Source organism: Gobio gobio (genome assembly GCF_949357685.1).
Source record: "Gobio gobio genome assembly, chromosome: 25".
Classification (NCBI taxonomy): domain Eukaryota; kingdom Metazoa; phylum Chordata; class Actinopteri; order Cypriniformes; family Gobionidae; genus Gobio; species Gobio gobio.
The window spans coordinates 26,372,797-26,516,975 of record NC_137121.1 but is presented as its reverse complement, the minus strand read 5'-3'; the positions used below and the strand labels follow the sequence as shown (position 1 = coordinate 26,516,975).

General features: G+C 39.8%; 5 protein-coding genes across 14 annotated transcripts in view; 4 read left to right on the top strand and 1 right to left on the bottom strand.

Annotated features, from left to right (window-relative positions):
- Positions 1 to 41,951, top strand: part of ces2b (carboxylesterase 2b) — a 75,714-nt gene extending 33,763 nt beyond the window's left edge. The window contains exons 29-50 of the mRNA XM_079809658.1: positions 17,935 to 17,987; positions 19,983 to 20,136; positions 27,442 to 27,546; positions 27,645 to 27,743; positions 27,864 to 28,010; positions 28,124 to 28,201; positions 30,462 to 30,609; positions 30,708 to 30,857; positions 31,392 to 31,464; positions 32,179 to 32,339; positions 32,420 to 32,609; positions 32,688 to 32,829; positions 32,907 to 33,040; positions 37,300 to 37,453; positions 37,551 to 37,655; positions 37,747 to 37,848; positions 39,162 to 39,305; positions 40,380 to 40,457; positions 40,588 to 40,735; positions 41,087 to 41,236; positions 41,310 to 41,382; positions 41,472 to 41,951. Of these exons, the coding sequence (XP_079665784.1) occupies positions 17,935 to 17,987; positions 19,983 to 20,136; positions 27,442 to 27,546; positions 27,645 to 27,743; positions 27,864 to 28,010; positions 28,124 to 28,201; positions 30,462 to 30,609; positions 30,708 to 30,857; positions 31,392 to 31,464; positions 32,179 to 32,339; positions 32,420 to 32,609; positions 32,688 to 32,829; positions 32,907 to 33,040; positions 37,300 to 37,453; positions 37,551 to 37,655; positions 37,747 to 37,848; positions 39,162 to 39,305; positions 40,380 to 40,457; positions 40,588 to 40,735; positions 41,087 to 41,236; positions 41,310 to 41,382; positions 41,472 to 41,655 (2,772 nt within the window). The 3' untranslated portion in view covers positions 41,656 to 41,951. The remainder of the gene's footprint in view (positions 1 to 17,934; positions 17,988 to 19,982; positions 20,137 to 27,441; positions 27,547 to 27,644; positions 27,744 to 27,863; positions 28,011 to 28,123; positions 28,202 to 30,461; positions 30,610 to 30,707; positions 30,858 to 31,391; positions 31,465 to 32,178; positions 32,340 to 32,419; positions 32,610 to 32,687; positions 32,830 to 32,906; positions 33,041 to 37,299; positions 37,454 to 37,550; positions 37,656 to 37,746; positions 37,849 to 39,161; positions 39,306 to 40,379; positions 40,458 to 40,587; positions 40,736 to 41,086; positions 41,237 to 41,309; positions 41,383 to 41,471) is intronic.
- A 9,359-nt stretch (positions 41,952 to 51,310) lies between these two features.
- Positions 51,311 to 66,018, top strand: LOC307122274 (pyrethroid hydrolase Ces2e-like). 4 transcript variants are annotated; one of them, XM_079810303.1, is made up of 10 exons: positions 51,331 to 51,456; positions 58,712 to 58,901; positions 58,980 to 59,114; positions 59,192 to 59,324; positions 63,495 to 63,572; positions 63,703 to 63,850; positions 64,166 to 64,253; positions 64,446 to 64,603; positions 64,853 to 64,912; positions 65,011 to 66,005. In XM_079810303.1, exons 1-4 carry the CDS (start codon positions 51,411 to 51,413, stop codon positions 59,322 to 59,324), a joined length of 504 nt encoding a protein of 167 aa, XP_079666429.1. In that variant the 5' UTR covers positions 51,331 to 51,410; the 3' UTR covers positions 63,495 to 63,572; positions 63,703 to 63,850; positions 64,166 to 64,253; positions 64,446 to 64,603; positions 64,853 to 64,912; positions 65,011 to 66,005. The 4 variants fall into 4 exon arrangements, with proteins under 4 accessions (XP_079666428.1, XP_079666430.1, XP_079666429.1 ...); XM_079810304.1 differs by having other exon boundaries at positions 51,327 to 51,456; positions 59,192 to 63,572; XM_079810302.1 differs by having other exon boundaries at positions 51,311 to 51,456; positions 59,192 to 63,850; positions 65,011 to 66,018.
- An 864-nt stretch (positions 66,019 to 66,882) lies between these two features.
- LOC307121638 (fatty acyl-CoA hydrolase precursor, medium chain-like) lies at positions 66,883 to 88,028 on the top strand. Of its 2 annotated transcripts, XM_079809298.1 has the most exons (14): positions 66,883 to 67,024; positions 73,065 to 73,227; positions 74,468 to 74,695; positions 74,774 to 74,915; positions 74,993 to 75,126; positions 79,116 to 79,269; positions 79,378 to 79,482; positions 79,568 to 79,669; positions 80,462 to 80,605; positions 83,200 to 83,277; positions 83,408 to 83,555; positions 87,310 to 87,459; positions 87,532 to 87,604; positions 87,694 to 88,021. In XM_079809298.1, the coding sequence occupies exons 1-14, from the start codon at positions 66,943 to 66,945 to the stop codon at positions 87,875 to 87,877; spliced, it is 1,887 nt and encodes a 628-aa protein (XP_079665424.1). In that variant the 5' UTR covers positions 66,883 to 66,942; the 3' UTR covers positions 87,878 to 88,021. The 2 variants fall into 2 exon arrangements, with proteins under 2 accessions (XP_079665424.1, XP_079665425.1); XM_079809299.1 differs by lacking the exon at positions 73,065 to 73,227 and having other exon boundaries at positions 66,895 to 67,024; positions 87,694 to 88,028.
- On the bottom strand, positions 88,028 to 112,808 carry fbxo31 (F-box protein 31). Of its 6 annotated transcripts, none has more exons than XR_013815970.1 (11): positions 112,328 to 112,798; positions 111,125 to 111,196; positions 108,028 to 108,114; positions 102,310 to 102,386; positions 99,768 to 99,935; positions 99,601 to 99,675; positions 96,776 to 96,885; positions 96,492 to 96,645; positions 94,295 to 94,644; positions 90,441 to 92,383; positions 88,028 to 88,946 (listed from the first exon to the last, which is right to left on the bottom strand). XR_013815970.1 is itself a non-coding variant. In XM_079809300.1 (10 exons), the coding sequence occupies exons 1-10, from the start codon at positions 112,728 to 112,730 to the stop codon at positions 92,161 to 92,163; spliced, it is 1,719 nt and encodes a 572-aa protein (XP_079665426.1). In that variant the 5' UTR covers positions 112,731 to 112,791; the 3' UTR covers positions 88,029 to 92,160. The 6 variants fall into 6 exon arrangements, 2 of the variants coding, with proteins under 2 accessions (XP_079665426.1, XP_079665427.1); XR_013815971.1 differs by having other exon boundaries at positions 88,029 to 88,970; positions 90,406 to 92,383; positions 112,328 to 112,791; XR_013815968.1 differs by lacking the exon at positions 108,028 to 108,114 and having other exon boundaries at positions 112,328 to 112,808.
- A 467-nt stretch (positions 112,809 to 113,275) lies between these two features.
- On the top strand, positions 113,276 to 116,367 carry dynlrb2 (dynein light chain roadblock-type 2; the record flags this gene model as incomplete). The annotated part of the gene is made up of 4 exons (XM_079808796.1): positions 113,276 to 113,293; positions 114,054 to 114,129; positions 116,071 to 116,238; positions 116,324 to 116,367. 4 exons carry the CDS (start codon positions 113,276 to 113,278, stop codon positions 116,365 to 116,367), a joined length of 306 nt encoding a protein of 101 aa, XP_079664922.1.
- Between the last annotated feature and the right edge of the window lie 27,812 nt (positions 116,368 to 144,179).

Genomic DNA, 144,179 nt, shown 5'->3' with positions numbered 1-144,179 from the left:
GGGTCCTGGATGGGTTGATGGGATGGATAAAGAGCAAGCCACAAAAACCTTGACCCTGAATTATCCTGACGTAAGATACGACTCAATACAATGTAATATTATGTAATATGAAATATTAACCTTTCAGTGAGAAGTACATTGGAAATCTTTCTTCACTTGTTTTTCTTTGAATTCTGTGTGCTTTGAACGCAATTCCCTTTAGCCCCGGGACCGATGGATCATTGACCTGGTGGCAAAAGAGTATCTGGGCAACACAAATGACCCTGTTAAAATCAGAGAACTTTATAGAGAGATGATGGGGGACGTGATTTTTAATATCCCAGCCCTCCAACTGGCAAAACACCACAGCGGTGAGAAACAGTGAATTACTCATAAATTCATATTTAACTATTGCAACTGTGTAAACACTGTGTATAGTGAAGGGGTGTCATAATATTTGCAGTCATTTGAATGACAATATTTTAAGTAGTTATATTTATATTAAAATACTTTATATATTATATATTTTCATTTCAGAATGCAGCCAAATCACCGAACTGAATCATTGAGAGAGAGAGAAAACTAAAGTCTATTGTGCATGTTTTTATTATCCTTTAGCTCCCCAAAATCACAGTGAACTACTCTTTAAGTAAAACCGTATTTTAATTTATTTCAAACGTCTGTAAAACAAGGATCTCTGTTGTGATTTTAGCTTCAGGAGCGCCGGTTTACCTGTACGAGTTCCAGCATCCTCCCAGTATGGTCCAGAAGAAGAGACCCAGCTTTGTTGGTGTCGACCATACGGATGAACTTTTCTTTATTCAGGGAACCTGCTTTGCTAAAGCTCATCTCAAAGCAACCGGTACGAATCATGATTATAAAAACAAATTCTTTACCAACACTGGCATTTTCATCTAACTGTTCAATCCCTTTAGCTCCTTTCACAAAGGAAGAGGAAGAGCTATGCAGGACTGTGATGGCCTACTGGGGGAACTTTGCACACACTGGGTAAAATATCCATTCTGATTTTCTCTCTCTGTGTAGATGAACAAAAGTATATTGTTTCTGCACTCTAATAGGTCTATTTTTGTATCGGCAGGTCTCCGAATGGTCCGGGTCTGACACACTGGCCTGAATATGAGGATAAGGCTGAGTATCTCGGTATTGGACTGGAACAGAAACCCGGCAAGAACCTGAAGGGAAAACACTACGAGTTCATGACCAAGACGCTTCCAGATATTATTCGCCAAGTCAGAGAGAAAACAGAGCACTTAGAACTGTAAAAAAATTAGCACAAAGCACTTAAATATATAAATAGTACGAAGGCTAAAGATACAAACCTCCCTGAATTTGAATTCAACAGTGTGTAAACTAGTCATGAGTTTGCGCTTCAAGTCTTTGTAACTGGCAAATTTAAATAGACGACAACAATCCAACTATTGACATTATTGACAAACCAGTAAATTTTTTCCATTTAACCAGATTAGCATCACCCGTACCAGGCGCTTGACTCACTAATGGAGCTGTTTTTGATGCACATAAAATGATCACACTTATTGACAACACATTTTTACTTTCAATATAATTATGAACTTAAAAATAAGGAAATTAAAGAACAGCACAAATGTATAAATGAAACTCGGAATTGAAGTCGACATGAAACAGCATTCAGTGAATCAGGACATTGAACAAGGAAAAAAGGGGGCAGAACTTGATTTTATCCTTTGGTAATTGAGAAATTTAAGTAAATAGGGTAATTATTAATCAGCATGTTTGCACAAATGCTTTGAAATATGATTCAAATAGTTAGCAGCCAACATAAGCAGATTAAATTACATATTATTTAGAATAAATTCAATAGTTGCAACAGCATAAATGTATAAATTGCCGTTTTAGGCACAGTGCTTTGTTAAATTGTCATTAAATTTGGAGGGAAACTCTGAACTGAAGTCAACATGAAATGGCATTCGTATCCAATCTGTGAATCAGGACAGTGAATGATAAAAAAAGGGGTCAGAACTAGGGTCGCAAATTTCTGGTAAATTTCCAGAAACTTTCCATGAGAAGTTAAACGGGGGAATTTTGGAAATATTCCAAGTTGGAAACTTAATGGGAATTAGAGGGAATTAATTGGAAATTGTGGGTAATTTAGACAAGCATATAAACATTGTGTATGGTCATAAGCAGATATGAATGTAAACTAATAAAAAAAATTTTTTTGACTTTGATTTATTTGTGAGTTCTGTTTTTTCATTGAACAAAAAAAAAGCATATGATCCCACCATTCAAAATGAAAATGATTACGTCTTTGTAAAGGAGGCATAACATATAAGCCACATACAAGAATATCCGGAAAGAAAGATTGCCTCCTTCTGCTCTGACAATGTTCGTCAATTTTATGGATTATTTTTTCCCACAGGATGATGCTCCAATCCACACAACCAGGCCAATAATGTTGTAGATGCAGGACCACCAGACCAAGACAGCCAGCCCAATCTCCAGACCTGAACCCCATTGAAAACCTCTGGAATGTGATCAAGAGGAAGATGGATGTCATCAGCCATTAAATAAAGCCAAACTGCTATATTTTTTTTGCCAGGAATGCCATTAAGTGCGACCAACTGATAGGGAGCATGCCAAGATGCATGAAAGCTGTGATTGGATATCAGGGTTATTCCATCATATATTGACTCTTCCTAAATTAAAACATTGATATTGTGTAGTATAACGTAATATGAACTAGCTTTCTTTGCATTATTCGAGGTCAAATATATATATATATATATATACACACTCACCTAAAGGATTATTAGGAACACCTGTTCAATTTCTCATTAATGCAATTATCTAATCAACCAATCACATGACAGTTGCTTCAATGCATTTAGGGGTGTGGTCCTGGTCAAGATAATCTCCTGAACTCCAAACTGAATGTCAGAATGGGAAAGAAAGGTGATTTAAGCAATTTTGAGCGTGGCATGGTTGTTGGTGCCAGACGGGCCGGTCTGAGTATTTCACAATCTGCTCAGTTAGTGGGATTTTCACGCACAACCATTTCTAGGGTTTACAAAGAATGGTGTGAAAAGGGAAAAACATCCAGTATGCGGCAGTCCTGTGGGCGAAAATGCCTTGATGCTAGAAGTCAGAGGAGAATGGGCCGACTGATTCAAGCTGATAGATGAGCAACTTTGACTGAAATAACCACTTGTTACAACCGAGGTATGCAGCAAAGCATTTGTGAAGCCACAACACGCACAACCTTGAGGCGGATGGGCTACAACAGCAGAAGACCCCACCAGGTACCACTCATCTCCACTACAAATAGGAAAAAGAGGCTACAATTTGCACGAGCTCACCAAAATTGAGCCAAAAAGACTGGAAAAATGTTGCCTGGTCTGATGAGTCTCGATTTCTGTTGAGACATTCAGATGGTAGAGTCAGAATTTGGCGTAAACAGAATGAGAACATGGATCCATCATGCCTTGTTACCACTGTGCAGGCTGGTGGTGGTGGTGTAATGGTGTGGGGGATGTTTTCTTGGCACACTTTAGGCCCCTTAGTGCCAATTGGGCATCGTTTAAATGCCACGGCCTACCTGAGCATTGTTTCTGACCATGTCCATCCCTTTATGACCACCATGTACCCATCCTCTGATGGCTACTTCCAGCAGGATAATGCACCGTGTCACAAAGCTCGAATCATTTCAAATTGGTTTCTTGAAAATGACAATGAGTTCACTGTACTAAAATGGACCCCACAGTCACCAGATCTCAACCCAATAGAGCATCTTTGGGATGTGGTGGAACGGGAGCTTCGTGCCCTGGATGTGCATCCCACAAATCTCCATCAACTGCAAGATGCTATCCTATCAATATGAGCCAACATTTCTAAAGAATGCTTTCAGCACCTTGTTGAATCAATGCCACGTAGAATTAAGGCAGTTCTGAAGGCGAAAGGGGGTCAAACACAGTATTAGTATGGTGTTCCTAATAATCCTTTAGGTGAGTGTATATATATATTATATATATGTATATACACTTTAAATCACCATGAAATCAAGATTGAAAATTATTATTGTTTAAACTGACTTTTGTAGTATTTACTATCAATTATTTGTCCATGTGCAACCGGATCCATGTTTCGTTGGATCTTTTATTTCCTAATACAACACACAAACAAGCAGCCTATTAGAGAGTGAATTGTCCTTAACGTTCTCTCTTCTATTCAGTTACAACGTAAAAGAGAAGAGGATTATATTGGCTCATGATCAGGCAGTAAATTCAAATGTGTATTTGGCGTGCTGTCTGGGGGAAAGGCTTTGAGCTCGGAATTTAGCCCGAACCCAGAGTACCTAAGTTGTATAAGTGGTTAGAACTAAAAGTGTAGAGGGATGCTGATAAACTGTCAACAAACGGACGTAAGACTTCTGCATATATATACTTCTTATTGTTGATTAGCTGAGTGCTCTCCACTTGTGTCAATTATCTGAACGTGCTCCTCCCGAACCTTGTTAATAAAAAAATGGCGTGAGTGCTGGACAACCTGTCACTTACATGAGATTAGCAAACTACAACCATCCAATCATTTCCTGATTAACAAAATCAAGTCCCACCCTACATTTTTTTTCTCGTTCGAGACTTCCAGAAGCCATTTCATTCATACACTATATTGCAAAAAGTTTCGGGACACCTGCCTTCACATGCACATGAACTTTAATGACTTAATTTAACTTTAATGGCTTAAGGAGTTGGCCCACCCTTTGCAGCTGTAACAGCTTCAACTCTTCTGGGAAGGCTTTCCACAAAGTTTAGGAGTGTGTTTATGGGAATTTTTGACCATTCTTCTAGAAGCGCATTTGTGAGGTCGGGCACTGATGTTGGACGAGAAGGCCTGGCTCGCAGTCTCCGCTCTAATTCATCCCAAAGGTGTTCTATCGGGTTGAGGTCAGGACTCTGTGCAGGCCAGTCAAGTTCCTCCACATCAAACTTGCTCATCCATGTCTTTATGGACCTTGCTTTGTGCACTGGTGCGCAGTCATGTTGGAACAGGAAGGGGCCATCCCCAAACTGTTCTCACAAATTTGGGAGCAAGAAATTGTATAAAATGTCTTGGTATGCTGAAGCATTAAGAGTTCCTTTCACTGGAACTAAGGGGCCAAAACCAACCCCTGAAAAACAACCCCCACACCATAATCCCCCTCCACCCAACTTTAAACTTGGCACAATGCAGTCAGGCAAGTACCGTTCTCCTGGCGAGCCAAACACAATTTTGGTGTAAAAAGTAACGTTTTTTAAACTTTGGCAATTCCTGCTTTGTAGTTAAACTCATCAAAGTTAAATTATTGTGTGTCTGTGTAGATATTTTTCAAACAATGTTTTGGCTGTTAGCTGTTAGGTGAAAGACTCTGGGTTAGTTGTAACATAAATGAAGCATGTTACAGCGTACCCCACGTAAATTTTTAGTTATGTACCTTTTTTTTGTTTTTTTGTTTATTTTTTATTTCAGTATGCCTTGGTCAGAAGTGTCTAAACTCGGTCCTGGAGAGTTTAGCTCCAATTTGCCTCAACACGCCTGCCAGAAAGTGTCTAGTATGCCTAGTAGACCTTGATTAGCTTCAAGTGTGTAGTTGGGATTGTAGCTGAACTCTGCAGGATGGTGGCTCTCCAGGAGCAGAATTGGACACCCCTGAACTAGGTCTTGGAAGAGAAAGACAAATTGAGGGACGTAAAAGGAGCATTTGCTTACTTTATTCATTCACATGCACACACTTGTATTGAAGAAATAACTTTCAAAACTTTTTTTTGGTCATAATCCTTATTTCATAATGTCACATATTACCCCGGTGTATATAATAATGTTACATCTCACCCCAGGGTCTGTTACAACTAACCTGGACTATGGGATGAACTGTAACAATTCACTACTTGTGTTTACTTGTGTTTGTTTTGAACGCAAGACAAATTAAACAATCAAATTACACTTCATATAATTTTTCCCCAAATTTGGGTTCTGTCATTTTAGGGAGTTTTCAAGTGGACGTTTTTTTAATAAGTTTGATTTTAATTAGTTAATTTGATGCTATTGGGGGTGTGACGTCAGGATTGACAGCGGAGATTGAGCGCTTCTCTGAGTGAAGTCGTCACTGAGGCACCAATTTACTTTTTGGGGGATTTTCGGGAGGAGATTGGATCTTTAGTTTTAATTTCTACATTTCCATAACTATTTATTTCACACCGACATAATGAATTGTTCTGCATCTGCGAGAGTGTGGGCGGGCTTTTGATATCTCAGCTCTTCTTCCTGCTCTCTACCGCGCAGACTCTGCCCCAAATCTGCCCAAGATGTCAGCGCCATATTCAGACCTTAGGCTTCACTTTTCTTCAGCGGAAGAGAATGAAGTCGCATCCATATTTTTTTTACGGCCTATGGTTGAAATGTGTGTGTCTCATGGTGAATGCGTGAGACTTGAGAGCCCTGAAGGGTGCTTTTACACCTGCCTCATTTAGTTCGGTTGAATCGTACTAGAGTTCGTTTTCCCGTTTGGTCAGGTGTGAAAGCAGCAATAGCGAACCAAACAAGCGTACCAAGACCTCCTTGAAGAGGTGGTCTCAGTACACTTTCAAACGAACTCTGGAGAGGTTTGTTTGTGGTGAGAACGTGATCCGACCTCGAACAGACCCAACTGCAAAAAGTACTGATCATTTTTGGACTAAACCAGCTGCCGTGGTCAGCTGCGCTGTGCATTATGTGATGACGAAATGTTTGTTGACAGTTTGCACTTTAGCATGGCAGCTCGCGGACAAACTTGGAGTAGTGAGGAGGTGCGGAGCCTCATAGAAATTTGGTCTGATGACCATATTAGGTCCCACTCCCAACTTTCGAAAACTCACAAGAACAGCGCGATCTTTGCTTGAAGTGACGAGCGATGAGCGCTCTCCGTTTGCAGTGCATTAGAACGTTGTTTTCAAGCCGCATCCGCACTTCATTATAGAAATGTATTGTTTGCATATTGTGGTGTATACAAACAATGTAATAGATTATGGCCAGGGACAAAACCAGCCCGCGCAGTCGCAGTTTAGGAAATATGACATGGCCAATGAGTGATGTGGATGTTGTCATGTGACTGCATTTTGGTTCGTTTCAACTAGTTCAACTGGTGTGGTGTGAAAAGGAACCAAAAAGGCTGCAAAATGCTACAATGTATAATTGTTTGACCTTGGTTCGGACCAAATGAACCAAACTAGAGATGTGAAAGCACCCTAACCCTTGTTCAGTGTATTGCATTTGGGCCCCCTTGAAATTACAGCTTTAAAAAAAACTGGCAACCACAGTCAGTTCCCATAGTTCAAAGTCCGATCACGCAGTTGTGTAAAGAACCGTGCAAAGCTTGTAAACGCTCATTCTGCTGCAGGACTGTCTTTACGGCATGGCGATGAGGGAGTCTGTCGTGTTTTCACTCTGCATGCTGATCGCACTGACTCTTCTAAACACTGTGAAAGCAGAGGATGGTAAGTCGGATTTCTCCCAATAAGGTAATAATTTTCTAATTTTAATAATTCAATGGCCCGGAGTCAATTATTCCGCTTATACTACGGTTACCACACCTCAAAACATTGTTCAGATTATTTATTTCAAGACATTTGTCAGGTTTTGTCCTTCACTTCAAAATGAAAATGTTCTGATACTTAGGCTACCCTCATCTAATCCAAGATGTTCATGTCTTTATATCTTGAGTCGAAAAAAAATATATATATTTTGTTGTTGTTGAGGAAAACAGTTCAGGATTTTTTGTTAAAGGATTCCACAATGGACAATGTCATCCAAAATGTTGAAGGTCCAAATCAATGCAGTTTCAAATGGAAAGGTCACATCTGTGGCATAGGTGGAAGCACCGACTCCATCTCCATTGTCTTTAAAAAAAAAAAAAAAAAATTATTTTGAACCCACTTGAGGGAAAAACTCGAATCTATTTTGCCTGATCTGTCTCAGTGGTCTAAAAGCGCTCGTCAATGTCAAAATGTTTGAGATATCCAATCAAATCGAAGGAGGCAGGATTTATTGTCCACAGAAACCGTCTCAGGTTACTTGCGTAACCTATGTTCTCTGAGTAGGGAACGAGACGCTGTGTCACTTTATGACGTAATGGGAACGCCCTCTGGGTGTGCCGATTGTCTGAAGCCCTTATAGAATCACGGCAATTCATTGGCTGATGGCGCGGGCGCCGACCCGACGCTCTGACGTCGCCACACTATACTGGCGCGCGTGCGCGCCATCTGCTCCTCAGATTTCTCTGCCGAAAAGGAAGGCCTGTCAGCAGTGCGAGGAGCTTGGCAGCGTATGCAGCGTCTCGTTCCCTACTAAGAGAACATAGGTTACGCAAGTAACCTGAGACGTTCTCTTTCATAGGTTCACTCGACGCTGCATCACTTTATGACATAATGGGAACGATATACCAAACACACCAAGCTAAAGCGCTGCCGTATCTGGCTCAAAGAACACCAGATAACCTGCATGGCCAGGTTAAGCAGATAGGACATGTAAACCCGGAGCCATGTCGAGATCCAAGCTATAGAATCTCACAAAAGTGTACGGGGAAGACCAACCTGCCGCTACACAAATATCTTCCAAAAGAGCCCCTCTAAAAAGCGCTTGAGAGAAAGCCACACCTCTGGTAGAATGCGCCTTAATGTTAAGAGGTGAAGTTATACCACGCACATCATAAGCCAGGGAAATAGCCTCTGTCACCCAATGGGAAATCCTTTGCTTCGATGCGGCAAGCCCGTGGCGGCCAGCACCGAAGCACACCAAGAGCTGGTTAGATTTCCTCCATCCGTCAGAACTAGGGCTGTCACTTTACGTTCGAAAATTGATTGCACAATCGATCGGACCAACCAACACAAGTTTCGAAAACGAAAATAGGGAATCGATTTTAACCAAATATGTACACTATTATTTTTGAACAAATTAAACAAATAAAAAAGTTATTAACAGGTATTATTAATATGTTGAAATATGTTTTTAAAACTTGCATGAGGTCATATTGTGACAATGCTGTGTGCGTAGAAAAGAATGAGCGCTATTTCCTCCAGAATGGAGAGCAGCTTTCTCATTCCTCTCAGCGCCACTCGCTCAACCCGAAATGCCCTAAGGGTCTACGAAAGAGTGAATGACGTCGAAAGCGACAGGAGATGTTGATTTATGAAAAGGAACCACCTTTGCCAGCTGACAGCGACCCGCTTTTGTGGTGGAAGATTGGCAGTTCGAAATACCCCCACCTTGCGCAGCTGGCAATGAAGTACCTGAGTGTCCCTGGAACATCAGTGCGGTCGGAGCGCGTCTTCTCAACAGCTGGGCATATAGTGAATAAAAAACGCTCTGCTCTGGACCCCGAAAATGTTGATAGACTTGTTTTCCTGTCCAATAATTTGTAATAGAGCCCTATTTGCACGTTTCATCAGTAATGCCCGCATAGCCTAAGTGTCGGTTACGTTCAATAAAAAAAAACACATGGCCTGTTCGCAAGCTAAGTTCATTCAAAGTGTCATTTTGAACGGTTGAATAATTACGTTAAATTATTATCCACACAAACTTCACATTCAGTGTAGGCTAGTAAATGTTTAAGCTTTATTTTCAACCTCTTTTCATGGGCTACAATTTTTTTGTTGTTGTTGTGGAATTTATAATCGTAAACACAGCCATTTTAAAGCCTGTAGCTAATGTTTTTCTTTGACGTTATGGCAGTCCACTCTGCTTAATGTTTTTTTCCCCAGAATGTTGCACTCCTGTTTGTCATTGTGCACAAAATAAATCATCAGAAATATTGCTGACTTGTGCGTCTCAAGTGCCCTCTTTACTTTCATCCTAATGCCCCGTTAGTTGTCCGTGGATTGGCGTAGGCTATAATTAGCATTGAAAATGAAAACATCATTTAAAATCGATTTTAGAATCGATTCAATGAACACTTGTTTCTCAAAAATCGAACAGGATTTTTTTACAAAAGTGACAGCCCTAGTCAGAATGGTCTACATAGCACTTCAATGCTCGAACAGGGCAGATCAGATGAAGTTTCTCGTCTTCCTCCGAGTCAAAAGGAGGGGGGTGAAAGGAGTGAAGAGTGATCACCTGAGAGCGGAATGACGTGGACAAAACTTTGGGCACATAACCTGGCCTAGGTCTTAAGGTAACCTTGACTAGACCAGGAGCAAAATCCATACAGGTCCCGTTAACAGAGAGGGCCTGCAGATCGCCCACTCGCTTCAAAGAGGACAGTGCTAACAAGAGAGCAACCTTGAGAGTCAGAATTCGCTCAGGAGCTGACTCCAAGGGCTCAAATGGAGCCATTGTTAGCCCTTCAAGGACCACTGAAAGGTCCCAAGAGGGAATACCAGGGGAGCGTGCTGGTCTCAGGTGCCTAACCCCTCGCATGAAAGACGAAACCAGTCTATGCTTGCCTATAGGAACTTCGTCCGATTCCCTACAGGCAGCGATAGCGGCGACATAAACCCGAAGGGTGGTAGCCGCTGCTCCAGCAGCAAACTTCTCCTGCAGGAACTCCAGAACTGGACCGACCGGGCAGTTAACTGGATTTACCGGATGGGACGAGCACCAAGACTCAAAGACCCTCCCCTTGGAGGAATGGAGCTTCCTAGTGGAGGGAGCTCTCGCACTCGCAATGGTCTCCTGAACGTCGGCAGGAAGACCAGTGTTTAGCGCTACTGGCCCTTGATGGGCCATACCCACAACTTCCAAATCTCCGGGTGAGGATGCCAAATCCTGCCCTGAAGCTGGGACAAAAGGTCCTCTCTGATCGGTATATCCCATGGGGGGGGAGTCCAGGAGGAGAACCATCTCCGAGAACCAAGTCTGGGACGGCCAGCGTGGAGCCACCAGCAGGAGGCTGACCCCACTCTCTCTCACTCTGCACAGAACCGCCGGAATCAGTTTGATGGGCGGGAACGCATAGAGTTTCAGATTGGGCCATGGATGCGCGAACGCATCTATCCCCAATGGGGCCGGAAAGCTCAGAGAAAACCAGAGCCGGCACTGAGATGACTCCTTCGAGGCAAAGAGGTCCACTTCCGCACTTCCCAAATCTGTGACACAGTTTGAGGGTTCAGCATCCATTCCCCCGACCTGAGCTTCTGCCTCGACAGGTAATCTGCTGCGAGGTTCAAGACTCCGGGTACATGGACTGCTCTCAGGGACAGAAGTTTGTCCTGAGACCACAGGAGGAGACGGCGTGCATGCCTGTCCAGGGTGCGTGACCGTGATCCCCCTTGGCGATTCACATGAGACACCACCGCCATGTTGTCTGTCCTGACAATGACATGATGTCCCCTGAGTGAGGGGAGAAAGTGCTGAAGGGCCAGGGACACAGCTCTCAGCTCTAGGCAATTTATGTGCCAGGAGAGAACTTCCCCTTCCCAGATCCCGCATGCCGGTCTGCCCTCGAATACCGCACCCCAGCCGGTAAGAGAGGCGTCCGTCGTGACCATTTGGCAACGGAAAACAGCCCCCATCTTGACCCCCTTCCGAAGAAAGAGAGGGTCCCGCCACATTGATAGGGCACGGAAGCAGCCGCGCGACACCTTCAATAGGCGAAGGGCCGATCCTGTTGACCGAGCCCCTGAGCGTTTCATCCACCAAAGGAAGGGCCTCATGTGGAGCAGTCCCAGGGGAAGCACCGGGGAAGCTGCAGCCATGAGACCCAGGAGCCTGCGACACGTACCTACAGATACATGATGGCCGAGCCTGAAGCGGGCCAAGCATATTGTAATGCTGGAAATCCGAGCAGGAGCCAAGCGGGCCTGCATCGGAACGGAATCCAGATGAACACCTAAGAAGGTGGTCTGCTGAGCCGGAGTAAGAACGTTCTTGTCGGAGTTCACTCTCAAACCAAGAGATTGAACGTGCCGAAGAACGACATCTCTGTGGTGAGTCGCCAACTCCCTGGAGTGGGCCAGAATGAGCCAATCGTCCAGGTAATTGAGAATACGGATGCCCTGGAGCCTCAACGGGGCCAGAGGAGCATCCATACACTTAGTGAACCTCCTCTGTGCCAGGGCGAGGCCGAAGGGAAGGACTTTGTATTGATAAGCCCTCGCCTTGAAGGCGAACCTGAGAAACTTCCTGTGTCGTCGGACGACCTGAATATGGAAGTAAGCATCTCTCAGGTCTATTGTAACAAACCAGTCCTCCGCACGTATCTGTGACAAGATAGCCTTGAGCGTTAGCATCTTGAACTTCCCTTTGTAGAGGGGGAAGTTCAAGCGGCGAAGGTCCAGAATGGGACGCAAACCGCCGTCTTTCTTCTTTCTTCGGCAAAAGCTTCCACTCGTGGGAGAAATTTGACAAAGGGAGTGGTGTGTTGAGGTGCGGTGGACATACCTGTGATAGGGTGTCGAGCTGGACCTCGGAGGGGGGTGTGGCCATCCGCGAAGGAGAGCACGTGGCATCCTTGCACGGAGTAGACGGTGGAGTTGGAAGACTGGGCCGCCCTGATTCCTGGAGAAGACCGGATGTGTCTCCGTCTGGACGAGCGGCGGATGGTGAGCCAATTATACGTGAGGGGAGAAAGCAAATGGCGTCTCCTTCCTTCAGCGCCGGAAAGGGCGTGGATCGAGTCAGTTCTGTATTCCGAGGCGCGCTGGGCGGCGAAAGTGACAGAGCTGGATCATAGATCGTAAAAACTATGGACAACGCGACTTCATTGACTTCGGCTGACCAGAGTTGAAGCTTTCATAGGCCTGCTCACGGCGCTGACATCTTGGGACCGAGTCTGCGCAGTAGCTATCTCGGGGTTGCGCAGTAAAGAGCAGGAAGTAGAGGCGCGATTATCAAAAGCCCGCCCACACTCTCACAGATGCAGAACAATTCATTATGTTGGTGTGAAATAAACAGTTATAGAAATGCAGAAATTCAAGCTAAAGCTCCATTCTCCTCCCCAAAATCCCCAAAAAAGTCTGTTAGTGCCTCAGTGACAACTTCACTTAGAGAAGCCGTCAATCTCAGCTGTCAATCATGACGTCACACCCCTGTTTTTATAGCATCAAATAACTAACTAAAACTCAACTTATTTAAAAAACAAACACTTGAAATGAAATGCCTAAAATGACAGAAACTATCTTTAGGAAACAATTATTTGAAGTGTAATTGAATTGTTTAGTGTGTCTTGCGTCCATTCTAATACATGGAGGGGTGGGGTTTAGGAGCTATACTGGGACCAGCGACCGGGGGGCGATCGAGGCGCGGAAGCTTCAGTTTCTGACAGGAGGTGGTGGGTGGGGGATGACTCTGGTCGCTCCTCCTACTGGTAAACTCCCTTCTGTAGGAAGGGCGTTCTCTGGACTGAGAGGGGGAGGGGTTAGGAGAGTCCCTCGCTCTCCTCGACATGAACTGCTTAATAGCGGCAGACTGGGATTTTGCAGCTCTGAACTTTTCAACCACAGTGTTGACCGCCTCCCCAAACAAACCAGATTGAGAAACCGGAGCGTCCAAAAGGAAAACCTTTTCCTTGTTGCGGATCTCAGTAAGGTTGAGCCACAGGTGGCGCTCTGCTGCCACCGCGCCCGCCATTGATCGTCCTATAACGCGAGCTGTGTGATTAGTAGCCCATAAAGCCAAATCCGTGGCTTTGCGCAGCTCCTTCACTGCTTCCGGTGTCAAACCGGCGCCCTCGTCCATATCCTTTAACACATCCGCCTGATAGGTCTGGAGAATGGCCATAGTATGAAGAGCCATGCCAGCCTGACCAGCCGCCGTGTAGGACCACTTCCGCCCTTATCGGTAAGTCCTACACGGCGGCTGGTCAGGCTGGCATGGCTCTTGGTTTAGTGGGAAGAAGGGGGCGGGACTTCCACGAGGGAGCTGAAGAAGGAGCGAGGTGAGTGGCCAGCGTGTCCTCAACCGCGGGAATGGCGGAATAGCCCTGCTCCACAAAACCCACGAGGTTGGTGAAGTCAGTGGCTGCTGCGTTAGTTAGGCGGGCTGAGAACGGCTGCTTCCAGGATCTGGATATCTCACTGTGCAGATCACTGAAAAACGGCAGCTTCCTCCGCGATGGCCTGGAATTAGGGCCACTGAGGAATCTCTCGTCCAACCGAGAAGATTGAGCTTCGCGGGGTTCGTCCGGCCACTCAATAGCGAGCTTTTCCATAGCGCGCGAAAGTACGTCAACGAGCTCCGCATATGCCGCTGATGGCCGCGCTTCCTGGCTGCTAGGTGGGAGAGCGTCGTCATTAGTAGCAGGCCCGAAATCCTCGGAGTCGGACGCTGCAGTGAAAAAGACATCATCCAGTCCGAAGGAAACCGCATCGCGTGCCTCCGGGCTGGGACAAAGATAGTCATGCGAGTATTCCACGGACGGAGTCCCGAGCACGTGCTCGGGGGAGAGAGGGAGAGAAAGGGCGAGACCCGTCTGCTCGCACTCCACATCCTCGAGCTCAACATCCGAACCCCAGGTTGCGGATCCAAGAGAGGCCTGCGTGGCCTCTGGAGCGCGACGGGGGAAAACAGAAGACTCCCTCTCAAAAACCGCGAGCCTCGAGTGGAGGGTTTTGAGAAGGAGGTTATCGCAGTACTTGCAGTTAGAAAAACCCTGAACCGCCTCACGTACGCGAGAAAACCCCAAACATTTAACGCACTTACTGTGGGGGTCGTCAATTGCGATGAAGCGAGTGCACGGCGGTGGGCAACGACGGAATTCCATAACACTTCACCGCAAGGAGAACAATGTTCCACAATCCGCAGTCGCTGAAGTGCTGAAGATAAAGGTCGACTGAAAATCCAGAAATTTGGGCCAGAGAAACCGAAGGGCATGAAATGGCCGCTTCGTGAAGGCAGAGAAATCTGAGGAGCAGATGGCGCGCGCGCCAGTATTTTGTGGCGACGTCAGAGCGTCTGGGCGGCGCCCGCGCCATCAGCCAATGAATTGGCGTGATTCTATAAGGGCTTCAGACAATCGGCACACCCAGAGGGCGTTCCCATTACGTCATAAAGTGACGCAGCGTCGAGTGAACCTATGAAAGAGAACGAGCAGCGCACCGAGGTAAGATAAACAGCTGAATTTGAGGAGTCAATACAGCAATGTTTCCCGACTGTTTACGATTAAAAAAAAAGTTAAACAATGCACATTGATTTCCAGGGATGCAAACTACTGCTGACCATTTTGAATTTCTCAGATTGTAGGCTACGTTATTCGACACACAATACACAAAGAAACATTAACGTAGCAGTTTTCAGCATATCAGAGTGAATGTTTGTGTGTATACGTGTCCAGGCTTCAGTGATATTAGTCATTTGAAAATTATTCATAAAACTCAAAATATTATTTTCACTAAAACATGGTAAAACTGGCAACTTTCATTTTCAAGTAGCCTATGTCCAGTGAAGGAACGTGTCATATAGCCTACTAAAATAAATATAGGCTATTTGCTAGTTAGTTCACATGCATTACTTTACACACTAGCAATAACAGTTTGCAATAATTAAGACTTTTTAAATGTTTTTGAAAGGAGAAGGCTGAATATATTTGATTAAAAATACAGTAAAAACACAATATTAATAAATAATACAATAATACAATAGCTGTTGTGAATATATTGTAAAATGCTTTTTATTCCTGCGATCAAAGCTGAATTTATCATTATTAATCCAGTATTCAGTGTCACATGACCCTGCAGAAATAATTCTAATATGCTGTATTTTTCATTAAAAGATTTGATTGTATTTTGCTTGGCCAAAAAAAAAAAGGACACTGAAAAATTGTTAACATGAAAATGTACTTATAATATAGTACCGTAAATTAACTGGTTTGACTCAAGTTAAAAATATAATTAGCCTTTCTTGTTTGAATCAAATTGACTACATTAGGTTAGCTCATTTTAAGGGTTCAGGTAATGCAGATCCTTACAAGAACACACCACTATTCCAAAACATTACTAATAATTCTCTTTTAAGATTTATGGTAGATTATGCCATTAGGTAAATGTAATATTGTACACTTTATTGCCAAAGGTATTGGGACATCCCTCCAAATCATTGAATTCAAGTATTCCAATAACTTCCATGGCCACAGGTGTATAAAATCAAGCACTAGGCATGCAGACGCTTCTACAAACATTTGTGAAAGAATGGGTCGCTCTCAGGAGCTCAGTGAATTCAAGCGTGGTACCGTGTTAGGTTTCCACCTGTGCAAAGTCCATTTGTGAAATTTCCTCAATACTAAATATTTTACAGTCAACTTTAGTGGTATTATAATGTTAGTGGAAGCAATTGGGAACAACAGCAACTCAGCCACGAAGTGGTAGGCCACGTAAAATCACAGAGCGGGGTCAGCGCATGCTGAGGCACACAGTGCGCAGAAGTCACCAACTTTCTGCAGAATCAAAAGCTACAGACCTCCGAACTTCATGTGGCCATCAGATTAGCTCAAGAACAGTGTGTAGAGAGCTTCATGGAATGGGTTTCCATGGCCGAGCAGCTGCATCCAAGCCTTACATCACCAAGTGCAATGCAAAGCATCGGATGCAGTGGTGTAAAGCACGCCGCCACTGGACTCTATGTTCTCTGGAGTGACCAATCACGCTTCTCTGTCTGGCATACCGATGGACGAGTCTGGGTTTGGTGGTTGGCAGGAGAACGGTACTTGTCTGACTGCATTGTGCCAAGTGTAAAGTTTGGTGGAGGGGGATTATGGTGTGTGGTTGTTTTTCGGGGGTTGGGCTTGGCCCCTTAGTTCCAGTGAAAGGAACTCTTAATGCTTTAGCATACCAAGACTTTTTGGACAATTTCATGCTCCCAACTTTGTGGGAAGAGTTTGGGGATGGCCCCTTCCTGTTCCAACATGACTGGGCACCAGTGCACAAAGGAAGGTCCACAAAGACATGGATGAACGAGTTTGATGTAGAGGAACTTGACTGGCCTGCACAGAGTCCTGACCTCAACCCAACAGAACACCTTTTGGATGAATTTGAGCGGAGACTGCGAACCAGGCCTTCTCGTCCAACATCAGTGCCTGACCTCACAAATGTGCTTCCCATATTTTTTCCACCACCACATCCCTTTAGGGGCTCCACACTAACATGCTTTTGGGCGCTTTTACTTCAAAAAGTAACTGGACATGTATGCGCACATTGACAGGTCTTGTTTTAAAAAACACTATTAAAGGTGTGTATATGACAGGCCTACATATAGCATATAACATAAATTAAATAAATATAAAATCAATAAATAAGTCTAGTATATATTACTAAATATTATTGTCATAAATAAATGTGAAAATTAATAGCAAATCATACTGTAAAAAAATAGCTTTAAGCTCTATTTTTAATGAATTATGCAGGTCCTGTCCTGCAAACCAAACTTGGGGTCCTGAAAGGATTGCACGTGAAAGTAAAGGGAAAGGACACAGTCGTCCATTCTTACCTGGGCATTCCGTTTGCCAAGCCACCCGTGGGTTCATTGAGACTCGCTCCACCCCAACCTGCAGAGAAATGGGACGGTGTGAGAGATTCTACAAAACAGCCACTCATGTGAGAGTTATAGTAATCTACCGTAATCCACCTGTAAATTGATGCTTTTGCTTGGTCCTAGTTTTTACACTGGACATCAATTGCTGTCACTTGTGTTACTCTGTGTCTGTCCCAGATGTCTGCAGGATAAGCAGCTACTTGAAGAATTTGTAGCCAACATATCTATGAATATAAAGGTTCCTGATTCAGCAGAGGACTGTCTTTACCTCAACGTCTACACACCTTCTAAACCTGGAGCAAATGACAAGTTGCCTGTAAGTGTGAATGATTTGGTTGAGCGCTGTTGCTGTTTCATGCATATATGTTTGCATTTTAATATTTTTTTTTATTAATGTTGCAAAAGGTTATGTTTGGGATCCATGGTGGAGGTTTATCAATGGCCTCTGCATCCACATTTGAGGCATATGGTTTGGCTGCTTATCAGGATGTAGTTGTGGTCATGATTCAATACAGGCTTGGCCTACTTGGATTTTTCAGGTAAAAACTAACTGTTACCAACATAAAGATCTAACAAAATCCAAAATAGCTTCAGTTAAAGGCATGGTACGTGATTTGATCCAGAAACATTTGCTATCATTGCATTTGGTGTGAATGAGGGCTGGGCGATATGGACCAAAAAAAAAAAACATATCTGTATTTTTTGTCTGAATGGCGATACATACAAAAAAACAAAAAAAACAAAAACGAATTTCACATCCTTCCCAATGTTGTCCTACACACAATGTTTATATTGAAGGCTATGAAAACAAATATAGTGAATATAACCATGTAGTCAAAAGGGTCATCTTTTTTGCATAACCATGCAAAAAAGGGTCATCACATTAGGCTACATTCAATCTAAAAATAAAAATATTGATTTTTAAATCAAAAGTTAATATTACTAAACTAGACTAAAGCACAGACTAATTAGCCTATTTTAGGCTATTTTGATTACCTACCCCATTACAATAGTCACTTTACAGTTATTGCATAAAATACATGGCACATTTATTGTTCAACAACAAATATGTTAACAAAATGTATATGTAACGAGGTATGTAAGTTCGGGGAAGAAGGAGGCGGGAACCGGCGAACAATAAACAACATACTTTAATCAAAATAATACAAACAAAGTAAAAGTAAAAGCGGCAGCCCCTCACGGACGACTGCCGCGCACATACATAAACAAAACGTAAACAAAATATAAATCATAGTCCAGGCCTGGTCCTCTCTCATCCTTCACTGTCGTCGCTCCTCCTTTATACTCCCGTCACTCCTCCGTGAGACACGAGGCCAATGCGGCACGCAGCTGGCGCTCATCATCATAATGACCGCGGCCTCGTCCCGCTCTCACGGTCCCTCAGCCTCGCTGCTCGCCACAGTATATTTTAGTCAGAATTATGGCACTCCTATTCTATTGTGCTTTGTTTGTTTGACACAAATGCGTGTGGTGGTGCTCGTTCATGGAAGTCTGTGAAGTTTCGTTAGCAGAAGGCTCATCCACTCCTGACAATAGTGTTGTAGTCAAGACCACCTAATCCGAGACCAAGACCAATGTGTGTTGAGACCAAGACAAGACCAAGACTTTGAGGGGTTGAGACTAAGATAAGACAAAGACTAAGGGAAGGTGAGACCGAGTCAAGACCAAGACCTGACATGCACTCCCTAAATTCGGAAAGATCCACATTATCGCCTGATCACACTACCGCATATTGTACAAACTCAATATACTGGCCAGACCTAGTCTGAATGCAAGGATATGATATCCTACCTGCCTGTCAACATATTTTCATAACTATTTTCATAAGACATCACACGTCGTCAGATTTAGACAGACGTCAGGCACTGAGCACCACAACCAAAATGGCAGCCACCTTTTACAGTTCCTCCTGAACCAAAAAGAGCTTATGTTGCGTTCACGCCATGACTACTGCAATTTGGAAGAGATAAACTTGTGATGTTATCCTAAGAGCGGTTCGTGGCTCAAATTTATGCATTTCTAGGTCAACACTATCAACGGCGCGGTCTGATCAGAGCTCTCTAAGTTGCTTATGTTCATTCTTATTGTAATGTTATGTGCTTTGAGACATAAGGTAGTTTCTTCGTCTCTCGTGATGCTAGGAGGCGTAGCTTTGGAAAGCGCTCTGAAGGGAGGGTGGGATCTTATGCTTTCAAAGATAACTTGCTATTGCTAGCCTCTACAAAAGACGTGCAGTATTAGTATTAGTTATGAATTGAGAGAAAGTGTAATGCGCAATATGGTCGAATAAGTCCCTCCTTCTAAATAAAAGAGTTGCTATAGAACCAGTCAGTGTTTCATTCAGCAGGCCATGTGCCTTTGGACTTCAGACTTACGTAATCTGTTTGGACAGCCATAAAGTCCTACCAGCTCATGATTGTAATGCTTTAGACTCTCTTATTAGTGTAATTGATTCAATGCAATTGAGGTCTAAGGTCTCTAATGGAGTTGTATGATGATATTCTGCCCTTTAGCACAGGAGATGAACAGGCGCCAGGAAACTATGGTCTTCTGGACCAGGTGGCTGCACTTCAATGGGTCCATGAGAACATCCACAGTTTTGGGGGCGACCCTGGATTAGTGACCATCTTTGGAGGGTCTGCTGGAGGAGTCAGTGTGTCTTTACATGTAAGTATTTATAATAATAATAATAAAAATTGTAATATTTACTTCTTTGAAAAGATTATTTTAAGTTTTAATTTAATGGCACTAAAATGTCAGGCAGTGTATTATAGTATTTATTAAATAGGCCTTTTACAAAGTCTTGATTTTGTTTTTTTTCATGCTTGTCGGATGTCCAAAACAATTGAACATTGTTTCAGAACCTCCTTTCCCAGAGCATTTTAATGTGGTGTGTCTAGTTATGAGGAATTAGATATGAAGAGAAAGTTGAGGCGGGTGTTATTAATAGTTTGCCCTAATAGTCTTAGAGCCTTTTATTCCTCCCAGATCTTCACATTGAGGTGTTTGAGATCCTAGAGGAATTTGTGTGAGCTCTTATAGTGTGTCCCATGTAGGTAAACTATTCACGTGAGGAGGGGCTGTGCATTGGTTGCTATAATTGCCATGAGGAATCTGTGATGAAAAGAATAAGCAATCTTGCACTCGAACTGCCAGTGAGCCAGTAGTAGAGACGTTACAGAGGCGAGGTCTAGGTGAGCAGCTTTCAGGCTATATGGTGGTCTAGTGATGGTTCTTGAGCAATGCACTTTACTCCATGTTGCTCCAGGGGGATTGTCCCTGTAATAAGTGTATTGTAAGTCGCTTTGGAAAAAATCATCTGCCAAATGCTTAAATATCCCTCTGTAAGGGTTGATGGAGTAGTATTTGGCAGAGAGGAATGAAACATTATCCCTCTTTCCCTATAGGCTCCCCTATAGTCAGTTTACGCTGATGGTGGGGTCTGCCTTCATGCACCTACAGGTGTTTTCCTATGGAGGAGTTAAAAAGGTAGATAGTGCTTCAGAAGAAGAATAACTGCTCTATAGTTCTCTCCAGCTTTTTAGGCTTGGACAGTAGAGCGGACACAGTTTGTTCGCTTTTCTAGGAGAACCCTGCTTAAAGGGGATGTCTAATGCTATTTGATGCATTCTGACTTATTTACACTGTTAAAGAGTTGGATTCTCATGCTAAACATGGCCAAAGTTTCAAAAAACAAGTTGGACGTATGAAGGAGTATTTCTGTTAAGTTCTGATAAGTTTCAAGTATGGCCCTGTATGACATCATAAAGGGCAGAATTCCTTGTATGGGCACCTCTCCCGGATGTGCATGTGCGTTTGTGTAAGAAAAATATCCATATTCAAAACTTTACCAAGTAAACATTCGGCCGACCGCATTCCATGGAAAAGTGCTGAATGTTATAATAATTAATTAATTTGTTACATTTATATAGCGCTTTTCTAGGCGCTCAAAGCGCTTTACATATAGAAGGGGGAATCTCCTCAACCACCACCAATGTGCAGCTCCACCTGGATGATGCGACGGCAGCCATTTTGCGCCAGAACGCCCACCACACACCAATTGATTGGTGGAGAGGAGACAGAGTGATGAAGCCAATCTGTATACACTCTAAAAAAAAAAAGGTTCTATATTGCACCAAAAATGGTTCTTGGCTCGTAATCATAGGGGAACCTTTTTTAGTGCTATATAGCACCAATTTTGGTGCTTCAGTGGTTCTTCAGCGGTTCTTCAGAGGTTCTTCACCGGTTCTTTGACTAAGGTGCTATATAGCACCTCTGAAGAACCGCTGAAGAACCACTGAAGCACCAAAATTGGTGCTATATAGCACTAAAAAAGGTTCCCCTATGATTACGAGCCTTTTTTTTTTAGAGTGTATGGGGATGATTAGGAGCCCATGATGGACAGGGGCCAATGGGCAAATTTGGCCAGGATGCCGGGGTTACACCCCTACTCTTTATCGAAGGACATCCTGGGATTTTTAATGACCACAGAGAGTCAGGACCTCGGTTTAACGTCTCATCCGAAGGACGGTGCTTGTTACAGTATAGTGTCCCCATCACTACACTGGGGTGTTATGACCCACACAGACCACAGGGTGAGCACCCCCTGCTGGCCTCACTAACACCTCTACCAGCAGCAACCTGGTTTTCTCAGTTGGTCTCCGCCCTGCTTAGCTTCAGTGGGAAACCAGTCTTGGGCTGCAGGGTGATATGGCTGCTGGTTGCTTGTTGAAAGTGAAACTCAATATGCGTTCGTGACGTCATGACGAGCCTACCTGGTCGCGTTAGTCTTTCGATCGGCAGGGGAACTTTCAACAATTTTTCCATAAATTGCACAGGGAAGGCGGTCGGCCGAAAGTTTACTTTATAAAGTTTTAAATATGGATAGTTTTCTTACACAAACGCATCGATTCGCTTCAGAAGGCCTTTATTAACACCCCAGAGCCGTGTGGAGCACGTTATTTAATGGGCAGATGCACTTTTTATGGACTTCAAAAACAGAGCAACTATTAATCAAATTCTAATGCTTGGATTAGCCTGGACTTTTGTAATTTAACTCCGATTTTATTCGTCTGAAAGAAGAATGTCATATACACCTAGGATGACCTGAGGGTGAATAAATCATGGGCTAATTTTCATTTTTGGGTGAACTATCCCTTTAATGTTTACATTTAGGGGCTTAAGCACTGAGTATAAATTAATGTTAAGAGTGTGAGTCATTATCTTATCTGGTCCAGAGCAATGCTTTTGTTCATTATGTTCCTCTGGGGCATAGGTCCAGTGGTCTGATGTTGAGTGAAAGTTTGAACTCACGGTGAGATTAAGTGATCTGCTTATCTGTGCCTGAGCAATGCTGTTGTTCAACATGTTCCTCTGGGGCTTAGGTCCAGAGGATGAACTGATGTTAAGTGAAAGTGTGAAGTCATGGTGAGATTAGGTGATCCGCTTTCTTATCTGGTCCAGAGCAATGCTGTTGTTCAGCATGCTCCTCTGTAAGGTCTGCTGAGGGCCGCTGAAGGTGTTGGTCATGGTGAGATGATGCAACCCCTTCACTTTTAATAGGATTTCCTCCCTCCAGCGTATCTGGTGGTGTTAGGCAGAATGTGTCTGCAAGGAAGAGGAGGTTTGGTAGTTCAGTTCCCTCTCCATTCCCACTACACTGCAAAAAATGCTCTTCTTACATAGTCATTTTGTCTTGTTTCTAGTCTGAAAATCTAAAAAGTCTTAAATTGAGATGCATTTACTAGATAAGTAAAGTGACATCAGATATTTTTCCTTTTTTTCTTGGAAAAAAAAATCAAAATGAAGTGAGTTTTTGCTTAAAACAAGCAAAATGATCTGCCAATCTTGTTTCTGATTGAAATCTTGTTTCTGTCCCAAACAGAAATAAGATTATTTTTCTCACCCCATTGAGAGATACTTTTGCTTGTTTTAAAGGGTTACTTCAGTGATTTAGCATTAAGCTTTGTATCAGTAGAAACCTACTGAGACGAGAGAATTATGCATTTTATTTCTTTCTGCATGTGATTTTTAGAAATCACACAATTTATTTTTAATTTTTTTGGATATTTGGACTGGAAACAAGAAAAAATACTAAATAAGAAGAGCATTTTTTTGCAGTGTACATTGATATAATGTAAAAGCCAAGCAGTAGACATCAGTTAGTTGAAGAGTAGTCATCATAGCTGAAGGGGGCTACTTGTCATCAGTAGCCCCCTTCAGTGTAGGAGGTGATAGTGAGTTGAGCTTGAGTGACCAGGAGTTGAAGTAGGGTTGAGCTTCCTAGCAGGGGAGCACAAGTAGAGCTTGACAGCTGAGATTGAGTATGAAAAATCTCTTTCTCGCTTGTCTCGCTGTCATATTGGGTTTGAAGCAGGCTTACGCTCCTCATGAATAGGTTAATCCCGTCCCCAGGCTACTCGAAGATTAGAGTGGAATGGTTGTATCGCGGTTTGTATCTGGCTGTCCTGTAGCTGTGGCTCGTATTAGTTTAATACAATTAAAACAGGAACGGCTGAGCATGGAGACTTTCCCTTTCAGTCAGTCCACTACAAGCTACGTCACTGACTGACGGAATGGGGTCCCAATTTAATCTCGCCACAATGGCTGTCTGCCAGTATCCTGCACTGACCTGAGATCCCTGCCGTGAGTCTATGCACAAAAGTGTTGGGTGTCGCCCAGCCTGCAGCTCTATAAATGTCTGAACCTGGTATGCCAGGACAATAGTGTCCACTATCCAGTGGGACAACCTCTGCTTGGAGAGAGCCTTCCCTTTCCGTTGCTCTCTGAAACAGGCAAAGAGCTGGTCTGAGGTCCTGAAACACTGCATTCTGTCTACATAAGCACAGAGAGCGCATACTGGACAGAGCAGTGCCAAGGCTGGGTCTCCAGGGGTAGCGCTTGCAGGTTCACCACCTGATCCCTAAAAGGAGTGGCGGGAACCTTGGGCACATATCCAGGCAGGGGTCTCAGGATAACATGAGATTTAGCTGACCTGAATTCCAGGCACGCTTCGTCAACCGATGCCTGCAGGTTCCCTACCCTCTTGATGGAGGCCAAGGCAATCAAGAGCGCTGTCTTCATAGAAAAGAACTTAAGCTCAATGGACTGCAAAGGCTCAAATGGAGCTCTCTGCACGGCAGATAAGACCACTGCATGGTCCCAAGAGGGCATCTGTAGAGGACGAGGAGGATTTATCCTCCTTGCTCCTCTAAGGAACCTGCAGACGAGTGTTTCTCAGGGAGTAAAACCAGTGGAAATGGGAAGTGTCGTGGGAAGCAAACAGATCTACCTGTGCGTCGCCGAACAGTACCCTAATCAGCTGAACCGACTGGGGATGGAGTGTCCATTCCCTCGGAAGTGGCTGAAACTGTGAGAGCTTGTCGGCTGCACGATTCAGTTCTCCCGGAATGTGAATGGCTCAAAGTGACCTCAGATGCTTCCAATTCCATAAGAGGAGATGGCGGGCGAGTTGCGACATCCGGCGGGAGCGTAGACCACCTTGTCGGTTGATCTACTGGTTCCGTGTTGTCTGATCGGAGTCGGACTAGTATGTGAGTATGTGTTTGTCCTTCAGCAGGGCTTTGCAGGGCTAAATGTATGGCCAGCAACTCGATGCAATTGACATGCCATAGGCGCTGGGGTCCTTTCCAGGAGCCTGTGGTAGCATGACCATTGCACATGGCACCCCAGCCTGTGGCAAGGGCATCTGTTGATACAACAACATGCCTGGAAACTCATTCTAAAGGGGATGTGGGTACCAGAGGGTTTCCCATCTCTGAGAAAGGAGGTCCTTCCTCAGAGGGATCGACCAGGGAGGTGCTGTTGCAAGGAGTACGAGTTCGGAGAACCAGGTCCGGCCGGGATAATATGGGGCGACGAAAAAGACCTGCTCCCTGTCCTCCATGATCTTGCACAGGATCTGTGCGAGAAGGCTCACTGGGGGAAACACATACTTGTCGGTTGATGTATGCTACTGTCACCATGTTGTCTAAAAACGGACCAGTACGTGTCTGTCCAAAAGGCAGTTGAAAGCGGTGCAGGGCAAGAGGTACGGCCAGCAACTCGAGGCAATTGACATGCCATTGGTGCTGCGGTCCTTTCCAGGAGCCCACATTGCACATGGCACTCCAGCCCGTGGCAGAGGCATCTGTTGATACAACAACATGCCTGGAAACTTGGTCTAACGGCACTCCGGCCCGTAGAAAAGTGAGGTTTGACCACGGGGTAAAGGTCTGAAAGCAGGCCCGAGTGACTGGGACCTGGAGCGTGCCTGGTTGCCATACCCGTCTTGGAGGTGAACATGTTAGATCTTGCTTTAACAAAGAATAGGGCAGATGTAACATTTTCTGGCTCAGGGGAAGGCTGCTGCTGGGGCCTGGCAGGAAGGGGGGAAATATATGTTTAATAGCCTCAGTCTGCTTCTGCGCGGCCTAGAACTGTTGGGCAATGTCCCAACAGCCCCGACCGCCGACCGCACTGCCGAAAAGCCAAGACTCAACAGGAGAGTTGAGGAACTGGCAGGTTGAGGCAAAGATGACATTCCTGGACTACACAAGTGGACATCACCTGACCAAGAGAGCATGCAGGAACCTTGCAGTGACTTGAAGGATTGCCATAGCATGCAAAGTAGACACGGCCTGGTCCACAGCTCTATAAGTCCTTGCCACCAAAGTAGACATAAATTTACAGGCTTTGGACAGGTCATTAGAATCAGTGAAAACTTCAGGCAGGTGTGTTGAGATAAACATGTAGAGGAATAAACACCTCTGTGCTATGACCATAGACCATTACATGCATCTCAGTTCATTTTTTGTGAAACTATATAGCATTCAAATAACAAGTTAATCTTGAAAAATGAAAGAGCTTTCAATTCTGTCATCATTTACCCACCCTCAAGTTGTTCCAAACCTGTATGCGTGTCTTTCTTCTGCTGAACACAAAAGAAGATATTTTAATGAATGTTGGTAACCAGACAGTTGACCATAGCCATTGATTTATATAGTAAGAAACAATACAATGGATGTCAATATCTTCTTTTGTGTTCAGCAGAAGAAAGACACTCATAAAGGTTTGAAACAACTTGAGGGTGAGTAAATGTTCTCTCTAATGAAGAAGCATCAATTAGGCTACTGCGAAGTACACATGCTAAACCAAAATGGGCGTTTACCAATCAGTGGCCAGTTTCAAACTACAATAGATGTTTTTCAACCCTTTTTCAACAGACTTGCTAAACTCATGAAGGCCCACCCCTAAACCAAGCCGCCAGCGGATTAGAGAAAATCAGGTATTGCGATTGAAAATGCCCATCGTGGTTTGAAAATGCCCCACTGATCAGGAAACACCCACTAGTGTTCTGCAGAGATACACACCTGCATGATCTTGTGCTCATCAACTACACATCACTGTTAGTTCAATGTTCAATGAGTCTCCATGTGTACTGATGACTTTCATCACAGTTTCAATGCTGATCCAACACTCTTTAAACATTGAAATGTCAATCTTAACCAAAATGATGGTTTGGATCAAAACTCAACATTGTATCAACGTTGCCATGCTGTCTGGGCAGCCAGAACTCGGATTACACCTATCAAAATTGGGGACACTTGGGGACCATATACAGGCTAGGGGAACTCATATTAATGTTAAAAAACCTCATACAGTGAAATTTTCATGCCATGGGACCTTTAAGCCTGAAAAGTTTGTGCTTGGTTACCTTCGCAGCACATAGTCAGGCATTGGTCAGCATGGCCTAGTGCAGTGGTCACCAACCTGGCATTTTATTCATGATAGGGTGTTATGAGGTTAGGCCGACACTTTGAGGAGCCAATGGAGTTACAAGGTCTAGTCACAAGCTCTTTTTAGTACTTTTAAGTAAAGCAGTGTTTTAAAAAGTATTGTATTCTAGTATATGTGAGACAAAAAATTGGCATCATGTCATTGAACCAAATCATTTCTAAAAAAATGTCATAGGTTCTATCACCATTATCTGCAAACCTCTTCCATCATGCTATCGCAGAGAGCGGTACGGCAGCAATGGATGCTCTCATGAGTCCCAACCCTCTGCCATTAGCTCAGGTCAGCTACACCTGTTCAAATTCTAAATAAATTCATTTAGAACTTTCTGTAGTAATAATTAAATTTAATTTATGTAAATGTCACTTGTTACTCTCTAGGCTGTAGGAAATGTATCTGGCTGTGATATTTCCAGCACAAAGAAGATTGTTGACTGTGTGATGCAGCTAACAGAAGAAGACATCTTGACTATTACTAAGGTCTGTTTGTCCAAATACTGTAATTTCTTTGTAGAATCTATGAGAACACTCACAAATATATGCGAGAAGTTCTCTTGTATACTAAACGGTGTGTTTGCAAATGTTTGTCTTTTGAAACAGGAGCATCCAATGCTTCGTTTTGGAGTGTCAGTGGATGGCCAGTTCCTTCCAAAACCTGCAGCAGAGCTTCTTCAATCCCACCAGTTTAATAAAGTGCCTCTGATCACTGGAATCACTAATGATGAGTGTGGATTTATGCTGCCTAATGTAAAGACAGACTTCTTCACTTTTAAAATTTGTAATAAAAAATAAAATAAAATACAAGCTACCATGAGAGCATATTCACAGTATATTCACGTTTAGCAACTGTTTTTCCGTAGGCCTTTTTACCTAAAGGATGGACTGATGGGATGGACATGGAGCAAATTGTGCCGTTTTTGACCATGTTAAATCAAGCTGTAAGAGTTGACCATGTTAAATCAAGCTGTATTCTATTTGCATATCGAATCTGACAGTCAGCGTTTAATTTACATCAGCATGAGTTGGAAAATCGAGAATTCGCTATAAATATTCACAAAGTTGGAATGCTATGCTTTAAAATGATACGAACGATACTGAAGCGAGCAGAGAAAAATGGATGAAGGAAAGGTATAAATAAATTCAAATAAAGTTACTTTTAGATGTTTAGTTGCTATTTTTGGAGCCTTGGGATGGATAGATGAGGGCTCAATTAACTCATTTTTGTGAAAACCTCAAATTCGAACAAAATTTAAGTGAATAACACTGATTATCTCTTCATCACGGCACCTGTTAGTGGATGGGATATATTAGGCAGCAAATTAACATTTTGCCCTCAAAGTTGATGTGTTAGAAGCGGGAAAAATGGACAAGCGTAAGGATTTGAGCGATTTTGACAAGGGCCAAATTGTGATGGCTAGACGACTGGGTCAAAGCATCTCCAAAACTGCAGCTCTTGTGGGGTGTTCCCGGTCTGCACGTGGGGAGCGAAGGCTGGCTCATGTGGTCCGATCAAACAGACGAGCTACTGTAGCTCAAATTGCTCAAGAAGTTAATGCTGGTTCTGATATAAAGGTGTCAGAATACACAGTGCATCACAGTTTGTTGCGTATGGGGCTGCATACCTGCAGACCAGTCAGGGTGCCCATGCTGACCCCTGTCCACTGCCGAGAGTGCCAACAGTGGCACGTGAGCTTCAGAACTGGACCACAGAGCAAAGGAAGAAGGTGGCCTGGTCTGATGAATCACATATTCTTTTGCATCACGTGGATGGCCGGGTGCGTGTGTGTCGCTTACCCGGAGAACACATGGCACCAGGATGCACTATGGGTAAAAGGCAAGCTGGCAGAGGCAGTGTGATGCTTTGGCCAATGTTCTGCTGGGAAACCTTTGGTCCTGCCATCCATGTGGATGTTACTTTGACACGTACCACCTACCTAAGCATTGTTGCAGACCATGTACACCCTTTCACGGTATTCCCTGGTGGCTGTGGCCTCTTTTAGCAGGATAATGCGCCCTGACACAAAGCAAAAATGGTTCAGGAATGGTTTAAGGATCACAACAATGAGTTTGAGGTGTTGACTCTGCCTCCAAATTCCCCAGATCTCAATCCAATCGAGCATCTGTGGGATGTGCTGAACAAACAAGTCCAATCCATGGAGGCCCCACCTCGCAACTTACAGGACTGTGTTTACAGGAATTTTTTCGACCTTTCTTCTAGAAGTGCATTTGTGAGGTCAGGCACTGATGTTGGTCAAAAGGCCCTGGCTCCGCTCTAATTCACCCCAAAGATGTTCTATTTGGTTGAGGTCAGGACTCTGTGTAGGCCAGTCAAGTTCCTCCACACCAAACTCACTCATCCATGTCTTTATGGACCTTGCTTTGAGCACTGGTCCGCAGTCATGTTGGAACAGGAAGGGCCATCCCCAAATTGTTCCAACGAATTTGGGAGCATGAAATTGTCCAAAATGTCTTGGTATTATGAAGCATTAAGAGTTCCTTTCACTAGAACTAAGGGGCCAAGCCCAACCCCTGAAAAACAACCCCACACCACAATCCCCCCTCCCCCCAGACTCGTCCATCGGATTGCCAGACAGAGAAGCGTGATTCGTCTCCACTGCTCAAGAGTCCATCCCCCCAGATTTCTGATTGCTTGAAGTAAAATAAAGGATTGAGTGCACATCGGCAAACAGAGGTGCGAGCTTGTCGAGCTTGTCTTGTAAACATGAACTGTTACATGATTTATGTATAACGAGGGGTTGCCTACATTATTACAGGAAGGCGGTACAGTAATCAAAGTATGTTTTCAAGAAGTTTCCTGTGCACAAAAATCCGAAGCGTGCGCCTCATCTAAATATTCACTGTGCTATTAAATTAAAGTTAAAATATGATAGAGCAATAATATGAACAGTGAAAGTAGCAGTAGCTCCAAAACATTTTAACAGGCATAATAAGGCATGAAAATAACTGAAGGAAATATCTATTTCCTAAGCCAACACATTTGACTAATATTATTTTGGTTCCTCTGCCAAATATTAGTAATAAATTAAAAAAAGCAGTGAAAATATTTATCGTACTAAAATACTAAAAATAAAAGTGTTGGGTATAGGGTTTTATATGAACTCTGATGTGTGCTGCAGGTGCGTTGCAGAAATTTTTTTTTATTGTTACAAACTTCTTGTCTAATTTGATCCCCTTTAGCTTCAAGATCAGTCCATTCTTGAGCTTGTTTTAAATGAGTATCTGGGCACATCGCCTGACAGGATCAAAATCCGAGATGGTTTTCGAGAGATGTTTGGAGACTTTATGTTCAACATCCCAGCTCGCAAAGTAGCAAATTACCACAGAGGTAAGAGTTTGTTCAATGTGCTGTAGAAATATGATTAATTTCGTAGAATGCTGTTTCAGTGATACACAAAGATAATTAACAATTTCGTCTTTTTCTAGATGCTGGTGCACCAGTATACGTGTATGAATTCCAGCATCCTCTCAGTATACTTAAAAAGAAAAGACCCAGTTTTGTTGGAAGTGACCATGGAGATGAAATTGCATTTGTTCTTGGTTCTTGCTTTGCAGAAGGACTTATAAAGCTGGAAGGTAAAACCCATATAATATTAGGGAAGAAAAAAAACGTAACAAATGAATTGTTTTAGAAGTACGGTCACATTAGCGAGGTCAACACAGTGAATTTCTTTAATATGTTGTGAAATCTTCCTGGGGAAAACTTTCACTTCACTTTCACTTTATTGTTTATGTCCCCAAAGGGCAATTTGTTTTGCAACAAGACCAGCATACATACATAAAAAACAGTTTACAAACATTTAAAAACACCTACAAACCGCAGCAGCCCAAACGTCTACCTACTTCCCTCAACTCCTACTTTCATCCTCACACAAAATTTCCAGTCACATGTAATACTTTTGAAATGGCTGGATTAGACCATGAAACTTTGCCAAAAAAAAAAAAAACCTTAAATGTGACCAAACCTAGTCTCATTGATATCTATAACCACAACAGTTGTGAAAGTATGGCTTTTATAGGTAGTAAAACATCAATTTCAATGAAAATACAGCCAGTACAGTGTCTCTTAGTTTTTCTTTTTGACATATTTATTTTTTTTTTTTAATTCAGATGAACTCTCAGAAGAAGAAAATGAGCTTTGTAGAACTGTTATGGCTTACTGGGGGAACTTTGCTCGCACTGGGTAAGTCAGACATCATAAGTTCAGTTGATATTTTTTGGAGTGATAAAGACAATGTCTGGGTCATAGGTGGATATCATGAATTAAAAAAAGCTTCATTAAAAGAATGAAATTCTTGAAATTAAAACCTTACCAAGTAGTTTAGCATTTTGTTTTGAAGCAATTAGTTCAAATGTTATAAATATTTGAAACAAATCAAATGTCTGCCGAATCAAATCATGTGGTGCAACCAACATGCAGAAACATGCATGTTGCAAACTTAAAACTGGAAGTGATATAATAGTGAAGACCTTCAGACCCCTGGAGTCAATCAGTTAAGATTGTAAAACATAATGTGATGCAGCTTACAAAAAACATGATATTTATAAATAAATACTGTATATGTGATGATATAAGATGACGTTTGTACAGTTTTTTTTCTTAGTTAACAATAATTATTGTATTGGTTAACATGAAATTAACTGAGTGTGAGCGATATATTTTTACATTTATTAACCTAATAAAACCTGATAATAAAAATAACAAATGTTAACAGATACAATTTTGATTTAAGTAACTGTAGAAATTAACATAACTAAGATTCATAAATGCTTGTTGTATTTTTTATTTAGTTCATGTTAACATAAAGAAGAACTACCATAAAGAAGTATATTTTACCTTGAAAATATATTTAAAATTAAGATACTTTTTTTTTTTTTTTTTTTTGCATGACGGCAGGTCTCCGAATGGTCCGAGCCTCACATCTTGGCCTGGATATGGAGCTGAGGCTGAGTATCTCAGCATTGGACTGGAACAGAAACCTGGAAAGGACCTGAAGGGAAAACGCTTTACTTTCATGACTCAAACCCTCCCACGATTAATAAATGAGCGAAACGAAGGCATGTTATAAGAGTCAGTATTGTTTAAAAAAAGGCTCACTGCATAAAATTAAGAATTGTTACACATTTGTTTTTGACAGGACCGGTAGTACATACCAACTTAGGATCTCTAAGAGGTTCCTTCCTGACTGTGAAGGGCAAGGAAACTGTTGTCAATAGTTATCTAGGTGTACCGTTTGCAAAGCCGCCTGTGGGGCCCCTGAGACTGGCTCGGCCCCAACCTGCAGAACCATGGCAAGGAGTGAGAGATGCAACCAAACAGCCACCGATGTAAGATGCCACACAACCAAATTTAATTTCAAATGCGTTAAGACATTTCCAGTATCTAATGTACCGTGGTTTCTCTAGGTGCATTCAGGACAATCAAGTGAGTGTTGTTGAACTAGAGTTTCGCTCTATGGATGTGGAGGTTCCTGAGGTCTCAGAGGACTGTTTGTATCTTAACATCTACACTCCAGTCAAACCTGGCGAAGAAGACGCCAAGTTACCCGTAAGTTCAACAACAGCTTTTTGTGATTGAATGTCCTGATAGAAATTGGGTGGAGAATGTTTCCTTGTGTTTCCTAGGTCATGGTTTGGATTCATGGTGGAGGACTTTCTCTTGGTTCAGCTTCAATGTACGATGGCTCCGTTCTGTCAGCGTATCAGGATGTGGTCGTGGTGCTGATTCAGTACAGATTGGGACTGCTGGGGTTCTTTAGGTTGGTGCTATAAAGCTGCAATTTTACCCTGGAAAATACCATGTTTAATTAAAATGGAAAGATTAAAATCTCCAATAATGATGTATTATTATGAGGTGCCAATATTTAATTGTGGTGCATAATGAAATCTGAAAATTGGTCATAGTACAATTAATAATATTTTCATATCATATTAAAACATTATAGCAGTTAAAAAAAAATCAATTTAGAATCAGAAAGAGCTTTATTGCCAGGGATGTTTGCACATACAAGGAATTTGTTTTGGTGACAGAAGAAGCTTCCTGTACACAGAGACAACAACAGTACACGGATAATAAAATAAAAAATGTATATATATGAATGAGATATGCATATGTACATGGGGGGTATTCCAGAAAGCAGGTTATGTGACATACCTGGGTATGTTTAAGAGTAAGTAAGCGGATAACCTCAACTTTCGGTTCTAAAGACAGAGGTAAATTTCAGTAAGTAGCGATGGCAACTCACTCTCTGAACATAACCTGCTCCGGAACAGCTCTTGTTCCAGGGTTAGTTTACTTAAGATGTATTTAGATGTGTGTTATATAATTAATATAGTTAAATTAATATAACTAAATGTGTTATATAGTTACATAATATACAACATTATAACAGGAAGGGGCTTAATTTTATACACCTTTGGCCATGGAAGTGATTGGAACACTTGAATTCAAGGATTTGGAGGGGTGTCCCAATAATTTTTCATAACTTTTTTGGCTGGCGAAGGAAGTATAGCCTCTGCCGGGACTTTTTTGCAATAGAGCAAATATGATTGTCCCACTTCAGGTACTAAGCTAATCTGAATGACTCCACAGCTGTCACAGTGCTGTTCATGATGGTGAGTGGGGGCAGTGCAGGGGTGTTTCTCAGAAAGTCCACAATCACCTCCACTGTTTTGAGTGTGTTCATCTCCAGGTTATGACAGCACCAGACAGTCATCTGCTCAACCTCATGCCTATATGCAGATTTGTCACCATTGTGTATGAGGCTGATGATGGCAGTGTTGTCTTCAAACTTCCAAAGTTTGACAAAAGGATCTTTAGCATTGCTTTCATTCGTGTAGAGTGAGAAGAGCAGTGGGGGGCCTTAGGTGCCAGTGCTATTGTTGGATATGATTTTCCCCAATCTCACCTGCTGTTGGCCATCTGTTAGACAGCATCTTTTAGACTGTCCACTGACAGATAGAACTAGGAACAGAGAGTTGGGTTAACTTGGTCTGGAGGAGTGCTGGGATGATGGTGTTGAAGGCTGAATTGAAGTCCACAAACCGGATCCAGCATAAGTCCCTGGTTTGTCCAGATGTTGCAGGATATAATGCAGTTCCATGTTGAGGGCGTCGCCCACCATGGGCGTGGTAGTGGGGGTAAAAGTGGACCTGACTATCCAGGGCCCCGTCTAGGGAGAGGGCCCTTTGAAAAGTCTGGAATATATTTTAACATGGAACATGGGGGCCCATCAGGACTGCCTATGCATAGGGCCCAGGATTTTGTGCTACACCCCTGTCGCCCCCATACCTGTTTGCGCAATAAGCAAGGGTCCTGTGATATCCTTCAGGTGTGCCAGCACTAAAGTCATTAAGTCCAATGATTTTGGGGTTATTTTTGGGATGGGGATGATGGTGGAGAGCTTGAAGCAGGAATCGGTATTGGCTCCTTTACCGCAATTTTGTGGCGGATCGGGTATCGGTCAGACAGGACAAATCCAAATCCGATACCATGCGTATAATATTCTGCGTATAAAAAAGTGTCTGGAGGAAGTAAAGTTGTGGATGTTCAATTGAATGAAAATAAAACTAACTTATTATGTTTGGTTGCTCAGCTTGTAGCCAGATGGTAAGCGATAACTTAAGCCCATGAGAGGTTTACTTGCATTATCAAATAAAGAACTTGGGGATCGTTTTTGACCTATCCCTCATATTTGATCAACAGATAAAGACGTGTCACATGCTCTGTGTCTGTCCTTGGACTTTTACGTTGAAGTTTCCTGTGCTTTATTTTGTAGTTTTTCATGTTGATTAGTCTCCTTAAGTGTATCTTGTTTCCTTGTTACTGTTGTTAAGCTTGTTTTCCCCTGTGCATTTATAGCCCTTGTGTTTAATTTGCTCTCTGTCAGTTGTTGAATGCTTTTGTTCCTTGTGTTCCAGTTTTCTTTTTGTTTGTTACTTGTTTCTTTTATTAAAACATCAGCCTGCTTTCTCTGGACATAAAAAAGGGCATTTGCCAAACCGAAACCAATTCTTCCAGCTAGGGGCCTGTAAAAAGTTGTCCATGCCTATATTTTTTCCTGTCTAGACTATTGTAGTGCTCTATATGTTGGGACTTGCCATAAACATGTTGCTTGCTTGCAGCTGGTACAAAATGCTGCTGCAAGTTTGTTAATGAATGCAAAGAAATCAGATCATGTTCCATGATCAATATCAGACAACTCCCTTGTTGTCTCTTTTGGGATGGCTACCAGTACAATTTAGGATACAGTACAAGATTCTGATATATGTTTTTAAAGCACTTCACGGAATGGTGCCTGAATACCTAACTGAGCTTATTAAGCCCCACAGTCCAAGCGTTACACTAAGATCATCAAATAAGATTTTCTTAACTCTCCCTCGTGCATGTCTCAAATTAAAGGAAGATCGTGATTTTTTTGCGGTCGCTGGGCTATGACTGTGGAATAATCTACCACTGGATGTTAGATCTTCCTTGACTTTATATGTCTTTAAGGGTCGTTTAAAGGTCCCATGGCATGACATTTTCATTTTTAGTGGCTAGAAATTTTGATCGGTGTAAACCGAGTTCTGGCTGTCTTTCTCTGCCTTTGAGAAAATGACAGCTCAGATGAGCTGATCTTGAATTTTCCTGTTATGATGTCATGACAGGAACGGTTACCTCCCTTTCCTCCGCCCAGAGAATTTGGCACGCCCATACAAGCGCCATATTTGTTTGTCCTCGAGAGAACATGGCTTGTGAACGAGTGAACGCTGGCAGTTTCTCAGTGTTTGGATGTAGAAATGAAAACAGAAGTCTTTTTTCAGTTCCTTCTGATTTGTGATCAGTGATTTCTGATGTGTAGCTAATTATTCAAGTTCACACAGAACTTTATTATTCATGTTGCGGCTTCTCTCTCTCCCGACAGAATGATGTTTTCTATCTTGTGAGTCAGTGTTTTTGTACGTCCTCGTCGCGTCTATCTGTTCTAAAATGTGCATACAGTCGTGAGTTTCTGCTCAACATCGGCAGAGCCACATCTTTAGAGATAAACCTCACACACGCCGAAGCTCGGGCTGCACTGGCTGGTCGGCCTTCAACATCACCGACCCCCAGTACTGCATCTGGCCCACAGCGGAGGCGCCATACGTGGCACGAGATTAAGCAGAAGGAGGGTAAGCGTGAGCGTATCCGGGCTAGGCTAGCCAGCTATCTCCACAATAAACTGGATTACATTCGATTACTGCTGTTGTGTCTTTGTTTGCGCTGTGTACTCAATGCGCATCACTGACGCTTTTTATATGATAGGAAAATATCTAAAAATAATGCTATAATCAACACTTACTCGTAACTCGTTCATCTCGACAGCTGTAATGGTACATTACATGTGTTACAAAGTTGGTAGAACAAGGAGGAAGACGGCTGTGTGACTGGGTCTCGTGTTTATTCAGAACTCTCCGATACAAACAAAATAAACTCGCGCTGACAGACAGCGCTCTCACAACTCAGTAGTTACAATATAACTTTGTTAGCAATCGCTCCGTCTCTGGTCCATTGATATCTGGTTAGTGAACAAATTGTTCTTTTGAACCGGTTCTTTTTAGTGAACCGGTCAAACCAGTTCACCAAATCGGACTTAATCGTTCTAAACGGTTCGCATCTCGAGTCAGCGCTGATCCATCATTTACTAAAGATACTAACTTTCTGACATGAGTGACACACCCTCCGACTAGAAATAAACGAATAACCGGAAGTATATGCTAGGAACTACAACAGTTCACTGAACTGAGACATGCTGAGAGAACTGATGAGAAGTGAACTCTGGCAGGCTTGTGCCTCGTAGACCTCGTTAAACCACGCCCCCTCCGCTCATTTAAAATGTCTAATGTCTAAATTATTAAATACAAATTTGAATTTCAGTGTTTCATTACAAAAACTCTCTTTGGTGCATCACTAGCACAGGATTTAAGCCCTATAATATGAATCCATTTTTCTGTATTTAATGACGGATTCAGATAAAAGGTTTGTTTTCTTTTGCAGCACAGGAGATGAACACGCGCCAGGAAACTATGGTTTTCTGGACCAGGTGGCTGCTCTTCAATGGGTCCAGGAGAACATCCACAGTTTCGGTGGAGATCCTGGATCAGTGACCATCTTTGGAGAGTCTGCAGGAGGAATCAGTGTATCCACGCTGGTGTGCATCTTTATTTACTATCTGTAGAAGCCATAATTCAGCCGTAATGATTTGTATTGAATGATCGAGTCACTTTCTGTGTCATTATGTCTTTAAGATTCTTTCACCGTTGGCTTCTGGTCTGTTTCATCGTGCCATTGCAGAGAGCGGGACTGCCTTTTGGAATGGTTTAGTGATGGCTAATCCTTTACAGAGAGCCCAGGTTTCATTTACTTTCATAATCTTCTTATATTTTCATTATTATGTTGTTTACAAGTCTTCATCTCAAGTCCTCATGTTGGTCGTCATTGCAGAATGCAGCCAAAACATGCAACTGTGACAGTAGAAGTTCATCAAAGATAGTTGACTGCATCATGGGCTGGTCTGATGAGGATGTTTTGGAATATTCCAAAAAGGTGTGACATTTTTCATAAAAATAAAATGTTTTCGAAATCATACTGTGTAAGTAAGATCCCTTGTGAAACAAGTACTTGTTACGGGAATAATATACTTAAGTGTGAACTGAATGTAATGTTTTCGGACACTGTTCCTATTATAGTTATAGTTTAAATGTATTTTAATTTTTAAAAAAATTGTTTGTTGAACTAAAAAGTGTTTTTTTTGTCCCAACTAAGTAGGAAAATTATTAAAACACAATGATTTAAAATGTACTTTAAAGTAAAACTTGATTGCACATTTTAAAATTGTTAGGAAATGTTAGGAAAGTCCTGAAAGTCCTTTTTTTCATTTAAAATTACAATCAATATTAGGCAGCAAGTAAACATTTATCCTCAAAGTTGATGTGCTAGAAGGAGGACAAATGTGCAAGGATTTGAATGAGGTCAGAGTATGGGTGGGTCATGGGCGGCCAAGGCTCATTGATGCACGTGGGGAGCGAAGACTGGCCCGTGTGGTCCGATCAAACAGACGAGCTACTGGAGCTCAAGTTGTTTAAGAAGTTAATGCTGGTTCTGATAGAAAGGTGTCAGAATACACAGTGCATCGCAGTTTGATGCGTATGGGGCTGCATAGCCGCAGACCAGTCAGGGTGCCCATGCTGACCCCAACAAGTCAAAAAAACACCAACTGTCCCCAAACACCAACAGAGCACATGAGCATCAGAACTGGACCACGGAGCAATGAAAGAAGGTGGCCTGGTCTGATGAATCACCTTTTCTTTAACATCAACAAGTGGATGGCCGGGTGCGTGTGCGTCGCTTTCCTGGGGAATACATGGCACCAGGATGCACTATGGGAAGAAGGCCAGCCGGCGGAGGCAGTGTGATGCTTTGGGTAATGTTCTGCTGAGAAACCTTGGGTCCTGCCATCCATGTGGATGTTACTTTGACACGTACCACCTACCTTCTCATTGTTCACCTACCTTTCATGGAAACGGTATTCCCTGGTGGATAATGTGCCCTGCCACAAAGCAAAAATGGTTCAGGAATTCCCCAGATCTCAATCCAATCGTGCGTCTGTGGGATGTACAAACAAGCCCCACCTCGCAACTTACAGGACTTAAAGGATCTGCTGCTAACATCTTGGTGCCCGATACCACAGCACACCTAGTCTAGTGGGGTCCATGCCTCGACAGGTCAGGGCTGTTTTGGCAGCAAAATGGGGAACGGCACAATATTAGGACATAATTAGGTCATAATGTTATGGCTGATCAGTATATATAGAATATATTTTTTGTCATTCATGAGGATTGTTTGCGCTGTGTTTATAGTTAAAGATGATGCACTTTAGTGCTGCTGTGGATTCTCATTTCCTTCACAAGCCGGTAGCGGAGATCGTCCGGAAACAAGAGTTCAGTAAAGTTCCTCTCATCACTGGTATTACTAATGATGAGTTTGGCTTTTTACTGCCCACAGTGAGTAAATATTACATTTATTATTATAATCAATATCACACTCCAAACAGCTTTTAATTAAATAAAGAAAGCAACTGAAAATCCATTAGTATCCACATGATATTACTATTATTTCTTCTATGCAGGTGGTTTAATTTGACTTTTTTTCAAAGGTAGAAATTCATAAATATTAATTTAATTCTTTTTTTTCTTTCTTTTTTTTCTTTCTTAAAGTGCCCCTATAATGCTATTTTTATTTTAGAGGTCTCCTACAATAGGTTTCCATTCATCCAGAGACAAAACACACTTTCATTTCCTCATACATTGCAGCATAAGCTCTTTTCTCACAGTGTCTGAAATAGTTCGATAAAGGATTCAGTCCCTCAGACTGGGCCATCTGACCAATCAGAGCATAGTAGGCCAATCACAACAGACTGGGCTAGGGTGACCACCCGTCCCCCTTTGCGTTGTACCGCAATGCATTTTCACCCCTTGTCCCACACGTCGCATATTGAGAAAATGTCCCACATTTTCATCAGTCTGTTGGTTTTTAATTATCATATTAAGAAAACATGCATGCGTTCTTTTGCCTTTTTAAGAAAGCATTTTAATTATTCTTTTTGCGGCATCGTTTTCCACCTATATTTAACAGCGCTTCGTCAGAAGTAACATCCCGCCTTACACAAATATAACAGCCGTTTTTAAAATCCTATCCAATTGTTGAAAAGAAAGGAGTAAACACGGTCACTAGTAGGTTGTGACGGCTGTCAATCAAAATGTGGAGCGGATTCGTTCCATGTGTTCCTTGTCAGTAAATGAATGGATAATTCCTTAAATTATTTTATATTATATTAATATATAATATAATATATAAGACTGTCAATGAACTAATTTCATGTTGTTTTATATTTTTATTTGTTCATTATTTATTTAGTTGGATCTTAGTTGGCTCAGTGATGTTGAATTTAAATGACATGTAAAATATAAAGTGAATAAAATCTATGCACATACAGAGATCTCAAATGAATTTACAGTATATTCATATTTTAGGTTTGATTTTTTTGATGCATAAAGTTTAGTTTTATTTTGTTATAGTATTTTTTGGATCCTGGATGGATTGATAGGATGGATAAAGAGCAAGCCACAAAAGCTTTGACCCTGACTTATCCTGACGTAAGATACGACTCAATACAATGCACATTTACATTATGTAATATTAACCTTTCAGTGAGAAGTACATTGGAAATCTTTCTTCACTTTTTTTTCTTTGAATTCTGTGTGCTTTGAACGCAATTCCCTTTAGCCCCGGGACCGATGGATCATTGACCTGGTGGCAAAAGAGTATCTGGGCAACACAAACGATCCTGTTAAAATCAGAGACCTTTATAGAGAGATGATGGGGGACGTGATTTTTAATATCCCAGCCCTCCAACTGGCAAAACACCACAGCGGTGAGAAACAGTGAATTACTCATAAATTCATATTTAACTATTGCAACTGTTTAAACACTGCAAATATTATGACACCCTTTCACTATACACAGAGTCATTTGAATGACAATATTTTAAGGAGTTATATTTAAATTAAAATACTTTATTTATATATATATATTATATGTTAATTTCAGAATGCAGCCAAATCACTGAACTGAATCATCGAGAGAGAGAGAAAACTAAAGTTTATTGTGCATGTTTTCATTATCCTTTAGCTCCCCAAAATCACAGTGAACTACTCTTTGAGTAAAACCTTATTGTCATTTATTTCAAATGTCTGTAAAACAAGGATCTCTGTTGTGATTTTAGCTTCAGGAGCGCCGGTTTACCTGTACGAGTTCCAGCATCCTCCCAGTATGGTCCAGAAGAAGAGACCCAGCTTTGTTGGTGTCGACCATGCGGATGAACTTTTCTTTATTCAGGGAACCTGCTTTGCTAAAGCTCATCTCAAAGCAACCGGTAGGAATCATGATTATAAAAACAAATTCTTTACCAACACTGGCATTTTCATCTAACGGTTCAATCCCTTTAGCTCCTTTCACAAAGGAAGAGGAAGAGCTATGCAGGACTGTGATGGCCTACTGGGGGAACTTTGCACACACTGGGTAAAATATCCATTCTGATTTTCTCTCTGTGTAGAAGAACAAAAGTATATTGTTTCTGCACTCTAATAGGTCTATTTTTGGATCGGCAGGTCTCCGAATGGTCCGGGTCTGACACACTGGCCTGAATATGAGGATAAGGCTGAGTATCTCGGTATTGGACTGCAACAGAAACCCGGCAAGAACCTGAAGGGAAAACACTACGAGTTCATGACCAAGACGCTTCCAGATATTATTCGCCAAGTCCGAGAGAAAACAGAGCACTTAGAACTGTAAAAAAATTAGCACAAAGCACTTGTTGTATGCACAAAGCACAAATGTATGATTAATACAAAAAAATGACTGTTATTTAGGAATGTAAATAGTTGACCTGAGAAAATCAAATAAGGATTGAGTATATTTTGATGCTAAAGTTTGAATTTGAAAGACATAATTGACCAAGTAACTTTAATCTGTTAAAGTTGATAACATTTGGACTCAATTTTATTGAGAACAAACGAAGGCTGAAGCTGCAAACCAATATTGCAATACAATATGAACATATTAAGTACATTGTACTTTTTTTTAACTCTAAAAAAAAAACACTCTAAAAAAAAAGCACTAAAAGTTGATCTTGGTCGTAATAATCATAGGGGAACCACTTTTGGTGCTATATAGCACCAAATCGTAACATGTTTTGTATATGGTAGCGGTGCAATCCGCTTGTTCAGTCGTGACGTAAGGAACGCCGTTTCTGGGTCCAAGCCTCAACTCGTTTCACTTGAGAATGCCATCGACGGCCGTTTATGAGCGCTATTTATTCATATTAAACATCAAATATTTTAAAAAGTTAAACATTTTAAATACTTACAGTCTGTCACAGACATTAATATTTTAAAGATTTATAGAAGATGAATCACTGTCTGGCCATCTGGAATTTTGGTATGGAGATAAAAGTTATGATTATAATTTTTTTTTGTAGTATTACACCACATTGTGTGTGTATATTAGCACCATTTGTTGTTTTTCTTGTGGTATGAGAGAGCGTTTGGACCCGGAAGCGACTTAATAACCGAATATAGCACCTCAGCCAAAGAACCGGTGAAGAACTGCTGAAGAACCACTGAAACACAAAGATTGGTGCTATACAGCACTTAAAGAGGATCCCCTATGATTACGAGCCAAGAACCACTTTTAGTGCCATATAGAACCTTTTTTTTTAGAGTGTAAGTACATTGTAGTAAAGGCCACCTAATATAAAGTGGGCCATTTTCTTTGCATTATTCGAGTTCTAATATACATATAAAATATATTAAAAAATAATAATATAAAATATATAGTTATAGTCTTTTTGACTTTTGTACTATTTACTATCAATTATTTGTTCATGTGTAACCGGTGGCTCAGCGACATCATTAGTTATGAGATACTTGGGCTCAGCAGGTGGCGGTTTAGCTGGAACTTTTATTTCCTGATACATCACACAAACAAGCAGCCTCCTAGAGAGTGAACATTCAGACAATGCAAAAGGGAAGTGGAGACGGAACAGAAAATGATGTTGGCTCATGACATCACAATAATTAAAGAGTAAAGCATTCATTTTGATCAGTCAGCAACATCAGGTTAGGACAATTTGTAAATCAACAATTTTATAGATGGTCCTAACTGCAGAACACGAGATCCAGGGGGCGGTGTTGGATCCAGATCAAACTCCTCCCACTTTATTTACTTTGCTATATTAATGCAACAATGGAGCCGCAAACTTCACATACTTTTGAAAATCCAGCGTTTAGTTGATCCTGGTAAGCGCTCATTGTTACAGATGGTGGCTTTCTTCTTCCACAAGGTGTCAAAAAACGCGACACACGTCTCCCGGACATCTTGTAGAATTCAAACAACCAGATGATGACTTCGAAACTCCTGAAGTGTTTCCAGATAAGTGTGCCATATGCATCAGACGTTCAGCCAACGGTCTGTGGGCGTGACGTCTGAGACTGAGACTACACCTAGCCCAACTCCACCCCCTGGATCTGGATCCAACCTCGCCCCCAGGATCTCATGTTCTGCAGTGAGGAGCTACTGGAATTTTGTGTGAAATCTACTTCACAATATATTTAACAGTAGAATTTTTATACCTGTTACACATGCACATCATTTGTTAAAAATTTCATGTGCCCTCGTAATCTTTAGTAAAACATAACTTCCCTTCCGACTTGCAGCAACATCTCTTCTTTGATGAAGCGTTTAATGGCGTGAGTTAAATTTGCACTTGTTATCATTGTACGCTCCTGAGCGTGTCCTAAAACATGGCGTCAACTACCCATAATTCAATGCGTAATAACGTAAGTGATATAGCTACAGCGCGTACCGCCACCTTTGCGCGTGCAGTTGAAGTGTGTGCACTACAAGCACAGTAAAATGGCTGACAGGACATGAGAGTTGGTTTTTTTAAGGTGAGAGAGACTTTTTATTTCGTAACAAGTTACAAAAATGTCACTGACATATAGCCTTACAACATATCATCTGACCGCAGATACTGAATCGACACAACATGTTTTTCTCAGGCACTCCGCGACCTACTCAGAACCATAGAGATATGAACAGTGGGGAGAACAAGTATTTGATACACTGCCGAGTTTGCAGGTTTTCCTACTTACAAAGCATGTAGAGTTCTGTAATTTTTTTATCATAGGTACACTTCAACTGTGAGAGACGGAATCTAAAACAAAAATCCAGAAAATCACATTGTATGATTTTTTAAATAATTAATTTGCATTTTATTGCATGACATAAGTATTTGATCACCTACCAACCAGTAAGAATTCCGGCTCTCACAGACCTGTTAGTTTTTCTTAAAGAAGCCCTCCTGTTCTCCACTCATTACCTGTATTAACTGCACCTGTTTGAACTCATTAGCTGTATAAAAGACACCTGTCCACACACTCAATTAAACAGACTCCAACCTCTCCACAATGGCCAAGACCAGAGAGCTGTGTAAGGACATCAGGGATAAAATTGTAGACCTGCACAAGGCTGCATGGGCTACAGGACAATAGGCAAGCAGCTTGGTGAGAAGGCAACAACTGCTGGTGCAATTATTAGAAAATGGAAGAAGTTCAAGATGACTGGGTCTGGGGCACCATGCAAGATCTCACCTCGTGGGGCATCAATGATCATTAGGAAGGTGAGGGATCAGCCCAGAACTACACGGCAGGACCTGGTCAATGACCTGAAGAGAGCTGGGACCACAGTCTCAAAGAAAACCATTGGTAACACACTACGCCGTCATGGATAAAATCCTGCACCGCACGCAAGGTCCCCCTGCTCAAGCCAGCGCATGTCCAGGCCCGTCTGAAGATCCATGTAAGGTAATTAACAAAATCACTTCGTCATTATGAATAGGCACTAGGTTAAAGGGAGTCACTGATGAATTAAGGCGGCAACATACTCCGCAAGAACAGAGAAAAAAGTTCTCGCTCCCAGGGCTGCGAGAACAAAATTACGTCATTTTGTTCTTGGAGCCCTGGTTTGGGAGTTCTCGCAGCTCGTTCTCAACACATCGTCTGAGCAGAATTTTTTTCTTGTGGGTGTCCCAGAAATATTGTGTGATTGATCAGAATTTAAAGTGGGCGGGGTTAATGCGGAGAAACGGAGATGTTCGGCACCTGCTTTTCTCCTGAAGTATGGAATGTCCTGGCCATAACGAACTTTGTTCTTGTTCTTGCCACCTCGAGAAAACGAACACATTTCTTTGTTCTTGCAGAGTATGTTCCAAGCTTAACAGCCACTCTTTGATAAAGTTCAATGTGTTGCCAGATTGACAGAAAACACACCAATAAATAATTTTGCGACTAAACTACTTTACACAATCTCATTTAGTGTCTGTCATTGCTTGACAAACTTTTGTGATATTTTCCCAAATTTGAAGGCTGATTGCTTCCCTGCGGCGCAAAACAAAGGCTGTCCCAATTCAGAGGCTGCATTCTTTGAAGGCCGCATCCGAAAGCTGATTGCTTCCCTGCGGCACAAAACAAAGGCTGTCCCAATTCGAGGACTCCTCCAAATGAGTCTTTCATGTCCTGTGAAATGAAGGTCACAACAGATGGATCATTTGGGGTCTTGTCTACCCCAGAAATTATTGCATGCAAGTATTGGGTTTAAGCTTACTCAAATATCTAATGAAACAAATGTAAATAAAAAAAAACGAAACAGGTACTTTGGTACTCAAGGTATGCTGGTTCCAAAAATGTCCAGGAGTAAGTTCAGACAACTCTGAGTATGTTCCCGGTTAACACACAAGACATCCTCAAAAGAGCAAAGAATCGATGTTTCTCCATGGAAACAGACGCTAAGAAAAAGCGTGCTATTCTACTTCCTTCTTTTGTTTAATGGCAATTTACATAACCTACTTAGTGCACGTCACCACCTATTTGGTGATTGTGCAATATTTTTTTCAATCTTTTTGTTTAATAAGTAATCTTTATTCACTGAGAATAAGGATTATATTGTTTGTTTGATGCAGAATTGAATGTAGATCCATGTGTGATGACAATAAAATAAATAATGAAACATTTGAATTGAATTAACATTTAAACATTACCTTGTTATAATACTGCTTTAGAATAATATATAATATTGTATATTATATAACTAACTATATAACAAATTTAGTTACAGTATATTAATATAAATACCTGAATATACTGAATACCTCTTAAGTAAACTAACTCAGGAACATAACCTGTTCCGGAGCAGATTAGGCTCAGAGAGTGAGTTGCTATGGCTACTTACATACCCTGAAAGTTACCTCCGTCTTTGGAACCGAAAGTTGGGGTTATCAAACAGACGAGCTACTGTGGCTTAGATTGCTCAAGAGGTTAATGCTGGTTCTGATAGAAAGGTGTCAGAATACACAGTGCATTGACCAGTTCTGACCCACTGCTGAATGCGCCAACAGTGGGCACGTGAGCATTAGAACTGGACCACGGAGCAATGGAAGAAGGTGGCCTGGTCTGATGAATCAGATTTTCTGCCGGCGGAGGCAGTGTGATGCTTTGGGCAATGTTCTGCTGGGAAACCTTGGGTCCTGCCATCCATGTGGATGTTACTTTGACACGTACCAACTACCTAAGCATTGTTGCAGACCATGTACACCCTTTCATGGAAACGGTATTCCCTGGTGGCTGTGGTCTCTTTCACAGGATAATGAGCTCTGCCACAAAGCAAAAATGGTTCAGGAATGGTTTGAGGAGTACAACAATGAGTTTGGGGTGTTGACTTGGCCTCTAAATTCCCCAGATCTCAATCCAATTGAGCATCTGTTGGATGTTCTGAACAAACAAGTCTGCTGCTAACATCTTGGTGCCAGATACCACAGCACCTTCAGGGGTCTAGTGAAGTCCATGCTTCGACGGGTCAGGGATGTTTTGGCAGCAAAAGGGGGACTAACAAAATATTAGGTCATAATTTCATGCCTGATTGGTGTATACTCTACAAAAGTTTTAGATCGGTAAGATTTTTTAATGTTTTTAAAATAAGTATCTTCTGCTCACCAAGGATGCATTCATTTGATAATTTAAAATAACTGTTTTATATTTGAAAGAATCTGGCAACCAAAGTTCTCATAGCAAAGTTCAAAGTCCTGCCCAGTTATGGTTGCCAATTGTCCCGTATTCACAGGCAAAATTACGCGTCCCGTACCAAATCAATACGTGACGCGATTTGTCCCGTATTGTACATAGGTCAACACATGGTTCAATAAGCACATAAGGATTTTGCAGTGTGGAGAATCCTAATAGCAAATATAAAGAAATCAATTTCACAATAAATAGTAGAGAAGCTCATTTGCGTGTGATTGCGTTTTAGCGGCTTTGTTGCCATAGTGAAATAGTCTTGAAAACATGCACTGTAAACTTTTTTTTTTTTTTGCGTTTTTTAAAAAACAAAAAGCTTGCGTCCACCGTTTGAATGCAACAGGATCTCCAAATATAGGGTTGAATAGAAAAAAGGTATCAGTGTCCATTAACTCATGATGAACCTCAGACGAACTGCACACTTTACAGAGAAGCATTTCAGTTGTTCAGACATTCTGACTTAAAGCAGCATGCGGTGCCTATTGTTCCCTTGCAATACTACACTGTACTACATTGTTCATCTTGTTAAGCCTAATAAGAGATGCTATGGGGGAAAACTCCTTTTTCTCAAATTCGGAAGCCTTTATACAATCACGCAGTGTACACTGCACGTCGATTGGTTCGTAAAGTTAAAGAAAACAAATCGGGTTTTTTTCCGGTTTGCGCGAGCAAGAGGCAAAAGGGGCGGGGTCTTGGGCTATATAAGCGGCTGATTCAACATGGCAAGTTGATTAATTCTCCTTCAGTGATGCAGGGTTCCTGCCTGGACGTCATCCAGTTACACAATTGTGTCAGCCTGCCGCCATTGGATGGAAAACCAAGGCCGCTCTCCCATCCAAGCCCTGTCGTACCACCTCGGCTATCGCTGGACGTGCATACACCTTAGCTGGCCAGGAAGCTTCTGTGTTACACTCCATGGCAGTTCTCCAGGTGTACCTAGCGAAGCTCCTCAAAGACTTGGGTGAAGCCGGACACAACCTTCAGAGATCTGCGCAGTGCCACGGATCTGGCTAAAGCCATTGGACGCTCGATGGCCAGCTTGGTGGTGGCCACTGGAGTGCCACTTGGGGCTTAACTTGACAGAGATCAAGGACGCTGATAAGGCCGTCTTCCTTGACTCGCCAGTCTCCCCCACGGTCTCTTTGGACCTGGTGTCGATGGATTTGCAGAGCGCTTTACAGCAGCACAAAAGTCAGGCATCCTCGATCTCAGACATCTGAACAGGGCCCTGATAAAGCACTCAGAATGATCACTTTGAAACAGATCTTCCCGCATATACACCCGGGAGACTGGTTCTTTACCCTGGATCTGAAAGATGCTTACTTTCACATTCAGATAGCCCCCCATCACAGGCAATTTTTGAGATTCGCCTTCGAGGGAGTGGCATATCAATATATACAGTCGGCCTGTCCCTGGCTCCCCGCACTTTCATGAAGTGCAGCTGAAACCACAGATCCCGCCCTTAGCCTGGCAACATGGCCGTTGCTCGCTCAAGGTGAACCAGGCATGTGTCACAGCCCTGGCCCCTTGGCGAACCCTTGCTGGTTCAAGCAAGGCTTGGATATAGGAGCGATTGTCAAGAGGAAATTTGTCTTCACAGACACCTCCAAGACAGGTTCGGGAGCTCTGTGCGACAACCGCCCAGCCTTTGGTGCTTGGAGCAACCTGGAAAGTAAGCTACATATCAACTAGAAATTATGGCAGTGTATCGAGCTCTCCAGGTTTTCCTTCCTCTTCTGGTGGGACACCACGTCTTGATCAGGTCAGACAACACGATGGTGGGTTAGGTGACCAACCCTAACCTATGGTGGCTAACCCTAACCTAACCCTAATCCTCTCATCAAAACCCCTCTTCACTCTAGCGAAAATCATCCTAGAGTGGACACTCTTTGAGAGCAGCTCACATACAGGGCATACTGAACATAGGGGCGGACATGCTGTCCTGGAGCAGCCTTCCCTCAGAGGAATGATCACTCCACCCCCGCTCAGTCCAGAGAATTTGGGACATCTTCAGGAAGGCAGAGGTCAACCTCTTCGCCTCAGAAGACAATCATCACTGCCCAATTTTTTTCTTAAAAGCCAAGGATGCATGATTGGCCCAGCCTCTTCATTTATGCTTTCCCCCCGATCGCTCTGATTCCACAGGTAATCAAGCGAGTCAGGGAGAGTGCCCACAAAGTCCTCCTGGTGGCTCCTCTTTGGAGGACCCAACCATGATTCTCAGAGCTGTCTAGGTTATTGCCCCTGAGGCCATGGCCAATCCCTCTGAGATGGGACCTCCTCTCCCAAGCGAGAGGGACAATATGGCATCCCAAACCCGAGCTGTGGGACCTTAATGTGTGGTTTTTCAACGGGAGCCTTCAAACCTCCCTGAGAATATCCTAAACACTATCTCTCAGGCCAGAGCTCCATCTACAAGACGTCTCTACACCCTGAAATGGGCTGTCTTTGTCTCCTGGTGTAAAACCTCGGGCGACGACCCTCTAACTTCTGACATATCTAAGATATTGTCATTTCTTCAAGACTTAATGGATATAGGCCGTTCCACCTCTACTCTTAAAGTCTATGTTGCAGCTACAGCAGCTTTGCACGCTCCTATAGCAGGGCAGTCTATAGGAAGAAACAACCTTGTTGTTCGCTTCCTTAAGGGCTCCAGGAGGCTAAATCCTCCTCGTACCCTCACGGTTCCTTTCTGTGGTTCTTAGGGGGCTTAAAAGCCCTCCATTTGAACCAAGCCAGACTGCTGACCTTCAACCCTATTGCTAAACAACCTTACTACTAGCTCTAGCATCGGTTAAGCGTGTGGGAGATTTACAGGCGCTCTCTGTGAGCCCCTCGTGTCTTGAGTTTTGGCCCAACGACTCTAAAGTCGCCCTGAAACCTAGACTTGTTTTCCTTCTTACAAAGCATGTAGAGTATTTCTTTAAGAAGCCCTCCTGTTCTCCACTCATTACCTGTATTAACTGCACCTGTTTGAACTCTTTACCTCTATAAAAGACACCTGTCCACACATTCAATTAAACAGACTCCAACCTCTCCACAATGGCCAAGACCAGAGAGCTGTGTAAGGACATCAGGGATAAAATGGTGATGGATCAGCCCAGAACTACATGGCAGGACCTGGTCAATGACCTGAAGAGAGCTGGGTCCACAGTCTCAAAGAAAACCATTAGTAACACACTACGCCGTCATGGATAAAATCCTGCACCACACGCAAGGTCCCCCTGCTCAAGCCAGCGCATGTCCAGGCCCGGCTGAAGTTTGCCAATGACCATCTGGATGTTCCAGAGGAGGAATGGGAGAAGGTAATGTGGTCTGATGAGACAAAAATAGAGCTTTTTGGTCTAAACTCCACTCGCTGTGTTTGGAGGATGAAGAAGGATAAGTACAACCCCAAGAACACCATCCCAACCATGAAGCATGGAGGTGGAAACATCATTCTTTGTGGATGCTTTTCTGCAAAGGGGACAGGACGACTGCACCGTATTGAGGGGAGGATGGATGGGGCCATGTATCGCGAGATCTTGGCCAACAACCTCCTTCCCTCAGTAAGAGCATTGAAGATGAAACGTGGCTGGGTCTTCCAGCATGACAATGATCCCAAACACACCGCACGGGCAACGAAGGAGTTGCTTCGTAAGAAGCATTTCAAGGTCCTGGAGTGGCCTAGCCAGTCTCCAGATCTCAACCCCATAGAAAATCTTTGGAGGGAGTTGAAAATCCGGGATGTTGGTTTATTTCGAGTCAGAGGGAAAGTCAGACACATCAAAAAGTGAATAACTTTAGAAATTTGTGAATTAGTGCCTACAAGAGATGCAAACAGTTTTACAGTTTAATGAATAAACTGGTTAATTAATAGACATTAGATTAGACAGGTTAATTCATAGATTATAGCCTAATTAATGTTATTATTAATTTATCATTTAGATGGCTATATTAATACATAATAAATAATGCTGTCATAAAGTTTATGACATTTAAAAATAACTTGTATTTATTTTTATTTAAAATAATTTATAATAATTAATTAATAAAAAAAAAACAGAATTTCAGATTTGTGACCGAAAATGAAAATAATTTTACTCCCATCATAATAATCCCGTCATAATTTACTCACTCTCAAGTAGTTCCAAACCTGTATACATTTCTTTGTTATGTTGAACACATAGCAGCCTGCCTCCAAAGCAGCCTGGTCCCCAACTTTCTTCAAAATATCTTCTTTTGTGTTCAGCAGAACAAAGAAACTCATACAGGTTTGGAGGGGGTTCTGGGTGTCGTGAATGGGTGTCCCTTATTTTGTGGCAACCCTATGCCTAGTTGTGTAAATAACCGTTCAGACAGAGCTTGTGAACGGTCATTCTGCTGCAGGACTGTCTTAATAGCATAGCGAGGCAGGAGTCTGTCGTGTTTTCACTCTGCATGCTGATCGCACTGACTCTTCAAAACACTGTGAAAGCAGAGGATGGTAAGTCAGATTAAAGTGTCATAATGAGTGGGTTAACTTGCACAACAGAATGCTAACTGCTTTCTCGTCAAGGTAAGAAAACTGCATTTGGGCGTTGCTAGACAGAAAGCTCTACTGGGGCACAGGCCCCAATTACTTTTTTCTTGAAAGCCTGCATGGAAAAGTGAGAAATTAGAAAAATTAGCTTGCAATGCTCCTGTACATTGTGTCGGGGGTTACTCTTTCGCTGTAAGCCGAGCTGCGTACCGCTGACTGCCGGAAGCTAGTTATTTTAGTCTATAAAGTTTTAAATATGGATATTTTTCTTACACAAATGCGCCACTTCACTTCAACCAAGCAGTTATATGATGGACAGATGCACTTTTATGGACTTCAAAAGTGACCCAACAATTCACTGCCATTGTAATGCTTGGAAGAGCCAGGACATTTTTAATATAACTGATTTTATACGTCTGAAAGAAGAATGTCATATACACCTTGGATGACTTGAGGGTGAGTAAATCATGAGCTAATTTTCATTTTTGGGTGAACTAACCCTTTAATAGGCCTATTTATGAAAATATTTATCTAAGTATCTTCTACATACTTTAGATGAACATTCTCAACATGTTGTATGGCATAAAATGCATACTTCTGTATATGTAAATAATGAAATTGGAGATAACTTTCTTGCAGATTTGCATTCTTCTAAATTACACAATGATAATAATGACTAATTCAATCTTTTTCAAGAATTTACAATTACATATCAAGAAACTAGTCATTTTATGACAATAACTACAAGTAAGATATATATTCCAAAAGAAAACCGCAATATTTACACATGATTTGACAGTTTATTTTAATAAATATCAAAAAATGTAAAAGGTGTGCATCATAGCTGACACCTATGAACACTTACAGTTGGTTTTATTACTAAGTCATTCTCTTCAAATGCTATTTAAGTTAGAAACGTGTATACAAACGTTGTATGTCGCTGTAGAGGCGGCCCCTACATTAGCAATATCTTATGTTTACCAAAGGCTTTATTTTACACATAAATCGAAAATCTTGAGGGAACCAGACAGTGGTGAACTTGGCTGGGAAATTGGGGAATACATATGGGAATGCATCACACCTATTGAAGTTAGAAACGTGTCGTATGTAACTTTAGAGACGGTCACTAAAAATAAATATTATTATTTCATACTTCCTGTACTATCATAAAGGGACGATGTTGTATGTTTCTGAATGAATGGATGAATTGTATACTTTTGGTATGTTCTCTTTGGAGGCTTTATACTGCCGTGCGTTTATGAGCTCAAGTGTTTGATTGCGATTATCTGATGTTTGTTATTTCAATGAATCAAAAATGGGTTTTTGTCAGGAAAAGTCAGGGAGATTCAGTTCTGATTCATTTGGTTCGGGAGTAGAGATAAAAGCCCACAGATTTAACTAAGTTAAGTTTCGTCCAGTTATGTTTACCACAGGCTTTATTTGTAGATTGTTCATCGTCTTATAGTACCTCTCTCAAACTCATCATCTCTCTTTTCTGCTTCCCTGCCCTTGCTTGGTACACAAATATGTTCTGATGAGTTAAAGGGTTAGTTCCCCCAAAAATGAAAATTCTGTCATTAATTACTCACCCTCATGTCGTTCGACACCCGTAAGACCTCTGTTCATATTCGGAACACAAATGAAGATATTTTTGTTGAAAGCTGATGGCTGAGAAAGGCTTCAGACAGGCCTCCATTGGCATTCAGTACATTCACACTTCCAAGATCCATAAAAGGCACTTAAAACGTCGTTACAAAGTCCATCTCACCACAGTGGGTCTACAATAATTTTACGATGCGACGACAATAGTTTTTGTGCGCAAAAAAAATCAAAATAACACCTTTATCCAACTTGTTCTTGTCTTCCGTGTGTGCCTCCACGACGCATGCGCGAGAATATGACGTAGCGCCGGGGTTCGGGAATCCATGAAATGTACACTCTAACCCCATTTTGAGAACTACGCCGAGACCTAAAGCACGATCAATGTAGAATTCAACAGCTTAGAAACGCGCGCCTTCCTCTGCTTGTAAACAAATCGCTTCTGGGTCATGTGTCCGAACGCCGGATCTGCGTCATATTCTCGTCATATTCTAACCCTTTAAATAAGATTATCTGTATTATTTAGGAACTTTAGTTTCATCATTTTTTTATAGCCTACCTCAACAACTGCGTACAGACCATAACTGACTGGACTTCTGTGTGCAGTGTGCACTAGTGTGCGCTGGCTGCAGTTGCTATGAAGCGTGCGCACGCGTCAGTTTGTGTTTGTGTTTTTGCGTTGATTTTTCAAGCGTTGATTGGGTTTCTACGTTGCAAAGATCCATTTCTTATTTTGCGCGATTATCAATCTAAATACATTGACAAATATAGTCAAATGTAAAAATTCAAGCTTGAGATTTTACTGGGCACATTGACTAGACTTGACATTGATAGAATGCATGAGTTTACTAAACGGTAATGGGGTATTCGGGCGGAAGTGGAAGGTGTGTCGATCGGGTTTTGCTTTAAATAAACTATTAAAGGCGTGTGTTATATAGTTTCAGATGGATAGCGTATATAAAATTAAATAAATAGCAATAAATTAACAATGACAACATAATTTGTATAAATATGTATAAAATAGTTTCAGATAGCATGTATAGCACATCTAAATTACTTAAGTACATATAAAATAAATACAACTACAATGTGTCTTTAAAATATAAAAAAAAGTTTCAGATGAAGTATAGCAGGCATAGCATATGTAAATTAAAATAAATAAATATAAATTAGTATAAAATAGTTTCAGATAAAGGATAGCACATTTCAATTAAAATAAATGTATATAACATAAATGCAAATGATAAAACTGTTGCAACAGTTGGAATCATTAATATGTACGCCCCCAATATGCCAGCACATGTTCAAGACCAGGCTGAATTACACAGCCGCATCATCGGGAGTTCTGCAGGTATTTTGAAGAAACAAGCTTCAAGCGAGGATAGCGAAAATGGCAGATCATGGAAATAAATGTTATGTTCCAGGCTGTGCAGGGGACGTGAGGACTTTTCATATACCCTCCCACAGAACAAAACTGTCAACAGGCATGGTTGATGTTTATCTAAACGGATACTGCAGCCATTTAATTCAAATTTGTTCGGCCCATTTCACCACATACAGTTTTTCTAACCTGGGACAATATCAAGCAGGCTTTGCTCAGAGTCTGATACTGACAAAGGGGCCATTTCAACTATATTGACGCAAGCAGTAAGTAGCGATTTTATCCACTTCTTGACTGTCAAAACCATTAAATTGAAAGTTTCCCCTGTGTGTTCTAGATCCAACGCAAGATGCTAGTACAGTAACAATAGGAAACTCCAAGTAACTAGCATGCATATTATTTCCTGCCAGTGTTGTCATATAAGTCTACAAAATACAACCGTATGTATATAGCAATCCCTTTTGTCGGATAGAATTATAATTTAGCCTATATTTCATCAACAACACATAACTCAGGAGCTAACATTAGTTTAGATGCTTATAGCTCACTCGATCCTTCTAGCTAACGTCACCTTCTCCACCACTTAAGTTGAAACGATAGTCATTTAACAAAGCATCTAGTCAATTTGTTAAAAAAAAACTTTACTGTACTGTACAAACAACATATTTACGCGCAACCCAGTTCGCTGTTTAGAGTTTGTGATTCAAAGTGAAGAAGCTATCATTGTAAAATCATACAGTGACACATTACAATAATTAAAATGTTTTTACATTGCTTAAACAATTCTTTTAGTAATTCGAAATCATTAGAAAACACCCGATTGATTTAAAAGTCATAGTTATCAAAGAAAATAATAATTTACAGAAAATAGCCTATATATACTGTATACAAATAGTAAAACAAAAGCGAGGGACAATGATCGGTGCTAAAGCAAAGAAAACAAAACATCCACCAACTTATTATTTAAAGTTCTCGTCTAACAAAGAAATAAAGACAAAAATAAACACACTCCACAACTAAGCTACACTAACTAACAAACATAAATACATGGGGTAGCATCTGCTCCTTACCTGGTGTGTAGCCTATAAACAATTTCAAATCATAATGTGTTATAATTTGTAGGTCACGTGACATGCTACTATCCCATCGCTCCGAGTCCGTGATTACGAATGAATAGTATAATCCTTTCCTCTGGTCACTTTCGGGTCTTTATACAGGGAAGGCGAGCTCCGAATGGTTCTTTGGGAGAGATGAGCAAATGATGATTGACGTGAAAACCAACCAATCGTGATCCTAAGAATGAATGACAGCTAAGAATAATATAGAGAAAGGAAAAAAGAAAACAACCAACATATGTCTCGGACATAACAATAGTTTCAGATGAACTATAGCATTTGTAGCATATGTAAATATGTCAAATGAAAATAAAATCAAACCAAATAAAAAAATTAGCATAAAAATGCTTAAGGAAGCGAGCAACAAGGTCGTTTCTTTCTATAGCCTGCCCTGCTATAGGATTGTGTGAAGCTGCTGTAGCTGCAACATAGACTTTAAGAGTAGACATCTATCCATTAAGTCTTGAAGAAATTACAATATCTGGAATATGTCACAAGTTAGAGGGTCATCGCCACAGGTTTTACACCAGGAGGCAAAGACGGCCCATTTCAGGGTGTAGAGACGTCTGGCCTGAGAGATAGTGTTTAGGTTATTCTAAGGGAGGTTTGAAGGCTCCTTGTTGAGAAACCACACATTAAGGTCCCACAGCTCGGGTCTGGGGTGCCATATTGTCCCTCTCGCTTGGGAGAGGAGGTCCCGTCTCAGAGGGATTGGCCATGGCTTCAGGGGTTATAACCGAGACAGCTCTGAGAACCATGGTTGGGTCCCACCAGGACAAAGAGGAGCCACCAGGAGGACTTTGTGGGCACTCTCCCTGGCTCGCTTGATTACCTGTGGAATCAGAGCGATTGGGGGAAAGCATAAATGAGGAGGCTGGGCCAATCGTGGGCCAGCGCGTCCTTGGCTTTTGAGAAAAATATTGGGCAGTGATGATTGTCTTCGACCTCTGCCTTCCCGAAGATGTCCCAAATTCTCTAATCTGAGTGGGGGTGAAGTGACCATTCCTCTGAGGGAAGGTTGCTCCAGGACAGCATGTCCTAAGGCTGGGTGGTTGTTGCACAGAGCTCCCCAACCTGTCTTGGAGAACTTTCCTCTTGTCCATCGTTCCTATCGCCACGCCTTGCATGAACCAACAAGGGTTCGCCCAAGGGGCCAGGGCTGTGACACATGCCTGGTTCACCTTGAGCGAGAAATGGCCATGTTGCCAAGCTAAGGGCGGGATCCGTGGTTTCAGCCAGAACTGCAGAGGGCGCATGTGAAGCAACCACATCTGCAGAGCTGGAGATCCTGAACTCATTAGGCCTAGCATTTTCTGAAACATTCTGAGCAGCAGAAAAACTCTGGGTGTAAACGTTTGCGCAAGCTGCTGAATGGCCAGAGCACGCTCTGGAGTGACTGTGGCCCTTAAGAGGGTTGAGTCTAAAATTATCCCCAGGAACGACACACGTTGGCTGGGAGATAACAAGCTCTTTGCAAAATTGAAAAAAATTGAGTCCCAAGCACTCTAAATGGTTGAGGATAACAGATCTGTGGAATATATGTCTCAGAGGGGAGAGAGCAGCATCCATGCACTTCGTGAAAGTTGGGAGCTGGTGGGCAGGGGGCAGGCCGAACGGCAGGACTGTATATTGATATGCCCCTCTCTCGAAGACGAATCTCAAAAATTGCCTGTGATGGCATTTGCGGGAAGATCTGTTTCAAAGTGATCATTCTGAACGAGCGCTTTATCAGGACCCTGTTCAGATGTCTGAGATCGAGGACGGGGCTGCGAAAAAGAGACCAAAGTCACCACAATCCGTCACTCAGTATCCTTCATAGAGTTATAACACATATAACCTCACAGGTGCACATAAGCTAAGTAAACAAATGTAGATTTAAAGTGGTGTTTAGGCTTGTAACTTTATGACACATGCTCAGATTGTTGAAAAACACATCAGTTGATTACAGTTGATGCTCCCGATAATCCATTGTGCCGATCTCGAGATATTCCTCACAGATTTTGTGTTGATCAATGCAGTAGTTTTGAAAAATATTACAATTAATTTTTTAGCTGCTAGGTGGCGCCTGCCGGGGGTACTCTCCGGTTTAGAGGAATAACTCAGCGCTTGTAAAGAGTTGATCAAAAAACTGAGATTCTAAGCTTTAAAATGATACATATTTTGATACCTTTTGCTATAGTTTTGGAGTTATGAGTCTTTAAATTTGTGAATGTCACTCATAAAACAACAGTTTTAAAAATATCTTCTGGGTGTCAAGGACTGAACAAAAAGGCTTCCTTTGTTCCAAAACGCTGTAGCTTTTGATTACTTTATGCTATTACCACAAAATCCAGCTGCAGACCACGTATAGGGGAACATCACCAAAAAATTATTTTTCTGCTCCCCTATTTCCTTCTTGAGTTATTGCATGTCAAATAAGAAAGATTTGTACAATTATATTTAAAAATTAAAAACTAAATTAAATTTTATCAGCAGTTTCTCAGCATTAGAATGTCCAAAATGTAATAAAATGTATATTTTCTAAAAATATAAAAAGTGTGCTAACACGATACCTACCTTTTGACTCTCCTTGCGATAGTTCGGAGTTATGAGTCTTTACTTTTGTGTATGTCACACAGACAAAACAACTCTAAAAATGCCTTCAGGGCTTAAGGGGTTAATAAAGAATGTGAAATTAACATCTAATTTTTGAAAATTTGCTCATTGCGACTCATTTTGCCAGGCCGGGTCACATATATTACTTTTTTCTTGATGTTTACAATACATGAAAGGTAAAAAAAATTCAAGCTTTTGTTGTAAATTAAATAAAAACTATATTAAACAAATGTGTAAAAAAAGAATGCATTTCTAAGAGTTTGGCACATGCTTTAAAAAAATAATTCAAGTCTCCGAATGGTTTGGGCCTCACATTGTGGCCTGAATTTGGACCTGAGGCTGAGTATTTCAGCATTGGACTGGAACAGAAACCTGGAAAGGACCTGAAGGGAAAACACTTTACTTTCATGACTCAAACCCTCCCACGATTAATAAATGAGTGAAAGGAAGGCAAGTTATCAGTATTGTTTTTTTGTTTAAAAAAGGCCCACTGCATAAAATTAAGAATGGTTGCATTTGTTTTTGACAGGACCTGTAGTACATACCAACTTAGGATCTCTAAGAGGTTCCTTCCTGACTGTGAAGGGCAAGGAAACTGTCGTCAGTAGCTATCTAGGTGTACCGTTTGCAAAGCCACCTGTGGGGCCCCTAAGACTGGCTCGGCCCCAACCTGCAGAACCATGGCAAGGAGTGAGAGATGCAACCAAACAGCCACCGATGTAAGATGCCACACAACCGTATTTAAATTCAAATGTGTTTAGACATTTCCAGTATCTAATGTACCATGGTTTCTTTAGGTGCATTCAGGACAGGAAATTGCATATCGTTAAGCTGGAGTTTCTCTCTATGGATGTGGAGGTTCCTGAGGTCTCAGTTTATATCTTAACATCTACACTCCAGTCAAATCTGGCGAAGAAGATGCCGAGTTACCAGTAAGTTCAACAACAGCTTTTTGTGATTGAACGACCTCATAGAGATAGGGTAGAGAATGTTTCCTTGCGTTTCCTAGGTCATGGTTTGGATTCATGGTGGAGGACTTTGCCGTGATTCAGCTTCAATGTACGATGCTCCGTTCTGTCAGCGTATCAGGATGTGGTCGTGGTGCTGATTCAGTACAGATTGGGGCTGCTGAGGTTCCTTAGGTTGGTACCATACATTATTTGCAGTTACCCCGGATCATACCATGCTTAATGAAAGTGGAACCATCACCAATATAGATTTATTTGCATTTTTTTATTATTACTATGAGGTGCGAATATTTGCTCTGACAGCAATTTGATGAATTGGGATCCCTAACAAAGCAGCACTATTGCTGCCCCTTCCAGCACTCGGCTTATGCAGCGAGGGTTGATTACTGATGTTCCACTTGACCAATACAGTAAGACTATAGGATAACACGGGGAAAGTATGCCCTTTCCATTCAGAAGAGAACATTATGGAGACCACATTCTACCCGTAGGGAGGTGTCATGTGGAAGTTACACATATGGGCTGGCCATTTAGGATAGTGCTACATATGGAAGTTCTCTAAAGTGCCTTCAGCCAAATTAAGAAGAAATCAACACCGGCAGGGATGGTAGAGCGGACTCTGCCAAGGGAAAGACATGGGCTAGATGTCACGGAAGAATAAACATATGGGATCACCGTAGGGATGGGGATGAAGTCTCTACTCTCCGGGAAGCACAGGCTGTCGTGAGAGCTTGTCGGCTGCACGATTGAGCAGGCCCGGAATGTGAATTGCACAAAATGACCTCAGATGCTTCTGACTGCATAGGAGAAGATCGCGGGCGAGTCACGACATATGGCTGGAGCGTAGACCACCCTGATGGTTGATGTACGCAACGGTCGTACAGACCAGTACATCGTTGCCTCGTAGCTTGATTTGAGGCAGCCCAGAATAAGACATACTGCTAGCAACTCAAGGCAATTGATGTATCAATGCAGTTGGGGAACCGGTACAGCAGTTGGCCACTGGGGCAGGATGTTTTTAATCGCCTCCTGTCACCGAACGACATCTCAGCTGGAGGAAAGGGGAAAGGGTACTGGCGCACCCTTCGCCAGTTGGGTGTTGATCTCCGCACGCATGACAGGGCCTTGCCACCCACCATGGTATAGCAGGCTCCCGAAACCCAGGGAGGAGACCATGCGAACTGAATCGCATAGCCGAGCCTGATCGTGCGAGCGAGTCAGCTAGAGAGATTGGGAAGCTCTAGCCAAGCTCCCAAAAACTGAAGCAGTGGGGTCATGCGAACCACATGCGTACCCACAATGGGGCAGAGAAGCGGAATGACCGGCACAGACGTGGGATGCATTGGAGCATCCCAAGGTGTGGGTGGGGTCGTGTTCCGCGCCCTGAGAGAGGAGACCAGGGAAGCACCAGCGTTCCACTGGGGCCTCCTCTGACAGGGGTCTGGCAATAGAGGGGGCTGAGAGTGGCGAGGCTGTGTGTCTCCCTCGACACAGACAGTTCCTACGCTTTGCGTTCGAGGTGAGAGCATATCAGAACAAAGTCTTGCCCTTCGGGCTGCCCCTGTCACCTCGCTTCTTCACAAAAGTCGCAGAGGTAGCAATTGTTCCGCTCAGAGAACGCAGCGTTCGGATTCTCAACTATCTCGACGACTGGCTCATACTGGCTCAGTCTCGGGATCAGTTGTGTGAACACAGGGACCTGGTGCTACGTCACCTCAGCCTGTTGGGCCTTCGGGTCAACCAAGAGAAGAACAAACTCTTTCCCACACAGAGGATCTCTTATTTCGGAGCTGGATCACAGAGGAGCGAGTCCGGTCAGTGTTGAACTGCTTGAATACGTTCAAAGGCAGGACAGCGGTCCCACTGGACAACACTGCGACCGTTGCGTACAACCGTCAGGGTCGTATACGCTCCCGTTGCATGCTCCAACTCACCCGCCATCTCCTCCTGTGGAGTCAGAAGCGCCTGAGGTCGCGTCGGGCCATTCACATCCCAGGTGCGCTGAACCAGACAGCCGATGAGCTCTCTCGTCAGTCGACACCACCGGGAGAGTGGCGACTCCACCCCCGGAGCGTCCAGCTGATATGGGACCTCTTCGGAGCCACGCAGGTAGACCTGTTCGCCTCTCCGGACTCGACCCATTGCCAGTTGTACTATTCCCTGACCGGGGGCACCCTCAGCACAGATGCACTGGCGCACAGCTGGCCCTGGGACCTACGCAAATATGCATTTCCCCCAGTGAGCCTTCTCGCACAGACACTCCCTGATCTTGCAAGATCAGGGAGGACGAGGAGCAGGTTTTGCTAGTTGCACCCTGAACTCGTTCTCTGAACTCGCACTCTTTGCGACAACCCCTCCCTGGCCGATCCCCCTGAGGAAGGACCTGCTTTCTCAGGGGCAGGGCACTCTATGGCACCTGTGTCCAGACCTCTGGAAACTCCATGTCTGGTCCCTGGATGGGAAGCGGAGGTTCTAGGTGGCCTGCCTCAAGCAGTGGTAGACACCATCACTTCTGCTAGAGCCCCCTCTACGAGGCACTGAAGTGGAACCTGTTCGTTGAATGGTGCTCTTCCCGCCGGGAAGACCCCCGAAGGTGTACGATTAATGTTGTGCTTTCTTTCCTGCAAGATGGGCTGGAGTGAAGGCTGTCTCCCTCCACCCTCAAAGTGTACGTCGCAGGTAAGTCCTTAGGGAAGCACAACTTAATCGTCAGGTTCCTCAGATGTGCGAGGAGACTAAATCCTCCTTGTTCAACCTCGGTACCCTCTTGGGACTTAGCCCTGGTGGTCAGAGCACTTCAGGGCACTTTGAGCCTTTAGAGTCTGCAGAGCTAAACATCCTGTCCATGAAGACAGTGATCCTGACTGCATTGGCCTCAATCAAGAGGGCAGTGGACCTGCACGCACTTTTGGTCAACGAATCGTGCCTAGAATTCGGGCCGGCCAACTCTCACATTGTCCTGAGACCCCAGCCTGGATACGTGCCCAAGGTTCCCACCACTCCCTTCCCGGACCAGGTGGTGAACCTGCAAGCACTGCCCTCAGAGGAGGCAGACCCAGCCCTAGCTTTGCTCTGTCCCGTCCGTGCTCTCTATGCCTATGTGGATCGAACCCAAAGCTTTAAAACCTCAGAGCAGCTCTTCATCTGTTACGGAGGCCAGCAAAGGGAAAGGCTGTCTCCAAGCAGTGGTTAGCCCACTGGATAGTGGATGCTATCGTCCCAAGACGTGCCTTGCCCGTGCGGGGGTGCGAGCACACTCCACAAGGAGTGTAGCTTCCTCCTGGGCACTGGCTCAGGGCGCCTCGCTGACAGATATATGTAGAGCTGCGGGCTGGGTGACACTTAACACGTTCACTAGATTCTATAGCCTCCGTGTAGAGCCGGTATCTTCCCGCATCCTTGCCCCCAGTGGCCAGTAGGGCTAAGTACCGTTCTAGTGTCGGCTTGCAACTCCACTCCCGCCCTCTGGGCGGATACATGTGTCTATTTTCTCCAGTTGTGTTCCCTGGAAACGGCTAACCCTGTCGAGCTCCTCCGTCACCCTGTCTGTGTCAGACGTTGCGGCCGTCTGATGCCAGGCCTGCACCCATATGCTTGTGGAACGTGTGTGTAGGCTGGGTATCCATGTGTAGCGGTTCCCTAACGCCAACCCCATATGTGTATTCCTCCACGATACCAGCTACCCTACTCGGCTAGCCCAGTGTCTTTCCCTTGACAGAGCTCGCTCTGTCATCTCTGGCGGTGTTCTTTCCCCCCTGGGGCCAGGTTGGATCCACCCCAGAGACTGCCATAGGTAGTACTACCCTGATAGGTTAGTCCTTATGTGTATTCACCACCTCTCCTTCCATTGAAGGACGTGGCTCCGCAGCATACCATCTCTCCGAGACGGGCACGTTTTCCCAGCGTTATCCAATGGTCATACTGAGTGGGTCTTGCAGGAACAGCTGTGACTGACCGCTGGAAGGGCAAGCAAACCTGGCGCGTTGGTAGGGATCCCAATTCGTTGGTCAGTTCCGACATACGTCGAACGTGACCGACTGAAAGGGAACGTCTTGGTAACGTATGTAATCCTCGTTCCCTGAAGGAGGGACGGAGACTTACGTCCCATCGCCAGGTGCTGTGCATCAGCTGAAGGCCGAGTTACTTGTCTCGGCTCCTCAGTTGAAAACGATATGCGGTACTTCCACTTCTGTATTTATACCCGCACTGCGGGGCGGATCGTGGAATGCGTAAACCGCATACCAATGTTTATTGGCCCGTTTCTAAACACTCAAAGTAGATTTGAGTTTTATTTAGATACGTTTTATTTTTTGATGCATAAAGTTTAGTTTTATTTTGCCATAGTATCTTTCGGGTTCTGGATGGGTTGATGGGATGGATAAAAAGCAAGCCACAAAAGCTTTGACCCTGCCTTATCCTGACGTAAGATACGACTCAATACAATGCTCAGTTACATAATGTAATATTAACCTTTCAGTGAGAAGTACATTGGAAATCTTTCTTCACTTGTTTTTCTTTGAATTCTGTGTGCTTTGAACGCAATTCCCTTTAGCCCATAGACCGATGGATCATTGACCTGGTGGCAAAAGAGTATCTGGGCAACACAAACGATCCTGTTAAAATCAGAGACCTTTATAGAGAGATGATGGGGGACGTGATTTTTAATATCCCCGTCCTCCAACTGGCAAAATACCACAGCGGTGAGAAGCAGTGAATTGCTCATTTATTCATATTTAACTATTGCAAAACTGTGAAAGGGTGTCGTAATATTTGCAGAGTCATTTGAATTAAAATAATTTAAGGAGTTATATTTAAATTAAACTACTTTATTTATATATATATTATATTTTAATTTCAGAATGCAGCCAAATCACCTAACTGAATCATTGAGTTAGAGAGAAAAAACTAAAGTCAATTGTGCATGTTTTCATTATCCTTTAGCTCCCCAAAATCACAGTGAACTACTCTTTGGGTAAAACCTTATTTTCATTTATTTCAAATGTCTGTAAAACAAGGATCTCTTGGCATGGCTTCGTTTGGAGATGGTGGTCAGTCGGATTCTACGTCTCTATAATGCACTCAGGAGTTCTTTTGGAAGCATCCGTAAGTAAAAGCCTAGTTTAGATGATTTTGAAACCTATTTGATGAATGATATTTCCATCTAATGTTACATTGTATCATTTTCTTTGCAAATATGTTTTTGGTTTGTCACAAGTTGACACAGTTGCAAGGAATATTTGAATGTTTCAAATTATTATTAGTTTGTTTAGATGTGCCTGTTCTTGAACTCCACAGATGAGAAGCAAGCCAGGTGTGCCAGGCTACGTGAAGTGTTTCAGGACCCAATGTCGGAGATCCAGCTCCTATTCTACCAGTCGACACTGATAATATTAACACATTTCAACCTGCTCTTCCAGCCGCAAGACCCTTGTGTCTATCTCCTTCATGAACAAGTACATAACACTTATCGTTGCATTTAGTTGGTTATTTGTAGTTGCACTCTCAAATATATTCAAAGTTATTTGTCTACTTTCCTATTCACTTAACTATTTTAGCGTTATTTTAGCCCTGTGCCTTTTATAATTTAATAATATATCATTTAAATATATATGATCATTTTCAAGGGGGTATATTTTTTAGGGTAATGTGTGAGTCCGTATTTTCGATAACCTAAGACTTTTACTTTTATATGTGTATTCAAGATCAGGTTTTTTATCAAGAAACTGCTGTCCAAGTTAGGGATGAGGAGAGCCAATTGCCAGGTGAATATTAGGAGTAACAAAAACAAAGGTTTTATATAATGTTTGCATCGTATGCAGGTCTTCTGTTACTCTAAGCACTAAATTATCCATACCTTTAGATGGCTTCTCAGCTTGGTGTTGGCTTCACAGCAAGGACGACATTAAACCGCCTTGTGGAAGCAGGTGAAGTCTCCAAGGACCATGTTGCAGCCAGGAGCTTTTTTGTCAAAGCAGTCGAGGATGCCACAGCTAAGCTCCCACTACGTCACCCTGTGCTGGAGCATTCAAGATTTGTTGACTTCAGACAAAAAATGGATACCAGCTTGGATGATGTGCTCTACTTTGTTCATAGGTAGGGGAGCGCGGGGCACAACCTGGCGGGGTTAGTTGTAACGCGCATGTTTTAACCCTTTCCACACATGCCAGAATGACGAAACTTAGTGTATTTACTAGTTGCCATATCAACATTATTTAGAGAAAAAATAGCCAAAATTTAAAAAAATCTCTGGAAGATATTACTGAACCTCCTGCAGAGGTAGTGAAGCAGGCCAAAACTGCCTCTGTGGCATACAACAGGCCTAATTTGTGAAACTTGTGTGTTGTGGTTTTCTGGAGAGGTGGAGTAACTATTATGCATCCCTTTTGTTTTGATGTTATTGTTTTATATGTTTGTTTGTTGTTTAATCACCTCTGTCTTTATTTTTTTTATAGTGCAATCAATGCATTTTGAAAAAGCGTTTCCATTCTATTAGTTGTTTTTTGTGTGTGCATAAATCAAGGTTTATATTAAGTAAACAAGGACTGACATTTTTAAAATTAGGGCTACCAAAATTTTCTGAGCGCGCGCACACTGACATTTTACAGAGTCTCACTCCAGCCAAAGTCCCAAAGTTGGCAACCCTGTAATACAATGTCAGGGATTGCTATTTTCCAGAGGAGTTTAGGGCTACTGTAGAAACATGGCGGCACAAAATGGCGACTTCGCTGTGATTTATGGAGATAGAAATGGCTCATTCTAAGTTAATAAAAACATAACAGCCTTTATACTCCACTGAAAACTTACTTATGTATATTACTGAATGAATTTCTGTCAATAAATCCTCATAAATACCACACACTGCACCTTTAAATGATATGAGATTTTGTGCCATCTATGGGAAAAACACAGACCCTACTGCAAGTCCCTATAATATATACACATAAGCATTTTTAGTGTGATTCCTATGTAGAAATTCGCTTCCTCTACTCCATCTGCATTTCGCGCCACAGCAGTGACGTCACGTGCAAACAAACAATAGAGACAGAGCGACACGCGTCATAATCTGAAGACCACGCCCACCGGGGGGGGGGGGGGGGGGGCAATCAAACCGTCTCCATTGACTTTGCATTGCGTGAGGCTGCCTTTTTTGTCATTTCGGACTTATAACAAAAAACTGAACAATGTATAAAAGCTGATATGTGACAAGGTGTACAGCAAACAAGCTAAACAAAACCCAGAAGCAAAACCCCAGACGTTTTTATAAGCTGTTGACCCAAAAACGAGCGCCATATTACACTGAGAACTACGGCGACTAGAGGGAACGTGATCAGCGACAGTAAATATAATATATAAAACGGACATTTGGATATTTGACTTAACAGTGACAAAATGTTTACTGCACACATAGACATATTGAGGCATACTGAGTGTCAGGATCCCAAAATTTCCCCATTCTTCCTGCTGAAGCTTCACTTCGTATTGCCTGTATCCAATTTTATCTTCTTAAACTCGTTTTTTTGAGTCGACAGCTTATAAAAACTTATTTCTGTGTTTTTTAGCTTGTTTGCTGTGTCACATATCAGCTTTTAGACATTGTTCTGTTTTTTGTTATAAGTCCGAAATGACAATGAGGCAGCCTCCCGCAATGCAAAGGTCAATGGAGAGCGTTGGATTGTTTTCCCCCCCGGTGTGGGCGTGGCCTAAATACGCTCTGTCTCTATTCCTAATTGCAAAACGTGATTGGAAAACGGTGTGCCATGCCATATTCATTCTGCTGCAGAACGTTGTTTACATGGCGATGAGGGAATGTGTCGTGTTTTCACTCTGCATGCTGATCGCACTGACTCTTCAAAACACTGTGAAAGCAGAGAATGGTAGGCTAAATCGGATTTAAGTGTCATAATGAGTGGGTTTACTTGCACAAAGTATGCTAACTGCTTTCTTGCCAAGGTAAGAAAACTGCATTTGCACACGTTTTGAAGCAATCGTGCTTGCATGCATTTTAACGCCAAAAAGTAATCGGACATGCATGCGCACATTGACTAGACTTGACTTTGATAGTTGCATGAGTTTACTAAACGGTAATGGGGTATTCGGGCGGAAGTGGAAGGTGTGTCGATCGGGCTTTGCTTTAAATAAAACACTATTAAAGGCGTGTGTTAAGTAGTTTCAGATGGAGTATAGCCTATATAATAAGTTTAGGAATGATTTACTCAAACATGAGTGGAAAGAGGTGTACATAGATGATGTAAACAATGCTTATAATTCTTTTCTTAAATGTTATCTTACTCTGTATAATAAGCACTGTCCTGAGATTCTATGCAGATCCAAACAAAGGCAAAATAGTAAACCTTGGATAACAAACGGATTAAAAAATGCCTCTAAAAAGAAAAACAGACTTTATAAGGAGTTTATTAAATCAAGAACAGAGAATGCCGAAAAACGCTATAAGAAATACAAAAATAAGTTGACTAATATAGGCTATTGAGACAAGCAAAAAAGGACTATTATAATAGAATGTTGCATGAAAATAAAAATAACATAAAGGCTACATGGAATATTCTGAACAATGTAATTGGAAATAAGACTGGACGAACGGAATTACCTAAATATTTTGAAAAGGACAATAGGGTGATTGAAAATAAATATGAAATGGTTCATGAACGGTCAGGGGATCTCTGGATAATCCGTAATTCGTTTGGAGTTATAAAACGAAAATACCGTTTTTCTGTTTTTTGTTTCAAAACGAAAAACCAAATAACCGTTTTTGGTGTCAGAATCAAAAAACGAAAAACCAATTAAAAACGGTCCGTTTTTCGTTTTGAACTTCAGTCAGTTCGTTTTTCGTTTATAAACCAAAAACGGAAGTCACGTGGTCTATTCCTTTTTTGGAAGCGAAAGTTACCGGTAACACTTTCAAAATAGAAGTAACTATGGTTAACGAGGTGATTGTAGACTAACTATAACGTTTTTTAGTGCCACTAAAGTAGCACTGGGTGTGAGAAAAAAAAAAAACACTTAAGTTAACTGAAATAAAAATTAAAACTAATAAAATAATAACTCTGGCTGTTAGGGAGAATTAAACATTTGTAAGAACATTGGTGACCTGTAACTTCAGATTAAGACAAGTGAACTAATTTTATATGTAGCTTAGGATAGCAGGAAGCCTATTTATTTATAAGTTTCTATTATTTAATTCACATTTTAGTTTTGTAACATATGTCTTGCTATGTGGAAGCTCAACCAGCAGAGGTCACTCTACCCCCTTCTGCGCACCGACTCTTTCTGTGGGACAACAGGCAACAAGGGTTTGACCTTTTGACTTGTGCTTATATCAAAGAGAAGGCAAGCACTGCTACCAACAGAAGCTAATCACTGAGTTTGAAGGGTGTGCAGAACTTCACGTGCCTTCCAGCTCCTCTTTCTATGGCACTATAGCTGTTAAAAACTCCCAGCTTCCACCATCTACTGTTACCCCTTCTGTGTCAAAACAAAACTCTTCCAAAACAAATCTATAAAGTTGTATACCTTTTATTTTCATTCGCATTTTTCTCCAGTGTAATATACTTATTATGTTAGTAAAGTAGATGAAATATTTTTTATGCAGCTTGTAGTTCTCATTAGTTATGTAGACCTACTTGTGTGTGAAACCTAGCCTTACTCAGTCAAAAATTAACTCTAGCCCTGGGACTTTCAGATCTTTTAGTGCTTTTTTGGGTTTAATTCTGTTTGATGAACCACCAGGGAAAGGCAGTGCTCTGTACTCTTGGTACTTGTGTAAAGTAAAATAAAAGTGAAGTTAAATTATTCAGTTTTGGTACTCTGGTACTACCCTAGTACTCGTGTCAGGGCCTCCCAGAGTTTCCCCAATACCTAGAGGATGTGAGCCTGTGCACTGTGTGCTGGGTTTAAGGACTGATGATAGTAGCAAGACTGGCCCCAGTCACCTACCATCACTCTCTCTTCAAATAAATGCTGGACTGGCAGGACACAACTCCTTCCTCCGGCACCATAAAAGGGCCTTTGTTGTCACTTTCAGATATTTACATCATGGTTTATGGTAAGCCACATCTCTGCAAAACGGACTTCAGGATGGACTAAAATGAACTCCCAAAACGTACTGCCAGATTCTGGAAGATGAATTCTTCAAACAGTGGTACTAGAGGATGTGGTGCTGGTCCTTCAAGAGTCACTCTCAACCTATAAAACCTATAAAGCCTATAAAAAAACCTTCTTCATGTATTTTACAACACTTCAGCTTGTGATTCTTATCTAGTGGGGGTCATTTTTTAGGATTCTTTACCTAACTGAAGTCTCTGAGATCCTGACACCTTGCACTTCTGGAGACTCCAGGTAGGTTGCAGCTTTGGAAAATGGTGGCGCTGGAGACTAAAGGGTTCCTGATGGTTTCACCCTTAATTCTTCACCTTAATTCTTAATTCTTTTGCAGTTAACAGGTGTCTTTTCTCCGCCACATGTTTTTGTCTGACCCTGCTGACCCAACGAGCATTTCACTGTCCAATGGTCATGCCTTAACTGCAATGTCTAGTATTGCATTAGTATTGCATCCTTCTCATGGGCATTTAATACTTTTTGACTTTTCAGTCTGAGTTAAATCTCTTTTTTGGCTCAATTTATCTGTAAAAGAAAACATGCCTAATAATTCTGCACACCTGAATATAAGGTGATTTTCATTTCCAGCCTTCATGAACAATTATATATCACTTATACATTATTAAATACTAAATCAATAGTAGTTATTTCGATTACTGTGGTTTGGAATTGGTCAAATGTGCCTGGAAAAAAAATATGATCAGAAAATCAACGTGCCTAATAATTCTGCACTCCCTGTAGGTCAGAATGTATGAATATAGAATGTGGACTACCACAAGGTTCAATTTTAGGACCCAACCTTTTTATTTTATATATAAATGAGATTTGTGAGGTTTCAAACATGTTACACTATGTATTATTTGCAGACGATACAAATTTATACAGTTCAGGAAATGACTTGAAAACCTTAGCTGATAATATTGAAGATGAAATGATTAAATTAAAATTGTGGTTTGATATAAATAAATTATCTTTAAATTTGAATAAGACAAAGTTTATGATATTCAGCAATAAAAAAAAGGAGGAAGTCAGCTTATCTATAAACAATGTAAACATTGAGAAGGTGTCTGAAATCAGATTTCTAGGAGTCACCTTAGATGAGAAATTGACGTGGAAAAGTCATATATTGCATGTAAAAAATAAGATGGGGGGGAAAAAGCTTATTTATCTTGAATAAGGTTAAATACAGTTTACCATATAATACAATGAAAATGTTATATTGTTCAATGATTTTGCCTTATTTAAACTATTGCAGAATAGTTCTGCTATTGCAGAAATATGGGGAAATACATATCATAGCAACATTATGCCTTTATTTATTTTACAGAAAAGAGCCATTCGCATTATTTTTAAAGCAGGATATAGAGACCATACAAATCAATTCTTTATTAGGTCAGGATTATTAAAACTTAAATACATTATAGAATTACAAACTCTATTAGTGATGTTTAAAGCTAGAAGCAAAGCTCTTCCACATGACTTACAAAAGTTATTTATTTTTACTTCTGAAGATGAAAATCACAGACGGCCGTACGACTTTAAACATCAAATAGCAAGAACAAATTTGAAACAAATGTGTTTGTCTGTTGCTGGAGTAAAAGCATGGAATTCTTTAAGGAAAGATTTAAAAAGCTGCAAAAATATTTTGGAATTTAAAAGGAGTTATAAAAAGAAACAACTTGAATTATATCAAACTGAATTTTGACTTGTTTGTATGTGATCATTGTAAAACGTTTAAATAAATATTAGATATGTTGGAGTGTGGGTGATGGTGGAGGGAATAATGCTAATGTTATCTACTATTTATGTTAATACATTTTGTGTGATGCTAATGTCATCTATTATTTAGGTTAATAAATTTTGGGTGGTGGTGGAGGGAACAATGCTAATGCCATCTACTATTTATGTTTATAAAGGGGGCAGATAAATATAAGAATATTATTCTTCCATCTGCCCCTTTCTGATCATGGAAATGTAAAGGAAAACTTCAAATGAATTTTATGTGCCTTGTACAAATAATCCATTTTCATGAAAGGAATAAAAGAGAAATGAAAATGAAATGAAATATAAATTAAATAAATGGCTATAAATAAACAATGACAACATAACTAGTATAAATATACAATAGCTTCAGACAGCATGTGTAGCACATATACATTACTTAAAATAAATTATATTAGTACATATAAAATAAATACATTTACAATTTGTCTTTTAAAATATAAAAAAGTTTCAGATGAAGGATGGCAGGAATAGCATATGTAAATTAAAATAAATACATCAATATAAAATAATTAGTATTAAATTGTTTCAGATAAAGTGTAGCATATGTAAATAAAACCAAATAAAATCAATGAATCAAAATAAAATAATTAATGGTTTCAGATGACGTATAGCAGATATAAATTAAATTAAAATAAATGCAAATGATACAAATAATATGAAATTATAAAACTTTCAAATGAAGTATAGTTAGTTAATTAGTAGGGCTGGGTATCGATTCAGATGTTCCGATACAATTACTACATTTAGCCTATAAAAAGAACAATGAACACAAGTTTACAAGTGGGTAATTAAAAAGAAATTAAGAGCCACAAACCTGTATATTACACTCTTTTTATTTTAGGTACACTTGGGTACATTGCGCTAAGAGCATTTTCTTGTGGTGCCCCCCCTCAGCACTTGGTGCCCTACACGCAGCGTGTGGTGGGAGCGGCTGCACTGAGTGGATGGATTTGGTCAGAATATACTACAATTGTAGCCTGACAAGCCAGACCCACATCAAGATGTTGGGTCTGGAAACTCACCATTAACAGGGCTCAATCCGAGGGGCGGGATAAACGGTTGTCTTTCAAATTCCCTCTGCACGCGATTGGATAGCGTCATGATCGCCACAACCAACCAGAGCAAAGAAGAAGGTGAAGCCGAGCTAACGTTAGTTAATAGACTTTCGCCGTATCTGGTAGGAAAAACTTGGAACATATCTTCTTTTCTTAAGAAGGACTTCAGTGCCGTTCTTTGTTCTTTTCTCAAAGAAAAGCTAAACTCCAAGTCTTCCAGAGTTGCGGCCAAAGCCGATTCAAAAGACCGCTGTTCGTTCGTCAGCTTCTTTGTTTACGAGTAGCACGCTGAACCGCCGCAACTCTGCTGTGACGTGCGTCATTATGTTAAGCCCGCCCACAGACTCTACACACGCTGTGATTGGCCTGACCAGAGTTTGGTTTTTCCAGCTCTCAGGTCTACCGAGAGTTGCTAGACTACACTCGCCGCAAAATACATTTTCTGCCGCTAGGGTGCATCTAGATTTCTAGGCTACTACAATTGCCTTTTTTCCATAAAATGTGCAAACAGCTCTTGTATTGTACTCTGTTTCTGGCCGGTAATCTTACTTGCTTCATTAAGGAGGAATAGTAAATTAAAATTGGAAATAAAATAAATCAATCAATATAGAATAATTAGTATTAAAATGTATAAAATAGTTTCAGATTAAGTATAGTGCATTTAAAAATAAATGCATATAAAAAAATAATTAGTGTAAAAATTAAGTGAAGTATGGCATATAAATTAAAATATATATTTTTTTTTAAATGATTAGCATATTATAGTAAAATAGTATTTTAATTATGTATGTAACTAAATTAAGGCTAGTATATATTACTAAATATTCTTTCTAAGTATGTATGTGTGTGTATATGTATGTGTATAGTATTTCTATACTAGTTTAACTCAAAATGAATAGCAAATCATACTGTGAAAACTTGCTCAACTATTTTTTTTATTTTTAATGAATTATACATGCAGGACCTGTCCTGCAAACCAAATCTGGGGCCCTGATAGGATTTTACATGAAAGCAAAGGGAAAGGACACTTTTGCCAAGCCACCCGTGGGTTCATTGAGATTCGCTCCACCCCAACCTGCAGAGAAATGGCACGGTCTGAGAGATGCTACAAAACAGCCGCTCAAGTGAGAATAAAACAAATCCACTAATCCACCTGTAGATAAATGCTTTTGCTTCAGGTCCTAGATTTACACTGGACATCAAGTGGTGACACTTGTGTTACTCTGTGTCTTAAATATATAATTACACTGTAACAATGACACCTTAAAAAAGTGTAACCCTTAATTTTAAGGTGTCTTTGTTACACTGTAATCATACATATAAGTACTGAGTAATATTAAGTAACTACATGTACTAGGGCTGTCACTTTTGTCGATTTTTGAGACATAAGTGTTCATTGAATTGATTGTAAAATCGATTTTAAATTATGTTTTCATTTTCAACGGCACAAATAGGCCAATCCACAGACAACTAACGGGCATTAGGATGAACGTAAAGAGGGTGCTTGAGACACACAAGTCAGCAATATTTCTTTTGATTTCTTGGCATGAAGTTTCGTGCACAATGACAAACAGGAGTGCAACATTCTTGAAAAACATTAAGCAGAGTGGACTAAAAATGAACGCAAAAAATGTGTGCATGTGTGCATGTGAACGAGGCGAGCGGAGCTCCACTCATGAACTGCTCACCGGTAAAACGACATCCGCTCAAATCCTGCTCTGACATGAAATTTCTCTGTACTGTAGCCTACTATACTTGTTGTAGCATTATAATATTTAAATGTATAAAACTAAATACGTGTTTTAATGTTATTTTTAACATTAGAACAGGACACATAAGATGCAAAATAGGCTAGGTCAGAAATTATTTTGACCACTTCATTTGTTGAAAGCCTTTCTTTAAAGTGAATTTCGTTTTATATAAATTGTCTTAATTTTAATCAATTGTTTAATCAACCAATTGCCTCGATTTAATAAATAACAAGCAAATATAGCAGCCAATGACATGGAGGCGCTGGCGCCGTGTGAACAACGGCTTAAATGAACAACTCCTTGAGAGAACTTTAGTTGGGGGCAGCCCTATAGTCATTTATTTCAGATAGACCTATATTTGATCCAGCATATGTCACAAAGGGCAAGAATGTGAAATGAACAATCACAATGAGCAAATTTTCAAAAATGAGTTACTCATTTTGCCAGCACGGGTCATATATTACATTTTTTACTTGATGGTCACAATACATGAAAGGTTAAAAAAATTCAAGTTTTTTTTGAAAATGAAATAAAAAGTATATTAAACAAATATGTATAAAAAAATAATGCATTTCTAAGAGTTTGGCACATGCGTTTAACTTTTTTTTTTTAGGTCTCCGAATGGTCCGGAGACGCATTTTTTTTTGACAGGACCGGTAGTACATACCAACTTAGGATCTCTAAGAGGTTCCATCATGACTGTGAAGGGCAAGGAAACTGTCGTCAGTAGCTATCTAGGTGTACCGTTTGCAAAGCCGCCTGTGGGGTCCCTGAGACTGGCTCGGCCCCAACCTGCAGAACCATGGCAAGGAGTGAGAGATGCAACCAAACAGCCACCGATGTAAGATTCCACGCAACCAAATTTAATTTCAAATGTGTTTTGACATTTCCAGTATCTAATGTACCATGGTTTCTCTAGGTGCATTCAGGACAGGCAAGTGAGTGTTGTTGAACTGGAGTTTCTCTCTATGGATGTGGAGATTCCTGAGGTCTCAGAGGACTGTTTGTATCTTAACATCTACACTCCAGTCAAACCTGGCGAAGAAGACGCCAAGTTACCCGTAAGTTCAACAACAGCTTTTTGTGATTGAACGACCTCATAGAGTTTGGGTAGAGAATGTTTCCTTGTGTTTCCTAGGTCATGGTTTGGATTCATGGTGGAGGACTTTCCCGTGGTTCAGCTTCAGTGTACGATGGCTCCGTTCTGTCAGCGTATCAGGATGTGGTCGTGGTGCTGATTCAGTACAGATTGGGGCTGCTGGGGTTCCTTAGGTTGGTACCATAAATTATTTGCAGTTACCCCGGATCATACCATGCTTAATGAAAGTGGAACCATCACCTTGGGCTGTACGATTAATCGAAAAATAACCGAAACCGACATTCAGAACCTCTAACCGACGTATTTTTCCCATGTCGGTTATTTCAGTTTTCACGTGACTCCGCCCCGTCAGTCACATCAAGTGCAGTTTGCAGGCACACCGAGAGATGCAGGAGCGATTATCTGTGTTTATAGATGCCCAGAATCACTATAGTAACTGCATGTTTTACACAGTTTATACAGGTAAGTTAATTGCCGTTCTTCATATAGCCTACCGCTGACGCGCGCACACACACACACACACACACACACACACACACACAGACGGCGCGCGCAAGCCCTGAAGCCAGATCGCTTTCACTTTCGTGCTCATAAAGTTTGTCAAGTACATGCGTTTAAATGCTTGCCAGTTTCAACATTTAAAGCGATTGTGCACTATTCAAAAACAACAATACGGAAAACTTCTCCGTTCAGTGCTCAGCTTTTTTCTGTGACAGAGAGCCGAGCCGCGTCGCGTCTCTGAAAACGCGCGCGCCCTGAAGGCAGACCTCTTTCACCTGCGTCCTCACAAAGTTTGTCATTTGTATGTGGTTTAAGCCCTGCCAGTTTGAACATTAAAGCGAGTTTCGACCATCAGATGTGTATTATGTTGAACTAATGCCTGATATATTGTGACAAACGAACACAGAAGCTCGCACATCATGCGAAGATCGCGCGCAGAAACGCAGTCTCAACGCTGTCCTGTGACTAAAGTAAAGTCACTAAAGTAGCTTAGAAACTCAACCGTTATAGTCATACATTTTAATACCTTTGAAGTACAAACCACAGCTTCATAATGAATAGAGACGGTATGAGTAATTCACACACACAATCACTCTCTCATTAATGCATTCAGATAAATGTAATGTAGGCCTACTGTGTTAATTTATCTGTATCTGATGTACAACAAACAGAAATCTGCCCCATAGACAATAACTGCTGAAAGTGAACCGTTTCCCTAACTATTTTAAAATCACAAAGAAATGCACTTTTTCATTAGAAAAAAAAATCCACCTGTTCTATATATAAATATGTAGAACATATTTACAGTACAAACCTTATCAGTGAACTTACTCAAAAACCTTATGAGGGCAAAAAAAAAAAAAAAAAAAAGCAAAATAATCGTTCATTAATTGTAATCGAGGTAAAATGTTCAATTAATCGAGGTTTTTATTTTTGGGCAAATCGTTACAGCCCTACGATCACCAATATTGATTTACAGTTTTTCTCGATTGCTAAGACACATTTCTTGAAAGCTGCTCTCCTTTTTTCTAAACTGTGAACACAAAACCCAATTTTCAAGCTACATTCACAAAACCTCAGACTCTTCTTGCAAAACCAAACTTTCACCTCAAAACAGTTTAATCTGTGCTCAAAACTGAACTATGTTGTCAAATCGTGCCCCGCGTCAATCAAAATTAAAAACACTACTGAACAGTCACTAAACACTACGTAGAAAAATAGAAAACACAATGCTCAGGACATGAAGCTGGAGAAATAAATGTTTATTGTTCACTGTAGGCTAAATGCATGTTGCAAAACAAAAACAAAAAAACCTGTTCATTTAGCACTTGTACAAAAAGACAAAACAGAAATCTTATGCATTTGCCACTTGTGTACAGTAAGCCCATGTGAAAATAAAGTACAAAAATATACATGGAATACTTGGCCTACGAACAGTTAGACCAACCCTCCATTACAATACTACAGTATATGGTACAGTGATGTACTGAAACATATATTTACTTACAGTATACTGTGGTACAGTATATAGTATGTCATACAGTAATTGCTGTCAACATTTACATACTGTACTATAATGTCAAAAAAAGGTAATTACCTGTTCTCTTGGACACAGTGGACACAGTGAATCTACTGATGTTTGGTTGTACCCTTTGTCCAGCCTCCCTCATGCTCATACCATGGACAAGAACATGGTCAATTACAGTAGCTCTAATTTCATCAGGAATTACTGTTCTTTGTCTTCGCTGATCACCTCGACCACCTTGACCTCCTCTCACACAAACTCTTCCTCTCAGATTTCTATCCATTGTAGGGCCTCACAAACCAGTGCTCTCTGAACTGGCTTACTGTATATGTTCCCTCACATCATTAGCCACAAGTGTGATCAATTTTGAGTTGTTGTGTTCAAGTGGTGACATCTGTGCTTTAATTGTGTTTGACTTTTGTCACCTGTGCTCACCATTTTGTAGCACGGGTGCATCACAATGAAAATGTGTTGGCAAGTTGTGTCTAAACAGGTGAAAAGTGCTTATGGTTTTGCCAAAAGAGTGATTGATTCAATCAGTGGGTTCAGGCAACTGAGAATTTGGTTCAGACAAAAGGGTTTAGTGTTTTAGCAATTGAGAAAAACTGTATTACTATGAGGTGCGAATATTTGCTGTGACAGCAATTTGATGGATTGGGATCCCTAAAAAAGCGGCACTTGCTGCCCCTTCCAGCACTCGGCTTAGGCAGTGAGGGTCACTTACTGCTGGTCCGCTTGAAAGTAAGACTATTGGATAACATGGGGAAAGCATGCCCTTTCCGTACAGAAGGGAACATTACAGAAGCCACACCCAACCTGTAGGGAGGTGTCATGTGGAAGTTACACATATGGGCTGGCCATTTAGGGCAGTGCTACATATGGAAGTTCTCTGAGGTGGCTGCAGCCTATTTAAGGCGAAGTCAGCACCGGAGCAGTACATTCTTGCCTCGTAGCTGTGATTTGAGGCAGCCCAGCACAAGACGTACTGCTAGCAACTCGAGGCAATTGATGTGCCAATGCAGTAGGGGACCTGGTGCAGCCGGTTTCCAAAAACATTACATTCAGTGTCCGATTGGTTTCTCGGGGCACTGAGAACCAGTGCAGGCCGCCCCCAGAAACCAATCGTCGAACATAACTCTGGACACGGTGGATACCTCCACTCAAGCCCGACTCTCTCGGTGGCCCGGGAAAGCATAGGTCTGGGTCAGGCTCTGGCAACGCTACTCTGCCCGAAGGGGGCAACATAGCCGAGTCTTCATCCCCAGAGGACTCCAGCTCACCCTCCGATGCAGCGAACAACATCTGATCGTCCGACGGAGCCCCAAATGAAAAGTCCCCCATTGGAAAGACCAGTGCGGCCATCCGAAAGCTCCACAGCTTGAGGTGTGCTAGAGGAGTGGGGGGCCCTCGGAGACTGACTCTGCGGGTGAGCCCTCACTGTGCTCCTCAGGTAACCCTGGCTTTGTCTACCTCAGCATGCTTGACGCCCAGACACGTGAGGCAATTGTTAACCGCATCCAGAAACACAGGGGTGCAATGACATCTTTAAAGAGACTTGGTGTCACTCCTGTTCTTGCTCTTTTAGGGAAATTAGCTCTTTTAGAAGTGCTGAAACAGGGGAAATGGCCGCTACTCAAAGGGCAGGAAATGGTGCAGCCTGCAGTGTGCCCTCACTCTTTTAGCTGTATAAACAGCAAACTCATTGATGCCGCAGCTCAAACTCTTTCACACTGTATAAACAGCAATATCTAATTGAAGGCACCCTTTCTCAAAGCTCCTTTAGCTGTATAAAAACAGTAGGAAATGCTCTTGTGAGATTGCGACCACCACTCCAGCGCTGTCATTTATACCCTGTGGGGCGGAGCGCGAAAGGCAAATCTCGCACACCAATGTGCATTGGCTCGTTTAGTTTACACTCGAAGATGATTGGGCTCTCAGACGAGATTCCAATTCATTGGTATGTTCCAATGTGACGTTGAACGTGACCATCTGATAAGGAACTCATTTTGGTGTTTCATTAAATAAAAACTTATTTCGGTGCATTACTAGTACACATGATTTAAGCCCTATTATATGAATCCATTTTTCTGTATTTAATTACGGATTCAGATAAAAGTTTCCTTTTTCTTTTTGCAGCACAGGAGATGCAAACGCGCCAGGAAACTATGGTTTTCTGGACCAGGTGGCTGCTCTTCAATGGGTCCAGGAGAACATCCACAGTTTCGGTGGAGATCCTGGATCAGTGACCATCTTTGGACAGTCTGCAGGAGGATTCAGTGTATCCACGCTGGTGTGCATCTTTATTTACTATCTGTAGAAGCCATAATTCAGTCATAATAATTGTAAAATGATTTGGATTGAATGATCGAGTCACTTTCTGTGTCATTATGTCTTTAAGATTCTTTCACCGTTGGCTTCTGGTCTGTTTCATCGTGCCATTGCAGAAAGCGGGACTGCCTTTTGGAATGGTTTAGTGATGGCTAATCCTTTACAGATAGCCCAGGTTTCATTTCCTTTCATAATCTTGTTTTTTCATCATTTTGTTATTTAAAAGTCTTCTCAAGTCCTCATGTTGGTCGTCATTGCAGAATGCAGCCAAATCATGCAACTGTGACAGTAGCAGTTCAGCAAAGATAGTTGACTGCATCATGGGCTGGTCTGATGAGGACGTTTTGGAATATTCCAAAAAGGTGTGACATTTTTCATAAAAATAAGCCATTAAGAAAAAATGTACTGTGTAAAGCAGTAAGATCCCTTGTGAAAATGTACACTACTTTTGAAACGAGTACTTAATACGCAAATAATATACTTAAGTGTGAACTGAATGTAATGTTCTTTGACACTGAATTGCATTTTATTTACCAGTAAATGAAAATGTATAATAGTCTACATTTATTTTTAATGCAGTATGTTAAACTAAAAAGTGCTTTTTTACCCACTTAAGTAGGACTTAAATACATCTTTGTATCTAATTTCATAATTACTTCTATTGACTTTGAAATATGGTTAAAATGTACTGACAAGCATTTATAAACTGAAATATACTTGTGAGTCATACATATAAATATATTTGTAATAATGAAGTTACAATTTAGTACATTTTATGTGCTTTAGTATTTTAGTGTACTTCTTTAAAGCTTATTAAAACAATGATTTAAAATGTACATTAAAGTGTAACTTTATTGTAATTGAGGGGTTCTTTTAAGCACACTTAAGTGGCTTTTTTCAAAAATATATTAAAGTCCCAGCAAGTAAATTTATTTTAATATACATTTTTACAATTTGAAGTACACTGCAAGAGCACATTCAATACAATTAAGCACACTTATTCTTCACAAGGGATGATAAGCTTTATTATCTATCATATATTCATCATCATCATAATATAATAATTTAATATAAAGTATATTATATGAAGTATTAGAATATATATAGAGTATATTTTTTGTCATTCATGAGGATTGTTTGCACTGTGTTTATAGTTTGAGATGATGCACTTTAGTGCTGCTGTGGATTCTCATTTCCTTCCCAAGCCGGTAGCGGAGATCGTCTGGAAACAAGAGTTCAGTAAAGTTCCTCTCATCACTGGTATTACTAATGATGAGTTTGGCTTTTTACTGCCCACAGTGAGTAAATATTACATTTATTATTATAATCAATATCACACATCACCAAACATCTATTATTTGAATAAAGAAAGCAACAGAAATGCCTTAGTATTCACTGGATAGTAGTAGTATTTTTTTGTATGCAGGCTTGTCTTTCACCTGGTTTGATTTACTTTAAGTTTACTATTTTAACATAAAAAAATTAAACAGTGTTATTCACAAGTAGTTTTACATATTTTATTATATTAAAAAGGGGATTGTTCAGGTTACATCAATTGAAAGAAATAAATGTTTGCTTTTTTCCTTATTATTATTATTATTATTTACTTTACCTTTAAGTGCCCCTATTATGCTTTTTTTATTTTAAAGGTATCCTACAACAGGTTTGCATTCATCCAGGGACAAAAAAAACAACACATTTTCTCATAATATACATTGCAGCATCAGCTCTTTTCTCAGTGTTTGAAACGGTTCAATAAAGGATTCGGTTTCTCTAAACCCCTCCTTTCTGAGAGCCTACTCTGCTCTGATTGGTCAGATGGAGCAATCTGTTGTGATTGGTCTACTCTGATCTGATTGGTCAGGTGGCCCAGTTTGTCCTGATTTATCTACTCTTTTGGAAGCACATGCAAGTGGATTTGCTTTCATAGTACTGGGGTTCGTTCTTCATACCTCGCTAACTCAGTTAGCTGGATTTGATTTGGCATGATCTTGGATTGTTTGGTTCTTCGACGGTCATCCTGGGGCCTATACCATGATGGTAGTTTAACAAACTCAGGGGTACAGGATTAGTTTCGAGTTGACAAAACCAATCTATTCAGGCTTTTTTGGTCCCATGATGCTGATCATCAGCTTTCTCTGTCAACTCAGGCTTTGATCCTGAGTTTAGGATTTTAGCTGTGACATCAGTAGTCAACAGCCAATCACATGCTGTGGATCAGTGAAACTGAGATTTACTTCTCACGAGAGAAGCAGTGAGATTGATTTCTCTCTTCTGCAGAATATTACATGATTGAAAAATATTAAGAATTTAAACAAATTTACACAGGAAGAAGAAAAGAGCTGTCTATGAAAGAGGACAACTTTAAGAAAAATCTTAATACGTCAATGCAAGTAAAAGTTATGAAGTTAGTTTAATTGATATATAGAGAGAATTGAACATTTAAGCTCCCGTGTAGTAATATTTATAGCTTTATTTATTGATTTAAGCTTATTTGTATGACCTTTTATATAGGCTATTTATATTAATTTTAACTAAGTGCCTATTAATGATTGTTTAGCTAAAATTATACATGTGTAATTGATTAAGGGTATTATAATTACATAAATGATATCTAAACCATTCAAAATTATTATTATTATAATAAATAAGCATTGTTAAAAGCCAGACGCTTTAGTCTTTAAAAAACCATTTGCTATGTAGTGACCTTTAATTTGGAGTAGAAAAAGTGGGAGTGACTTCATTGCATCAGAGCTGTGTCGATTTGCTCACAGCTGATTGGTCAAATTTCAGTTTGAGATCTCTTATCCAGAACATAACCTGCCCTGGATCAGGTTAGCCATGGAGCGTAAGTTACTATGGAGATAAACACTGCTAAAAGCCAAACCACTTTAATGGTATCTAAAACTCAGGATTGTCACAAACTAAGCTTAAACATATCTGGCTAGCCAGCTAAACCGGCTTCATGGTATAGGCCCCAGGACTTGCTGACATAGCAACATGTCCGTAAGATCAAACCTGCTCGCGAGCAGTTTATTTCATGTAAACAGAATTAGATTGCATCATTTTAAGCACAGTTGATACTTAAAATGTGTCCCATTTCACTGCTACTTTATAACAAGAGTTCCTTACTGAACCAGGGGCAATAATACTTTTAAATAATAATAATATAGTGTATAATACTATAGAGACAGCCACTTGATTGAGAGATTTATTTTGGATAGAATAATTACTTTATAATGTTATTGGCGTCTTACACACTTGCTGTACAGTTACTCTGAGCCGTGCATTAATTTGAGTGATGATGGATATTATGGGATGGCTTGATGCAGTGCAGGAGCGGATAACTTGATCTTGACCCTTAAGAAACTTTACTACTGTCACGTAACAAATCTGCTTCAAATTGAATTAAAAATTAAATGAATTGTTAATTACAACATTGAAATAAAAATGTAAAGGGTGTACAAATACTATAAAATCGTGAATATAAATAATTGGGAATCATGCTGGCATTTTGCTAATTTGTTATAAACCTATGCAGGTTCAAGCTGGAAGTAAGACTGGAATTACTGACGACTCGTTTCAGGCAGTTCAGAATTAGTTCCTTCTTTTGGGAGACAATAACTATATTTATCTGCAGTTTGATCTTTGAAACTTTCCAGACCTTTTACATTCACAAACAAATATTACACACTATATGAAAGATAAAAGCATAATCGGGGCACTTTAAAAATAGAACGGTCATTCACAAATTCGAGCTAATCAAACGCTTGTTGAAAATAAAAGGTGTCAACTTGGTGAGATCTTAGATGCATTTACAGTATATTCATATTTTAGGTTTGATTTTTTTTTTTTTTTTTGATGCATAAAGTTTAGTTTTATTTCGTTATAGTATTTTTCGGGTCCTGGATGGATTGATGGGATGGATAAAGAGCAAGCCACAAAAGCTTTGATCCTGACTTATCCTGACGTAAGATACGACTCAATACAATGCACATTTACATTATGTAATATTAACCTTTCACTGAGAAGTACATTGGAAATCTTTCTTCACTTATTTTTCTTTGAATTCTGTGTGCTTTGAACGCAATTCATTTTAGCCCCGGGACCGATGGATCATTGACCTGGTGGCAAAAGAGTATCTGGGCCACACAAACGACCCTGTTAAAATCAGAGACCTTTATAGAGAGATGATGGGGGACGTCATTTTTAATATCCCAGCCCTCCAACTGGCAAAACACCACAGCGGTGAGAAGCAATTTATTACTAATTTATTCATATTTAATTATTGCAACTGTGTAAACACTGTGTATAGTGAAATGGTGCCATAATATTTGCAGTCATTTGAATTAAAATATTTTATGTAGTTATATTTAAATTAAAATGCACGTGTGTGTGTGTATGTATATATACAGTGAGGAAAATAAGTATTTGAACACCCTGCTATTTTGCAAGTTCTCCCACTTAGAAATCATGGAGGGGTCTGAAATTATCATCGTAGGTGCATGTCCACTGTGAGAGACATAATAAAAAAAAAAAATCCAGAAATCACAATGTATGATTTTTTTTTTTTTTTTTGATACAGCTGCAAATAAATATTTGAACACCTGAGAAAATCAATGTTAATATTTGGTACAGTAGCCTTTGTTTGCAATTACAGAGGTCAAACGTTTCCTGTAGTTTTTCACTAGGTTTGCACACACTGCAGGAGGGATTTTGGCCCACTCCTCCACACAGATCTTCTCTAGATCAGTCAGGTTTCTGTCCTGTCGCTGAGAAACATGGAGTTTGAGCTCCCTCCAAAGATTCTCTATTGGGTTTAGGTCTGGAGACTGGCTAGGCCACGCCAGAACCTTGATATGCTTCTTACAGAGCCACTCCTTGGTTATTCTGGCTGTGTGCTTCGGGTCATTGTCATGTTGGAAGACCCAGCCTAGACCCATCTTCAATGCTCTAACTGAGGGAAGGAGGTTGTTCCCCAAAATCTCGCAATACATGGCCCCGGTCATCCTCTCCTTAATACAGTGCAGTCGCCCTGTCCCATGTGCAGAAAAACACCCCCAAAGCATGATGCTACCACCCCCATGCTTCACAGTAGGGGTGGTGTTCTTGGGATGGTACTCATCATTCTTTTTCCTCCAAACACGTTTAGTGGAATTATGACCAAAAAGTTCTATTTTGGTCTCATCTGACCACATGACTTTCTCCCATGACTCCTCTGGATCATCCAAATGGTCATTGGCAAACTTAAGACGGGCCTGGACATGTGCTGTTTTAAGCAGGGGAACCTTCCGTGCCATGCATGATTTCAAACCATGACGTCTTAGTGTATTACCAACAGTAACCTTGGAAACGGTGGTCCCAGCTCTTTTCAGGTCATTGACCAGCTCCTCCCGTGTAGTTCTGGGCTGATTTCTCACCTTTCTTAGGATCATTGAGACCCCACGAGGTGAGATCTTGCATGGAGCCCCAGTCCGAGGGAGATTGACAGTCATGTTTAGCTTCTTCCATTTTCTAATGATTGCTCCAACAGTGGACCTTTTTTCACCAAGCTGCTTGGCAATTTCCCCGTAGCCCTTTCCAGCCTTGTGGAGGTGTAGAATTGTGTCTCTAGTGTCTTTGGTCTTGGCCATGTTAGTAGTTGGATTCTGATTGTATGGGGTGGACAGGTGTCTTTATGCAGCTAACGACCTCAAACAGGTGCATCTAATTTAGGATAATAAATGGAGTGGAGGTGGACATTTTAAAGGCAGACTAACAGGTCTTTGAGGGTCAGAATTCTAGCTGATCGACAGGTGTTCAAATACTTATTTGCAGCTGTATCATAAAAATAAATAGTTAAAAAATCATACATTGTGATTTTCTGGAATGTTTTTTTTTTTTTTTTAGATAATGTCTCTCACAGTGGACATGCACCTACGATGACAATTTCAGACCCCTCCATGATTTCTAAGTGGGAGAACTTGCAAAATAGCAGAGTGTTCAAATACTTATTTTCCTCACTGTGTATATATATATATATATATATATATATATATATATATATATATATGTATATATGTATATATGTATATGTATATGTATATGTATATATGTATATGTATATGTATATGTATATATATATATATATATATATATATATATATACATATATACATATATACATATATACATATATACATATATACATATATACATATACATATATACATATATATATATATATGCATGCATGCATACATACAGTGGGGAGAACAACTAATTGATACACTGCCGATTTTGCAGGTTTGCCCACTTTCAAAGCATGTAGAAGTCTGTAATTTTTATTATAGGTACTCTTCAACTGTGAGTGATGGAATATAAAACAAAAATCCAGAAAATCACATTGTATGTTTTTTTTTAAGTAATTAATTTGCATTTTATTGCATGACATAAGTATTTGATACATCAGAAAAGCAGAACTTAATATTTGGTACAGAAACCTTTGTTTGCAATTCCAGAGATCATATGTTTCCTGTGGTTCTTGACCAGGTTTGCACACACTGCAGCAGGGATTTTGGCCCACTCCTCCACACAGATCTTCTCCAGATCCTTCAGGTTTCGGGGCTGTCGCTGGGCAATACGGACTTTCAGCTCCCTCCGAAGATTTTCTATTGGGTTCAGGTCTGGAGACTGGCTAGACCACTCCAGGACCTTGAGATGCTTCTTACGGAGCCAATCCTTAGTTGCCCCGGCTGTGTGTTTCGGGTCATTGTCATGCTGGAAGACCCAGCCACGACCCATCTTCAATGCTCTTACTGAGGGAAGGAGGTTGTTGGCCAAGATCTCGCGATACATGGCCCCATCCATCCTCCCCTCAATACGGTGCAGTCGTCCTGTCCCCTTTGCAGAAAAGCGTCTCCAAAGAATGATGTTTCCACCTCCATGCTTCACGGTTGGGATGGTGTTATTGGGGTTGTACTCGTCCTTCTTCTTCCTCCAAACACAGGGAGTGGAGTTTAGACCAAAAAGACCACATGATCTTCTCCCATTCCTCCTCTGGATCATCCAGATGGTCATTGGCAAACTTCAGCCGGGCCTGGACATGCGCTGGCTTGAGCAGGGGGACCTTGCGTGCGCTGCAGGATTTTATCCATGACAGCGTAGTGTGTTACTAATGGTTTTCTTTGAGACTGTGGTCCCAGCTCTCTTCAGGTCATTGACTAGATCCTGCCGTGTAGTTCTGGGCTGATCCCTCACCTTCCTCATAATCATTGATGCCCCACGAGGTGAGATATTGCATGGTGCCCCAGACCAAGGGAGATTGACCGTCATTTTGAACTTCTTCCATTTTCTAATAATGGCGCCAACAGTTGTTGCCTTCTCACCAAGCTGCTTGCCTATTGTCCTGTAGCCCATCCCAGCCTTGTGCAGGTCTACAATTGTATCCCTGATGTCCTTACACAGCTCTCTGGTCTTGGCCATTGTGGAGAGGTTGGAGTCTGTTTGATTGAGTGTGTGGACAGGTGTCTTTTATACAGGTAAGGAGTTCAAACGGGTGCAGTTAATACAGGTAATGAGTGGAGAACAGGAGGACGACTTAAAGAAAAACTTAACAGGTCTGTGAGAGCCGGAATTCTTACTGGTTGGTAGGTGATCAAATACTTATGTCATGCAATAAAATGCAAATTAATTATTTAAAAACCATACAATGTGATTTTCTGGATTTTTGTTTTAGATTCCGTCTCTCACAGTTGAAATTTGCCAATGATAAAAAATTACAGACCTCTACATGCTTTGTAAGTAGGAAACACTGCCGAGTCTGCAGGTTATCAAAATACTTGTTCTCCCCACTGTATATAGTGAACTGAATCATTGAGAGAGAGAGAGAAACTAAAGTCTATTGTGCATGTTTTCATTATCCTTTAGCTCCCCAAAATCACTGTGAACTACTCTTTGAGTAAAACCTTATTTTAATTTATTTCAAACGTGTGTAAAACGAGGATCTCTGTTGTGATTTTAGCTTCAGGAGCGCCGGTTTACCTGTATGAGTTCCAGCATCCTCCCAGTATGGTCCAGAAGAAGAGACCCAGCTTTGTTGGTGTCGACCATACGGATGAACTTTTCTTTATTCAGGGAACCTGCTTTGCTGAAGCTCCGCTCAAAGCAACCGGTAATTAATCACAAAAACAAATGCATTCTTTACCAACACTGGCATTTTCATCTAACTGTTCAATCCCTTTAGCTCCTTTCACAAAGGAAGAGGAAGAGCTATGCAGGACTGTGATGGCCTACTGGGGGAACTTTGCACACACTGGGTAAAAAATCCATTCTGATTTTCTCTCTGTGTAGAAGAACAAAAGTATATTGTTTCTGCACTCTAATGGGTCTATTTTTGGATCGGCAGGTCTCCGAATGGTCCGGGTCTGACACACTGGCCTGAATATGAGGATAAGGCTGAGTATCTCGGTATTGGACTGGAACAGAAACCCGGCAAGAACCTGAAGGGAAAACACTACGAGTTCATGACCAAGACGCTTCCAGAAATTAGAGCACTTGGAACTGTAAAAAAAATGAACACAAAGCACTAAAAAATGACTGATTTAGGAATTTAAATAGTTCACTTGAGACAATCAAATAAGCACTGAGTATATTTGTATGCTTATGTTTGAATTTGAAAGAAATGACTGACCAAGTAACTTTAATCTGTTTTGCACTTAAAATAAAAGTTGGACAACATTTAAGATTTTCCTCCATTTTATTGAGAACAAACGAAGGCTAAAGCTGCAAACCTCCCTGAATTTGAATGCAACGGGATGCAAACTAGTCATGAGTTTGCGCTTCGAGACTTTGTAAATGGTAAATTTACAAAGACAACAATAATCCAACTATTGACAATATTGCCAAATAAGTACATTTTTCAGTTTTACCTTATTAGTATCACCCGTACCGGACGCTTGACTCACTAATGGAGCTGTTTTTGATGCACATAAAATGATCACACTTATTGACAACAAGTTTTTACTTTCAATATAATTATGAACTTAAAAATAAGGAAATTAAAGAACGGCACAAATGTATAAATTACAGTTTTAGGCACAATGCTTTGCTCAATTATCATATATAATAGAGGGAAACTCGGAATTGAAGTGAACATGAAACCACATTCAGTGAATCAGACATTGAACAAGGACAAAAATGGGGCAGAACTTGAAATTGAAGTAAATAGGGTAAATTTGGACATTAATCAGCATGTTTCCACAAATGCATTGAAATATTCAAATAGTTAGCAGCCAACATAAGAAGATTAAATTACATATTATTTAGAATAAATTCAATAGTTGCAACAGCACAAATGTATAAATTGCCGTTTTAGGCACAGTGCTTTGTTAAATTGTCATTAAATTTGGAGGGAAACTCTGAACTGAAGTCAACATGAAATGGCATTCGTATCCAATCTGTGAATCAGGACATGAATGATAAAAAAAGGGGTCAGAAATAGGGTCGCAAATTTCCAAAAACTTTCCATGGGAAGTTAAGTTGGGGAAGTTTGGAAAATGTAACAGGAATTATGAGAATTGGAGATTTATACAAACTGTATCCTATACATACATACAGTGGGGCAAAAAAGTATTCAGTCAGCCACCAATTGTGCAAGTTCTCCCACTTAAATATGAGAGAGGCCTGTAATTTTCATAATAGGTACACTTCAACTAAGAGACAGAATGAGAAAAATCCAGAAAATCACATTGTCTGATTTTTAAAGAATTGATTTGGTGGAAAATATGTATTTGGTCACCTACAAAAAAGCAAGATTTCTGGCTCTCACAGACCTGTAACTTCTTCTTTAAGAGGCTCCTCTGTCCTCCACTCGTTACCTGTATTAATGGAACCGGTTTGAACTCGTTATCAGTATAAAAGACACCTGTCCACAACCTCAAACAGTCAGACTCCAAACTCCACTATGGCCAAGACCAAAGAGCTTTCAAAGGACACCAGAAACAAAATTGTAGAGCTGCACCAGGCTGAAGACTGAATCTGCAATAGGTAAGCAGCTTGGTGTGAAGAAATCAACTGTGGGAGCAATTATTAGAAAATGGAAGACATACAAGACCACTGATAATCTCCTTCGATCTGAGGCTCCATGCAATATGTCACCACGTGGGGTCAAAATTATCACAAGATTGGTGAGCAAAACGGGGGGACCTAGTGAATGACCTGCAGAGAGCTGGGACCAAAGTAACAAAGGCTACCATCAGTAACACTACGCTGCCAGGGACTCAAATCCTGCAGTGCCAGACATGTCCCCCTGCTTAAGCCTGTACATGTCCGGGCCCGTCTGAAGTTTGCTAGAGAGCATTTGGATGATCTAGAAGAGGATTGGGAGATTTTCATATGGTCAGATGAAACCAAAATATAACTTTTTGGTAAAAACTGAACTTGTCGTGTTTGGAGGAGAAAGAATGCGGAGTTGCATCAGAAGAACACCACACCTACTGTGAAGCATGGGGTGGAAACATCATGCTTTGGGGCTATTTTTCTGCAAAGGGACCAGGACGACTGATCCGTGTAAAGGAAAGAATAAATGGGGCCATGTATCGTGAGATTGAGTAAAAACTAAAGATGAAACGTGGCTGGGTCTTTCAGCATGACAATGATCCCAAACACACCGCCCGGGCAACGAAGGAGTGGCTTCGTAAGAAGCATTTCAAGGTCCTGCATGGAGTGGCCTAGCCAGTCTCCAGATCTCAACCCCATAGAAAATCTTTGGAGGGAGTTGAAAATGCGTGTTGCCCAGCGACAGCCCCAAAACATCACTGCTCTAGAGGAGATCGGCATGGAGGAATGGGCCAAACTACCAGCAACAGTGTGAAAAAACCTTGTGGAGACTTACAGAAAATGTTTGACCTCTGTCATTGCCAACAAAGGGTATATAACAAAGTATTGAGATTAACTTTTGTTATTGACCAAATACTTATTTTCCACCATAATTTACAAATAAATTCTTTAAAAATCAGACAATGTGATTTTCTGGATTTTTTCTCATTCTGTCTCTCATAGTTGAAGTGTACCTAAGATGAAAAGTACAGGCCTCTCTCATCTTTTTAAGTGGGAGAACTTGCACAATTGGTGGCTTTTTTTGCCCCATTGTACATAAAATATAAACATTAACATTTTGTATGGTCATAAGCAGATATGCATGCAAACTAATAAAAATGTTTGACTTTTAGTTGTTTGTGAATTCTATTTTCATTGAACAACAAAACGGCATATGAATGACCCATTCAAAATATAAAATGAAAGCATTCCCCAAAGCCCCCACAAAACTTCCCATTAAAAAGCAGATTCATGGGTGTTGCCTCAACCGGTAAGTTGAATTTCGACAGAACTTTGATTAAATCTGGTTGTTTTAACCAAGATTATGCTGCTGTTTTTTCCCCCAACTACATGTAAAATGTCCTTGTTAAAGACTAACCTGCAATCTTGCAAATTAGCAGTTTATCCCCATTCATTCCTGTTAATTCCCACAGAAAGTTTCCAACTTTGAAAATTCCTGGAATTTTGCATCCCTAGTCAGAACTTGATTGATTTTATTGAGAAATGTATTAATTTCCACAAATGCTTTTGAAATATAAATTAAATACTTAGAGGCAGACATTAGCCTTCTAAAAATGACATATTTAGAATAAAATGTGTGAATCAATGAACCAGGACACTGAACAAGAAGAAAAAAAGGGGGTGGGACTTGATGTTTTCCATTGGGAATTGAGAAACTGAGGTAACCGGATCAATTTTGATTGATTCAATTGGCATGTTTCCACAAACACTTTGAAATATCATTCAAATATAATTCTTATATTCTTATTTGGAATAAAATCAATAGTTGCACGATATCAGTCCACATAAACGTCCAATTCTAGGAGAATATTCCACTTAAAACAATTATCACTCAACTTGTAAACACAGGCGATAATACTTAAATTAGTTCATCGATCATATATACAATCATCCCTAAAACAAAGCTGAAATATATTGATAAATGTTTAAATATTTTCAATGCATTTACATATATATTCACTTTACATAATAGTGATGTTTTTTTTTTTTTTCATTTTCAATTGCTAGTAATGCTGCAGTCAAATACAAAAGTATAGTCGGAGGAATTCTGCCTCCGATAAACGTCTACGCTGCGTAGGGAAGAGCACTTGGAAGAGAGCTGCACAGCTAGATGAACAGAATCACTATCATGTGAAAATAAAATTTGGCGGATAACCAATGGAACTTTAACAGTGTGATAAATATAAATTAAATAAGAGATTCTGGCTGTTTTCTTGAATGTTATACGTATTAATAGACGCATTATTGGGCGATGAAATTGACAATATTTGCAGCGACAAAGCGGCTGGAAGTCGTTGGTTTTCAATGAAAGTTGGTGAAAAAATGGAAGCATTTGTAAATACAAAGTGGATTTTATGGCTAAAGAATGGTACGATTAAAAGCAACCGCAGATGTTGCCACATTGAGGACAAACGCTTTAAGTATTTCTCTAAAGCACAAAACCACAGGATTTCAGAGTTTGAATAAAGGTGTCAGAGGCACGCTCAGCAGAGTATACGGGTGGATTTTCACATTGTCGTCATCTTCGTCGCCATTTCCAGGTTACAAAAATAAATTAATTAAAAAGCTGATAAGAAAGGCCTAATATAATACAACCGTATGGGCATGTGGCTGTAAATACAGCTGTGCGGATGCAAGCAGGTAGGTGTGTGGGTGTGTGTGTGTGTCAACAGGGAGGTCCCTGATGGTGTCTGTCTGGCGGTGAGCGTAATACCAGAGCATGTGCCTGATGGCGACAGTAGTGTGAGGTTGGTTATCAGGATGTCCATGACTGCATGTTGCGGAGCATGGCCTCAAAGCGCTCCATGCTGGGGGCCTGAGCGTGGGACAGCTGGTCGGTCAGCCGGCTGTACAGGCTGAAGGACTTGAGCTCCAGCCAAATGAAGCCAAAGCGATCATCATCGAACTGGACGAACAGACCCGGTGTGCGCTCTGGACTCGTGAAGCCGTGGCCAGCGATCAAGCCTGTGCCATAAAAACTGAAGGGTAGAAAGAAAATCAGATTAGAAGGAAACTAAATTATTGCCTCCATTTAAACAATACAAATGAATATAAGAATTTATATAATAATTAAATTAAATGTTATATTAATGTACATATACACATTTAATATAAAATCAAGAAATCTAACAAGTTAAAAATGTAATGTCTATCAGTTTTATATACAGTATAATGTAATATAATATAAAATACATTAAATACATTTTTATATATAATATATTAATATATATCATTATCTAAAAATGTATTAATATAAGAATATACTAATTAATATAACATTTTAATTAAATTAAACTTAAAACATTTTAAATTTTCTTTTAGATTTTATATAATTTTTTATATGGAATATAATAATAATCCATTTACAACTTACATTTATTATAATTGTTTAATTCATGTATTATTTCTGTGTGTATATATATTTTTAATGGTTTTGAAAGGCTGCACTTATTTGATCAAAAATACAATAAAAACAGTATTATTGTGAAATATTTTTACAATTTAAAATATAATATTTTTTCTATTTGAATATATTTTAAAATGTAATTTATTTCTGTGATTCAAAGCTGAATTTTCATCATCATTACTTCAGTCTTCAGTGTCACATGACCTTCAGAAATCATTGTAGTATGAGGATTTGCTTCTCAAGAAACATTTATGATTATTATCAATGTTGAAAACAGTTGTGTAAAATATTTTTCCAGTATTATTTAATGAATAGAAAGTTCAAAAGAACAGCATTTATCTGAAATACAAAGCTTTTGCAACATTATAAATGTCTATACTGTCACTTGATCAATTTAATACATCCTTGCGGAATAAATGTATTAATTTCTTAAGTCCCCCCCCACCCCAAAATATTCTTACTGACCCAAAACTTTTGAATGGTAGTATAATGTTACAAAAGCTTTATATTTCAGATAAATACTGTTCTTTTGAACTTTCTATTCATCAAAGAATCCCCCAAAAAATGTGTACACAACTGTTTTCAACATTGATAATAATCATAAATGTTTCTTGAGCAGCAAATCATCATATTAGAATGATTTCTGAAGGATCATGTGACACTGAAGAGTATGCTGAGTAATGATGATGAAAATTCAGCTTTGATCACAGGAACAAATTACATTGTACAATATATTCGAAAAAAAAGAAAAAAAAGTTTTTCATTTTCATAATATTTCACAATATTACAGCTTTTTTTGTATTTTTAATAACATAAATACAGCCTTGGTGAGCAGAAGAGACTTCTTTAAAAACATTAAAACTGGTAGTGTATAATTATGTCATAACATTTAATATTGTTTAGACATTAACTAAACATTTTGAATTATTCAATTATTATTAACAAACTAATATTAATAAATAATATACCAATTCATTTAATATAATATTTAAACCATTTTCTTTTCTATTTTATATTACTTTAATATATAATATGATAATCCATTAACAATGTAAACTTATTTTAGTTGTTTAATTTATTTATTTTTCTGTATAGAAATATATAATACAATTGTGCCATATAAATAGCCTAATATAAAAAATGTATAGACATACATTTCAATATAAAGATTTACGGTTTAACAAGTCACATTTCTTAATTTATTTAAATTGTTTATTTTGCCTATTTTATACAATATAATGATTTAAAATATATACATACCTGTATAATAAAATGAATGAATACATATTTTATATGAAATGTTTAAAGATAAAAATGTCAATGTATATATATATATATATATATAATTTATTGATGTATGCCTGATCATTATATAATGTTTAGAATATTTAATGCTTAAATTAGATTAAATTTAAAAATGTACAGTTTAATAGATTGCTAGTGTAAATCACAAACCGAGGCCCTCTGACGATACGGCACTCACCACATCTTGCAGGTGCGAGGGTACACTTCATTACGGGCCATGACTCCCAGAGGCAGCACAAAAGGTTGAGGTTCAGGTGCGTCGCTGCAGGCAGCAGCTCCCGGCTCGTCATCCTCCGCTCCAGTAGGGGGCGCTGAACCTGAGCCCTCCGCCTCCTGAGGGGGGGTCACCTGTGTAGCCTCTGATGGGGCGTCCCGGCCCTGTGAACCGCTCTGGGCCTCCTCATGCACCCCCCGCACCAGACGAGACACCTCTTCCATGCTGCGCTGGTGCTCCAGGTCTGGCAGACGCACCGGGCGGTTCAGGTCTATTTCTAACGTCAGCTGACCTGCTGGGACATTGGGATCTCCCTAGAAAACAAACAAGATCAAATGAAACATAATATAGGCTAGGTGTTGTTCGAGCCTAGAAATGGATACTTTGGGGGAAATTTGTTCTTTTGTTTTATTTATTATGTATTATTCTAGAGACAATATGGAAACATTAAAGTGAACATTGAAAATACAGTGTTTGTATTGGGAACCTTCATTTCACATATTTAAGCATTCAGTTGAAAACATTCACACATAATTTTGTCATTAACATTCGCTTATAAACTGAGTGTTGAAGACCAAAAGCAACAAGGAGAGAGTGAGACGGCCTAACAAGAAATTATTTGGCAAAATGTACAATAACTTCAATGATTAAACACCTGATTGTAGCGCCTACTGGTAAGATCTGGTAGCACTGGCACTTCCTGAAAAGTCAAATTTCCAACTATTCCAACTATTTGAACCACTAATATTGTGGAAAAGTAATAAATACTTTAAAATTATAAATAATGTTTTAAATCAAATTATTTATTTTGCACATGCAAGTATTACATTTAACAAATAATTTATTTAATGTAATTAAATGTTTTATTTCTTATGTCTAATATAATATATTTATGTCTATATACATTTATTTTATACATTATTATAATTTATAATTTTAATAGTTAATTAATAATTATGTTGTTGTTATCTTTATATATTATATAAAGATAACAACAACATAATTATTAATTAACTATTAAAATTATAAATTATAATAAAGTATAAAATAAATGTAAATTATAATAATGATAAAATGTATTAAAAGGCTTTATTTATTTTGTCTTTATATATATTTTGTATATAACAATCAATTATGTATAATTTAATATAATAAATAATTAATGAAATATCTAAATTATAATATATAAAAATAATATAAATTAATTCAATATATAATATATAAAATGCCTGTTTATTATTATTATTTAAATTATAAACCATACATCATTTATAAAAATAATATTACTTTAGATAATAATAATTATTAGTAGCAGTATGAACAACTGTATTTTCAACTGTATTTTGTATTATTGAATTTTTAGTAATAAAATCATGCATCAAATGTTTCAATTCATTGCTTAATTACATAAATGTGAAATAGTATCTCCAAAGATACAAGTAGTTAATGCAATCTGTTCTCATCAAATTAAACATGCTTTTTCATATCAAAAAACGTTTGTCATGATAACTTCAATAGAGGAACAGGCTGCATCCTAAATTGCACTTCCCTACTATATTATAAGGGGAAAAACAGTATGTGACAAATCTGTCTGAATTCAAAGTACTCATAAAACAGTAGACAAAAAGTACCCGGATGACCTACTACTTCCGACGAAATTATGAAGTGTGCATACGATGGACACATTACTATCCCATGAGGCCACGGGAAAGGGTTTATGAATGACAGTGAAGTGACACAACTGATGCTGATAGGTCACATTACAACATGGTAAATGTAGGATTACATTCATACTATATAGAACAAACTTTCTTAGTGGTTGCGAGGTAATTACTTTTTCAAAATGAGTACCAACTCGAGAGCAATTTCGGATGCAGCCATAGTGTTCCGACAGGATGGATTCCTTCCTAGTTATGGATTTAACATTATGCCCAGAAAACTGAATCTTCATTATGTTTCCATGATTAAAGTCAACAGCAAATTAACAAAAGACAAAACCTAATTTACTCCTGTGATGATTGCCTGGCATCATAAAGCTTGATAGAAATCACACAGGTGTTTACTTGTGTTTCATTGTTTGATCAGTTTGTGTGTTTCCAGGGTATCAAAGTCCTCTAGCAGTCGGGCAACAGTAATCTATACCTATGGACATCAAACTCACAGTAAGTTTGGTGGCTTTGGCCTTGGAGCCATGGAAGCTCAGCATAATAATCTCCAGGCCGTGACTGCCATACGTCCCTTTGAAGAGGCCCGGCTGCAGGAGGTCTGAAGGGAGGCACGGGGGCAGATAAATCCGCCGGTATGTCAGGCAATTACTGAAACCAAGAAACATGTATTTAAAACACACGAAACACATCTGGTACCAGCTGTCATCTGGCCAGAATATTTCACTGGGGAGATGAAACTGTTAGTTTTGGATGAGAACAGGTCATGAAGAAGACTTACTCGTATTGGCTGGTGTAAATGAACTTCATGAGGATCAACTCCTGCATGTGCTCGTGGAAAATGTCCTCCAACGTTCGTCCCCATTCCTCCTCCAACCACGTTCTGAATTCCTGCACAAGCACACGGAAGAGGAAAAAACTGAAACTGCCATATTTACTTTTACTGCCACACATATTGCGATATGAGGATTTTGTGTGTGTGTGTGTGTTCACACCTGAGTTTACTCTTTACAAGAATTAACACAAACCTCTTTCAGTAAAGGTTAAAATTAACCGATCTGTAGGCTACTTGCATTTAAATTACACACAAGGAAGTTTTTATAATAATCTTATAAACATAATTATGTTTTATGTTCTTTATATATATAAATGGTGGCTGTCATAAAACATGAAGGATTTATTCAAACACATTTAATATTGAAAAAGTAAAAATATAAGGAATACACACTAGCTGTTCTACAGATGGTGGCACGAGCACCTGATTTGGTAGTGATGGGGGGATTTTTAATCATAAATTTAGTATTGTTTTGCATTAATAAGTGCAATTACTAATAATATTACTTGTTTGTTTATTGTAAATTTGAAATTCACTGAGCTTGAATTGATATGCAGATAAAAATTGTTCTTCTATAGCATCACACTGAACTGACGAAAGCTTCAGTGATAAAAGGAGCGCTCTTTACTTGTTTTCTGTGTAATTCAGTCATAATTCGAAGCAACGTTTTTGTTTTTCGTGAGTCTTTGCGACTACTTTTCCATATATTAGAGTGGAAATGGCTATTAAGTCAATAAGTGCTCCTCTGCCGCTGTCTACTGGTTATAGTGGTAATTGAATGTCTTTAAGAAAATAAATAAAATTTAAGTGATTGTTTACCAAGGAGTATTTTTCCTATATCGTTAAACTTTTAATTTAACAAATCATCACATTAAAAATAGCATTCAAATTGTATAATATTTGGAGTGCTGGAAAAGTTCTTGCATTTCTCTCAAAAGGTTATACGAACCCCGAGATGAATAATGTAAAAAAAACAGACTATTTTTGCCACAATACCATGGTTACAGTTAGCATTGCTACATTAAATCCATGATGAATGTTGGTGATTTGTGAATTGAAAAGCCTTCAATAACTTGTTTGTTTGTAGCACAATGTTTTTCCTGGTTTCCACGACTGCGCTGTTGGATCTGATGTCTGTGGAACAGAGAATTCTGCACTGAATTTGAATGCTTCTCACTAGATCTCGCTGCGATGTTATTAATTGTGCGACAAATTGAAACTGTGTAGAAATGGTGTCAGGTGATCGAGATGGGCCTGAAAGAACCTGTTCTGAGCTCGCACTGCGCTGTCTAATATTGGTCCGAGCTGATAAACGGTCCCCGCATGCGCAGCTCAAATTTGCTTTGCTTCACTATCTGCTTGTTGTTTCTCATATGCAACAGAAATGAAAGCTCTTATCAGCTGGGCAACTTGGTGGTGGCCCCAGTGAAAAAAGGTCGCAAAATGCAACCATTTGGTCGCAGTCTGGAGCCCTGGAATATGTAACATAGTGCATATATTTAGCAAAATGCTGCTCTCCAAGTTCATTCGAGCTGACTAACAATTTTTTGGTCATTTAATGGCTTTTCTGAGGTAACATTGTTTACAAGCTAAAACAGACGTGTTTCCGTGGTTTTATTGAGCAATTGTGACGTGACGATGCGGATTTCGGTAAGTTATACTGTGTCTTTAAACACACCGGAAGAGATGATCAGTTCACGTGCCCTGCTGCTTCTCTTGAACTGAGGCACTACAGCGATCTGTCACGCCACAATAAAGAGTGCCAAAATTGTATGTATTGTTCGATTTTTTTCATATTAAATTTACAGAATTTGAAAGCTGAGACTTTGTTTCATGTCAGAAGTAACAAAGCACAAAGATTACTGAGATTTATTGGATGGGAGGCACGATTAAAACTTCTGTTCATTCATCAACTGAAAACAGCATAGACCAGGGGTGGTGAACTCTGGTCCTGGAGAGAGCCACAGTCCTGCAGAGTTTTGCTTCAACCCTAATCAAACACACCTGAACAAGCTAATCAAGGTCTGAGGGGTTACTAGGGCCCTGTCCCAAATGGCACACTTCATGTGCACTTTCGGTCTTGTGGACTTACAATGGCCACTGCGTGCGCGTGTCCGTTAAGTCCACAAGACCGCAGGGTGTCCCAGTTGTCATTTTAGGTCTCAGAAGGGTGCTCGCGGGCGCCCCCTTTGAGGTCGATATGCACCCTCGTAGCGCACTTCTGCTGAGCCCGCACTGGTGGACTTCTTCCCGGCAGTCGAAGTGGCATGACGTCGTGAAAGTGCAGACTCCGAGGAAGACCGTGAGGGTTTAGGGTGCCATTTGGGACAGGGCCTAGGAAGCTACAGGCAGGTGAGTTTTATCAGGGTTGGAGCTGAACTCTGCAGGACAGAGGCTCTCCAGGACCGGAGTTCGCCACCCCTGGCATACACTGAAAAATCGATTCTTGGGATTTAAGAATTGATATCGGTTACAATCGAAAAATATATATTTTTTAACCAGCCCTACTGTTTATGTCTTATTTTCTTTATTTTCAAATGTTAAACTGTCAAACCTTTATTTTGACCTTTTATTAAAGTAATTCCGACATGGTGTGAACACACCTAAAGAATCATGGGCTGCACGTGTGCTGATGAGCAGTGCCTCTGAAGCCAGATTCACAACAAGCCATATTGCAATATCGACTTTATTCTGATACTTCGTGCAGCACTACATCATCCAGTCACTGCCAAAAAAGCTTTATTGTCGTCTGACCAGCACCAGTTTCCTACCTCTTGCCTTCCTCCAGGCATCCGATGGTGATCGGTCTGGTTGCATTTGGTGGAAAATTCATCTTTCTTCACAGTCTGGGGAAATTAAAGGTCAACATTTTGTGTAACTGTGGCAAAATTGGGCCATTATGTTAGATGTAAAATGGTACAAATATGGTACAATTTACCTGAATGTCTCCTTTATGAGGGCCCTTATGTCCGTACATACATTCTACTGTGGCTTTGTTTTTCTCCCACATATGTATACGGAAAAGGGGCCGTCTACGCATGGGGTCCTCCACACGGGGATCATGGGGTGGTAAATACATCCAGCCTATGATGAATAGACCATCAACCTAAAATGATCAAAGCAAGAAAGAGTTATAAAATATGGTACACGTGTACATTTAATGTGTGTGGTCTCATATACAACGATCAGACATGACAATATGACCACCTTCCTGATTTTGTGTCCTGTCGAGGCATGGACACCACTAGACCCCTGAAGGTGTGCTGTGGTATCTGTTCAGCATATCCTACAGATGCTCAATTGGATTGAGATCTGGGGAATTTGGAGGCCAAGTCAACACCTCAAACTCATTGTTGTGCTCCTCAAACTATTCCTGAACCATTTTTGCTTTGTGGCGTGGGCGCATTATCCTGTGAAAGAGACCACAGCCACCAGGGAATACCGTTTGGTCTACAAACATGGTCTGCAACAATGCTTAGGTAGGTGGTACGTGTCAAAGAAACATCCAAATGGATGGCAGGACCCAAGGTTTCAAAGCATCACACTGCCTCCACTGGCTTGCCTTCTTTGCATCCTGGTGCCATGTGTTCCCCAGGTAAGCGACGCACTCGGCCATCCATGTGATGTAAAAGAAAATGTGATTCATCAGACCAGGCCACCTTCTTCCATTGCCCCGTGGTCCAGTTCTGATGCTCACGTGCTCAGTGTTGGCACTTTCGGCGGTGGACAGGGTTCAGCATGGGCGCCCTGACTGGTCTCATCACAGCCCCATACACAACAAACTGTGATGCACTGTGTATTCTGACACCTTTCTATCAGAACCAGCATTAACTTCTTGAGCAATTTGAGCTCCAGTAGCTCGTCTGTTTGATCGGACCACACAGGCCAGCCTTCGCTCCCCACGTGCATCAATGAGCCTTGGCCGCCCATGACCCTGTCGCCGGTTCACCACTGTTCCTTCCTTGGCCCACTTTTAATAGATATTGAGCTGACCACTGCAGACCAGGAACACCCCACAAGAGCTGCAGTTTTGGAGATGCTCTGACCCAGTCGTCTAGCCATCACAATTTGGCCTTTGTCAAACTCACTCATCAAATCATTTTTTTCCTGCTTCTAACACATCAACTTTGAGGACAAAATGTTCACTTGCTGCCTAATATATCCCACCCACTAACTGGTGCCGTGATGAAGAGATAATCAGTGTTATTCACTTCACCTGTCATATTGTTATGCCTGATCGGTGTATATTGTATTATAATTGTATTTTGTTTCAGAGATTTTTTTATACAATTTACAGTTTTATATTTGACAAGCTATTGAGTGAATTATGATAAGAGTGTTCCAAATCGTAAATTAAAAATATGATCCTATTTCCAGTGGATTTTTAAAATATGCATCCATACATGATTTTTTGGGCTAAATGGACAAATGCCTGGCCAAAGCAGCCTCAACAGGGCAAGTGTGAAATGCACAAACCAAAACGTGTATGGCAGTAAAAAATAACCAAAAGTACTTCAAAAAGTACTCATCAATTACCTTAAAAAGTACTTTTTTATGGAGATAATCTATACCAAAAAAGTACTTTTTATGGAATAAAAAATATACTTTAAAAAAATATACTTAAGTGTGAAATAATTGTAATGTTTTCAGACAATGTTAATTGCAATTGCATTAAAATGTATTATAGTTTAAATTTACTTAGAGTGCTTTTATACCAACTTATTTGGGACTTACATCTTTATATATAATTTCAGCTTTATTGTCTATGGTTAAAGTGTAGATCACTAAAACAATAATTTAAAAAGTATTTTAAAGTAAAACTTTTATTTTGACACCTACAAAGTAAATATATGTTTGATTCAAAAGAAGTGGAAGAGTAATTTATACAGGCGTATCTACTAAGTCGATGTATCAGAATGGTAATGCGTTTTATGTATCACGCTCTACAATGTTGGACACATAAAGATAAATAATATGATTATCAAACAGCTAATAATGTATTGCTAATGTACAAACCATGTTCCCGTTCGCCATCTCAGTCTGCCTTCTAAAAATCAGTATCCTTAGAAACGCTTTGAACAACTCAGAACATCAGTGGAGAAAGGCATATAATTCATCATAACATCATAATATACATCATATACATAATTCACCCGCTATATTGCTAAATGTACCTGCTTTTTCATAAAATATACCGGGATAACCTGGCTTCTCTTGAGACTCCTTTGTTTCGCAGCAGTTAATAATATGCTAAAGCCCGCCCACATGTTGACGTGATTGGTTACAACATATTTGCGACGTAGAGAACAGGGACGATTTCAGAACTGCGTTCTTTGGTTCACTGCAGTTTTAAGGAGAAAATACTCAGCAATGGTGTTGAATGATGAATATACACATGGCTTGTCTTAAAGGATATTAAAAACACCACATAGACACATAAACAACACTAAAAACGTTAAATCTTGTGATGTTAGTCTTACCACCACATTCAGGAGTCCTCCATAGGGGCCGATATCAGGCTGCCAGAGACCCAGGATGTGTCTATAGGGATGTAACACTGGAAAACAAATACAAAACATGACATTTATACGTCACAAATCCGCATACAACACACGAACGAACCCAGAAGAACGTTAGATGAGGTGAAATCACCGCAAGTGCATGAACTCATGAATGCATGTTGAGTGTGTGAGTATATGCCACTTTTTTGCCATGCAAAATTCTGGGAGTTAGAGGACTAAAACGTATCCATGTTTGGTCACCTTTAATTCATCTGCATCTCACACAGTCAGCTCATGTTAGCGCAACCCTTGCCATCCCGTGTCTATCACACACGCATGCAGGACACACACGTGCTCGGCGCTCGGCAGAAGCTGCCCTTGTGTTGCTATCAGATCAATTTGTCCCAAACAAGGCTGTGTCCCAATACGCATATTATCCATACTAAATCATTTGTGAAATTAGCATTAGTGCGTTTCAAATCGGTACATTGCAAATAATATGCCAAAGACACAGGCAGTATTATTTCCAGTGGAATAATATGTGTGTGTAGCTAATAATTACCCACAAATCCTTGTGCTACAGAATACTTTTCCAGGTGTAAAAAAACAAATGGCAGGAAATGTGATGCCAAAAACATATGAAAAAGTAATAATGGATCTTAATGTAATGAATTTAGCTAGATGAATGAATAAGGTAACGATATGTATGATGATAATAATAAGAAGTGTGTATGTACTTTTAGTGTGTAGTAAAACTATGCACACTGAGATTCAGCCTTAAAGGAATGTTCCATGTTCAAAATAAGTTAAGAATCTGTGACACACTGTCGAATAACTACAAATAAAACAATTAAAAATGGTTTTCGGTAATTGAAATACAGCAAGTTGAATATAAATCTAAATAAAAAACTTAAAACAGAAAAATTTGAAAAGTTCCCTTGGCTACTAATTAATAATGAAATTAATATGTTTAAGTTAACGGAAATAAAAAAAAACTAATACAATTTACAAAAGCGCATTACATTACTAAAACTACGATGTTATGTTATGGCTGATAACAGATAAAATGGTTATTAAGTTCTAAAGAATTTTTCTAAATTATATATTATCAACCGTTATAATTTAGGCATTATAATGTACAGAATGAAAAATGGATATTCATTTTGAGATTTACTAAAGACATCCTCCTGAGTATATATGAATACTTCCAAACAAAAAGGTATTTTTTGAAATCTAAAGTTGATTAATTTGTTATTTGGTGGGACTATTTCTCAGGATGGATGAACTTTTGGTTACTGAAAATGTCTACATTTGGATTTTTCTCTATGTAAACAGTCGCTTTCTGGTATACTTGTGCATGTGTGAGAAAGTTACCAGGTTTCCTAACTACATTGTCATCATGAGGCGACTTTAAAAAAAAGATTTTAATCACACTCATTTGCATTATTAATAAAGTGCCCCTATTATGCTTTTGTTATATTACCTTTCATGTAGTGTAATATACACTATATTGCCAAAAGTGTTGGGATGCCTGCCTTTATATGCACATGAACTTTAATGACATCCCATTCTTAATCCGTAGGGTTTAATATGGAGTTGGCCCACCCTTTGCAGCTATAACAGCTTCAACTCTTCTGGGAAGGCTTTCCACAAGGTTTAGGAGTGTGTTTATGGGAGTTTTTGACCATTCTTCTAGAAGCGCATTTGTGAGGTCGGGCACTGATGTTGGATGAGAAGGCCTGGCTCTCAGTCTCCGCTCTAATTCAACCCAAAGGTGTTCTGTCGGGTTGAGGTCAGGACTCTGTGCAGGCCAGTCAAGTTCCTCTACACCAAACTTGCTCATCCATGTCTTTATGGACCTTGCTTTGTGCACTGGTGCGCAGTCATGTTAGAACAGTAAGGGGCATCCCCAAACTGTTCCCACAAAGTTGGGAGCATGAAATTTGTCCAAAACGTCTTGGTGTGCTGAAGCATTAAGTGTTCCTTTCCTTTCTGGAACCAAGGGGCCAAACCCAACCCCTGAAAAACAACCCCACACCATAACCCCCCCCCCCTCCACCAAACTTTACACTTGGCACAATGCAGTCAGGCAAGTACCGTTCTCCCGTATTGCCAGACAGAGAAGCGTGATTGGTCACTCCAGAGAACACGTCTCCACTGCTCTAGAGTCCAGTGGTGCCGTGCTTTACACCACTGCATCCGACGCTTTGCATTGCACTTGGTGATGTAAGGCTTGGTGCAGCTGCTCGGCCATGGAAACCCATTCCATGAAGCTCTACGCACTGTTCTTGAGCTAATCTGAAGGCCACACGAAGTTCGGAGGTCTGTAGCTATTGACTCGCAGAAAGTTGGCGACTTCTGCGCACTGTGCGCCTCAGCATGCGCTGACCCCGCTCTGTGATTTTACGTGGCCTACCACTTCATGGCTGAGTTGCTGTTGTTCCCAATTGCTTCCACTTTGTTACAATATCACTAACAGTTGACCGTGGAATATTTAGTACTGAGGAAATTTCCTGAATGGACTTATTGCACAGGTGGAAACCTATCACGGTACCACGCTTGAATTCACTGAGCTCCTGAGAGCGGCCCATTCTTTCACAAATGTTTGTAGAAGCGTCTGCATGCCTAGTGCTTGATTTTATACACCTGTGACCATGGAAGTGATTGGAACACCTGGAATCAATGATTTGGAGGGGTGTCCCAATACTTTTGTCAATATAGTGTAACTGTTTGTGAATGTAAAATGTCTGCAAAGTTTCAAAGATCGAAGTGCAGATACATGGCGTTATTGTCTCCAAAACAAAGAGCCGATTCTGAACTGCCTGAAAAGAGTCGTCAGTAATTCCAGCTTTACTTTATTCATGAACCTGCCTAGGTTTGAAACAAATTTGCATAATGCCAACCTGTGGTCTTCACTGGCCGGTGAAAAACATCATCTTCCTCAGGTTCTGAGGTTCTTCCTCAGTTACTCCTTGCAGTTTTTCATTATCGGACTCCGGCTGGAATAGATACAGTAAAACTGCCGCCATAATAAATGTTCGTATTACTGTGTATCAAAGTGCTGAAGAAGATCCGGAGCTGAAATTTGTTTGGTTTCTGACACATGCTATAAGCAGTAGACCAATCACAACAGACTGGGACAACTGACCAATCAGAGCAGAGTAGACCAATCACAACAGACTGGGCTGTCTGACCAATTAGAGCAGAGTAGACCAATCACAACAGACTGGGCCATCTGACCAATCAGAGCAGAGTAGACCAATCACAAAAGACTGGGCTGTCTGACCAATTAGCGCAGAGTAGACCAATTACAACAGACTGGGCTGTCTGACCAATCAGAGCAGAATAGACCAATCACAACAGACTGGGCTGTCTGACCAATTAGAGCAGAGTAGACCAATCACAACAGACTGGGCTGTCTGACCAATCAGAGCAGAGTAGACTAATCACAACAGACTGGGCTGTCTGACCAATCAGAGCAGAGTAGACCAATCACAACAGACTGGGCTGTCTGACCAATCAGAGCAGAGTAGACCAATCACAACAGACTGGGCTGTCTGACCAATCAGAGCAGAGTAGACCAATCACAACAGACTGGGCTGTCTGACCAATCAGAGCAGAGTAGACCAATCACAACAGACTGGGCTGTCTGACCAATCAGAGCAGAGTAGACCAATCACAACAGACTGGGCTGTCTGACCAATCAGAGCAGAGTAGACCAATCACAACAGACTGGGCTGTCTGACCAATCAGAGCAGAGTAGACCAATCACAACAGACTGGGCTGTCTGACCAATCAGAGCAGAGTAGACCAATCACAACAGACTGGGCTGTCTGACCAATCAGAGCAGAGTAGACCAATCACAACAGACTGGGCTGTCTGACCAATCAGAGCAGAGTAGACCAATCACAACAGACTGGGCTGTCTGACCAATCAGAGCAGAGTAGACCAATCACAACAGACTGGGACAACTGACCAATCAGAGCAGAGTAGACCAATCACAACAGACTGGGCTGTCTGACCAATTAGAGCAGAGTAGACCAATCACAACAGACTGGGCTGTCTGACCAATTAGAGCAGAGTAGACCAATCACAACAGACTGGGCTGTCTGACCAATCAGAGCAGAGTAGACCAATCACAACAGACTGGGCTGTCTGACCAATTAGAGCAGAGTAGACCAATCACAACAGACTGGGCTGTCTGACCAATTAGAGCAGAGTAGACCAATCACAACAGACTGGGCTGTCTGACCAATCAGAGCAGAGTAGACCAATCACAACAGACTGGGCTGTCTGACCAATCAGAGCAGAGTAGACCAATCACAACAGACTGGGCTGTCTGACCAATCAGAGCAGAGTAGACCAATCACAACAGACTGGGCTGTCTGACCAATCAGAGCAGAGTAGACCAATCACAACAGACTGGGCTGTCTGACCAATCAGAGCAGAGTAGACTAATCACAACAGACTGGGCTGTCTGACCAATCAGAGCAGAGTAGACCAATCACAACAGACTGGGCTGTCTGACCAATCAGAGCAGAGTAGACCAATCACAACAGACTGGGCTGTCTGACCAATCAGAGCAGAGTAGACCAATCACAACAGACTGGGCTGTCTGACCAATCAGAGCAGAGTAGACCAATCACAACAGACTGGGCTGTCTGACCAATTAGAGCAGAGTAGACCAATCACAACAGACTGGGCTGTCTGACCAATCAGAGCAGAGTAGACCAATCACAACAGACTGGGCTGTCTGACCAATCAGAGCAGAGTAGACCAATCACAACAGACTGGGCTGTCTGACCAATTAGAGCAGAGTAGACCAATCACAACAGACTGGGCTGTCTGACCAATCAGAGCAGAGTAGACCAATCACAACAGACTGGGCTGTCTGACCAATCAGAGCAGAGTAGACCAATCACAACAGACTGGGCTGTCTGACCAATCAGAGCAGAGTAGACCAATCACAACAGACTGGGCTGTCTGACCAATCAGAGCAGAGTAGACCAATCACAACAGACTGGGCTGTCTGACCAATCAGAGCAGAGTAGACCAATCACAACAGACTGGGCTGTCTGACCAATCAGAGCAGAGTAGACCAATCACAACAGACTGGGCTGTCTGACCAATCAGAGCAGAGTAGACCAATCACAACAGACTGGGCTGTCTGACCAATCAGAGCAGAGTAGACCAATCACAACAGACTGGGCTGTCTGACCAATCAGAGCAGAGTAGACCAATCACAACAGACTGGGCTGTCTGACCAATTAGAGCAGAGTAGACCAATCACAACAGACTGGGCTGTCTGACCAATCAGAGCAGAGTAGACCAATCACAACAGACTGGGCTGTCTGACCAATCAGAGCAGAGTAGGTTCACAGAAAGGAGGAGTTTTATCAAACCTTTTCTGACTGCAATAAGGCTGCAATCTATATTATGGTCAAATTAAAGCACTTTTTGACCTTGGATGCATGTAAACCTATTGTAGGAGAAATAAATCCGGAACTGTTTAGAATAACACAATAGGGGCACTTTAAATATTATTCTATTTTCTTGATGGATATCATGTTCAGATAGTTTAACTTGCATTGAACCTGGAACAAAACATCATTAGCAAAGAGCATCTTCGACCAGCACCTTCACAGGCAGTGATTTGGATCCCCCACCACAAAGCCGTCTCACACAGCCAGTACATACAGTGTGTGTACACGTCCCGATAGTCCATATGCTCATAATCAGGGAGGAGCTTCATAAAGCGTCCCGACTTCACCTGCGGGTTCACACCTGCAGAGGTACGCAGGTGAGTGCGCCACAGGAAGAGAGGAGAGGCAAAGGAGGACAGCAGCTGACACACAGTGTGAAAATGTCACTCGCATATGCGAGGGAAAATTAATGTTTACAAGGCCGGGAGAGTGATAAGTGTTTCTTTTATACCTTCGTCTGCCACCTTGGAGGATAATATTTATTTTAAGTTAATACACCTGGTATATTAAATTTTTCAACTAAACATCGAAATACATCTAAATAATAAACTAAAATAACCATTTAAACTAAATTACTGATCAAATTATTGATCCAAAGCCCACACTGTCACACTGCCAATTTTTCCAGAATGGCTATACAGCTGAATAAAATTATGCTGCATTATTTTCCTGTTTAACACTGTAAAGCTGCTTTGAAACAATCTACATTGTTAAAAGCGCTATATAAATAAAGTTGACTTGACTTGACTATATAAGGACTTTTAAATCAACTGAATTATATACAAACGCCACACTGACTTCTGAGGAATCATTAGCCCCGTTTCCACCAAAATTACCTGGAACAATTTGTCCCAGGAACTTTTTTCCCAGGCTTTTCTCTATAAGCACCAAGCATGCATGTTTTCACCTGCTGAAATATCTTTGGTTTAAACCAACATTGATACTAAACTTAAACAAACCAGCCATACAAAGTGGGTTTAACTGACCATAAATCTGTCTTTTGTGAGCTAAATGCATTGAGAAAAATGACATGACAAATGACATGGAATGAGGTGGAGCAATGACTGTACATTACATGAACGGATCTGTTTTTTGAGCTGGAAAATCTGAACGACATTTAGAAAGACATTTCGCTCTATATGCTGCAGTATGCAGGGATTTGTCAGGATTTTTGCAGATCACTAATGTTGATTATAGTCGATTACCTGTTTGACCGACCAATGGCAGACAGGATTTCCAGTGTTTACTCAAACTAAAACTAAAAAACATTGTTAATTGAAGTAAAGCTGAAATAATATAAAATATAGACACTACATGAAAAACTTAAACTCGAAACAAAACTGAGAAATGTTGCTTTGGCAACGACGAACTGAAATAAAATAAGTGCTAAAATTAATAAAATACACTGAAATAAGAATAAATGAAAGCTATAAGGATTTAAAATTTGAAAAAAAAGGACTTTCAATACTTATTAGAGTGTTGTGTATGCAATGCAATGACGTACTCATTTTAAGAATGTAATTAAGCATTTTTTTTGTGACTCAGATTCACTTTTCCCCTATGAAAATGTCATTCCTGGGTAACGGTAATGAATTTTGAAATTCAATGACATTTTCTACCATTGTTGACATATACAAATGTACTGCTGATATCCATAATTGAAGCTCAACAAACAATTAGTGCCCAGAAAACTTTTTAATCGCAATTAATATAATCAATTTGGGATTTCATATAGACATGGGCTCATTTTTGGCTGTTGATAACTCAGAAACAAAATTCAGAAACAAATAGAAAAAAAGCTGGAAAATGAACCTGCGTAGAACCTTAAAACAATAAAGTAAATAAGACTTGTTTTATGATATCTTAATAAAACTTAATAAAAAACAGAATTGTGTAATCTAACACACAAATATGGGTTAAATGAATTGCCTGTGTCACTGTTGGAAGTATGGAAGGACATTCTGCAAGATTTTATCATCCTCATATATATTTCCAGATGTAACATTAATATGATGGTATTATTTAAATGTAGCCTTTGTAAAAATATAAAGGAAAACATTAAATGTTCCAAAAAAAAAATGTAAACGACTAGTATTTTCCAAGTCGACTAGCAGCAGTATCGTTTAATCAACTAGTCGACTAGTCTCGCACATCCCTAATAACAACAAATATTAATTAAAAACCAGATTGTTATACATACGTTATACAGCCCTGTCCTGGCAAAGAGAGGTTTTTTGTTATCCAGGAATGACAAAACAAATGTTTTTTTTCTTTATAATTAGGCACTAACTTAATCACCTGTGGAAAACTACAACTTAGCTATCATCATTTTAAGGTTATATTTTAAATCAAATCTTTTTTTTTAATATAAAAACATTATAAATATTTTATTAGCGTTATCATGATATTGCTACAAAGTGCACCAGTGACCGAAATTTTTTAAATTTCTTTCTGGCCTTTGCACATGTTATGGGGCTCCTTCAGGGTCTTCTTTTTGATACAATATTATGTCACATGATATACCAAAATGCATTATGGTCCAAAATGGTCATTGATTAGTCATCTGTTATCCAGGAATGACATTAGAGAAATCACAGTCTTTCTATCATAAAAATGTAAATAAGCTTAGTATTATCTCTATGTAGGTATCATTGAAAACATCAATACAATTATTTATTCCCAAGTACATTTTGAATTTTTGTATTCAGATTTTAAGTCAGGACAGTTACCCGGAATGACATTTTGGGACTTCTGAGCTCTAACGATTAATTATTTATAATGAATACTTACGAGTAATTAAGAGGGGAAGTCAGGTCATTTAATGTAGTGTATTTAAAAATGTATATATTTTTAATATTATGAATATGCTTTGGACACCAGAATCGACACGCCACGTCATTGACCCGTATTTAAAAAACAAAAACTCAAAAAAATGCCATTATTATTAATGTTTACAACTGTTGGTTCGACGAAAAGGTGTTTTTTTCAGGATTCTTTGATGAATAGAATAGAATAAAGAGAACAGAATTATTTAAATTAAAATATAAATATTTTATAACATTATAATGTCACTTTTGCTGAATAAAAATATTTACTTTTTTCAACAACAAAAAAAACTTGGTAGAAAAGTGATAGACTTTTTCAGGATTCTTTGATGAATAGAAAGTTCAAAAGAACAGCATTATTTATTTCTTACAGTCACATTTGCTGAATTTTTTGTTTTACTTTATAAATACAAAAAAAAAAAATATTTCAAATGAATAGGAACTGACAAAATAGGTGTCTTTTGTGGTTCCAGTAGATTTACTTACGTTTCACATACAGATCTCGGCTCGACATACCCACAATCTCCATTTTCCGCAGGTCATCTCTCATCCCGAATTCTGAAAGAAGAGGAAAAACTCATGACAAACTGCACAATAAAACAATCATCTGCACCAAAAACATGTTAAAACATGTCAACTAACTTACTGGTGTCATTTCAGAATAACTAAACTAATATTTCCTGTGCAAACTTTTAAGCTGATGATTAACATAATACACAATTTTACAGTATTCTGTCCCACTGTACTCTACTCAACTAAATGTATTATATTATTGCAGTGGTGTTAGGGCTTGTTAAACAGATGGTTATGTAATAACTGCAAGAGCTGAGATAAGAGAAGTGACACCCTGACACACACACACACTCACACACACACACACACACACACACACACACACACACACACACACACACACACACACACACACACACACACACACACACACACACACACACGTGTACGTTTATTACATTTACATTTATGCATTTAGCAGACACTTTTATCCATGTATTACATGTATATATTTTTCTATATAACTTTAATTTAATGACTCTATAACTGATTACATGCGAGTGTACCTAACTCATTATGTGAAGAGGTCAAAATATCCACTTTTTTGTTGATGGTTTAATATAATATAAACCAAATTTTATGGTTTTATGATCAAAATAAATGTATGCAAAATGGACTCCAGCAGATAAAAGTGTTTCAAATATTGTATAAATAAGAAATAATTCAAAAAAAAAATAGTAATGATAATATATTAAGGCAAACTAAATATTAAAATACATAAATAAAAATATTTCAGGAAAGTTATAGGTTTATATATATATATATATATATATATATATATATATATATATATATATATATATATATATATATATATATATATATAAATCTTAAACATTTCTGACTCTAGGTCCCCAAAAAAATCCCAATTAATTTTCTGATTTGAAAACCCCCCCAAAAAAACAGAAAATGCTCATCATAGAAGATGTCTATTTACTGGATAATATAATGTAATATAATTACAAAACTACATAGGATAAGCTGGTGTAGAGAATGGATAATATAATATAATAGTCAGGGTCTGTTTGAATTACACACACTGCCAATACATATATGTCGACTGTAAAGAAGAAGGCCACTATATAAAACCCAAATGGCTTTCCACATCATTATTACCATCTGTGCATCTCCTCCTCCAGATGGTTTCCGTGTTCAGTATCTGCCTGAATTTCTTGCACACTAGCGCCAGGTTGGGCAGCGCAGTGCCGGGCAGAGAAGAGAAGATCTCCACCAGAATCTCCGGCGGCAGATCCAGCAGTGACTGCGGGTGTGGTGGCCCAGTGTCCGCACAGCCGAGTCCACCGGCTCCGCTAGGCCCCGCGCCGCGGCTGTTATGACAGCTGCTGCCATTGGGCTCGTCTTTCGTTTTGCCCACGACCCTCTCCTCTTCCTCCTCCTCGTCCATGTCCATCTCGGAGTCGCTATCCTGATCAGCCTGGCTGTGCCTCTGCCGCCTCCTGCACCGCCGCGACTGACCCACTCCACAGAGCCTGGCACACACCGCCATCCGTAGCAACATTACATCATCACCGCACAACAACAACTGCTGTCAGTCAGTCAGTCACCTGCAGTGCTCCTCTGGTGCGTGCGCGTGCGTGCGTGCGTGCGTGCGCTCGTTGCGTGATACGTGCCTGGGCGTCTGCACGTGACGCCTTCACGCCGCACGCTGCGCTTTTGACGTCATTGGTTAGCAAGAATATTTACATTTGTTCATAAAATTAAATTAAAATATTTAAAGCTAGGTTTAAAAGTAACAACAAAAATAAAAAAAGATTTTGTTTCGAAATACCCATACTGCACGCTGGCGACATCTGCTGGTGAAATGTGACTAGCAGAAATGTAAACATTGGAGAGGAAATCATAAGACTAGGGAAATTAATGTTATAAATAATAAGTGTATGTATGCATGTTTTGTTTAGTGTATATGATATTTCTCAAATAATTATATTGTCCGTCTGCAATAAGCCATCTCGTAAAAAACATCAAAAATAGAACAAAATTATGCTGGGACCAAAATAAATTTTTATGTCTGAAAAAAGTAAGATTCACCTACACATCAAATAAATGTCAGGATTGAAGTTCGTAAAACGGACTCTTTTCTGCTGTAGTAATCCATCTACTTTATTCAGTAAAATTATTTAATAAAATACCTGATTCTGACTGAGACAACAGACTATTGGATTTCTTCTCAGTTACAAAAAAAGTATACGAGTATAAACATAAATCAATGAATAGGTTTCAACATGGTAGATATCCGTTTTAAATTGTTAAAACGCATTCAATGTTCTGTGTGTTACTCGGTCAAAAAATATTGTCCTGTAGAGGGCGCTAGTCCGCTAAAAAGTACAATACAATTTTTTTATTTGTATTATTTATTTTTGTTTCACTTGATAAGTTTGTCTATCAAAATTTGTTTGGTACCATTTAAAACCCATTAAGATGTGAATAGTGAATGCCCACAAAGGGCTCTTGGCTGTTGTAGAAAAGTAACACGACTGTGTGTCACACATTTTAACAGCCTGCTTATAACATTTTCTGCTTGTCGAGTGAGTAACATTAACAGAAACGATATAATAACGAAATAAAAAAGTTTAATTTTGAAGACGTGTTGTAATTCTTCACGTTGATCATGTTTCATCTTTATTTACTTCTGTTTCCATAGCAACGAGGAACAAACGCACGGACGACTCACCTGTGCTACGATGGTAAACTACTTTATTTGAGCTATATTTTTGTTCAATTATTCGTACAAATTATACCTATTTCTTAGAATCATGTATTATAAATAATTTGCCGAACTGTTTTGTCATCTCTGCTGTTCTGTTCATGCTATGTTGCTCAGGCTGAAGTCGAAGACACTCTAAAGAGGATTCAAGGCTATAATGGTGTTATTGGCACGATTGTCGTTAACGGAGAAGGTAACGTTAGGCATAATCACAATTTACCACGGTTGAACTGTAGTAAACATAACTGTTACATATATAATATAATATAATATAATATAATATAATATAATATAATATAATATAATATAATATAATATAATATAATATAATATAATCAGAGGTGTCAAAAGTATTCACATTCATTACTCAGGTAGAAGTATAGATACTGAGGTTTAAAAATACTTCTGTAGAAGTTGAAGTATCAACTCATGCTTTTTACTCAAGTAAAAGTGTAAAAGTAATGGTTTCAAAACTACTTAAAGTATAAAAGTAAAAGTAATGTAAGGGGAAAAAATGCCATTAAAGGGGTAGTTCACCCAAAAATGAAAATTCTGTCATCATTTACTCACCCTCAAGTTGTTGCAACCGGTATGAGTTTCTTTGTTCTGAAGATTGAAAAATGTTTGTAACCAAGCAGATATGCAATCATTGACTGCCATAGTATTTTCCCCTACTATGGCAGTCAATGATTGCATATCTGCTTGGTTACAAACATTCTTCAGAATATCTTCAGAACAAAGAAACTCATACCGGTTGCAACAACTTGAGGGTGAGTAAATGATGACAGAATTTTCATTTTTTGGTGAACTAACGTTATCCCTTTAAGGACAAAAGATTAGGCCACAGTGCATACCCCACCTCCTCAAAAAAACATTTTTCTAAAGGCCATAATGACTATAATGTTATATTAAAAAGTTAATATAGTAGTTGGAGTAGTTGGGGTCCCTCACACAGGGATGATCATATTTGGGGGTCTGTGGCATCTAAAAGATTGAAAAGCCCTGATACAACATAATATTATACTTTTCAAAACAACATAGGATAATCTGGTATAGAGAATGGATAATATAATATATAATAGTTTACAAACCTACATATATAGGCCTAATATAATATACTATACTATAATATAATATAATATAATATAATATAATATAATATAATATAATATAATATAATATAATATAATATAATTAATATAATATAATATAATATAATATAATATAATATAATATAATATAATATATTATATTATATATCATTAATATAATAATATAATATAATATAATGTAATATAATATATATAATTAATATAATATAATATAATATAATATAATATAATATAATATAATATAATATAATATAATTAATATAATATAATATAATATAATATAATATAATATAATATAATTAATATATATAATATAATATAATATAATATATATAATTAATATAATATAATATATATATAATTACTATAATATAATAATATAATATAATATAATAAATATAATATAATATAATATAATATAATATAATATAATATAATATAATATAATATAATATATATAATTAATATAATATAATATAATATAATATAACATAATATAATTAATATAATATAATATAATATAATTAATATAATTAATATAATATAATATAATATAATATAATATAATATAATATAATATAATATAATATAATATAATATATTATATTATATTATATATAATTAATATAATAATATAATATAATATAACATAATATATTATATTATATATAATTAATATAATAATATAATATAATATAATATAATGTAATATAATATAATATAATATAATATAATATAATATAATGTAATATAATAATATAATATAATATAATATAATATATAATTAATATAATATAATATAATATAATATAATATAATATAATATAATATAATATAATATAATATAATATAATATAATATAATATAATATAATATAATATAATATAATATAATATAATAAAAATAGCTTCTAAATATGTTTGGCGGTTGTTTTTATGTTAAATGCTAGAAATCCGAAACTTAGTTTGTTGTAAAGTTTGTTTTAATGAAGCCATAGTTCCATTGATCCTGGTGATTTTCAGGCATTCCCATCAGAACGACACTAGACAACTCGACGACGGTGCAGTATGTAGGGCTGCTGCATCAGCTGATTTTGAAAGCCAGGAGTACGGTCAGAGACATCGACCCCCAGAATGACCTGACATTTCTGCGCATCAGGTCCAAGAAACACGAGATCATTGTGGCTCCAGGTGGGTCAGCGCATTATCAGCCCGTCTTACTTATCAGGCTGTTAAAGGCTTATACAGCTCTCACCTTTTCCCCATTTTCCTCCAGATAAAGAATTCCTGATGATCGTCATCCAGAACCCAGCTGAATAGACGACATATACTCACTAAATGATATTCTTTAAAACATGCCCATTTGTTTGTTAACTGTCCTAAAAAAGTGTAGCATTGCGTCTAGTGAATGTAGCTTTTGAAATAATCCTTTTTTTTATTATAACATTTGATTGTGTGATTGATTGTGTGTTAAGTCAATAAATAAATAATTACATTATTATGAGTGTTATTATAAATTCTATATATTTTATATAATACATTAATAATACATTCTATATTTATACACTCACCTAAAGGATTATTAGGAACACCTGTTCAATTTCTCATTAATGCAATTATCTAATCAACCAATCACATGGCAGTTGCTTCAATGCATTTAGGGGTGTGGTCCTGGTCAAGATAATCTCCTGAACTCCAAACTGAATGTCAGAATGGGAAAGAAAGGTGATTTAAGCAATTTTGAGCGTGGCATGGTTGTTAGTGCCAGACGGGCCGGTCTGAGTATTTCACAATCTGCTCAGTTACTGGGATTTTCACGCACAACCATTTCTAGGGTTTACAAAGAATGGTGTGAAAAGGGAAAAAGATCCAGTATGCGGCAGTCCTGTGGGCGAAAATGCCTTGTTGATGCTAGAGGTCAGAGGAGAATGGGCCGACTGATTCAAGCTGATAGAAGAGCAACTTTGACTGAAATAACCACTCGTTACAACCGAGGTATGCAGCAAAGCATTTGTGAAGCTACAACACGCACAACCTTGAGGCGGATGGGCTACAACAGCAGAAGACCCCACCGGGTACCACTCATCTCCACTACAAATAGGATAAAGAGGCTACAATTTGCACAAGCTCACCAAAATTGGACAGTTGAAGACTGGAAAAATGTTGCCTGGTCTGATGAGTCTCGATTTCTGTTGAGACATTCAGATGGTAGAGTCAGAATTTGGCGTAAACAGAATGAGAACATGGATCCATCATGCCTTGTTACCACTGTGCAGGCTGGTGGTTTTTTGGCACACTTTAGGCCCCTTAGTGCCAATTGGGCATCATTTATTTCTAAAGAATGCTTTCAGCACCTTGTTGAATCAATGCCACGTAGAATTAAGGCAGTTCTGAAGGCGAAAGGTCAAACACAGCATTAGTATGGTGTTCTAATAATCCTTTAGGTGAGTGTATAATACATTAATTTTAACATTAACGACTTATTGAATTTGAAAATCAAGGTAAATTGTACTTAATTTGTCTTCCAGGACACATGCAAGTATCTTCTGTTGCTTCTGAAGGGCAGTATTTGTTTAAAAAAAAGAAAAACATCCTGTTCAAAAGTTTTCACCCCCGGCTATTAATGCATTGTGTTTCCTTCTGGAGCATCAGTGAATGTTTGAACCTTTTTTAGTAGTTGTGTTTGAGTCCCTCAATTGTCCTCAGTGTGAAAAGATGGATCTTAAAATCATACAGTCATTGCTGGAGAGGGTTCAAATATGAAAAAGAGGCTGGAAAACTGAAGAATGTGCCGGACCTGGAGGATTTTTCTGAAGAACATTGGGCAGTTTAACTGCTCAGGACAAACAAGAGACTCAGAGAACAACCATCACAAAACAAAAAAACAGCCGTGGATCATCCAGGGAACGACACACAGCACTGAGAGTCAATGGTTCATAAACTTTTTATCAGGGTTATTTTAATAAATTCAGCTATTTTTTTGTCTTGTGGACTATATGTAAACATTTTTTATGTAAAATATCTTATTCAGGACAGTACTAAATAAAAAATAACATGCATTTTGTATGATCCCTCTTATTTAGTTCAAGTTATTCAAATTTTCACAGATTCTGCAAGCGGTTCACATACTGTTTCATGCCACTGTATATATATATATATGGTAACACTTTACAATAAGGTTCATTAGTTAACTGCATTAGTTAACACAAACTAATAATGAACTGCACTTGAAACATTTATTTCTCTTTGTTAATTTCAACATTTACTAATGCATTATTAAAATCTTGTTAGCATTAGTTAATGCACTGTGAACTAACATGAACAAACCATGAACAGCTGGATTTTTATTAACTAACGAAACAAAGATTAACTAATGCTGAACAGAGGTGTTGTTCATGGTTAGTTCAATACAATACAACCTTATTGTAAAGTGTAACCATGTATTATCTGAATGTAGTTCATATGATTTCCACAAGATGGCAGTAGTTGAAGACGCGTTGTATTGCTGCTCATTGGCTTCTCTGATAAATGGCTGGTGTAATGGGTTGTGACAGCGGCGGTCTGGTTTATTGTGCTCTTCTGTGGTACTGAGGTAATTAGGTGTATGCAAGTCTTCTGAATCACACCATCCGCGCTAAAAACAGAAATCATATTTAATAGAAATATATGCTGGATAAATGGTTATTAGATTTGGTCTGTGTGGTGGATTTACAGGTTTGGCTGGTTCATGTTTGAGCTCCATTACATCCAGCTGATTTGCTGTTGTGTTGTGTTTCAGTGTGTGTGTGTGTTTTCCTGAGGGCCAGTGTGTCTTTTGAAAGGAACAGTGTAGCCAGAACGCTCGTGCTCTAATTACTCTAACACAATCATTTCCTTTCCTTTCTGCCTTAAGCTTTGTATGGTTTCTGTTCTACGGGTTTTTACCCCAGTAAATCTATAAAAGGCACTTTCCATGAATAGGGTGGCCTACAAATTGGCATCCAATGTAAGAGTAAGTAAATAAATAACAGCACAAATTCCACGTTCTCATGAGTTGGCTAATTGTCTTAACATAAAATAAAAATTATGAAAAACAGTAAGTGGTCTTGTGTTTTGTGCTTTTCAACAGCATTCAACATTGAATTTACTATAATATTACGTGCAGAAAATCCTTCTATTTTTTGTAATTAATAATTATAATGATAATAATATAAATCATTTACTACTGTAATAATATCAACAATTACAATACGTCACATAGGCTACTACTCGGAGGCAAACGCAATCTTTATTAATGGGTAATCCAGAATCATAATCCATAAAATAGGCCAAAAACAACACACAGGACAAACAGGGAAATCCATGCAGGGAGACGAACAGAAGAACAAAACCAAGACATACTATAACGCTCACAAATGCAGTGTGACACAAAACAAGACTTCGCAACGTGTGAATAAACACACTAGGGCTGACTATGAAATCGTCCCCTATACCCTTAAACAGGGCACTATTTGAGGGGACAGCCATTTGTAGTGGTGTCCGAAACCATAGTGGACGTTATTGAGTGCACTCATTCAATCCCACATTAACGAGTGTACAGCCGACGTAGGCTACACACAGCGGCTGTACGAATTCACTCACTCGTTTTCATTCACTCCTTCAAGTGAACTGTATTAGTGGATAACTTAGGGAATAGTGAATGAGGGTTTAGGGGGCGATTTTGGATTCAGCCAGGGTTAGGTGGTGGGACACAGGTGGATGTAATCAGGCATAATGAGTTCCGGCAATGGGTTGTGGGAAATGCAGTTTGTGATTGATGACAATGGACTGGGAGGAGTGATGGATATCAAGGGCACTCCAGCTGGCATTCGTGACATGGGGCCTCAAACACACGCCAGGCGCAACGCAAGTGTTTTTTGCTAGTTATCATTTTCACGACTAGCTCTACGTTTAAATAGCAAATGCACTCGCGCCCATCTGTTCACCCATGGGCGTGCTGGTCTGAAAACCAGGTGTGTTCAGGAGCATTGTTGGCGCATTGCTATTTTAAGGCGACTGAAAATGGCAGTATTTTTTGCTTTTTTACACACACGCAGCAGCACACAAACATGCCAAATATAAAAGATAAAAGGATTACAATGTGAAATATTATTATTGTGTACATAAAGATAAAAATGCTTTATCAATTTCATGTCATAATGGATAGTCATTGCATGTATCAGAATTACCTATTTGCAGTAATGACGAATGACATTGGCTACTTAAAGGTGCAGTGTGTAATATTTATGAGGATCTATTGACAGAAATGCAATATAATATACATCACTGTGTTTTCAGTACCTTACATAATGAACTGTTATGTTTTTATTACCTTAGAACGAGCCATTTCTACCTACATACACCGCGGGTCCCCTACATTGAAGTCGCCATTTTGCGCCGCCATGTTTCTACAGTAGCCCTGAACGGACAAACTTCTCTACAGAGCGCTAGCTACTTTCTGCTGTCTCAGACGACGACACCTTTGTCCTGTGTTGGCCCCCGTAGCTTCTCTATGTGCTCCGAAAGGGAAGGGGTGGGTGGTTGCAATTCACAACCTCACCGCTAGATGCCGGTAAAATTTACACAGTGCACCTTTAAAGGGATAGTTCATCCAAAAAACGAAAATTTGATGTTTTTCTGCTTACCCCTAAGGCATCCAAGATGTAAGTGTCTTCGTTTCTTCAGTAGAACACAAATTAAGATTTTTAACTCCAACCGTTGCTGTGTGTCACTCATATAATGCTTGTCAATGGGGTCTAATTCTATTAGAGTAAAAAAAACATGGACAGACAACTTCAAAATAAACCCCACGGCTCGTGACGACACATTGATGTCTAAAAGGTCCCATGGCATGGCATTTTTCTATTATTTTATAGTGTTTTCTGAGGTGTACTTATATTGTTAGTATGATTTTTACATCATAAAATGTCATAATTTAGAAATAAAAGGCATTTTTTCTATACTGCTGTTTGCCCTGTGGCTGAATGTCCTGCTTCAAGAGGCGTGTCTGCTGTGAGACTTCAGTAAAAAGGCCCACTGTTGTGATTGGCTGACATCTTTGCATTTTAAATGAGCGGAGGGGGCGTGGTTTAATGAGGTCTACGACGCACGAGCTGCTGCCAGAGAGACGGATGGACCGGAGTTCACTTCACCTCAGTTCTGTCAGTCTCAGTTCAGTGAACTGTTATAGTTACAGCAGATACTTCAGGTTATTAGTTTATTTCTAGTCGGAGGGGCTGTCTCTCATGTCAGAAAGTTAGTAACTTTAGTAAATTATGGATCAGCGCTGACTCGAGACGCGAACCGTTTAGAACGATTCAGTCCGATTTGGTGAACTGATTCGGTTCACTAAAAAGAACCGATTCAAAAGAATGATTCGTTCGTGAACCGGACATCACAGAGACGAAGCTAACAAAGTTATTTATAGTAACTACTGAGTTGTGAGAGCTGTGCTGTCAGCGCGAGTTTATTGTGTTTGTATCTGAGAGTTCTGAATAAACACGAGTCCCAGTCACGCCGAGTCCGTCTTCATCATTATTCTACCAACTTTGTAACACATGCAATGTACCATTACAGCTGTCGAGATGAACAAGTTAGTAAGTGTTGATTAAGGCAGTATTTCTAGATTTGTTCCAATTATATGAAAAGCGTCAGTGATGCGCATTGAGTACACAGCGCAAACAAAGACACAACAGCAGTAATCGAATGTAATCCAGTTTATTGTGGGGAAAGCTGGCTAGCCTAGCCGGATACCCTCACGCTTACCCTCCTTCTGCTTAATCTCTGGCCGCGTATGGCGCCTCCGCTGTGGGCCAGATGCAGTACTGGGGGTCGGGGATGTTGAAGGCCGACCGGTCAGTGCAGCCCGAGCCTCGGCGTGTGTGAGGTTTAACTCTAAAGATGCTGCTGTACAGTCTAGTACAGACTACTCTGCTGATGTTGAGCAGAAACGACTGTATGCACATTTAAGAACAGATAGACGCGACGAGGACGTACAAAAACACTGACTCACAAGATAGAAAACACGAAAACACCGCTCTGTCGGGAGAGAGAGAAGCCGCTGCGTGTGCACGAATAATAAATAATTAGCTACACATAAGAAATCACTGATCACAGATCAGAAGGAACTGAAGAAAGACTTCTATTTTCATTTGTACATCCAAACACTGAGAAACTGTCAGCGTTCACTCGTTCACAAGTAACGTTAATGATCTCTCGCGCTTGCTTGGGCGTGCCAGATTCTCTGGGCGGAGGAAAGGGAGGAAACCGTTCCTGCTTGGACGTCAAACCAGGAGACTTCAGGATTGGCTCGTATGGCCTGTCATTTTCTCAAAGGCAGAGAGAGACAGCCAGAACTCGGTTTTACACCGATCAACATTTCTATCCACTTGGGGACAATATTCAGGCTAGGGGAACTCATATTAATGTTGAAAAACCTCATAAAATGAAAATTTCATGCCATGGGACCTTTAAGACACGAAACGATCGATTTCTGAGAGAAACCGAACGGTATTTATGCAATTAATTTCACCTCATATCAGACGAACGCTTCAGCTCTTCAGACTGCCATCACTTCCCGTAGGTGAGGTCAAAATTCCGGCCGGGTCATAGATATGTATATGTAGATTCCTCATTTGAGCGATCCACGCAGGCACTAATGAGGTATCTATGTATATATCTATGACCCGGCTGGAATTTTGACCTCACACATGGGAAGTGATGGCAGTCTGGAGAGCTGAAGCGTTCGTCTGATATGAGGTGATATATTTGCATAAATACCGTTGGATTTCACTCAGAAACCGATCGTTTCGTGTCTTAAGACATCAATCATCGTCACGAGCCGCGGGGTTTAATTTGAAGTTGTCTGTCCATGTTTTTTTTACTCTAATAGAATTAGACCCCATTGACAAGCATTATATGAGTGACACACAGCAACGGTTGGAGTTAAAAATCTTCATTTGTGTTCTACTGAAGAAACGAAGACACCTACATCTTGAATGCCTTAGGGGTAAGCAGAAAAACATCACATTTTCATTTTTGAGTGAACTATCCCTTTAACCAATCGTGGCAATACACACATGTACTTAAACTGACTCGTCAGGCTGAGGGTGTCTATATTCCGCCATGTAAATAGCGAATCCACCATTAATCCGCCATGGTGCGAGCGCTAAAGGGAATGGGAGATAAGAATCTGATTGGTTTATTGCACGTCACACCCAAAACACACCATGACTCATTAAGAAACTAGGTACAACCCTTTTAGATCATGCGCTGGCGCGCCAACCGTTTTTTTCCGTCGTTAAACTAGCAAAAGTGGAATCGGACACACCCTAAGTGCACCTGCGCCATGTGCTTCAGACCATAAGGTCAAGTCAAGTCACCTTTATTTATAAAGCGCTTTTTCCAATGCCAAATGTTTCAAAGCAGCGGCACAGTGTTAACAGGAAAGTAATGCAACAGAATTTGATTCTGCTGTACAGCCGCTCTGTTGAAAACAGTGATGTCATCCAGCTCAGTTACAATTATCATATAGTGTCAATGCGGGCAGATCAGTGATATAGTTGAATATTTAGTGTCCCCAACTGAGCAAGCCAAAAGCCAAAAGCGACAGGGGCGACGGTGGCAAGGAACCAAAACTCCATCAGGTGACAGAATGGAGAAAAAAACCTCAGTCGGGGTACCAGTTCTCCTCTGGCCAACGAACAAACAGTGTATGATTATGAATCTGGCAAACATTACAAGTCAAGACCATGCGCTCAGATCGTTAATATAGGGCCCATAGGGTCACCGAAGTCCAGGAGGGAGGTGGAGCGGAGGCGGACCTGGGGGAGGGATGGAGGGCCAGCTCCATTGAGTGAAGGAAGGACTGGAGATTGAGGCAGGAGGCCTGGGCGTCGCTGACGTTGCTGAAGGACATTTCTGCGGAGCTGATGGACATATTTCATTTTTTTTGTAATAAATAATAATATGAATAACGAATTTAATATAAATAATTACCCATTCGTTATGTTATTTATTTATTTTTTTAAATCACATTTTTAATTGTATCCCACATTTGGATGCTGTCTTGTTCAATATCATTTGGTTTAATATTTACACATTACATTCAAAATATCAACATTTTAACTCTTTCCAAAGTTACTTTAAGAAGTTTTAGTAACAAATTATGTTTTTAAGAACCAAATTTAGATAGAAAGGTTGCAAAATTGCGCATTGTTTAGATACTCTCGTAGCCTGCAGCGCACCGACATCTAGCACCGATTCGCTTCGGGCGACCCGAGTTCGAGTCCCGGCTCGCGGACCTTTCACGATCCCGTCACCCTCGAGCCCTAACCACTATATACTATCCTATCACAATAAAGGCTAACATAATATTTAATTTCCTGAGGTTGTAATGATGTGTTTTAATTACGTATGGCTATTTTGTAAGAGTTTCAGGCACTATTGTGCATTCTACTGGACACTGTTAAACTCTGATATCTGGATGTTTGTCTAGTTTGCACCTGAGATGATGGAGTCCGTGAGAGCGACTCTGGCGATCAGCTGCTTGCGTTGTTTCCCACTGCTGGACTGACTGACCTCTGCTCGGCTTCCATCTGCTGTCTGTTTTACATGCCCAGCGCTGCCAATTGGCACCCTCAGCACGGGGCACAGAGCCAGCAGGTGGGCACGGATCGCACGTTCTGAGACCAGCTCCTGTGCACAGCCCCGTGAAAGAGTGTGCAAGATAATTAAACAGAGGATTAATGATTGGGCTAATAACAGCATATTAGAGAGAAAGCCTCGTCTGTTTATGTGTCATATATCGGCACTTAAAAGCAAGTACACAGATGTGCTTCAGGCTCTGTGTTTCTACATGTATCTGGTGTTAGTGAGAACAATAGTGCAGTCAAAGGCTATGAGTGCTGAGAGAGCAGAGCTTTGAGAAGACTTCATTGAATGACACATTTGTGGGTCTGTGTGGACTTGGTGCAAAGGTAAAATATCATCCCACCAAAGGCTTTGCATTTTCTGTCCTTCCTCCAAAAGGACATTGGAGTTCAGTGTACATATTATAATGAAGTTTCCATCCTCCTGGCAAAGTTCAGAGTCTTGTCTTATTTGGTTTAGAGATGTTATCTTAAGGATAACCCAATTTAACCACTAAAGTGACTTTCATTGGTGTAGCTCAGTCTGATTTAGTCAAATTAAATATTTATAATATTTTTTTATATTATTGATTTTTTTCTAAAATAAGTAGGGCATATTACTATACATTTTTTTTATATTTATAAAAAAAACAAGTTGACGCTTAAAGTGACTTCCTTAATTCATTTAACTTGATGTATTATTTATATTTAGATAATATGACTAATATGTTTCAGTTAAATTAAATATTGGATATATTTTTTTTTATATTTATTTAAAAAAATAATATAAATTATTTTTATTTTATTAATACAATTATTTATTTATAGTGACTTTATCAGATTCAGTGATATTAAATATTTATTATATTATTTTATATTATTTATGTATTATATTAATTAAAAATTTGCTCAAAAATAAAAATAATATAAATTTTTATTTAATAAAACAGAATGATTTGATCCTTTCATTGGCGTAACTTACTGTTGTTAGATTCTGTTATATTATGTATTTATTATATTATTTTATATCATTATAAATAAAATGACTTTCATTGTGTAATGTAGTCAGTCAATCATATGAAATAATAATTATATTAAATATTTATTGCATTATTTAAAATTATTTTTGTATTATATTACTTTTAATTTTGTTTAAAAAAATAATATAATCATTATTTTAATTTAATACAATTAAATGATTTGACCCTTTGATTGGCGCAACTTAATGTTGTCAGATTCTGTCATATTACATATTTATTATATTATTTATGTATTATATTACTTTTAATTTTGTTCCAAAATAAAAAAATAATATAATAAATTTTTTTATTTAATAAAAAAAACAATTATTTGACCCTTTCATTGGTGCAACTTAATGTTGTCAGATTCTGTCATATTACATATTTAAAATATTATTTTACATTATTTTTGTATTATATTACTTTTAATTTTGTTCCAAAAAATAATATAATCATTGTTTTAATTTAATAAAATAAAAGGATTTGACCCTTTCATTGGCGTAACTTAATGTTGTCAGATTCTGTCATATTAAATATTTATTATATTATTTTATATTAATCATTTATTACATTGTTATGACAGACTAGACTTGACATGACCCACAGAAAGAAACCACCCAGAACACCCTAACAACCACTCAAACAACCTAGCAACTGAAACACTCTGGCAACCACTCCTCCAAAAGTTGTGCATGGACAGAAAATGTATTTCCAGTATTCAATGGATAAAACAACAAGCGGGATATGAACAATCACTCTAAGAATAGCAGCAGTGTGACCCTTGACCCTTCTGGTGACAGGTGTAGGATTCTCCAGCAGCTCTGTGATGACTTTAGTGCTTTACCTGCTAATCTGACAGCTGTTATGAGAACAGGTGATACGCTGCAGTGCAGGACACTCGAGACCTGCTTATCTGAAGCCGCTCTTACAGGATTAAACACATGCGTTCACTCACAGGAATACATCACGTCAGATGGGTACCACTGGAATCAAATGATGTTGTTCAGTGCGGTTTGCTTTAAACATGGAGACAATTCTGGAATAATATGAGTGTTGAAATAAAATTGCAAGTGTCTGGGTTCAGGCACAAACGTTTTTTGTTTTGCTGGTGCACAGAAGTCAGGCAGTGAACATCTCGTCACATATTTATGATGGCTTTTATTACTGAGAGGAACAAATATTGCATCCTCATGAAACCTGTCAAGGTTGGATTGTTATCATTTGCTTTATTTCAGCTTTAACTGAAAGCTGAAATACACTAAAATATAAATGAAAAACATAATAAAAATAAGAATTAGAAATTTTGCCTTGAAAAATAATTACGTTTAGTTTTTAAAAAGGAATGACTGAAATAAAGATAATTTAGATAAATGTTTATAAAAAGAAAAACTAAAAAAAATTGTAATAGAGCATAACACTGAAAACTCAAAATATAATAATAAAAGTGAATTCTAAATATTAATAAAAGCTATAATAGCTTTTGTAAAAAATGCGAGAAAAAAACCCATATCATTCATAACTGTATAATACAAATATAAACATTTTAATTGTCCACTATTTGTATTAATTTATTGATTTATATATATAAAAAAAAAATGTTTTACACATCTCTACACTAGAAAACCACATAGTAGTCAAAATGTTGTATATATATTGTATGTTGTATGTGATATTTAATTTACTGTGGTAAATACATTGATAATAATTAATGAAGCTTTCAAATCATTAAAAATATTTATTATAATTTTACTTATATATTTGAATAATTAATCAATTATATTGGATCAGTACAGAAATAAGTAGAAATAAATAATAAATCACATTTCTTGAATCAATAAATCACATTTTCATTCAAATCAATACATTTCTCATTACCATGATACACAAACTCATCATTTATGCTAAAATAAAATTATGATATAAATAAATATTTTATTTATCTCTTAAGTATTTATTAAAATAAAACAAAATCAGTAATAATAATAATAAACATTACATTACAAATCATTATATAGTACTATATAAAATCTTAAGTGTTAAATATTTCGACTGATTTTATTATTATTAATGATGAATTATTATTAATAATAATAAACATTAAAAACCATTGAGAATCATAGGAATTACAAAGAAAACTTTTTTTTATTGTTATGAAAATTGCGTTTTTGTGAGATTCATTCATAATGTTTATCAAATCTTGCAAACTGCAAAGTCTCAGACAGTTCATCTCTACTACCGACATTAAAACTGGCAGAACATTTTATGAAAACCTCCTTTCTGTCCAAAAATACGTCTAACACAAGCGCAGGATCCACAAGACCATCCGAACGATCCCAGACCTCTCCCAGAGATCACAGTGTTGCCATTTGAGCCTGGATTTGACCTGTAGTTTTATCATTTAAAAAAGTGGCCATCACGCTAATCACTTTATTACACCTACTGTACATTTAACCTGCTCATACTCCAGCACTGTGTGACAGCTGTCATGTTTATATTTCTCAGGCGCTGTCTAGCAGCTGTCATGTTTACTCCCACCACCTCAGACTAATGGTCACTGCGCGCTCAGAACTGTTTACAAGGCAGTCATGGACCATATGGACCTGTAAAAGTCCTTCCCACACTTTATGTACTGTCACACTGTGATGTGTGTACTTTGTGAAGGTGTTTACATATTGTGTATGAGGTTGAATCTTATAATGACTCGTGTCATGTTGAATATTGTTCTGAATATTTAATGTTGCACGCCATGTCCTGTCTCATGTTATGTTGTTGTATCATTGTGTTCATTGTTCTGTTTTGAATATCACAACAACATATAGGCCTACAGGTCATATTTCAATCCAAAATCTGAAGACAACAAGAAATGTAATTTTGCTTATTGAAAATGTATTTTGTATTTTTGTGACAGAAAATACAGCATGTTATAATATAATATAATATGATAGAAAGCTATTCTGATTTAACCTATACAGTACACATTCATTTATTTGGTTTAAATTAATATATTCAGGTTGATTCAGTGATGTTAAATAATGTTTTTTACTCAGTAACCAAGGAAACTAACTAGTGAATACAGACGGACAGGTAAACAGGGCAAACTAAACTAAAACGCATACAAACTGAACAGAATCCTGACATAGGGATTATCACTGCAAAACACTAGATTAAAATAATAAATAGATGAGTAAAGTTCATTGAGACAAACTTGGCTTGACAGAGTCGTATGAAAGTTTTATAAGCTTTAAATTTAGCAAAGTGGCAAGAGAAAGACATTGTTAGCATGAACACATTTTAACACAATGCTAGCATGGTTTAGCACACTTTCCTAGTATGAATTTGCATTTTCTAGTATGTTTTAACACATTGTTAGCATGAATTAGCATGTTGCTAGCATGTTTTATCATGCTGCTAGCTGAATTAATGCATTTGATGTTGGCTTGACAGAGCTGTATGAAAGTTTTATAAGCTTTAAATTTAGTGAAGTGGTAAGAGAAAGAAATACGTTGTCATCATGAACACGTTTTAACACATTGCTAGCATGATTTAGCACATGTTGCTAGCATGAATTAGCATGTTTTATCATGAAAGAAAGAAAGACTTGCATGAAAACATTGCTAGTATGAATTAGCATTTTGCTAACATGTTTTAACACATTGTTAGCATTATTTAGCATGTTGCTAGCATGTTTTATCATGCTGCTAGCTGAATTAATGAATGTTGGCTTGACAGAGCCGTATGAAAGTTTTAAAGTTTTATAAGCTTTAAATTTAGTGAAGTGGTAAGAGAAAGAAAGACATTGTCATCATGAACATGTTTTAACACATTGCTAGCATGATTTATCACGTTGTTAGCATGAATTACCATGTTTTATCATGAAAGAAAGAAAGACTTGCATGAACACATTGCTAGCATGATTTAGCACATTTGCTAGTATGAATTGGCATTTTGCTAGCATGTTTTAACACATTGTTAACATTAATTAGCATGTTGCTAGTATGTTTTATCATGCTGCTAGCTGAATTAATGAATGTTGGCTTGACAGAGCCGTATGAAAGTTTTAAAGTTTAATAAGCTTTAAATTTAGTGAAGTGGCAAGACATTGAACATGTTTTAACACATTGCTAACAAGATTTAGCACTTTGCTAGTATGAATTAGCATTTTACCAGCCAGTTTTAACAAATTTTTAGCAAGAATTAGCATGGGGTTTTTTCATGCTGCTATAGCTGAATTTAGCTTATTTTAACACATTTCTAGCATGATTTTTCACTTTGCTAGCATGAATTAGCATGTTATAAGCTAGTTGCTAGTGTTTGCCAGTTATAGATTTGTAGTGGATGAAGCGTAAATACTCTTTACGTAAGAATTATTGTATTAAAGTGTTTACCCCCTCAATGTAAGTCTATGAGATTTTTATGATGTTTCATCTTCATTTTTAAGAAAACCTCGGTTAAATTTAAAAAAGTCGGTTAAATTAGAAAAGATATATCAACCTGAGTCAGAAAAGTCTGAAGGTCTGACCCAAATTAGGTGGTTGTGGCTTGATCGCTCTAGGAAGAGATTGTGGCTCAGAAGAAGAAGAAGAAGAATTTTTTCTTTACATTTTTCCTGACCTCTTGAACTGTGATGTTGATGTTGCCTCAGGCCAGAGAACTTCTGCTTCATTGTTCAACAGATGGTGAATTAACACCAATTAGCCTCAAATTCAGCCCATCTTCACTGCTGTACACTATGACACTTGGACAAGAGTACAAACCTGAGGCCACAAGAGCCAATTAGAACAGGAAACACAGATGTGTGACTTGTGGCTGAAGACTGGACATAATTATCAAAGGCAAATGTATGTCAAAATATGGTTCCAGAGTACCAAATACCCTGTAATACTATAGTAATTGTTTGCCAGGACATTATCCTTTTTTACAGTGTGTATTTTAAACATCATATTTAAATATTATATTAATATAATATAATCATAATATGATATTTTATAAGTTTCGAGCTTGATAACATTTACCAGGGAAAAAATAATTGTTACTCTTTTGAGAGTTGATATATTGATACTGAGTTTCACAGAGTTCTGATTAATGATGTCCGATTCGCACATGAATCATTCTTTAGAATCGATTCTTTTTATTGATTTGATGGAATCTTTTGTGAATTGCTCGACTGTGAGAGTTTGGCAATAAAAAAATTATAAGGACATGACGTGTTGAAATTACAAACAACCAACCTTACTAGTTTTTAGAACATGCAGTTTTTCAGTAGCTATTTTATTCACAGTTTTTTTAATGGAATATTGCAGTATTTATAATAAATGATTTATCCGTGCAAATAATTTTAAAACCTCTCCCTCTTGCAGCTCATCTCTTCTCCTCTCTGATGGTGTGTTTACTGGTGTGAAGGCGGTACAACCTGTCACTCACATGACATCGACCAATAGAAAACCACAACCATCCAATCATTTCCCCATGAATTGTCAATTTTGATTTAATGATGACTTTAAGATGACTTTGAACTGTTCATTTGAACAGAAATGAATCGGTTTTCCAAACGCTAGTAGATCCCTCCCTTGTCCCTCCAGATCAGCCTCAGTCAGTCGTCGCTCATCTTCCACCAGGGACTTCTGGGTCTACAGCTGCACCTTGACCCTCCACCCCTTCGACTCCACAGGCTTCTCCTTCCCTCCAGCTTCTCCGTTGACCTCACTCCCTCCATCGTGGTCCCGGTCTGTCAAGCCCACGTCTCCACCTCAGTCCGACGACCCAGCAGCTCCACCTTGGGATGTCGCCCTGGTCCTTCGGCCTCTCTGCTCCGCCAGATACTCCATGCACCTTGGTTCTACCTTCGAACCTGAGGCCACAAGAGCCAATTAGAACAGGAAACACAGATGTGTGACTTGTGGCTGAAGACTGGACATAATTATCAAAGGCAAATGTATGTCAAAATATGGTTCCAGAGTACCAAATACAGTCAGTCCCGGGTTCCGCCCAGCCCTTCAGTCAAAGTTCCACCCTGCCTCCTCCCACCGTCGAGCCCACCATGGTGTCAGTCTCCAACTCCTCCTAGTCCCTGTCCTTCACCAGCTCCACGCCCACCTCCAAAGCCCACTCCCTACGGGCCTTTAAAGGGGTGATGAATTGAGAAATCAACTTTCCTTTGAGCCTTTGATATGTAAAAGTTCATCATGATATAAGAATATCCTGTAAGTTTTAGAGCTGAAAACTTCCTTGTTAGTCAAAGAAAAGCTTTTATTGACACCAGGCCCAGAAAACGAGAGATCTCAGAATATGTCGACCACTGACGTCAATGCAGAACAACCGCCTCAAGCCCGCCCACCGACTCGTGGAGCTAAACGGGTCGCGCTACCGAGCAATAAACATGCCGGTTCCAGCTCACGTGTGTAAGACATTGCGCGTTTGTTCGCTTCATTTCACCGCTGAATCGATTGTAAACAAGATACAGGTCGAGACTTGATTTAAAGACATATTGAGATTAAAACACAATGCTGTGCCTTCTATATTGGATCCAACAGGAACGGTGCAAAACACTTATGTGAGTAAAACATGTTTTTATATGTGTTAGTATTGCATTGTTACAGATCGTTTGATATCTATTGATTACATACCTTGGCACGCTGTCACAGGCTCCTTTATTTGAGGTGTTATTGGTTCATTCGTGATCAGACTCGGACTTGTAACGTTATGGGCTAGGGCTCGCAAAGCGCAACGTCCCGGGGCAATGTGTTTTCAGACAGGCTACCAAAACGTATCACCGGCCTGCCGACGGGCTATCTTAAATAGTGAAATAACATTCCTTTTTCACGTGTGTGTGTGTGTATGGTTCGCAGTTATATTCACTGATCGGACCGACCAAGTAATAAAAAAATAACATTCCAATCAATCGCGGGTGGATGAGAGATTAATCATTGTGTTTGTTTGATAAAGATATTTTACGAGCCCTGTGAGCGATTGCCCAGACGCTTTCAAAACAATTCCCACATGTACTGAGAGGAGCTGAAGCTCATTAAATATGCATATCTTATCCAATCCTAGCCGTGGGCGTTTACTTCCAAGTCTTCAGTGCGGGCACGCCCATCAAAACCGACCGCTTCTTCAGAGAGCCTCAAAACCAAGGCAGAAAATAGCCTATTACTTATTCATTATGATGTTTCTGAATGTAAAAAAGACCTCAGACAACAGTATAATTTTTTTTTAAAAGCCAGTTCATAACATCTTTAATGCACATTATCACGATTATGGACTTCTATTTTGTATTTCTGTTCCGTTAGTTCCTGTTTTGCGCTCTCCGTTTAGCTCCGGTTTCATTGATTAATAATTATCTCCTTGTCTCATTACTAATGTTTTACACCTGTCAATCATTGTGTTCATCTTTTTTTTTTAAGCTCCCTGTTGTGTTTAGACCCCTGACGGTTCTCATCTATTGTATTATGGTGTTTTCTATCTCCCTGTGTTATCATTAAAGACTGCTTTATTCGTAATGCTTTCATTTAGCATTTTCATACAGCCTAAGGGCGTGACAGGTGCTGCATTTGGGTTTTATGAATCCTGTAAAAGGCAGAGTGAATTGACCTCAGTGTTTAACAGAATTTGAGACAAAGTGGCCAGAAAATGTGGATAAATTGTAGCCTCTTTTCATCTCCTTTATATTCTAGAGCTCAATGCTAAGGCAAGCTAACAACAAAGTATTTCTGGAGGCTGTTGTGAGATTGGTTTTGACATGACATCTCACCAGCACTCACTTACTCCTGCAGTAAAAGGCTGAACTGAGGGGGCTAATGGTTACTCCTAATAGAAATCAGCTGGAGATGCTGACGGATGAGCTGTTAGCTGAGCTGGAGTCTTGCTTACGAGACCTGTGGGCCGTGATCTCGTGATGGGATGTTAGGCCCATTTCTTTTTTATCTTAACCACAAATATAGAGCTTTTATAACATTCTTAAAATTATGCATGATAACATCTCATAAATCCAATAGATTTTTACACCCTATATAGATATTTAGAGAGTTCTCAGCTTTCGCTGAGTCAGATGCCTTACTGTAAAGCTTTGTTTTTTTTTCCCACCAGCTTTTACCTCTTGAGGACAGTCAAGTGTTCTGGCCTTTCAAAGTGCACTACATTTATCATGAGCCTGCATGAATGTGTTTGAGATATGCACACTACAACTGCTTTCTGATACTCCTTTATGTTCCTTTATGTTCATTCTGGGACATTCAAATTGTCTTTTTTTTACGTTTTAAGAATGGTGGGGGACTCCATTCACTATGATTAAATCATTCCAGTTTCTTATGACTTTTGAACACTTTTGAGATTTTTGATCTCAACTGATTCACTGTAAAACTCAAACCATTTGAAGAAACCAATGAAAAACCAGGCTGAACCAACCAGTAAAGCAAAAAGATGTTTTACTAAAGCGCCTGTCTTTCCCTTCTTTCTTGCCAAAATCACAGCCTTAAGGTCCGATTCCGGCTTCTTCCCAACGCAGCGCCTCTTCCCCCAGTCCTCATAGAAGGGGCTTGAGCAGCCATGCTTACTTTCTGCTGTTCTCTCCAAGAACTTGTTCCTGGAGAGGGAGTGGCTGTGTCAAAAGCCGCCTGCTTAGTGGAGCAGAGGGCCAGGTCCCTCACCCTTGTCCAGGTCTTTGAGTAGGTCAGCCTGGCAAGCCTGCAGCTTGCAGGGCACCACTAGCCTGAACTACCACCACATACGATTTGCCCACCAGCCTAGATGATGTCTAGCATGTCTTAGAGGGCAAACGGGAGCCTTCAAAGACGAGGATGTCCCCGGGAAGAGATAGCTTGCTTACATTTTCTTGCATCCCTCCATAACCCTGCTCACACATCCTTCGGGCCAGATACGAGAGCCACAGACCTAGCCTCTGCTCTCTGCTCTCCTCTGAACCGTGAGGCTCAGAGGCTTGACTCCCATCACTCATGAAAAGAGTCAAATGGGAGCGGAATTTGCTCACTGAGAATGTCACAGGCTACGTCCGAAAGCGAAATAAAATGCTGTCCGAAGGCATGTCCGAATCCAAGGTTAGTCATCTGACTGATTTTTGAAAGCAGCATAGATGTATCCTTCGATGCCTTTGATATCCTACAATCCTATGCGTTCTATTCCGTTGAGCTAAAGTTGACAGTTGAGATAAAAATTAAAGATGGCGTCTGAAAGTTGCGGTTGGTGGTCAGTTGGTGTAAATGTAAACTTTATTGACCATGTTTTTCTAGTGAGAAATTACACCAATTTTCAAATCACGCTCTATTTTGCTGTAGATCAGAAACTCTTATGCTGCCTCAGAAGCCTGACCGAAATCAGCTTCATGAGGGATCTTTGTGCGCAAACGCTGTCTGCAAAGTCATTGCCAGATAAGACAAGTCAGCTTCATAAGCTCTCGGACGTGAACCACTGAAACCAACTCAAAATGATGTAGTGTACATGCCAGGCCAGTATGTGGGGCTGTAATTCTGCCACAGAAATACACAAAAAATGGAGAAGAAGAGTTGTGGCTAGAAGGGGTACAGCAACGGTCGGAAGTGCGGCAAAATCTCACGATAAAAAAATTAATACATTTGGTACTTACCAGATTGTGTTTTATTAACGCCTACACCAACCCTAAACCTAAACTTACAATAATGCAAATACAGTAATTAATTGACGTAATATTAATGTGCACATGCCCAGTGGCAGTACCTGTATCCCTTCTAGTCTTTACCGTGCATTACATGGTGTAATGACATCACCATTTCACAAAATATACGGATTGGTTGTACACACAAAAACGATGGGTGTTGGTTACAGATTTATTCACTCTGGGACCCGGTTTCGAAAAATACCGGTTTCAGGCTCCCGGATCCGTCTGGGCAAAACGCTGATGCGATACAAAAATTTTACGTATACAGCTAAACCCTTCTCCGTGTAGACGGGGCCTAAGTGATGACAACATTTTTGGGTGAAATACCCATAGATATACATAATAAAGGCTAGATGTCTTGTCCGCGCTGCTGGCCAATGGAGATCGACGTCCGCACCTGGCGGCCATCTTGTCACAATCAGCTCGCTCACTCGTAACATTGTGTTTTAATGGTGCATGTACTTTTTAAATAACCATTTCTTTCTCAATTTTCCACCGGTTTTCAAACTGTTTGGTTTGTTATAAACGTCAGAGATGTAGTTATGACACTGCATACTTATGAATAATTATTCATAATTTTTTCAAGCATCCAGAATTATAGCCATGTTAATAACGTTTGTAGGAAACCAAACCATTTGTAAATCCGTCAAGATTTCAGCGAAATAAGAGTATTTGTGTTCGTGCAGATCACTCACCTTACATTAGGTATACCACAGAGCCCGCCAGAAAGCTTGCCTGTGACAAGATGGCCGCCGGTGATGACGTTAGAGACTCCGCCGTAAGATATCTAGCCTTTATTATGTATATCTCAAGCGGCAACCTCCCGCAGTTTCTCTTGAAGCCAATACGGAAGTGACATATACTGCAATTCATCGACTGGCCGCTAGGGACAGGCTCCAGAAGGGAGCAGAATCTCATTGAGCCCCATGTTAAAATGCCCAACTTTACAGCAGAATAAAACATGTTTACAGCCTGGTACAAATTGTGGTTTTGGTCTATACGGCTAATTTTGCCCTTCATGACAGCTGTGAGGGGGGTGAATTTTTTTATAACTCATTTGTTTACATTATATAAAGCATTAAAGTTCTGCATAATTAAGGGCGTGGCCACTTCGAGTGACAGGTGGATAGCCATTTATCTGCTGTCTGTTAGTCATCGCGTCACTTCAGCTCCACCCACGTCCCGCCTTTTTGGCCATTTTAGTTATCCAGGAGTGACGGGCCATCTCGTCCCTACTTTGCGCTTCAGAACGGCTCATCAGAATCCTATGGGTGAAGTCACGGACACTACGTCCATATTTTTTTACAGTCTATGGTATATCTACGGAAATACCCCTTAAAATAACTCTTAAAAACAGCAGCCTAACTGTGATGTTGCCACCTAGTGGATCTACCAATTAGTGTAATAAATTCAAGGCACATTTACAGACAAAAAAAACAAACAAAAAAACGAAACTGCTCTTTCATCATTTTTCATCTTCCTTAATAGCTCAAGCCTAACATCAAATGTATTTTAAACATCATCAGTATTTTTGAGAGGATAAATCATTCATGTCTGTACTTGAATCAAATGCCTTACAAAATATTCAAGAATAAATTAAGCATATATTAGAAGACTGTTTGCATCAGTATTCAGGGGAAAGGAAGAATCCTAATGTCGCTTATAACATTCACACTTAAAATGTGACTGAAATGAGATTAAAGTGACATGTTATCAATCTCCACTTAGGGAGATGGCGGTGCTAAGAAATGAATAAAAATAGCTTTATCTGGAGTTTTATGGTTATTGCCGGATATGAACTTGATATGCAATATTTTTTGATTGTTCAAAAAACGGCAGCATAATTTAGCTCTAAAATAGTTCTCAATACATATATATACATTATATATATATATCATTTTTTAATAGTATTAATTTTAGCTTAATTTTTAGTAATTGTGTTCAATTTTTTTTTATTTTCTATATTTGTAATATTTTTTTAAAAATATGTTTCATTTCAGTTTTAGTTCTTTTAGCACTTCAACGTTAAAATGTAGCATTACATCCAAAAAAAGTGCACTATAGCATTCCGTTCCGAACGTAACCCGTGATTAATTCCCAACGGAAGGCAGATGTCAGCGTGTTCACAAAAGCAGAGGTCACAGTTAAAGGGTCAGGTTGCACAAACTGCTGAGCGAAGTTCAATAGTCAATTACGGACATTTGTTGACGTGAACAACTCACCCTGATACTGGAGAGTGATGTTCTGGGGCGAAGGTTAATTAGCATAATTCAGGGGAGGACCATCACAGATCGGATTCCCTTCGAACGCCTCCCGGGCCACTGAGAGAGTCGACCCGAACACCTGTGCCTTCCGCAGGGACCCAACACACACTCGCAGAGTCACGACACCTTTACACAACGAGAACACACACGTACCACACAGATTTAATCAGACTCCCCCTACCCTCAGTGTTTTTCACATACACACACACACACAGTACACACACGCATGCTAATTTCACACTCGGTAAGTGTGAAGCCTGTCAGCCCGGGCTCAGATGCAGGCACAGATGGCTGGAGGGAATGGGCGATGGATATTGTTGCTGAAGCCCCTCTCCATGTAGCAGTTCCTGAACCAGCCCACCCCAAAAACAGCTGACATTTACAATTAGACCCAAATCAAAAACTTTCAATGGGAAAGTCTCTAAATCTAGATTCGCCATATTTGCTGAATCTCTGTAGTTAAAGGCCAGCTGAAGTGCCTTGAAATGCACAGGATATATTTATGAAATATTGATTAGGGTTTGAAATTATTTGATTGATACAATAGACATTTGAATAATCTATCAAAATTGTGACATGACCAATCAGAATCGAGTATTCCAGAGAGCTGCGTAATAATTGTTGGAAGAGTTGTTAATGGTAGAAAAATCAGCCTCAGGTTATTTTTTGCTTCATTAACACTTGCTTTATTAGCAACATGACTGACTTTATTAACAACCCTGTGTCTTAATGAACAGGCGATGAGAAGACTTAAACACTGAGGTGTGGCCGCTTATGTCTGAGGTGAAAGGAAGAGCGTGTGTGGAAGGGTCTTGATCGGGATGGACATAGGGGCAGCAGACGGATCAGCCCGGCCATGCGTGATCTGGATGGAGCTTCTAATCCCCTGTACAGGTTGCCAAGGCCTGAATCTGCTGTGAGACTCTGGCACACTGCACCATTTCTATATATGAGTCCTCACAAACACATCTGAATGTGTTTATGTGCACATAGACCTTAGTTACACATCTACGCTCAAATACTAATCATGGCTGACAGGCCAGAATGAGGTGGGGATGAGGGTCTCTAGCACCCTGATCTCTGTAATACCCGCACTAATGCCAGGCTTGTTAGGGTCTGGGCTGCAGCTGTGCCCATTGATGGGTTGTACCATCTGCCAAACAGGCCTCTGGGAGTGAGAAACATACAGAGAGCTTTAATTGGGTTCTGAGCGGAGAGAAATTGCCCTGGCGGCGTGTTCTAGCAGATAGACTAATGACGGAGCTCTAGGAGTCGCGCTGTGAGCGTTCTGCAGCAGTGCACGGGAAGGGCTCCGAGCTGCTTTTGTAGCATTGTCATTTCCCCCCGTAAAAGGGGTCATATTGTAATTTTTTTTATTATTTTAGTTTCCCCCCTGTGGTTCACCTAGTACCCAAAACATAGTTTCTCATGACCATTTTCCACCTTTTTGTAATATGCCTTTTAAGTCGGCTTTAAACGTTGCAATTGTCTTTTCTTCCTTATTGTGCATAACATTATGGTGAAGTGAATAACACTGATTATCTCTTCATCACGGCACCTGTTAGTGAGTGGGATATATTAGGCAGCAAGTGAACATTTTGTCCTCAAAGTTGATGTGTTAGAAGCAGGAAAAACGGGCAAACGTAAGGATTTGAGCGAGTTTGACAAGGGCCAAATTGGGATGGCTAGACGACTGGGTCAGAGCATCTCCAAAACTGCAGCTCTTGTGGGGTGTTCCTGGTCTGCAGTGGTCAGTATCTATCAAAAGTGGTCCAAGGAAGGAACAGTGGTGAACCGGCGACAGGGTCATGGGTCATTGATGCACGTGGGGAGCGAAGGCTGGCCCGTGTGGTCCGATCAAACAGACGAGTTACTGTAGCTCAAATTGCTCAAGAAGTTAATGCTGGTTCTGATAGAAAGGTGTCCGAATACACAGTGCATCACAGTTTATTGCTTATAGGACTGCATAGCCGAGGACCAGTCAGGGCGCCCATGCTGACCCCTGTCCACCGCCGAAAGAGCCAACAGTGAGCATCAGAACTGGACCACGGAGCAATGGAAGAAAGTGGCCTGGTCTGATGGATCACGTTTTCTTTTACATCACGTGGATGGCCGTGTGCATCATATTATGCCTGATCGGTGTATATCTGAGTGAAGCGCCTTTTCAAACAAGAAGAAATGAAAGCTCTAGCATAAAGTTCTGCCAGGAAGATTCAATGTTACGTTACTTATCACATTCAGACCTAACCAATCATGTCCTAATTCTCAGAGCATAAAAGATGGTCTGAGTTCACAGATGCTGACGCCAACATTTACCTCCATCCTCCCCACCACCACCAGGTTGGTCCCCGCCTATAAATGGACTGCATTTATATAGCGCTTTTAACAGACCTACGGCCTTCCAAAGCGCTTTACATTTGCCTCACATTCACCCATTCATACACTCATTCAAACACCGACGGCGGTGTCAGCAATGCAAGGCGCCATCCAGCTCGTCGGGAGCAGCTGGGGTTAGGTGTCTTGCTCATGGACACCTCGGCACTTGGTCAGGTGGAACCGGGGATTGAACCACCAACCTTCCGGTTTGTAGACAACCTACATGAACCACTGAGCCACTGCCGCCCGTTATATATATACCTCCCAGGGGGTTGGCTACGCCTCCGCCTTCATCTCCAGGCAGGAAATGCAGAGTCCATTACCCTCGAGACGGGAGCTACGGACGGGGCCTACGCCAAAGAAACTCTAAATATAAAACTTGCTGGTCTGTTAAAGGGTTAGTTCACCCAAAAATGAAAATTCTGTCATTAATTACTTACCCTCATGTCGTTGGACACCCATAAGACCTCCGTTCATCTTCGGAACAGAAATTAAGATATTTTAGCTGAAATCTGATGGCTCTGAAAGGCCTCCAAACACGGCATCATGAAGCTTCGAAGCGTTATGAATCAATGAGCCGAATGATGATTCGGATCGCGTGTCAAACCGCCAAACTGCTGAAATTTGGCGATTCAAACCGCTGATTCGACTCGCTGATTCATAACGCTTCGAAGCTTCATGATGCCGTGTTTTGAAATCGTCATCACTATGTAAGTCGTTATTTAGGGTTTTTTTGTGCACAAAAACTATTCTCGCCGATTTATAAAGTTATTTTAGAACCACTGTTGTGAGATGGACTTTGTAACGACGTCTTTAGTACCTTTTAAGGGTCTTGAGAGTGTAAAGTGCCATTGTGCCAATGGAGGCCTTTCAGAGCCATCGGATTTCAACTAAAACATCTTCATTTGTGTTCCGAAGATGAACGGAGGTCTTACGGGTGTCCAACGACAGGAGGGTGAGTAATTAATGACAGAATTTTCATTTTTGGGTGAACTAACCCTTTAATAAATTTGTTACTTCACTGTACTTCCTCGGGAGGCCCGAGTCTTTCTGGTAGAAATGTAGGGCAGGACTTGGTGTCAACAGACATCCTTCAGAATTAATTCAATGACATATTACTTCAATAAATGTTTTTTTGGATTGAATGTTTTAGTCTTGAAAGTTACAATATGGTTCATAGTACATCGAACTCTTATTTCACCAAAAATCAGGTACGACAGACCAACTAACGAACATATTACAAATATGACAAGATTAGAGGGTTATATCGGTCACAAAAAGAGGAACCAAAGGAAACAAACATATATTGGGAGTATATTATTTTACTTTTCGGACACACTTTGGGAGCTGACACTTGAAACACACAGCGAGGAGGTTTAACACTAGAACCGCCACAGGGTAAAATTTACCCATGGCTGTTTTTCAAATGTACATAACAGATTTCCAATAAAATATCCAAATCTCCCAGTCACTGACTTTTACTAAAACTGTGTTATTTACAATCCCCTGTTGTTAAAAATTGTTTAAATAAAACCAGATTTAAAAATGGGGCATTTATACCTATAAGCGCCAGCGGGCCAAATTTACCCCTATATAATTCCTCTATTTTCATGCTGTGTTTGAGCAACGCATCTGTCAAATAAAGATGTTTTAGCCTATTTATAAATGTTCAAACTTTGGATTAATTATATATTTTTGTTTTGCAATTTTGTATTGAGTATTGTTTGCTACTGTGTTGCTATTTATTCAAGTCTGCCCGTTTCCTGAAGAAAAAAAACATCCAATATGATGGAATGAATAAAACAATTTTCATGATTATCCCAAGTTTATTGGTGTTGTTCTCTTATTCAAATTATAAATGATATAACTATACAAATGAATAATTAATTAGGTCAAACTGTGCGCTTGAATTCTTATGTTATCCTTATCATGAGTTGTCATACATCTTATGCAGTGCTGTGAATTATTATTGCTCTTCAGTGTCTATTTAGGGTATTTTAGTAATTTAAATAACATGGGTTATCTTAATATGGGATTAATGACATTTTATTATAATATTACACCACCCAAATATGTATTTATTCCCATCTAATTCTCATCGTCATTGCAGGCTGGTTTAGCCTATAGTCACCAAAAAGTGATTAGTGTAGCCTGCTTAAAATAGCATAAAACAACAGGACAAAAACATAGTTGATGACTAAAAATAATCATTTCGTGACTCTATACATTACTTTGTGAAGACAGTGGCATAATACAGTGGCATATTACGTTTTTAGCGTATCAATACAGTAATCATCTGCATGGGTAAATTTTACCCGCTGGCGGTTTTAGGTATACAGCGACCTCTGGCGGTTCTAGTGTTAAACACTCCAGGTAATTATCATCGCTGAAGTGAACGACAATACGATCGCAAATGGACAAGCAAGCAAATATGACACTTGAGCATATTCAAGCAAAAGCCAGCATATATAAGTTCTGTGAAAAAAAACACAATCAAAGTTACTCGCCTATGGAGAAGAAATAAAGCAGTGCTCGCTCCTTGAGTCTCTCCAGCATTGGAAAGCTGATTGTAAGCCTTCTCTTGTTCTACACACATCTTCCACGTGTTTTTTATCTGCTATCTCTCTCTTTCTGTCGCCGCTCGGCTAATGTCCGTCCTGTGTCGTGTCTTTTGAATAATGACGTGCACTGAGCGCTTTCTTCTCCCTGTCCATTAGTAGACACGCCGCTGACTGCTGGTTGGCTATAAGTTTGTTTTGGTCCTTGGCTGAGACACTTTTCTAAAGCAGTTTTGAAATAACACTTACCCCACCTTTAAGGCACTGATATGTAAATTACTTATTTTATTATGATTTTGACAATTTTGAAATGTGTTTATATATTATATATTTATTTTACTACACTTAATATAAATGCATATATTCTTCTTTAAATTATTTTAGTAATATTATTACAATATATTCATATAATTTAAAATATTTTTTATTATTATTATTTATTTTATGATACATAATATAAATGTATATTTTATTATATAATATAATATAATATATTAAGTTATTTTATAGTTAATAGTGTTTATTACAAATATTATTATTATTCAATAAATCTATTTAAAGGGTTAGTTCACCCAAAAATGAAAATTCTGTCATTAATTACTCACCCTCATGTCGTTCGACACCCGTAAGACCTCCGTTCATATTTGGAACACAAATGAAGATATTTTTGTTGAAAGCTGAGAAAGGCTTCAGATAGGCCTCCATTAGCATTCAGTACATTCACACTCCCAAGACCCATAAAAGGCACTTAAAATGTCTTTACAAAGTCCATCTCACCACAGTGGCTCTACAATAATTTTACGATGCGACGACAATAGTTTTTGTGCGCAAAAAAAAATCAAAATAACACCTTTATCCAACTTGTTCTTGTCGTCCGTGTGTGCCTCCACGACGCATGCGCGAGAATATGACGCAGATCCGGCGTTCGGACACATGACCCAGAAGCGATTTGTTTGCAAGCAGAGGAAGACGCGCGTATTTAAGCTGTTGAATTCTACATTGATTGTGCTTTAGGTCTCAGCGTAGTTCTCAAAATGGGGTTAAAGTGTGCATTTCATGGATTCCCGAACCCTGGCGCTACGTCATATTCTCACGCATGCGTCGTGGAGGCACACAGACTTTGAAAACGACGTCGAATTCAACAGCTTAGACACGCGCGTCTTCCTCTGCTTGTAAACAAATCGCTTCTGGGTCATGTGTCCGAACGCCGGATCTGCGTCATATTCTCGCGCATGCGTCGTGGAGGCACACACGGAAGACAATAACAAGTTGGATAAAGGTGTTATTTTGATTTTTTTTTGCAAACAAAAACTATTGTCGTCGCATCGTAAAATTATTGTAGAGTCACTGTGGTGAGATGTTTGATGGATGAAAACGACGTTTTAAGTGCCTTTTATGGGTCTTGTGAGTGTAAATGTACTGAATGCCAATGGAGGCCTGTCTGAAGCCTTTCTCAGCCATCAGCTTTCAACTAAAATATCTTCATTTGTGTTCCGAATATGAACGGAGGTCTTACGGGTGTCGAACGACATGAGGGTGAGTAATTAATGACAGTATTTTCATTTTTGGTTGAACTAACCCTTTAATTAATTTTATAATACATATTGTAGATTATAATATGT

What these genes read in the sequence shown, in the direction of transcription:
- LOC307122274 (XM_079810301.1), top strand. Translation starts at nt 64,193, where the DNA reads ATGGTGGTCAGTCGGATTCTACGTCTCTATAATGCACTCAGGAGTTCT. An exon ending in TCTATCTCCTTCATGAACAA is followed by an intron (nt 64,604 to 64,852) that starts GTACATAACACT and finishes TGTGTATTCAAG; the next exon opens with ATCAGGTTTTTTATCAAGAA. An exon ending in TGAGGAGAGCCAATTGCCAG is followed by an intron (nt 64,913 to 65,010) that starts GTGAATATTAGG and finishes CCATACCTTTAG; the next exon opens with ATGGCTTCTCAGCTTGGTGT.
- LOC307121638 (XM_079809298.1), top strand. Translation starts at nt 66,943, where the DNA reads ATGGCGATGAGGGAATGTGTCGTGTTTTCACTCTGCATGCTGATCGCA. An exon ending in GGGCTGCTGGGGTTCCTTAG is followed by an intron (nt 75,127 to 79,115) that starts GTTGGTACCATA and finishes TTCTTTTTGCAG; the next exon opens with CACAGGAGATGCAAACGCGC. An exon ending in TTGGCTTTTTACTGCCCACA is followed by an intron (nt 80,606 to 83,199) that starts GTGAGTAAATAT and finishes ATTTCGTTATAG; the next exon opens with TATTTTTCGGGTCCTGGATG.
- fbxo31 (XM_079809300.1), bottom strand. Translation starts at nt 112,730, where the DNA reads ATGTTGCTACGGATGGCGGTGTGTGCCAGGCTCTGTGGAGTGGGTCAG. An exon ending in ATTTACACCAGCCAATACGA is followed by an intron (nt 96,646 to 96,775) that starts GTAAGTCTTCTT and finishes TCTTGGTTTCAG; the next exon opens with TAATTGCCTGACATACCGGC. An exon ending in CCTCGCACCTGCAAGATGTG is followed by an intron (nt 92,384 to 94,294) that starts GTGAGTGCCGTA and finishes TCTACCCTTCAG; the next exon opens with TTTTTATGGCACAGGCTTGA.